At 39.5% G+C, this 107,665-nt stretch overlaps 9 protein-coding genes, 1 long non-coding RNA gene and 1 other non-coding gene across 15 annotated transcripts; 6 read left to right on the plus strand and 5 right to left on the minus strand.

Moving 5' to 3' along the window:
- Positions 1–1,411: 1,411 nt before the first annotated feature.
- On the minus strand, positions 1,412–3,336 carry LOC104421849 (60S ribosomal protein L35). The gene is made up of 4 exons (XM_010033971.3): positions 3,236–3,336; positions 2,972–3,107; positions 2,351–2,507; positions 1,412–1,748 (listed from the first exon to the last, which is right to left on the minus strand). Exons 1-4 carry the CDS (start codon positions 3,237–3,239, stop codon positions 1,674–1,676), a joined length of 372 nt encoding a protein of 123 aa, XP_010032273.1. The 5' UTR covers positions 3,240–3,336; the 3' UTR covers positions 1,412–1,673.
- Positions 3,337–34,559: 31,223 nt separating this feature from the next.
- Positions 34,560–37,799, plus strand: LOC104421850 (caffeoylshikimate esterase). The gene is made up of 8 exons (XM_010033972.3): positions 34,560–34,828; positions 34,921–34,953; positions 35,080–35,203; positions 35,310–35,456; positions 35,576–35,706; positions 36,785–36,922; positions 37,063–37,161; positions 37,264–37,799. Exons 1-8 carry the CDS (start codon positions 34,826–34,828, stop codon positions 37,540–37,542), a joined length of 954 nt encoding a protein of 317 aa, XP_010032274.1. The 5' UTR covers positions 34,560–34,825; the 3' UTR covers positions 37,543–37,799.
- A 181-nt stretch (positions 37,800–37,980) lies between these two features.
- On the minus strand, positions 37,981–44,013 carry LOC104421851 (spliceosome-associated protein 130 A). The gene is made up of 4 exons (XM_010033973.3): positions 40,836–44,013; positions 40,065–40,556; positions 38,783–38,943; positions 37,981–38,382 (listed from the first exon to the last, which is right to left on the minus strand). The coding sequence occupies exons 1-3, from the start codon at positions 43,845–43,847 to the stop codon at positions 38,806–38,808; spliced, it is 3,642 nt and encodes a 1,213-aa protein (XP_010032275.1). The 5' UTR covers positions 43,848–44,013; the 3' UTR covers positions 37,981–38,382; positions 38,783–38,805.
- Positions 44,014–46,119: 2,106 nt separating this feature from the next.
- On the plus strand, positions 46,120–47,420 carry LOC104421853 (dirigent protein 24). Its single transcript, XM_010033974.3, has one exon. It carries the CDS (start codon positions 46,184–46,186, stop codon positions 47,297–47,299), a length of 1,116 nt encoding a protein of 371 aa, XP_010032276.2. The 5' UTR covers positions 46,120–46,183; the 3' UTR covers positions 47,300–47,420.
- A 674-nt stretch (positions 47,421–48,094) lies between these two features.
- LOC104421854 lies at positions 48,095–53,664 on the minus strand. Of its 3 annotated transcripts, none has more exons than XM_010033975.3 (4): positions 53,010–53,664; positions 50,753–52,142; positions 49,170–49,329; positions 48,095–49,095 (listed from the first exon to the last, which is right to left on the minus strand). In XM_010033975.3, exons 2-4 carry the CDS (start codon positions 52,058–52,060, stop codon positions 48,470–48,472), a joined length of 2,094 nt encoding a protein of 697 aa, XP_010032277.2. In that variant the 5' UTR covers positions 52,061–52,142; positions 53,010–53,664; the 3' UTR covers positions 48,095–48,469. The 3 variants fall into 3 exon arrangements, with proteins under 3 accessions (XP_010032277.2, XP_010032278.2, XP_010032279.2); XM_010033976.3 differs by lacking the exon at positions 53,010–53,664 and adding an exon at positions 52,515–52,628; XM_010033977.3 differs by lacking the exon at positions 53,010–53,664 and adding an exon at positions 52,540–52,581.
- Positions 53,665–55,060: 1,396 nt separating this feature from the next.
- LOC120289270 lies at positions 55,061–55,225 on the minus strand. Its single transcript, XR_005547194.1, has one exon. It is a non-coding gene; the product is annotated as a U12 minor spliceosomal RNA (small nuclear RNA).
- Positions 55,226–55,460: 235 nt separating this feature from the next.
- LOC104421855 (metal tolerance protein 11) lies at positions 55,461–60,397 on the minus strand. 2 transcript variants are annotated; one of them, XM_010033980.3, is made up of 6 exons: positions 60,132–60,397; positions 58,841–58,950; positions 58,476–58,721; positions 57,123–57,203; positions 56,742–56,975; positions 55,461–56,009 (listed from the first exon to the last, which is right to left on the minus strand). In XM_010033980.3, the coding sequence occupies exons 1-6, from the start codon at positions 60,322–60,324 to the stop codon at positions 55,662–55,664; spliced, it is 1,212 nt and encodes a 403-aa protein (XP_010032282.2). In that variant the 5' UTR covers positions 60,325–60,397; the 3' UTR covers positions 55,461–55,661. The 2 variants fall into 2 exon arrangements, with proteins under 2 accessions (XP_010032282.2, XP_018719368.1); XM_018863823.2 differs by lacking the exon at positions 60,132–60,397 and adding an exon at positions 59,621–60,097.
- A 3,923-nt stretch (positions 60,398–64,320) lies between these two features.
- LOC104421856 lies at positions 64,321–65,242 on the plus strand. The gene is made up of 3 exons (XR_721085.3): positions 64,321–64,408; positions 64,979–65,068; positions 65,141–65,242. It is a non-coding gene; the product is annotated as an uncharacterized LOC104421856 (long non-coding RNA).
- Positions 65,243–69,373: 4,131 nt separating this feature from the next.
- Positions 69,374–73,262, plus strand: LOC104421857 (disease resistance RPP13-like protein 4). Of its 2 annotated transcripts, XM_039303980.1 has the most exons (3): positions 69,374–69,849; positions 70,355–70,409; positions 71,035–73,262. In XM_039303980.1, the coding sequence occupies exon 3, from the start codon at positions 71,210–71,212 to the stop codon at positions 72,857–72,859; it is 1,650 nt and encodes a 549-aa protein (XP_039159914.1). In that variant the 5' UTR covers positions 69,374–69,849; positions 70,355–70,409; positions 71,035–71,209; the 3' UTR covers positions 72,860–73,262. The 2 variants fall into 2 exon arrangements, with proteins under 2 accessions (XP_039159914.1, XP_039159913.1); XM_039303979.1 differs by lacking the exon at positions 70,355–70,409.
- Positions 73,263–82,598: 9,336 nt separating this feature from the next.
- LOC120286235 (disease resistance RPP13-like protein 4) lies at positions 82,599–86,005 on the plus strand. The gene is made up of 2 exons (XM_039302735.1): positions 82,599–82,732; positions 83,979–86,005. The coding sequence occupies exon 2, from the start codon at positions 84,151–84,153 to the stop codon at positions 85,747–85,749; it is 1,599 nt and encodes a 532-aa protein (XP_039158669.1). The 5' UTR covers positions 82,599–82,732; positions 83,979–84,150; the 3' UTR covers positions 85,750–86,005.
- An 8,059-nt stretch (positions 86,006–94,064) lies between these two features.
- On the plus strand, positions 94,065–97,813 carry LOC104421859 (disease resistance RPP13-like protein 4). The gene is made up of 2 exons (XM_018863820.2): positions 94,065–94,333; positions 95,569–97,813. Exon 2 carries the CDS (start codon positions 95,732–95,734, stop codon positions 97,379–97,381), a length of 1,650 nt encoding a protein of 549 aa, XP_018719365.2. The 5' UTR covers positions 94,065–94,333; positions 95,569–95,731; the 3' UTR covers positions 97,382–97,813.
- Positions 97,814–107,665: the final 9,852 nt, after the last annotated feature.

A 107,665-nucleotide genomic window follows, 5' to 3' on the forward strand; every position in this document is an offset into this window, starting at 1 on the left:
ACAGTGGCTAATTGGTTACACCACGTCATCACTGTCACGTGGCATATCTACCCCAGAAAATACTTTCTTGTGATGGCTAATCTTATCTTGAATTCATCCGGCATTCACCAAAATGATCCATTCTTGACCAGTGATGATACGTTTATTTAGTTATTAAGCATCGCCATGTTTTTCGGCATTTGTTTATAGTTAAATTAATAGAAGTTTTGTAAAGTACTCATTGCCAACTAATTTGACTTTCTAAGTTATGGCTGCATTTTCTTTCATTGGAGTTCATGAAATATGACGCGCTTTTGAGTACTTATATACATCAGGAACTAATGAAAGAGGCCACGAATTGAAGGCTAACATCGGCAGCCGTCCAAACAATCCTTACCAATTGCCAATGATCATTCTTCAGCTTCTCATCACAGTCCTCAAATTAAGGAAGATGGTGAGAGGTCCTTTCATTTCTTCCTCTTTGCCCCTAGCTATTTAAATATGTATTTGACAGAGGTTATAATAAGGGTGATCTCAGTTTAATTGATCTTTTGTTGGCAGGAATACAGTCTCAACATAGGTAATTTGGTATTATGGGCTGAAGTTTTCATTTTGCCATGAAATCCAAGATTGAATTACATGTTGATTATCTTGCTTTGTATTGTATCGTGAAACCATGACTATATCGTTCTCTCAAGTCTCTTTATGTTTAGAAGTGCTACTTTCATTTGTGAGACAAATTCGATTTTGCTTTTTGTGTGGGATTTGACTGGTTCACCATTGGAAGCTTGAAGTTCCTGGCTTTGCCTGTGATATCCACGAGAGAGAGATGGGTGCAAGCGTCACGCTATGTACCAATAGCATTTCGTTGGATTCTATCCCATCTTTTAACCTCAGCAATCCTGTGCATAGTCAGTACTCGGAGCTTACCAAGGCCTCTCATTTCTAGGGCCATGTCGTCGTCACCACGCTCGAACATGGCTACTTCCAGCGTAGTTCAGTCGAGGTTGGGCCAATTGATGGGCCTCATTTTGTACCCATTAATACATTGCATGGAACTAATTCTGAGTTGCAGGGAAGAACGAAGAACAAGTCTAGCATTTGCTATTTTCGTTCCAATCAGAGTAAACAGTATTTCAGTGAAAAAATTAAATCATTGTTATAACTTGCCGATAACTACTACGCTCATATTTTGCAAGAAAAGCGTCCACTGCACACCTTACTAGCAAAGCCATAGATTCACAGCCCATTAAATTAACAGCTGTGTCGCACTGAACTAACAGGCGACACCCTTACCATCACTGCAAGTGTCTCCAGAATCATGGCCGTGGTGCCTATGGTTTCGTTACATCCTATTCTTTGTTGAGGAAATAACCCAACATCACATGGACATTTTCTATCATGTGTGTACTGTGTTGTGTAAGTCTAGATGTAAGACAGACAAAACCATCACATAAATTCATATATGTCGCGCGCCTTCTCAAATCAAGATCACTTGTTAAGGATTCAAACCTAGTTATAATTCATACTCAAGAAAAATGACAATTGTCCTCGATGGGGGGAAAAAAATAAGGCGCCGAAGCTAGATTTCTTGTCGTCCAAACTATGATGCGGGATCAAGATAACCCGAAAATTTGACAAACCAAAAGATTCGTAAGAGGCGAAGCTCCAACACAACATGAACGGTATCCCTACTACGCCTTAATGGCATACTTCCTCAGGGGAAAGTACATCTCTTTCTTTTTCTCACGCTCTGTCTTCAAAGATACCTGAGCAGAGAAGCAAGACATAGAAACTCAGTCTGAGAACCAATGCTTTACAGATAAATGTATCATGCTGACTCAAGCAAATGATGAATGACCAGAAGATAACTTGGAGAAGAAATCCAGCACAGATAACTTCATCAGAAAAACTCGACACAAAGATTCTAAGAATCCATGAAGTGAGTATCAAAGTTTAGAAGAATCTTTAGAAGTAAAGACACTTTAAATTCTAAATACAAATGGGACGTGTGAGGTATGCAAATTGTACAATCCAAACAAAAGAAAATTGGAGGATATGAAGGCAGATTATATGGCCCATCATAAAGAGAAAAATCATGCATCTTGCAACAACATACGGTCCAGCAGGCGCCAGATGGTTCACAGACACTAATAATAACATCCCCAAGCAATGTCCTGCTTTCACAACATTGAGCAAGCAATGTCCTGCTTTCACAACATTGAGCAAGCAGAGGATCATCCAGAAAAACCAATACTAGCCATTTTTAGAATATCCAAGCGAAAAATCTTACAAGTTTGCAAGCAATTCCAGAAGGAAGATGCTTTTAACAATTAGAGATAAGACTTTGAAATAAGGAGCACATCACTACCTGGTATTTTGTAAGCCTTCTCCGAATAGCTCTGGTCTTCTTGGGACGGAGATCAAGGGGCAAGTACTTCTTCTTCTTGTAAACCTCCCTCAAAGCAGACTTTTGTTTCTGGGAAATCACAGTCAAGACTTGTGCAATCGACAGCCTCACCACCTTTCTGCAACAATTGAAGATCAGAAACCCATTAAAAAAAAGCACTAATTTCCCTATGTTCAATTGGAAAAACTGAACGGCAGGGAATTATACCCATTAAGCTACCATAACTGCACTAAGAAATCTCAGTAAGTTACTTGCAAAAAGCCAGCTCTTCGCATTTTATCCACTCGAGATTTCCAATGCCTTACAGAATATAACCATCCCATGCTTCCGGCCACCCATTAACAGAAAGTACCCATCACCAATACATTCATCATCCATCATATAAACAGGAACAAAGCCAGCATGCTCTGACTCACTTCCACAAACGAGAAATTCAACATATACCCAAAACCCAATTTAACCAGCATAACCAAAGCTCATGATCATCCCAAACCCAACATTACTACCATCTACCAAAAACTTAAAGAAGCTCCAATGTAGACCATCAAAAATCGCGAAAATCAAGTAAGAACAGCGACGTACATCTTGGAGAGCTTGTTCGGGGCACCACCGGTGACCTTGGCGACGCGGAGGAGGGCGAGCTCGGCCTTGAGTTCCTTCAGCTGGGTCAGAAGGTCGACCTTCGTTTTCTGCCTCAGCTCGTGCACCTTGATCCTCGCTGCCACCGATTCAAATCGAAAGAGCAAGTTCAAGTCAGCAACACAAGACAAGATAACCCCACGCGAAATCGAGGAGAAAGAGAGAGGCGGAAAACGAGCGGGAGGCGGCGGCGGCGGCGTCTCTCACCCATTGCTGTGATCGGAGGTGATCCTCTCGCAGATCGGCGACGGCTCTGCTTCCTGCTCCTGCGACTGCGAAACCCTAGGGACCAAATGGGGGTTAAGGCATTTATATAGCAACGTTCGTTCGCGGAGGAGGAGGGTTTTACTTTCCCCTTCGCTGCTGCTTCACATGGGCCGAGCTAAGCCCGACCCAGCTCGTGGCCCAATAGGCCCATGGTCAAACGAAGTGGCTTTAGTTGTGGGCCTCGCGCCCAATATTAGGCCCAACGTATGATGCCAATCCGAGTTCGCATGTCAAGTTCTTGTTATTAATAACGTTTGAGGAAGATTCCAATTGTTCCTTTGTTGAGTGTGGTAAGGAATTGATTATTTTCGCAATTACATTGTTTTTGAGTTTATTAACGTCCCATTTCCATGGACGAAGCAAATTCACATCGAAGAAATTGTCGGTCCTAGTCCGTGTTTTGAAAAATCCCGAGGACAAATTGAAGTAAGCGATTTTGGATGACTAGATGTCCATGAAGCTTTGAGATTGGAGTCTAGTTGGTATAATATAGAATTATTTTTGAATTGATACATTCTAACGTGAAATGAAGAATCATGTGAAAGGCGTTGGATCTTTCGACTCTTCGGCAATTGGCTCATACAAGATTTAAGGAGATAAGTTTGCCTCTAGAGTTTTAAAAGTAACACAAGGTTCTAAAACTAAGGTCTTGATGAGTCATTGCAAGGTACAATCGTCAGAAAATATCCCATATTAATGTTCAACGCCCGATTTTGTCTTGAGCTGATCAATAGTCAACTGTATACAACTCCAATGTGTGATCATAAGTTTAGAAACATCATATTCTTATGAAGTAAAAGTGTTGCACATGCAAACTTTCAAGACCTCCTCCGCTCATTGAAAGGAAAATTGAGAATGAACTTTTTATAAAGTAAATTTGTCCATTATTAAAAAATTTGGAATGTGGAAGGACTAATACTCACTATAAGCCCTTATGTTGTACAAGTCAATGACAAACTTTTGAAGTAAATTATTCCAATCAAACAATGATAGAAAAACGGAATTTGCATCAAGTAGACGTTGTTGATCGAAGATGGCCTCTCATACATGTTTGGCATGGCATTAATCAATCCAGCAATGGTCTCCTTTTTCATTATATTAAACACAACATTACGAAATATCATCGCTCAAATAACACCCTACACTCATCTGTCCAACAAATCACAATCACCTTCCTCCATTGAATATGGCTTCTCCCTAGATAAAGGTAAGTGTCGATTCCTTTATTATAGATAATCCTCGCTATATATTATCTAGAAAACCACAATACTTATTCCCCATCAAATTGTTTATTTTCACTTTTTTTTTTCTTTTGTCATTATTGATTCACTTCAACTCAATTAAGTTTAACTTTAAAAAAAAAGTGATCAAACAATAAAATAAATGGTTAATTTAAAAACCTTAAATTAGAATACTCGTAACGAATTTAACCCCAAACTAATTTTTGGATCACTAAAAAACCTTTATTGGTACTCTACTAACAAATTTAACCCAAACTTATATGAATTTCCACATGAACTTGCCATGTTAATTAAGTTACTGTCATGCATCATCCAACTTAGTAATTTCATGGTAAACTATAATAAATCTAATGAAGGGTAAAAATGCAATTGATATACCAATTTGAAGTGTTTGGTGATCCAAAAATTAGTTTGGGATAAAAAAAATTTATGTGTACCAATTTAGAGTTTTTCTTAATATTAACCTTAAAATAAATAAGTCAAGGAAAGAAATGGAATACCAAATTTACATGATTTAATCGGTGACATATTTACCCTTTATAGCTCAAGCAATACAACAAAGACTACAACCACACTCGAGTCACTCAAATATTCTCGGTGTTCTTCAACCCCCAATTATATCCAATAACTCAAATAGTATTGAACCCTCATAGTGCTCGCAACCTCTCAATCTCACAAAAGAGTGACACAAATCTTAACACGAGATTTTCACAACTTCAAATACTTGAAATGTAATTCCTAAGCACTCAACACAAATGATTGTCATGGATAAAGCTCTTCTTAGATGCAATTTGCAAGTATGACAAGGCTTGGATTGCACGTCGAACCATACTGCACACTAAGGGTGTAAAAAACCGACCCGAAAACCGAACCGAAGCAAACCGAAAAATTCAATTTTTTGGGTTTGGTTTTCGGGTCAATTCAATTCTCATTAAAAACCAATTTTTTTTATCATTTTGGTTTTTATTGGTTAACTGAACCAAGCTAAACCGATAAACCGATAAAATCCTCCCCAGTCTCCACAAGTCACGAACCATTAACCTTATTTCTAATTCTCGCTTGTCTTGGCGACAGCGACGGCGACCGCAACGGCCACAAGGATGGCAACCGTTTGAGGGACGTCTCTCCTTCGTCTCTCTTCCTTCTCTGCAACCAATCCAATCTCCTCTCTCCACATCCAATCACAAGCCGCCGTGATCCCTCGTCAACTTCTCCCCCGCAACACGGCTGCCACCTCATCGCTCCCAAGGTACCCCTATTGACCCTAATTGAGCCTTGGCCTAGGCTCTGCTTTGCAATTGTGTGCGAGTCTGGTGATTAGTAGTGGGAAAATGCGATCTTTGACGATGCTGCCATCGATGCTTAAGGTTTGGGATTTAGAGTTCCATATGATTTAGATGATTTAAGCTTATGGGCTACCATTTCGATCTGTTGCCGTGATAAAAGGAGTTTACTTTTGTTGGAGTTGCGATTGTACTTGAACACAAAAGAGCAATTTTACCTAGTTTAGCTAATTGGCTAGTTGAACTTTGTGATTTCAGTTCTGATCTTGACCCTTTGAATATGGATGTATGATCTTGTTGGAGATTTGGATGTCGTGTTAGTAATTGCAGAATATCATAGTTTGTCTTGCCTCCGGGACAACTCTTTTGCATAAGATTCTTGATTAAAAGAGTTTTTTCTACCATATGGTTGAAATAATGTAGGCTTTGGCGATAGGGTTTTATTGCTGAAATACTACTTCATTTGCAAATTGATGTTCTATCTAATAAGATGGCTTTGAATTTCCTATGTTGGTTAGTTGTCAAACTCCTAATGATTGTTCATCTCGGGTACTCGTAACATATGCTGTATTTCTGTTTTGATGCATTATTTTTAAGGTGCTTGGATGATGGCGTACTTGGATACTTTGAATTGTGATAATCTGCTTTTGTCCCTCAATACGTTGTCTCAGCAATTTCAGATAGTCATCTGTATGTTTTGGTTATATTACTTTAGCATCATTGGTAGAGCCAGTTCAAGCCAACAATTTCACACGAGACTCAATCATACAATTCTGTTATATATTTGTTTCTTTGTCATCTTGCATTTTCACTAATCAAAACTGGTCTAATTATGAAGAAATAATTCATGGATTAGTCACTAAGATTTTTCAAACAAAACGGCACTGTAATGTATCTCAATTGGTTAATGAGAAATATGTTGGAGGGTAGATGAGTCATGAGTATCTCTGGTAGGAATTTTGCTGTTAAAATTGAAAACCCGCCGTTCACTATAACACGAAGGTTCTACAAATAAGCAAAGCAATTAGATTGAGTAAGTAAGAATAAGACCAAAATTAACTTTCAAACATTAGCAATAAAGCAACATCTTTTCATTATTTTCATCCCTATAAAAACGACATCTAGTCTATGTTTTCAAACGCTATTAATCAGAGATGCTTCCATATTTACATAGAAGAGATCTTCATGAGCTTTTACATTGCGGAAAAAAACAACAACCCAAGCATGATGTTTCTCTTAATATAATTTATAGAAAGAAATGCCATCACCAGCTAATGTGTATTTTTGCATGCAAACAAGTGATGGTGCATGATGTCTGTCTCTTGATGTATAAGGTCCAAAAGAAAGGCAAACAATTTTATTATTTTCAGTGAAGAGAATCAATATCTAACCTGGAAGCCTCGAGTGACAAGATCCTTCTCTGATGCATCTACAACAAATCTTGACAATTTAGTAGGAAAAATGATTCGGTCTATTTCTTATCATTTTCACCTTTAATGGTTTCTGGTACTCATCACTTTGTCTTTCCACACGGCTCCTTGTATATCATCTTATTTCATGAGTTTATAAGGCCAACTACTAGTTTCAAAATCTTCCCACTTGGTTCTTTCTATGGTTGGATAAGAGAATACATTGACATTGGACTTTGGTCCTTGTGCAGATCTGATGATATGCCAGCTCATATAAAATCTTCCATGTTTGGTTGTACCCTCATGTAAGATGACTTGATTCCGTAACTCTAATGGAGTTGCTATGTTTATGTTATTGTTACATTAACCATGTTCATTCTTGTACAGGAATTTGATTATTTTTTTAGGTGAAAAATAGCAATTTTCAAAGGAATTTGAAATCAATGTCATACCATTTCCAGTATTTAGTGTTTGGTATGTTTAAGCTACTTTTCATTAATCTATGGTTTGTTTTTGTCGAGCTTTTGTGGTAATACAACTTCAATATGAACTAGTTGTTTGTGCATTGTGTGTTATCCGGTTGAGTATTTAAGGATTTTGACTTGTAATATAAAATTATTGCATTCATTATCCAAAAACTTTTAATGCGTTTCTTATGTGATATGTAATTTCCCTAAAGAGTGTGTACGTGTTTCTATTTTCAGTATATCCATAGAATTAGCAAATGTATCAAATCAAGAGTAAAGAGACATTCTATGAAATAAAAGAACAATAACTTCCTTTCACAAACTTGCTATATTGCTGAAGAAATTTCAGGTTTGTAACTTTCACCAATGACATAATTTTGATCATTTTGGCTGATTAGTAGACTTCGATGAAATCCTTTTAAAAAATCGTTTTATCATCTTGTCATATATTTTGAATGTTAGTCTTGTTGATATGATAAATTTGCTGAAATATTATTACAATGCCCATTTATAGATCTCCTTGTCAATGTAGTAACAACATTTGCAAAGTCAAATATACAATGAGCGAATCTTTAATGAGTGAATCTAGCGGTACAAATAGAAGGAGGCTGAGATCTATTGCATGAGAACACTTTAAAATGATAGAAAATAGTCAAGATAAAGCCAAATGTTTATATTGTGGGGTTATTATTGGTTGTTCTAATACTCGAGGGACTAGTGGGATGCATAATCATTTAATTAAATATAAGAATTATCTATACGCGAACATGGAGAAAAGGCAAAAAAAAAGTGCATCAAATGAACTTGTTGGGGTTAGTAGTTTTATTTCAGCTAGTCATTGGAAATTTGATCAAGATACTAATCGAAAAGATCTAGCAGCGATGTTTATTATTGGTGAACTACCCTTCAAGTTTGTGAAACTTGAGGCATTTTGGAAATTCGTGAATAGAATCCAACCAAAGTTGTAATCCATTCAAGAAACACGTGAAGGAATGACTATTTCAAGTTATACTTGGAGGAAAGAAGCAAATTGAAAAAATATTTTTTTGATACTTCTCCAAGGATTTGTCTTATGACTGACACTTAGACTTCATGTCAAAATCTAAGTTGCATGTGTCTTACTACTTACTTTGTAGACGCTGATTGGAAGTTGCAAAAGAAAATTTTAAATTTTTGTCAAATCTCAAGACATTTAGCTGAGATTATAGAGAAAGGAGTTGAGAAATGTTTAATTAGTTGGAGAATCAAAGGCATTTTTTCTATCACTGTTAATAATACTAGCTCCAATGATTCGGGAGTTCAATACTTAAATAAAAGACTTAACTCTTGGAATGTTTTGATATTATCGTGTAAGTTGCTCCATATGAGATGTGGTGCTCATATTTTCAGTTTGATTGTGAGAGAATGTTCGAACGATATAGATGATTCTATTGTTAGAATACGTTCAGCTGTACGTTATGTGAGATATTTTCCTTCAAGATTGCAACAGTATAATGAGTGTATTATGTTGGAAAATATTGATTCCAATAATCTTGTATGTTTGGATGTGGAGACTCGGTGGAATTCAACATACCTAATGTTAGAAGTGGCCTTAAAGTTTCGAAATGCTTTTATCTCATTAGATATTCAGGATAGAAGATTTGTTAAAGAGCTTTCCAATGTGAGAGGTTTGCCTACTGATGTTGATTGGGATTATGCCCATCGATTTCTTCATTTCTTGAAGTTGTTCTATGATGCGACTTTAAAAGTATCGGGCTCTTTTTACGTCACTTGCAATGATATGACAAAAGACATATATGAAATTTATATGATGATTGATAGATATTGTAGGAATGAGGATAGAGTTTGCAAGAAATAGCCAAGACAATGAAGATCATGTTATTTTAGTAATATGAACAACATAAATCTAACATGGTTCATTACATGTATACTTGACCCTCGACATGAGATGGAGTATGTAAAATGGATGATTAATCAAGTGTATAAAGGCAACCAGGCAGAAACTTTGCGAGATAGAGTAACGAAATTTCTGACATTATTGTTTGAGTAATATTGTATTGGTACATACCCCTAAATTAACATGAGATTAAAGGGGATAAGGATAGTGGACATTGCAATGTCTCCTGTGGTTGGTGTGGACATTATGACTACAATGTATCTTAGCCAATGGGACAAGAATATGTGGAAAAAAAATCTGAATTAGATAAGTATTTGGAAGGATGATGTGAACGATATAACTCCACTTTTGATATCTTAAATTTGTGGAAAGTCAATTCTTCCAAATATCCTATCTCGTCTTCCATTGCTCGAGATATTTTGGCTGTGCCCATCTCCACTGTAACATCAGAGTCTGTATTTAGCACCGGAGGTCGAGTACTTGATGTATTTCGTAGCTCCCTGACCCCATTGATGGCAGAGGCTCTTATATGTACTCAAGATTGTCTACAATCCGTACCACTTTCACAATCGATTGAGGAGAACTTAAAAAAACTTGAAATTATTGAGTCGGGTGAGAAAAAAATAACCATTAAATATTTATATCTTTCAATATTACAATTGATACTTTAATTCTCATTATCATTGTGAATTTAATGCAGAGTTGTACTGACATTTTACAATTTCATCTTGTTGATAGAGCTCTTAGAAATTGGAAGATAAATGTTACTTGGGCTTGTTTTGCTTTTAGAGAAAATGCATTCCCCCAATTTTATAATGTAGAAACAAGATTGAGGGTGTGTTTGATTCGACATTTGGAAAGTTCATTGGGAAGATGCAAAACAATTTAACCTAAAGGGTTTTGGAGATATGCAAAAACTGTTTGGTAAATTTTGCTTTGAAAAGCAATTTTGAGATAAATGTTGTTTGATAGAAAACACATTTGCAAAGCCCCCTTTGGTGATTGATCTAAATATTTTGATTTTTATTTGTTTAAAATTAAAAAAAATAATGTTTGCAACTTTTTAAATTTATATTTGACAACAATGTTAAAGATATTGTGTAAATAATTTTATTAAAATTAAAATTTCTGTATTTACTAAAAAAATCAAATGGAAAAAATTTACTTGGTATCTTTCTCAATTATAAGAATAATACTTTCATTACAATAAAAACATAATAACATATTGTCACGACCCGAACCCCGAGCACATGCACATCCCTCAATGGTCGATTTTAAATTTGCAACATCCTAGGAACTGTTGCCGACCATTCATTATTTTGCACATATGGAAACGTAAAACAATCTCCATACAACAAAGTATTATGATAGAAACGTAGGATAATATTTTTTTATAAGCTACACCTACACACCGTAGTATTTATGTATATAGACTAGTTTAATACCCCAACGTTTGATACAAAAAGAGAAGCTGTTTGATTATTGCTAGTTAAGCTTCTATCTACAAGACTAGGGTTCACTACTACACTACCATACTTCTCGATCTCTCTGAGGTGAGCCGTTACCCTACATTCAGTTTTGACAGAAGACCCGTCATCACTTGGAAAGAGATAGCGAGAGTCCTACTCTTCCTTTACTGCAATAAATTGTACATGAATTGACCTTCCTCCATCTAGAGACTTAAAATTTTTTATCCCACAACGGGGTGAGATCACATCTCAGCAAGTTAATCCCCTAAATCTTGAGTAGGAGAAGGGTACATTCTGCATGCAATCTAGTCACGTTTTTTACCACTTTTTTAATGCCGGCAAGTTCCTGCATATTAGTATCGAGTTCACACATCATAGGAATACTTTAACGTGAGTATATACAAGGACGTGAATATCAATATAAGCATACATGCCACAGTTAATGCAACAAATAACAGTCTTCCGGCGAAACCGGGCATCGTCTCGCACCGTCGAGCGCGGAAATGTCTATACTTAGACGGTATTCTGATTAGGAGTATCGGTTAAGCATCCACTGCGACCGACATTCGTTGACTTAGGGCATTCCCGAAAGAGCATCGTCCGACCTTAAGGCTCGTGACGGATTCTCATGTTGTATATGTGTTCATTAAATGCCACAGTTTAACACTCAATTGCACAATTCATTCATAACATCAATTAAACAATTTTTACAGCAAGAAATATCCCAAAACAGTTATGAATTTCCACTAATCATAATTAACAGACACTGTCCAATCGCGCATTTTCAGGTTCAAGGCCAGAAACCAACTCATATGAGTTCGAAAAATTCTAAAATTTGAACACATACTAAATGACATGTAAAAAAATATTTTTTATAAATACACCAAAGCCCAGATCCCTCTAGATTCGGCCCAGTAATTCACACTGTTGACACCTAAATTTTGGTGACCCGCTTAGTCATTTATTGCATTAAAAATTAGGGGTTAATTTTATTTCTGAAAAAATAGTTAATTGCATAGCATATAGTTTTAGGTGCATTTATTTCTTAATTTGCATTTACATTGGGCCGGTGACAAATGGGTTCAAATTGATGGTTCAGAATATTAATTTAGTGAATTGGACTAAGCCCACAAAGGGAGTAAATTGGCCCAAGCCCATATCCTCGGAAAGATTTTACGGATTGATTTATGCGAGATTTCAAATTTTAAAAGAATCATTTTGCAATCCTAAATCGTATCAAAAGCAAATATTACATTTGGAAAAAGGAATTTTCGTGGATATGGATTTGGAAAAATTAAAACCCTAACTCGCGGCCTATAAATAGATTAAATTCGTAGGGTTTGAGAAGGAGGCCACGCAATTGAAAACATACGGCCACGATAGAGAGAAAAGAGGGAGAGAAGAAGCTCTCTCGGCCAACCCTTGGCGGAGACGCTTGTCTTGGCGTGCCACGACACCACCACCGTGTCCTCATCATCGACAACACTACTGCACGCCCTCCTTCAGCCCACGAGCCAACCACTCCTATGATGACGGAGCTGCCCACGCCAAACCGCTGCTGTTCGTGATCCGCCATCAAGTCATCGCCATCCGGGCCCAACGAGCTCTGCACCGTTAAGAAGTCCAGAATAATGATGTTGCACTAGCCCTCTCGACGATGAAGCTGCCGAATGTCGTTTGCTGATCGAGAGTTCCAACCCAACTCCCACTATAAAATACGAAGCAAAGGACGTCCGTGAAGGAGCACATGGGCATCCACGCGTCACACCCAAGTCCAGGTTTCTTCACAGGGGAATACACTATTTTGAGAAGAAAAGTCAACACCGAGAGTCCAAGAAGTGAAGATCAAAAGGCACGAGTTTTGGTCAAAGAGAGGAGGATTCTCTTTTGCTTGAATTTCTGAGAGAAAGGCCATCATTAACGGTTATTGCCGAATTACTTCCCGCGTGTGCTACGAGCTACGTGTCTGCTCCGATTCTCATCGCGCACGACATGGCCGACGCCCTTTTCCTAGTGCCGGATCTCGTCTTCTCTTTGCTTCACGAAGGCGTCGCTAATAAATTTCCTTGTTAGTCCAGCGTCTTTTAGCGTTCTTGTAGGTCTCGCGGAGCCATGCCCAGTGTTCTCCATAATCACTGCACTGCCGTGACGTTTCTTGCTGTCACCGAGTTGCTGCTACCTTTGCTGAGACTACGCCGAGTTGAGCAACAGCAGCCATTCTTGCCATGTCGTGTGCCAACCCGAGACCCATCTGCTGTGCCGAGCCTCACCCATGAGCTATTCCCGGTCATCTGTCAAGCCGATTCCATCAAGCTCAAATGTGGCAATAACTCTTGCAACATTAGGTAATTATTTTATCCGAACTTGATGTCGGTATTTTATTGCCTAATATATGTCTAATGTTCATATCTATGGGCGATAGACATAACTTTCAATTAGGATTTATTTCCTAATTCGCAACCGCATATAGTTTTTATTCCATCTATAAGGCTTTAGATGGAATAATTAATCACGTGGGAATAAAATTGATATTTTGATCTTTAAGGCTTAAGATCAATTTATCGATTTTACCAGCGAAATAACCAAGTTGAGTACATATCGTTTCCAAATTTGAACAATGGATATGGTATCTTTGATGATTCTGAATGGCTCGGTGCTTGTCTCATCCTGATCGATTCATTTATCTTGAAATATGTTTGAGTTAGTTTAGCTTCATATTAGAATATCGCATGCTTTAGGGTAGTATGCATATTTAGACTAAGCATTTTTATTTATTATGAATTGTCGAAATAACAAAAATACCAAAAAGACATAAATTTAGGATGTTAGATTTTTGTTTCATTATCTTAAATTGCATGTTCAATTATTTGAAATTTTAAATTAATTAATACAAAAGAAAAACAAAAATCATCATGCATATGTCATGTAGAATTAGGGCATATTTTGTACGTCATTGCATATTAGGTTAAATTGCACTTAGTTTAATTTTAGATAATATTTTTCTTAATTTATTATAAGTTTAGGCATTTCCTTAAATAGATTGCATTTTAGGATTATTTGGGTTAAGATAACATTTTAGTTTAAATTAGGATTTAGCTCAAGCTTATTCCTAATACAAATTGAGTAGGATCTTAATCTAATTAGATAATTTTCACATTTTTCTAATTTCGAATTTCATAAAAACACAAAAATGTCTTAGAATAAATTAGTTTCAATCTCTAGGATAGACTGCATTCTTTTAAGGAAAAAGAAAATAAAAGATGTCATGCGCATATCATTAGGATTAGATACATGGAATGCATGCCATTTAGTGATTGTTGCTAGGTCCATTCAATTAGTAATTGCATGTCATTAGAATTAGGTCATTTAGTTAATATTGCATTGCCTATTGCATAATTTTCATTAAATAAGTGAAAACAAAAAAAAGAAATTGCGTGTTAATTAGAAACCATATCCAGGGTTGTTGATGTGGATTTTAAATTAACATTGCAGATGCTTTCGTTGCTACAAGGTAAGTCCTGCATTTTTCTATTTGCTTTCTTGGGTGTTAAATTGATGGATTGCACACCCGCATGATCGCCTCGCATGTTAGAGAATTAGATTTAAAATCAATCCAAGCTGCCTGCAAAACATTTTCTTTGAAATAAAAGGAAAGGTACCGAAAGGGCGTTAGAGAAATCTAGCGTAATCAAGTCCCCGAACTCATAAATCTCTGGTTCGTAGGAGTAAAGTAAAACTCCCGTTACTTTACTTGGGTTTCTAATCGACCCACCGAAAATAGATTAGTGGCGACTCCCGATTAAAAAATCAATTGCATGCTAAAAACATGAACCTAAGTCGCGACTGGTACGGGCTTGGGAGAGCCCGAGTTAAGTTTAGGCTTAACAATCCATTAGCCAAACCCTAGGTGGTTCAAACCCGAAAAATTGGTCGCGACAGCTTGGCGACTCACTGGGACTTGAGTTGAAACACTTAGTGGACTTAGGCCAATTTTCTTCTTTTTGAAAAATGTTTTTGTTTGGCAGCGAGGATTCCGTGTATGTCCCTAACATTTAGGTGTTAAATGTTTTTGCAGATTGGGAGGTATAAGGGGAGTAGTGATTGCTAACCTTTGTCTTGTAGGTTGGAGTTGGGGATGAATGTTTTAAATTCAAATTATTGAAGTGTTGCTTGATCTAAATTGTTGTGCATGTCTTGCATTCAACACTACATTATTGCACACATAACCCGCCGCCGGACCTGGGCCGCACTAGGACATTTAGGATGGTATTGAGTTGGATACGACTTCGACCGCGAGGCCGCGTAGTAGAGGTTGCCCAACTCAATCCCAAAAGTTTTTCTTGGTGTTAAGAATGTTTACCTCTGCCCGCGAGGCTGCGTCGCATTGGGGTATCATTCTTGACTGAGCCGGAGTTAGGAGGACTTGACTTAGTATGCGAGGCTGCAACTAAGTCATCCCACCCTTTTAATTCCACTTTGCTAAGCCTGTCTAGAGTAGAAATCGAGCCTCACATCTCATGTGCATGTCTATGTGATTGCTATTGATTTTCTTTGGTGAAGTAAGTCTTCTATCGCTATACCATTCAATTTATTTTGTCGTATTATTGGGTCGGTCCATGACAATCTAGGTCAATCATTGATTTGATTCATTTGTCAATTGGAAATAAAATGAAAAATTGCTAGGGAATGATGCATTTGAAAAAAACTTTGGAGAATTTGTCTGTAATTCATGCCTAGGACATTTGATCTCACCAGGGTGTCTATTTTTCCAACTCTCTTTAGGAAATGCGCTTCTTGTACGAACTTTTCATGAATAAATGAAAAAAAAATGGAAAAATCGATTAGATCATTGTCATGGATTGACTTTCTATTTACCCTCATGCTTACATGTTCCCATTTATTTAAATTAGGTGATTATGGGGCGCTTCCGCTCACCCATCCGTACACGGTCCAAAGCTAAAATGGCGGATCGAAACGATGTGCTAGACCGTATCATTAACAATATGAACAAACGAATTGCACATCACCAAAGTCAAGTCGATGAATTGTCCGCTACGTGGCTTGTCTCATCAAGCAAAAGGGGTGTGATGACATAGGTACTCTATCTTCAGTGAGAAACTACGACTCGAAGAAGAGAGCCAAGAGGACTCTTGAACCGTCCTATTTTCCTGAGGTAGCTGAATTTGACGCCACTATGAAGAGACTAGTGATCTATCTAGAAGGAATAATCTCTGACCTAGAGGATTTGCATCACAAGATCAAGGAGGGTGAAGAACTCAAGCACACATGATTCATGATCCTAAGTAGTTTGCTTTCCTTATTTAATTAGGGGCATGTTCAATTGCACATTCTCCTGTGTGGGAATTCTTATTGCTTTTAGGGATTGGTAAAAATTTCTTCTGTTTTGCTTTAGTGCTTGAATATCACATTTTTCATTCCAATAAATGTAATTTGATTGACGAATATCAATAAAATTACAAGTTTTGTTTTGAGGACATGATAGGGTATGCCAAACCAGTCTGGTGACGATATCCAACAATGAAAAGAAAATATTATCCAAGGAGAATTCTGAGGACTGGGCTTCTTCATGCTTCCTCGTCCAAAATATTCCTCAAAAAGAAAAAAATATCATTTTTTAAGCCATTTCCAAAAGCATGCATTAGGTTACCTCTATTTGTTTTTCTAACTCATTTACTTCATGTCTCAGAGCATAACAGAGAGGCGTTTGAAAATAACACGTCAATTTCCAGTGATAGCAGGCCCGTTGATTTGGGAACATACATCCGAAGGAAAATAGGCGTGGGGCAAGGGATCATTTCCTAGCTGATCTTGATGACATCTCCCAAGAGTAAAGAAGACATTAAGCACTACTTATCCTCTTACTTGTCCCAAGCGATTTTCTTGCACATCAATAAGAAACCGAGGGCAAGTCAAAAGAAGATCATCCGTCTTGAATGAAATGGATATATTGCGTTCATGAATATAATTAATTTCAGAATTGACACTTTTGTTCTTTTCCTTGCAGATGAAGAATTTGGGTACTACAGATTCTAGTAGTAACATGACTGAGATAAAATCTCAATCCAAGCCAAAGTGGTCGTGCAATTTGAATTTACTCTGATGTTGTATAGTATTCTATTCATGCACGTTCTCTTGTGCAGGGGCAAAAGCAAGAACGGAGTATTCATCAAATCAAAAAGCGAATTTTCACTTTTGATTGATAAAGACAATCCAAGGACATCCATTGCTGAGACATCCCTTTGTGGAGTAATCCCCTGAATGAATGCTTAAAACCATGTTTTGAGTGCAATAAATTGTTTGTTTTGAAGTCACAAACACTTTTCATGCTTAAAGTTGCTGGACTCTTTTGAAAAGAGAATTTTCATATTGATTTAGCTCACCAATTTCTTGTGGAGATTTATCAAGATAGACAACTCAATGGAGTGACATCAATGTTTAAGAATGCTAAATGAGACGTATTATGATGATGAAAGGCAAGCCCTATCCTATACACAGTCCCTTACTTATACACTTGATACACTTGTGAGATGAATGTAGGAAGTTCCATATCTATGAGGTAAAGAGTACTCTCGCAAAAGGTACGATGACCGAAATGATGAGGGGCAATTCATTTCTCTATCCTAAACACTACAAGAGAATCATTGCTTAATCACTTTGAGCCCCATACACTTGTGGAAATTCTTTCAAATTTCCCCTGTCAAGAACCACCCCACATTGGGGCAAGTTGGAGGTAAGACAGTACCATAAGGTGAAGAAAATAGATTGAAATTTTCTTGCTCTCACTTGCATCAATCTTCTTGTCATGCTATTACATTGAATTCATGTGGTAATTTAAGTGCCTTAGGATGACGAAGAGCATTTCTTTCTCTATCCTACATACTTATATCCTTTGCACAGCCCATTTGAGCCTACAATTTTTCATTTCTTTAAACCCAGTTGGTGATCATCCCCACACTGGGGAAAGGCAAAAGACAGATGAAAACTCTTGAAAGTTCGGGTGTCATTCAGAGTGTAATTCCTTGACACATGCACTGTGCGCAAAAATTGAAATCACAATAGAATTAAGGGGCATGAAAAAGCAGTGTGCCTGGTAAAAGCAAGGCCAATGCCCGTGAAAAAAAAAAAGTGAAAAAAATGAATGAGAACTGGGGGTATGAAAAGCAAAGCAGCTCGGTAAAAGCAAGGCCAATACCCATAGATGAAAAAAAGAGAGTCAATATAGGTGACTCACAATTGCAAGAATTGAATTCCAATGGAGCAATACTCAAAGAACTCAAATGCTGAGTTTTTATAATCAATGGGGCACTTCATGAAGACAATCCCCGATGGTGAAAAAGAAAACTGGTGGCAATGCCAAGATGATCATCAGCTCTCACCCTTTACACACATTTTGAGCCTAATGATCCTTTCATTTCTCAACCCATGAACCTAGCCTACGTTACGTCATTTACAAAGTCTCTTCAGATTAAGGCACTTGAATTAACATAAGAGTTCATATGTTTATAAGCATCGCTTGAAGAAGTGCGAGCAAGATTATTTCTTTCTCATTTTTGCAGGGTTCTTGACTTGTAAACCCGGAGATGATTACAAAATTGTTCTTTCAATTGCCTTGACTCAAAGAGTCCCTTTGTTAAACCGTTGACCAAGCCCATATTACAGTCCTTGTTAAAAACCTCTCAGATTGGTAAGGTTGTATCGCTTGCGAGAATACTCAGACCCTTGTTGGTATGATGATAGTAAGATGGAGTGATTCTCATAAAATAGCCTCTAAATGAGAGTGAGTGAAAGTCCTTTCTAACTGAAGGTCTCTCATTTGGTATTCTTAGGAAATCCATGTCATGAATGAAGATTGTCTTGAATGATAATTCTCTCCAGTGGAAATTTGGGTGATGCAAAGGTCATTATGCATGAACCCTGATTGAGTTAATGAAAATCTCACTAAATTTTGAAATGTGCATTTTAGAGTAGCTCAAATTATCTATCTCTTTGATAAATGCATATCAGTTTTTGCTCTAAATCATGTCTGACGGGTAATTCAAGTTCCTTTCAGAATGTTTCATGATATTAGGAGATGAGAAACCTCCACCATGAGGTGAAAGATCTCCACAGGATATCTAAATTCCAAAAGACATTTTTCTCCAAGAATCAGAGATATCGCCAGGTAAGTATATCTCTACCATACTCTAAAATACTTGTTATTGTGCAGGTATTCTCTCTCAAGTACATCGACACTTGACTTGGTCAAGCTGTCCAGCTTATATCGACCTCGGCGTGCTTTTTGTAGCCCGTGAGTCCATTTTATCGAACCGGCGTGCTTCCATAACCCATTTCTCTTATCGACCTGGCGTGCTTTCGTAGCCTAGAGTCCATTTTATCGAACCGGCGTGCTTCCGTAGCCCGGATTTCTTTATTGACATGGCGTGCTTTCATAGCCCGAGTCTCTTTTTATTGACCCGGCGTGCTTTTGTAGCCCGGTGTCCATTTTATCGACCTGGCGTGCTTTCGTAGCCCAGAGTCCTTTTCACCGACACTCAATGGAGTTGTCCTCCCAAAGATTTTTCCTCCAGATTCAATCTGATTAAGGCGACCGAAGAATGGTTCGGGTCCTAGTCGGATGATTTCGTCGCAAGGCTGGGCGACCGAAGAATGGTTCGGGTCCTAGCCAAGCAAAACCTCCGCCTAGGCGACCGTAGAATGGTACGGGTCCTAGACAACATTTATTGCTCTAACAGCGACCGTAGAATGGTACGGGTCCCGGAAAAGCAATTTCCCCATTCAGGTGACCGTAAAATGGTACGGGTCCCGGAAAATAATTTTCTTTGTCGAGGCGACCGTAGAATGGTACGGGTCCTTGACAACACTTATTCCTTATTCAGCGACCGTAGAATGGTACGGGTCCTGGAAAATGAATCCCGTTTAGGCGACCGTAGAATGGTACGGGTCCTAGACAAAACATTTCTGCCGTGCTTTGGGCGACCGTAAAATGGTACGGTCCCGGGAAAGCAGCTCTTTACAAAACCTTTCTGCCGTATTGGGCGACCGTAGAATGGTATGGGTCCTGAGAAAGCAGCTCCTTTCTGCCATACTGGGCGACCGTAGAATGGTACGGGTCCTGGGAAAGCATCTTCACAATGTCATGTTACTATTCTAGGCGACCGTAGAATGGTACGGGTCCTGGACAAGTAACACCCACTACCTCGAATTACTCTATCCTCCTCGAAGGTAAGTTATTTCAGGTAGGTTCATCTATTATTTGCATTAAAAAATGGAATTCATTTTCCAACAAAAAAAAATCATTCAATGCATGTGCACAGTCGAAATTTAGGTCTCAATTTGTCTTTGAAGGCAACCTCTTCGAGCTCACCTTCAAAGAGGGGCAGCCGTTGACACCTAAATTTTGGTGACCCGCTTAGTCATTTATTGCATTAAAAATTAGGGGTTAATTTTATTTCTGAAAAATAGTTAATTGCATAGCATATAGTTTTAGGTGCATTTATTTCTTAATTTGCATTTACATTGGGCCGGTGACAAATGGGTTCAAATTGATGGTTCGAATATTAATTTAGTGAATTGGACTAAGCCCACAAAGGAGTAAATTGGCCCAAGCCCATATCCTCGGAAAGATTTTACGAATTGATTTATGCGAGATTTCAAATTTTAAAAGAATCATTTTGCAATCCTAAATCGTATCAAAAGCAAATATTACATTTGGAAAAAGGAATTTTCGTGGATATGGATTTGGAAAAATTAAAACCCTAACTCGCGGCCTATAAATAGATTAAATTCGTAGGGTTTGAGAAGGAGGCCACGCAATTGAAAACATACGGCCACGATAGAGAGAAAAGAGGGAGAGAAGAAGCTCTCTCGGCCAACCCTTGGCGGAGACGCTTGTCTTGGCGTGCCACGACACCACCACCGTGTCCTCATCATCGACAACACTACCGCATCGCCCTCCTTCAGCCACGAGCCAACCACTCCTATGATGACGGAGCTGCCCACGCCAAACCGCTGCTGTTCGTGATCTGCCATCAAGTCATCGCCATCCGGGCCCAACGAGCTCGGTGCACCGTTAAGAAGTCCAGAATAATGATGTTGCACTAGCCCTCCGACGATGAAGCTGCCGAATGTCGTTTGCTGATCGAGTTCCAACCCAACTCCCACTATAAAATACGAAGCAAAGGACGTCCGTGAAGGAGCACATGGGCATCCACGCGTCACACCCAAGTCCAGGTTTCTTCACAGGGGGAATACACTATTTTGAGAAGAAAAGTCAACACCGAGAGTCCAAGAAGTGAAGATCAAAAGGCACGAGTTTTGGTCAAAGAGAGGAGGATTCTCTTTTGCTTGAATTTCTGAGAGAAAGGCCATCATTAACGGTTATTGCCGAATTACTTCCGCGTGTGCTACGAGCTACGTGTCTGCTCCGATTCTCATCGCGCACGACATGGCCAGATGCCCTTTTCCTAGTGCCGGATCTCGTCTTCTCTTTGCTTCACGAAGGCGTCGCTAATAAATTTCCTTGTTAGTCCAGCGTCTTTTAGCGTTCTTGTAGGTCTCGCGGAGCCATGCCCAGTGTTCTCCATAATCACTGCACTGCCGTGACGTTTCTTGCTGTCACCGAGTTGCTGCTACCTTTGCTGAGACTACGCCGAGTTGAGCAACAGCAGCCATTCTTGCCATGTCGTGTGCCAACCCGAGACCCATCTGCTGTGCCGAGCCTCACCCATGAGCTATTCCCGGTCATCTGTCAAGCCGATTCCATCAAGCTCAAATGTGGCAATAACTCTTGCAACATTAGGTAATTATTTTATCCGAACTTGATGTCGGTATTTTATTGCCTAATATATGTCTAATGTTCATATCTATGGGCGATAGACATAACTTTCAATTAGGATTTATTTCCTAATTCGCAACCGCATATAGTTTTTTATTCCATCTATAAGGCTTTAGATGGAATAATTAATCACGTGGGAATAAAATTGATATTTTGATCTTTAAGGCTTAAGATCAATTTATCGATTTTACCAGCGAAATAACCAAGTTGAGTACATATCGTTTCCAAATTTGAACAATGGATATGGTATCTTTGATGATTCTGAATGGCTCGGTGCTTGTCTCATCCTGATCGATTCATTTATCTTGAAATATGTTTGAGTTAGTTTAGCTTCATATTAGAATATCGCATGCTTTAGGGTAGTATGCATATTTAGACTAAGCATTTTTATTTATTATGAATTGTCGAAATAACAAAAATACCAAAAAGACATAAATTTAGGATGTTAGATTTTTGTTTCATTATCTTAAATTGCATGTTCAATTATTTGAAATTTTAAATTAATTAATACAAAAGAAAAACAAAAAATCATCATGCATATGTCATGTAGAATTAGGGCATATTTTGTACGTCATTGCATATTAGGGTGAAATTGCACTTAGTTTAATTTTAGATAATATTTTTCTTAATTTATTATAAGTTTAGGCATTTCCTTAAATAGATTGCATTTTAGGATTATTTGGGTTAAGATAACATTTTAGTTTAAATTAGGATTTAGCTCAAGCTTATTCCTAATACAAATTGAGTAGGATCTTAATCTAATTAGATAATTTTCACATTTTTCTAATTTCGAATTTCATAAAAACACAAAAAATGTCTTAGAATAAATTAGTTTCAATCTCTAGGATAGACTGCATTCTTTTAAGGAAAAAGAAAATAAAAGATGTCATGCGCATATCATTAGGATTAGATACATGGAATGCATGCCATTTAGTGATTGTTGCTAGGTCCATTCAATTAGTAATTGCATGTCATTAGAATTAGGTCATTTAGTTAATATTGCATTGCCTATTGCATAATTTTCATTAAATAAGTGAAAACAAAAAAAGAAATTGCGTGTTAATTAGAAACCATATCCAGGTTGTTGATGTGGATTTTAAATTAACATTGCATGCTTTCGTTGCTACAAGGTAAGTCCTGCATTTTTCTATTTGCTTTCTTGGGTGTTAAATTGATGGATTGCACACCCGCATGATCGCCTCGCATGTTAGAGAATTAGATTTAAAATCAATCCAAGCTGCCGCAAAACATTTTCTTTGAAATAAAAGGAAAGGTACCGAAAGGGCGTTAGAGAAATCTAGCGTAATCAAGTCCCCGAACTCATAAATCTCTGGTTCGTAGGAGTAAAGTAAAACTCCCGTTACTTTACTTGGGTTTCTAATCGACCCACCGAAAATAGATTAGTGGCGACTCCTGATTAAAAAATCAATTGCATGCTAAAAACATGAACCTAAGTCGCGAATTGGTACGGGCTTGGGAGAGCCCGAGTTAAGTTTAGGCTTAACAATCCATTAGCCAAACCCTAGGTGGTTCAAACCCGAAAAATTGGTCGCGACACACACAATCCAGTACTAAAATCGGGTCCGTTTCCTGTGGTTTTGTTTTCCGAAAGCAGCTTAGTTCAAGGTCTGAAATAGGTCCTTTTTAAGTGAAATTCGTGTATGTTAAATTACAAGACATAACAAATAATTTTTGTGAATGAATCATTTGAAGATTTGGACTCTAAATGTTGATAAAGACCCGTAGAATCCTTACCGGTCAAAATTTTCAATGCAATCTAACTCTTTGTTTAAAGCAAACGAAGCTAGAATGGTCTTCTTTTTAATTTCTAAAAATTCTGAAAAATTTATATGTTATACTTGAGGATGTTTAAAATATTTCTTCAGAATGAAATTTCTTCAAAATCGCAACACGTATCAGTCTAAGTCACGCACGTCCAGAAAACAGTTTTAAGAAATAGTCCCTATCTTTGGCCGAATCATCATCTACGGTTCTTATCTTGTCCTTTAAACCACAACTAAGCCTCACTATGGCTAATATAACATTTCCAACTAACACTCATCCATATATAATATCATCTACACATTTCTTACTTACATGAATTCCTTAAATAGAGGTACTCAACCCCTAGTCCAGATTTAGAAGACAACTTAGCTATTTAAAACTAACGATAGCTCTCGTTGACGGCTGGACAGCAACACAGAGACCAGCCTTGGGTCTCTCGGTGATGGTGTTGAGCCAAAGTAGCAGAGGGGGTGCTGTGGCGCGACAACAATAGCAACACATGGACTTATAAACTTTTTAGTAGAGAGAACCAAACGTGGAGTTTGGTCGGTTGCGCGGTTCTTCTGTAGGTGAGGGGGTTTTATCCTCACTCGAACTCCAAGACTAAGCTATAAAAAAAACATGGTGATAGTTGATTGACGTTTATGTGGGTCCAGAAAATTTGGTAACATCACGATCACGCTTCCTCTATTTTTCTTAGTCGCTAGTTTGTCGTCCAAGAGGGAGTAGAAACGAGAGTTGACGGTCAAAGAAGAAGAAAACAACAGCCTGCACAGTTGAAAAAGATAAGGGAAAAAGAATAGGAACCGAAAGAGAAAGAGGGAAACATGCACATGGCAGCAAGGGAAGAAGAAATACGTACAAAAGAAAAAAGTCAAGGAAAAGAAATGCCAAGCTTTTTCGGTTTAGAGAAAATAAATGAAAGGGAAAGAAAGAGAAAGGGAGAGAGAGAAGTGGGTAGTCAAATGGGGCCAAGGGAAGGAAATTACACGGAATGGGGAAAAGAGAGTGAGGAGAAAGGACTATGAGGGTCCCTCCTCTCATTTTCCACAGCCTTTTGTAAATTTCCACAAAAGTGTTCGTAATTTTTCCATGGAAAGATTCAATTCTTTCATTGTCGAGAGGCCCACCCCATCTAGACATAGCTATATCTTCCAAATGAGATGAAAAATGAGTTGGAATCCATCATAAGGTTGCTAAATTTGAATTTGAAGTTAGTTCTCATAACTTTTTCCATAGAAATTGAGTTCCTATCACTTTCAAGTGGTCCCCCCACTTTATGCATCCTTATCTTCACACAAATGGGATGTAAATGTTGATTAAATCCTTCTTGATGGCAAGGCACCCATCCGAATTCTGCAGCTTATACCCATAACTTTACTTTTTCCATTTTATCATTTTCACACTCTAAATAATAAGGATAAATCCTCACTTAAACTTTTATAATTCTTTCTCAAATTGTTTCATAATAAATGCCCAAAACCTATTTAAAAAGTGGCATTTCCTTTTATTCTTTTAATTTGTTATTCTTGCCCCATTTTCCACTAATAATTCCTATCATCCATAAAATTTGAAAAGATGCAACAACATTTCCCGAGATTAATTGTAACACGTGAAAGTTCTCAATTTCTGAAATTATAATAAATTTCGCAATTAAATTCAATCAAATGCGATTTCAGCACAATCTAAACTATTTGGTAGTTTTTTGGGAATTTTCGGTGCAATAGACTCGTGGTCAATTATTTCTAAGCTACAATATATATCTTCGACTTATTGGCGACTCTTGATTGTCGTGAAAAATCTCAGGCTTTCAATTACGAGCACATGGTACAAAAACAACACAAAAATCGATTTAGTGTCGATCGATGAGGATTATATAATTAAATGGAATCACCCATGCCTAATTATATATCTCATTCGAATCGATCTATTTTCGGTCTCTGATAGATTTTTTACTGTGCCGACATGATCCTTGTAGACTAACACGGTTGAGTAGTCGATTCTTGATCGAATTCTTAAGCCTGTTATACTAAAATCCCTTAATAACTTCCCCAACTAGTCTAATTATCTCATGAGTGATCAGCTCGGAGAATAGCACTATAGACACATTGATTAAAAGCTCGATTTATTTCATTGAGAACATAAGCAAAAAATATGACTGTCACACATATGCTTTGAGAAAAGAAGCGCATTATCCTTAAAAATTATAAATATCCTTAATTATTTCTTAAATTTATAGATATTTGATCACGTAAACGTGCCAAATTAGATGTTACATCATCATCTAAAGCATTACCCTTGTCACTTATATCATCAGAATCCATTATATATAAATTTGGATTTAAATTCATTCTAATAAAATGTGCATCATTTACAGTATTTTTTTTGTATATAATTGTGTAAAGTCATTGTTGCTATCACAATTTTCACTTGCTTTGTATATAGATAACTTGGCATACTCTTTAAAATATTCCACTTCTTATTCAATATGTCAAAAACTCACTTAATTTTTTATCGTAGTAAGGAGTAAGCACGGTTGAATACTTCTTTATAACCCGTCGGTTAAGGATCTCGTTAAAACTCAAATAAATGATATTTAACTTCTTTACATGACTCCAAATAACCCGTGGGATTTGGATATCCAACATTAAGCAAATAATACTTATCTACACAAAAAAGTTGTAAAATTAATTAACATAAACACATAAATATATTAATGCGTAAAAACTTTTAATTAACGAACCTTCCGGAGAACGAGAAAATTATAAATCATGTTTCCTAATACTTTCATAAAATATACGAGTATTATGAGATGTTCGCTCCTAACCGGTTCAAATATAAGTAAATTCTATGTTAAAATTACACACAACCATCACATTTTGTGTCAATGTTCATTTTCGATCAATAAAATGAAACTACTTACTCGTAGGTACCACCGCTGAAATATGAATACCATTTATAGCTCCAATGCAATCCTAAAACAATAATAAGAATATTATTTGATTTATATTTAATTCATATTTTATATTGTAAAATCGTAACTTACCTTAAAATGTGAAAAAAATCTTGTATTATTCCTGTCATTCTTTGAAACTTCCTTAAATTGCCGATCGGATGGTTGGATCAAATCTACTTCTATTTCACATATTTTATCCAAAACTAAGCTAAATAGCCTACATATAGTTTCCTCAGAATGCTGAAAGCACTCTTGCGCTAACCTATTACATATATTATGTCCTAAAATATGAAAAAACAATCATAACATTTCTACAACATCAATATTTCTAGTTTTTTGCAAACCATATCGTGTCACTAAATCATTCATTAAATTCATAAACGTAGTTCTATTCATTCTAAACATTTAATAAAACATTTCAGAATTAGCATCAACGTCCATCAACTCTCTTAACCATACATTTCCCATATATGACGAGGTCATGTATAATATTTTTTTACCATATATTGCCTGATAAAACACCGTAGGTATGTGCAGCTGCACAAAGTTGTTAACATTCTTCTTTCTATTTTTCATAATTTTCCCTTTTAGGAAAATCATCTATAATTGATTAAAGTAATAAAATATAATTAGAATAAGAGATATAACAAATTATTCAAATCATTCATCAACAAAAAACATTTATCATATGTATACAAACTTCACTCAATAAAAAAAAAACACAATTGAAAACAAATATAACAATATATCACAAATATATCTCGCCAACTAATATAAATAAGTAGTACAAATATGTATCACATTACAATAACATTACACATGAAAAAAAAATAGCAAATATCCTAGTGATGATTACGTTGTGCGAACTTATACTTGAGTCATGTGACTTTTTCTTGATCACCATCCAAGTTTATGAAGATTTGTCTATTATCTTTCTTTTCTGAAAAATAATCTAGTGCAAAAAAATATAATTCTTTGGTTTTGCTTAATCTCGGATATAGTTTTCAACATCTCTATGAGTTTCTTGTAAGGATCAAACTCTTTGGCATAACTTCTACTTTCAATAACTGAACAAATTCTCTCTGTTTGCATTACTAGCTTATCAGCTATACTCAATTTCTTTTGTTTCTTTCCTTGAGATTGCCTCACCAAACTCTGCGACGTTATTTTATCACTTCGATATTGTTCACTAGTCTTTTCACCAATATCGCCCTCTATATTATCATCAGTAAATCCCATCGAATCACTAATGTCAAATTATGTGGCCACAACATTCTCATCAACACATAAGGCTTATGTAGGATTCCATGTGATGCTTCGCAACAATATTCTCAAACATTCTCCAACAAAACTTGAAGATCCAGATGTATGCATTTTGTTCTAAAAGCTCTAATCTTATGATTTTTCTATTATAATAAACATTTTCGTGAGTTGTATAGAAAAAAGATGAACTAAAAAAATTAACAAAAGAATGGAAAAAAAAACATAAATTTTCTTCTCCCACCATTCATCACTTGCATCAATGATATTCTTTTTTGGATCTCATCCTAATCTAGTTTCATTAAAAACCAATATCTTCCATCTTTTCCAAACTTCTTTAAGATTAACCCACTTACTCTTCATTTGACCTTTATCATACTTTTTGTCATTTAGATCCTCAAACTTCTTAATTATAACCGTCCATCCATCCATTTTGTTGTTTGCAGGACGATTGACATTGTCAATTTGTTCAACACACAACTTACAAAAAAGGTTTCAACATCTTCAAGGCTCCAAAATGCCTTTTTCCCTTTGATAAACTTACCATCTACTAATAAATGCAAAATAACCAAATGCAATTTGAGTTTAAAGACAACAAACAATAGATGCAATCAACAGGTTGAGCCATCCCATTTGCACATAAGTTCTTACAAAGAAAGTAGGCATTCTTCTCATTGCCAAAAAGAAACACAGAATTTCACATAACCGAGTAAAACTCAAAGGCACCCATTAGTTTATCATCTGCATACTACTACAAATCCCATGTTTATCATCCAATAAGTTGGATTACAGCAGACAAAAAGCAATATTAGCAACAACAAGAACCTTTATTGACATCCTGAGTTGAAGAAGAACTGAGAGCTCAAAAACATGGTCATCCAATACCTTAAACATTTTTCATTATCAAATCGCAACCAGTTTTAAGGAATCAAATTAACTCAACAGAGATACCACAAACCCAACACACAGCAAGTACACAACAATATCACCCTCAAAATTAATAGAAGAAAAAAAAACACATGAATGCAAGATTTAGAAAAAAAAAAAAATCTAACTAATAGGAAGCAGCGCCATTTCCCATTTAAGCTACCCATTCAAACTATAGATCATTCAGCTACAAAGACCAGACTATGATCAAAACCTGACATAACCTGTAGAACTTCTAGACCTTCTAAAGAGTCTAATAATGTTGGGTGAAGCTCGTCATTGGAGCTTTCTACTTCAATTCTTCCATCAGAGAAAGGGAGACACGAAGAAAAGAGAAACATGTGGAAATAGACTCGTACATTTCACGAGTGATCAACAAATGTGATCTTCGCTCTAGCATAATAGCTCTCACATGGCATTGAAACATAAGACTCGAAACAAACAATGAACCTAGAAACGGAATGAAACTATACACAAACTTGGTTTGGCCATTTCAATGAACACATGGTGAGCAACGAGTTGGGGAGCAAACATTGATCTGTTGGGAACTCAAGCGCACGCCCAAACTCAAAAGTAATGAACAAGCAACGTTAGGATTCAACAAAACAAACTCATTCAGGTCTGGCGCGAGTGATAACTAAAGAAATGGAGTCGACTCCCACCTCGCTCAAAAAAGGACAGATCAAGCATGGCAAAGAAGTTCGTGGACTTAGATTCAATCGTGGGTCCCTACCCGGCCCGAAGAAATCGGCTAGAGGGCGAGCCTTATACGAATCCGCCGGTCGCCTTGGTGCCTTTGAGCCAAGATCCTCAAGTTAAGGGAGGTTTGAACCAAAACAGAACATCACCGGGAACACCGGGCTTTGGGAGCAAGGGGGAGAGAGGAGAGACGAACCTACAAAGGACGAGCACTTGAGCAAGCAAAGAAAAAGTGCAATCGAGCGAGAAGCGGTCACGAGGGAGAGAGCAATGGAAGGGTGGGAAGAGAACGAGATCTAGGGTTTTTTTTTTTTTTCAAAATGGGCAAAAATGGTTTTTCAATAAAGTTTTAAGGGCAAAATAGGCAATTTACTATTTTCATCAAATGAGCCCTTCAGCATTCCCAAGGGTCGACTTTCACTTGAAAGCCCCTTGAAGAATGGTTGCCAAACACCCCAATTTGTGGTGAAAGAACTTTGGGGCTTGAAGGGGTTTTCTAAATGCCCATCCAAACTCACCCTGAACATTTCAGCTATTAGTTTATTAGGAGCTTAAGCTTTTATTTTTGTCAAATGATAATTTGAGGGAGACCATAAATTGGGAACTGGAACTAAGAGACCGTGAGAGGCTACTAGTGGAGACTCGGGAGTTGAGGGGCTGTGAAGTGTTGAAGAGTTTGATTTTTGAGTTTGGATTAACTTGGCGGATATTTATGCCCTAAAGCTTTTCTATGCTCCATATTTTCTCGATTTCATCTTTTTATTTTCTTCATATGGGTCTTTATTGCAAAGCTTTTATGAATGAAAAAGTCCTTTGAAGCTTAATATTAAATGTGTTAAAAAGTGTTTAGATCATATCATGTTAAAAAAAAATGACACAATAGTTCATTAACTTAAACTTGTTAGAATATTTAGCCGCGAATAATAAATAGGCTAGCATTTACCCTAACCAATCTATCGGCTATATGATCGTAATACTAATGTGTACATTAAAATTTTGCAGGCTTTAGTAGTGCCTCTTAGCTAATATTCTAGTTTATTAGTTAATTGTCACGTGTCCAAGTGAAGCTCACTTATCGCTAATTTTTTTTTTTTTTTTGGTGATCTTCTCAGAATCGTGATTTTCCACGATTTTCAAATGCCATGTTCTCACTTTCTTGTCTTTCCTTCTTGAAATCCGTTGTTGTGTATGATCTCCCAAGTAGGTTGTCTGTGGGCCACACGCACTGTTTCAAAAAAGCTTCAGCCCTCAAGCGATTACAGAAGAATACTTTGGATTCTTCTTTGGATTGCTCGGAGTTTTCCTTTGGACCCAAGGCATCACAAAAGAGATTAAGAATGACAGCAATGTTCTCACAACCCTCTTCAGAAGCTTCCCCAAACAGAAAAAGGTCATCAGCTAAGAACAGATGTGAAAAGCAAGCCCACCTCTGCAAGATTTGACCGGTTTCCAATCCTCATTAGGGCAAACCTCTTCAATCATTTGACTCAAAATCCCCATACACGGGATAAACAGATGGGATGACATGGGATCGCCATGTTTAATACCACGACCAGGTTCAAAAGAATTAGCCATGCCACCGTTCAGAAGAGTTTCAGCATATGCAGACGGGATAGACTTCATTATTAAGTCAACCCATTTGTCAGGGAATTTAAAAGAAATCAAGGTTTCTCTTTAATGAAATCTCATTCAAGCCCATCATAAGGTTTTTCAAGATCAGTCTTTACTGCAAGACGGCCTTCAAAAGCTTTTATTATTCTGCATCAGGTGAATGAATTCCTTAACAATGACGATGCTATCTTGAATTCTTCCTCTGAGGGATAGAACTAGCTCATCCAGAAAAGGTCTGAGCCTAGTAACCAGAATCTCCGTGATCACTTCATACAGTCTTACACAGGTTAATCGGTCCATCTCGTTGAATGGTCTGGGGTCCTCGACGCTTGGGAACTAAAACAAGCAGAGAATCATTCAAATGACGAGGGATGTCTTACGTTAGAAAGAGCATCGATAACAGTACATTGCAAACAGCATCACCAACACCAATCCCTTTCTAGTCGAGCGATTGCGATTCAGGGGAATGATCCCGTCCATGTGACTACAACAATAACAACATGCTCTGCATTTGTCCTTGGTCCAGAATGATCTCCTGCACAGCGACAGGGAGCAAGCCAAAAAAATCTCTCCGCTTTCGAGCCTCCACATGTGGAAAACGCTGGCCGAATGGTCATTTATTAGTAGGGACAGAACACAAGACGGTCCAGGCCAACAATGTCACGCAGTTGAATGTGCTAAGCTCCAATGTAATGGTACGTAGGAGCTGTCACAAGCGACAAACCTTGTTGTGTCTCTCGTTCAACGTGGGCTTTGTCGCTTGTATAGCGTTTTATGCGCGGTTCTTTGCCTGGAAGGATTGGAGAGACTAGGCGGGGAAAAGACGATGCCCGGCCGTGCGACATGGATTAACTAGACAAAGCACTAACGGACGTTGACATTTTTAACATTCCTGTGCGATTGAAGTGTCCTTTTGGAGCACTCCAAATGTAAAATCCTCAATGCATTGGACCAAGGCGGGGAGTGCGCCCGTAAGATCGCATATGTTGATGTCCTATTCATAGTGCCCGAAAGTGGTTTTGGGCACCACCTAACCATTAAACTCGAATTTCTACCAAGTGAAGATCCCGTGCAACAGGCTTGACATTTTCTTTATTTCTTTTTATTCTATTTGGTTTTTTCTTATCGAATCACATCGGTATTCATACTACATAAGCTAATAAACCGACAGCAATATAGATAATGCCGTAGGAGCACCATCATTCTATATGTACGGCTTCATTTTTTATTTCACGGATAGATAGTGCTCAAGCTAGCTTCCACGCACCCCAATTACGCACCTCAATCTTGTGCACAATTGCGTCACGACATCTGTTCACTTCCCCATCTTTGTACCTCACGTGTTTTCTATTACCACTCGTGCTCGCGCCGTGTCTGCATCACGATCACATCCATGCCACCGGCGCACATCTTGACGGAGAGAGAGAGAGAGAGAGAGAGAGAGGAAGGTGGGATGAGGAACAGCCCGGCAAGGCTTTCGCTCCTTCATGTACACTCCAGCAAAAAGATTACGTTTGGAATACATTGCACTCCGCACGTTTTCCTCGTCCTGTCTCCTTTTCTTGGTTCCAGCTAGCTACACTAGCAAAAAGGAAGGGGAAGGTCGGGCCATTTGCCCCCACCACCCACGCGTAAAGGTAAAGGGGCAGGAGGAGCCCGTGCCGGGTCAACTCTGCCGTCCACCCAAGCCCACTGGCCCTCGTTTGACCCGTGTGGAGGGGGCCGTTCCGCGGGGCCCCATGTGCGCGTTTCCCCCAAAAAAAGCAAAAAAAAAAAAAAAACGTGAAAAGCAGAAGGGAAAAAGAGGGTCCCGATCCTTACCCAAAAAAAAAAAAAAAAAGAGGGTCCCGATTATATTGCGTAATTTGCCGAGTCTCCTATCGACTTGGGTTTGCAACTTGGAAGTGCAACGTCACTTCCGCATCTCCTCAATAAAGTGTTTTTTGACAAACCTATCAAGTGAGTGTCGAGTTTCAATTTTCAAAGCATTGGTTCCAAGAAATAACGAGCAACACACTGCGTTACTTGACTATAAATCTTTTGTTAAGTTGCATAACCAATGATTAAATAAATGGCTGTCATAAAAAGTCCATGGTTATGGAATTCCAAATGATGCAATGGAGAGAAAATTTACCCAATTGATCCTAAACTTTTTGTGCCGATACTAATTCAACTCTAATCTTTTCAATCTTATCGATTTAATCATATAAGTTTGTGCGAAATTCAATATAGTTATTCCGATTATTTTTTTCAAGAAATCATTAAAGTGATGGTTCAATTATAGTCGATGATCTACGTGACTTATTACCATATCACCAAAACTAAATTGGCGAGATTGATATTGTTATACGCACAATAAATTCAAAGCTGATGAGACAATTTCTCAATGTTACGGGAACGATGGTAGACTGATTCTTCAGATCTTGATTAAATAATTCATCATGATCTTTCCTTAATTAATCAAGACACGGCGATCCGTATTAGGCAAGTGTCTTGATCAGGCAAGTTTGAACTCATTAAATTAAAGTTGGCCGCGTGGGGGCCCACGAAGGCCGCCGGAGCGCCCCGAACCCGAGGTCGCCAACGTGGACAATTTCTACCCGTTGAACCCAAATAATTCCTCCCCAAATTAGTAATTATAATAATAATGAAAAATCCCAAAAAGTCCACTATTGCAAGTGGGCGCCCCAAAAAAAAAAAGGGGGCAACGAATGATCTCATGAAAAGTAAGCCATGTAGAATCTTATATTACGTCTGCCTAGCATAAAACAAGAAAACAGGAAAGTAAAATTTGAGATCCTATAGTCTTATATAGTATCTAAAAGTTCAAAAACATTCTCACCCCATCGCTAATTATCTAATCCTGTACATAAAAAGAGAAGATTTTAAATCATCGTTCACGGTATCTTTCCGTGCACATAACTTAACTTATTCTCTTTCATGTGAAATATTTTAGCCGAAGGTCAAAATTCATCGCTGAATTTGAAATTACTCCCCTCATTTTTTTCTTTGGACTAAAGAAATTTTACTCGCACGGTCTCTAGAAGTACTAGTTAGACATGCCGGTTCAAAACACTATGTGAAACACATGTCTAACTAGTAGGAAGAAAGTTTTTTTTTTTCCACGCTCATGGAAATATCCTCGAATTTTACGTTCAAGAGTTCAAATGAAAGAGTTATGCTCCCCATATTCATAACGTGTGCATAGCGTGAGCATCACCTATCAAATCAAGAAAATCAAGAAAGTCGTATAAAATCGCAACCGAAAATCTCGGGAATCAGGGTTTAGTTCCTTTTTTTCTTTTTATTTTAATTTTCCTTTTTTTAAAAAAAATATATATATATTTTGGGGGGTAGGGCATATCTCATAACTGTAAGGCTGCATATAAATAGGAGGAGGAAAGGTAGGGAGCCTCCCATGCAAAGAGCTCTTCTCTTCTCTTCTCTTCTCCTCTATCCTGTCTGCGTAGCTTTCACGTTCCGATCAGGATAAATCGTATTCTATCCTGTCTTCCTATTTCCTCTCCTGTCCCTTATATCCTTCTCATTCTCTTTCGCCCTCCTTCCCTCTCTATCTCTCCCTCTTCACCTGAGAGCTCTCTTCCGGAGGAAGATCCTCTCCGCGCCTCGGATTTCCCTTTGTCGAGAGCTTTCTGGGGTTGCTCCAGGGCATGGTGAGATCGCCGTTCTCATCCTTCTTCTGCTGCTGATGCTTTTGGATCTTCCTGTTTTTCTGACGTGTGCTTGTTTTCCCGTCTGAATGCAGGCGAATCAAGCTGCAGGCGTAAGCTTCCAAGAGGTCAGCCACCCCCCACCACCTCCTGAATTCTCCATCAGAAATTTCTTACATGGATCATGTTTTCTCTTCTCGTATGGTTGACTTAAAAGGTTGTTGTGGTTTATGTTTTGTTATTCTTTTTTACAGGAATATGTGGTGAATTCTAGAGGGTTGAAGCTCTTCACCTGCAGATGGGTTCCAAGGGGGGAAGCGAAAGCTTTGATCTTCATCTGCCACGGTTACGGCATGGAGTGCAGCATCACCATGAACAGTGAGCATATCTTTCTTTTTTTCTGGTTAACCTTCCCTATTTGTCTGTCTTTGTTCGGCACTGGTAGTTTGAGTCAGACGAATTAATGAATCGGGTCGATGTTCAGGCACGGCAATCCGGCTGGCAAAGGCGGGCTTCGCGGTGCACGGGATCGACTACGAAGGCCACGGGAAGTCGGAGGGGTTGCCGGGGTTCGTCAACAGCTTCGACGACATCGTGGATGACTGCTCCAATCACTTCACCAGCATCTGTGGTCAGTTTCTTCCTTCCCTCTCTCATTAAAGTGAAATTCCAAATTCTACATTCGAAATTCAACTATTCCTTCTTTGACTATTCTGGGGTTGACTTTTCTGATCTTGCTACGGTTTGCAGAGAAGAAAGAGAACAAGGGGAAGATGAGGTATCTGATGGGAGAGTCGATGGGAGGAGCGATGGTCCTCCTCCTGCACAGGAAGAAGCCGGACTTCTGGGACGGTGCTGTCCTGGTGGCCCCCATGTGTAAGGTGTGCCTCTCATTTCTCTGATTTCATTTCCAGAATTTTCCCAAGATTTTAGTCCTCTGGTATCTTGCGCATGGCGGGTCTCGGTTGGATTCAAGGCATCTGCTGTTTTCTCTTCTCATTTCTTGACCTCTCTCCCATCTCTTTCGCCGTTCCAGTTCTGACAAACGCAAGAGATGAACACAACAAAACCAATTATAAAGTACGAAAAAGGACAAACGGCACTGCTGACTTTCTGTCTGGGCTTTGTTGATCGGTTGACCGGTTCAGGGACGGTGTTCTTGCGAGGGTTAAACCCGCTTCTGTGCGAATTGTTGACATCCTTCGTTAACAAGCTCGACCATTTTAACCGACGAGGATGAGCATTCCAATGCGAATCCCCCCGATCAGTTCCTGGACGAGTTCTTGAGATGATGAAATGTTTAGGCCAGAACGAACCGGATTTAGGTTCCAGCTTCGCGTCCGCGAGATGTCTTTTTCAGGGCCTAGGCCATGGCTCACCTGTTGCTAGATCAGAAAAAGAGTCCCAACCTTTGACTTTTCCTGGTCTTGATGCTGCTTCTCCTCCAAGGCCTTTTTCTGTTTTTGGACGATGATGCTTCCATCTTTTTTTCTTTTTTTTTTTTGAGCAAAGGCGATGCTTCCATCTCAAACAACATCAATCTTCACTTTTTCAAGTATTATCCCCAGAAAAAAAAGTCAAAGGTTGGGACAGAGACAATCGAATAACGTAATGGCTGAGTGGGGTCTTGCTTGATTAGTTTAAGCCCTGGAAATTTCTTGGGAGATTTGAAGGGCGTCCAAGAAACTTTCGATCTAGAAGGAGTATTATTGGACTTTATATTACAGAATCATTTCATCTTCTCAACTGGGTTTTTCATTTTTTTTTTTTTTTTTTATATTCGGTTATCTGTTTGTTTATTCGAAATTATTTTCATTGAAATGGACAGAGCGAGAGCGTTAAATTAGGTTTTCCTTCTTCACCTTTTTCTACTTGCATGTCAACTATTTTAATCTATTTATTAGAAATTTAATGCAGAAGGGTTTTACATATTTTTCTTCTTCTCTTTTTGGGTTTCAGATTGCAGAGGACGTGAGACCTCATCCCCTGGTGATCACCATCCTAACCAAACTGTGCAGAATCATTCCGACGTGGAAAATAATACCGACCAATGACATAATCGACCTCGCCTTCAAAGAGCCCAGCGTCAGGGAGCAGGTCATATTTCATCTCCCCAATTTCTTTTTCCTTTTCCCAAAAAAAAAAGAAGTAGAAAATCCCCTGTTATATTCCAAGAATTAGATGGCCTCGGATATTATATAGTGATATTAATATTCTCCAGGCACATTTATTCGCAGGTAAGAGCAAACCCGTATTGCTATAAGGGACGGCCTCGCCTGAAAACTGGCCATGAACTACTGACCGTCAGCATGGAATTGGAGAAGCGGCTCGACGAGGTATACACATCATTCTCTCTCGAACTTCATCACGTCCCTTCTTGGGATTCCCGATGATAAAGAGCATTTGAGTCACCGATTTCTCCCCATGATTATGAGCAGGTTTCGTTGCCGTTCCTACTCCTGCATGGAGGGGAAGACAGAGTGACCGACAAGGCGGTGAGCCAGCTCCTCTATGAGGTGGCCTCGAGCACGGACAAGACGTTCAAGCTGTACCCCGGGATGTGGCACGGTCTGCTATATGGAGAGCCGCCCAGCAATATCGACATCGTGTTCGCCGACATCATCAGCTGGCTCGACGAGCGGACTGCTCTCGGGAACTCGAGGCTAGAGAGAGAGCAGAAAAATGCAGAGGACGACGGCACCACGAAGGCCAAATAGCGTGTGAAGATGGAGGATAATGATTTGATTTACAATGAAGAGAGATAACACAGTGCCCTTTCTCGATTATCCACGTCCTCCGTGATTGAGTTCAAGGGATAGAGCTATCTTTTTTCTTTTTCTTTTTTGGAAGTGATAGAGCTATTTGAGTGATCATATTGAATTGTATTTACTTTACGTTTTGTTCGCAAATAGTCCGGGCAATTTGTTTGCTGTACAGATTTACTATTCAAAGGGAAGAAAAATGTCCTGAATTATCTCTGACTGTGAGAACATCTGCGAGATAGCCAATGGAGCATCGAGATAAACCTAACCAAAAGAAATCATAAGGAAAACAAGAGGAAAAAAAAATAGCAATCCTTTCATGTCATCGACTTGTTAACAAAGATGCCCTAGTTAGGATAGACGCAGTTCGTTCGAATGCTCGAAAGAGAAGTGCTGGCATCATCTACAGGATTCTGATTTCATTTCTGGATCTCTTACAAAAGTTCCAACAAGCCTTTGCCAGTTATAACTTCATGTCGACTCAAAGATACAAGCATCTTTTTCAAGGAAGGGAACCTAAGCCAGAGGTCATAAATATTGCTACAGACAGAGAAGGGGAGAGAGTGAGAGAAGTACTACATCATCAGAAGTAAATCCAGATTCGCTAAGTAGCCCAGTTAACGGAAACGAGAGGTGTAAGAACAGGGAACTTCAAACTCTCCGAGCAATTTACCCTGTTCATACCCCGATGCTGTAGCATCCTTACACCCAAAGCCAATTCCCATGCATCTCGTGTCCAAGCGTAACATCCACATCGCACAAACCAATCCATGTGGAAGAACCTGGAATGTTGAGCTGAGCATACAACATTGACGCCACTAATTAGTATCATTGATCAATGGAATACAGCATGCAGAAAACACTTCCATAAGAGACACAAGCAAAAGAAAGTCTGTTAAGGGCAAAATAATCAACAGAAAAGCGTTCTAAAATCCCAACAGGAGGGAGCATGCCATTATAGCATGAGCTTTCACAAATCTTGAAAAGTGAAATCTTTGCTTCTCATATCTTAAATATGCAGTCCAGAGACAGGCAGTTGTACAAAGAAGAGGACAAAACAAACAGGCCAGTGGCGGCAAGTCGTGCAAAAGAAGAGGACCAAGACAGAAGGTTATGGCTGAATAAACATGTCCACACGCAAACAATACATCCATATAATTCCAAAAATATATAGCCCAGCAGGATGAGGATGCACCTTCAGGCTGACTATCCCATTTCTCAGATAATCTTGTTTCTCACTTCTTCCAATTTCTTTAGGATCTCCGCTGGTGTTCTATCCAATTCATCAGCTATTTTTCTTTGCAAATCCATAGGCAGGGTTGGAAACTGCTCGCATAAATCACCGTCGATCACGTCCTGAAAAAGGAACTCAATCTTTAGCAGCAGTCCACATCAAATAGTAAAGCTCACAACCATAGAATCCAATCTTAATAACTATACATTTAACAGTAAAATAACATCAGTCAGCACAAGTAGATATCACGATCACACTAACAAGACAAAGCTTCTTCATATGACATCTAAACATTTAGCAGTAAAGATATAGTGTTACTTTGGATCGGGTACGAGTATCTAATAAAGATACGTGTGTCTGACTTGCCTAACTCTAAACATCAAAGGAATGGAATTGCCTCAAACGGATCCAAAACTTGAACATGGGTATGGCATGGTGAGTTGTCTGGTAACTGGGGTCTTCTCTTTCTGACACATAATATAAAAACTTCCTTTGCAAGCTCAGATATTTCAGGCCCAAGTTAGTAAACCTGCCTAACTATGCCTCAAACGTGAATACTTGGGACACTCAACAAATACAACCAGATGAATCAATAACAACAGTCTGCCATATTGATGGACAAGTTTTTCGATGATTGGCAAGACGATAAAGTTCAGTCTTATGAAGAGAGAGAGAGAGAGAGAGGATCAAGAAAGTTTAAAATCACAACTGCAGCCATTTTCCAGATAAACCTTTCGAACAGCAGAAAAAATAAAAAGGAAAATTTATATAATGTATACTAGAATGGGCCCGCGCATTGCTGTGGAAAAATTGAATTCTCCGTGTAATTTTTTATTAAGCAAAAGAATTATTTTAATATAATTATTTTTCTTTAATATTGACTGAGTTTGTTGAATTCTACTTATCAATGATAAAAATGTAACACGTGTTGCTTATTTAAAATACATGTCTTCTCATGTTATGTGTTCTTGTAGATTATGTGTTGATATAGCACATTAAAATTTTAATTTTGCCAATTACAAATTAAAAATTTTAACTTTTCCAAGAAACTTGATAATATAATCCCAGTAGTTCTACCATCCTTATACTTTATAATATTGTATTGCATGTGATAATAAAATGAACTACCTATTACATCATTACAATAAAAAGATTAATGCATACAAACAAAACTAAATTAAAAATATCTAGAAGGAAATATGTCTTAGGACCACTAATTGCAAGAATAGGTAGCAGCACTCACCTTGACAGGAAAATAAGCAGATCTGTAAGCCATGTGATCTCTGCCACACAAGGGGGGGTATTCCTGCCTCAAATGCATCTCCAAGTGCGAGAAGAAGTCAACATCATCACGAGATGTAAATGGAAGTAACGCTCCTAAACTCCCCATTACTGTCCCGTAGATGACAGAATCTCCTCCACCAGGAATCAGGGATGCCTTCTGCAAGCAAGTGACTACATCACCTACATGAAACTGCACTATCTCTTCTACTTTATTCGGCGCTCCATTCAACTTCCCCTGTTCCCATTTTATCTTCCCACCGGTTGGATCCTCTTCAATCTCATCTGAGACATCCTGGGGTAAACGGACAAAATAAACATTGCCAAATTTGTCTGCTCCTGCCATAGTGTCAAAATCAATGTGGTGTGATGCCGTAACCCATCTTGGTACAGAATCATCAGCAAATACATATAGTTGGTTCTCATCTCGTCGGTACTTGCAATAATGGAAAGACTGCGAAAATGAAGAGTCAAACATATAGTCAGTTCCAAACATCTAGTCAGATGTGAGAGACGGGAAAATTATCTAAGATGACAACCCACACCACAAAACATGTCATGCGGACATTTCCAATAAACAAAAGACCGGCTATGAGAAGGAATTGCAGACAACATAAAATTTCTATCGCAGAAAAATCAGTCGAGGAATATACTACATACATGTGCAAACTACAGGGATATTATAGTTCTTTTGAATTAAAGAAAGATCAGCACAATTTGCTCTAAGACATACCTCTTGCATATCGCCCACGTAAATTCGATCACGGTAGGTTTGAATAGACACAATTGTGTTGGGAAACAACTTATTCTCACATTTTCTAAGCAATCTTTTTTTTCCCAAATCATAGAGCCTCAGGACTGAGCCTATCCCAGCAAGTAACCTTCCCTGGAACTGACATAAAGCTAGAGGAACACCTTCAACTTGCGTCTTGTGCAAAAGTTCAAGGGCTCTCCCATCATCCACAAACCTATAAATATGAATGAATCCAGAAGCCACACTTCTTTTTGGCCAGAACTGCAATCCTTTTGCCGTGCCGACAGCCAACAATGTTCCATACTCTTTCTCACGGAAGTTCACAGTGCATACACTATATGCAGCTTCATTGTCCTGAAGTTCCAACAGACAGGTTGTGTTAGATGTCTTTGGGTCAAGCACTCTGATGCAAGAAACCCACTTGTCAGACTCTGCCTTTGGATAACCGTACTGTTCATCAGACAGAGCATCATTCTTGTCCTCATCATCACCACCATTTTCCATCTGATCACCGTTGTTATTTCCATTTTCACCCATGTCAGCACCCTCAAAGAATTCCTTTTTCCCAGCTTCACGCTCTTCTGCAGTGAATGCCCCCTGATCACTTTCAATGATAATCAGGGATTTCTTTTTATGAAATACAAACTTTCTAGGAGTGTACCTCAAAGGAATTGCGGTCTCATTAAATGTTTCTCCCAACCTCTCAATAGTGAAAACCCTCAATGCATCCCCAGCCACAGCAACCACACCTTCAGCACATTGGTCAGATGAAAATGAAGCAGCAAATTCAAGAGCCTCATAAGAAAGAGGTGTCAAAAGAAAATGTCCCTGATGAATATAACCTAGCCATGGACGACTAGACAAGCAAAGCATAGCACGCCTGCCTCTGATGACAATAGAAAAGAGCTTTGGGGCTCTAAGCCCCAAAAATCTGGAGCGAGAGTCGGAAAGCTGACCAGTCACCATGTCAACGACTGTCCTAAACAGAACTCCATTACTTAAACCAGCATTGAGGAAAAGACTGGCAGGATGATCAGCACCATCCTCCCCACCAATTGATGCCTGGACTTCAAGAAAGAGAAGAGATTCTGGAGCTGCAGAAACACTCTGGACACTCAGAATCTGCAAGCAATCATCTGGATCCAAAGATAAGATCCGAACAGTGTTGTCATATGAACCGACTGCAAGAAAACGAGATCTTTGCCTTCCTTCTGGCACAGGAGCAATGTCCAAGCAAGCCACATCTCCAGACATTTCAAGCTTCTCCACCTCCATCAACTGACCAGTCAAATCCACCTCGAAGTATATAAGTTCACCTCCACTGAGAGCAATCACCACTTGTAGCCTGTTAGAACCAACCTTCACTATAGTCCTCTTGCCAGGAGTTCTCCATTCATTAATACGGCCATCTTCCCTGATATGTCTGATACCGCTGGGGTGAACTTGCATTAAAGAATCATCGCCGATGAGGGACACTGCAAGGGACGGTGTAGTGTCAAGAAATCCACTGTCACTTACTTCTTCGACTGTCTCGCCAATCGAAAGCACAAGAGTTGCATTTGCAAATGACACAACAATGTACGCATCAAACTCATCAATCGCATTCTTCTTCACAGTCCAAACAGCACTCGGTACACCAGGAAGCTGTGAAACAGCCATTTCACTAATGGCCAAACCCGGCCTCAGTATCCTCAAAGAAGATCGAGGACCCCGACCACACAATGTGAATATCTGAGGTGTTTCTTCCTCAAATAGGTTCTCTACTTTCATGTCCATTATGGGCATCAAGCTCTCAACCTGGTCAATCCTAACAAGATTTTTAAGGCCTCTAGGCTGAAAAAACACAGGCTGGAAACCTTCTTCAGTTTCCATTAGCGTAGCCGACGAAGCCTCCACATCAGCTTCTTCACCTATCGCCTGGAACTGATACAGAGCATGGTTTCCAAACTCAGATGCTGCAAACAGAAACCCTGATTTCAAAACGCACATCGAAGAAGTAACCGGAATCGTATCAAAATACTTGATCTTCAACTCCTGAACATGTTCGCCATCATGCTCCAACGTGGCCTTAAATATATCGCCATACTCCGTCTGCAAAAGGAAGAAAAACATAGACTTCTGCTTGTGCGTGGCAGCCGAGATGATCAGCACGCCACGTTCTGCCGGCAAATCAGCTCGTCTCGGAATGACCGCGCGGACATCCGGGTGACCCTGGTTCTTATAAATCACGAAATTTTCCGCACATACCAACACTCCGCTAGGCCCATCGCCTCCTCCAGGCACGGTAACGAGCATGTTAGCGCCGTTATCGACAGGCTCGGACCATTTCCTCGACACATGGTTAAGCCCCAAGTCGAGCTCATAGAACGTCAAGTGCTTCTGCGCCTCGCTCGCCGCCTGACCGGTCGAATCCTGGTCGGCCTCCAAGTAATCCAGCTCGATTGCAGCGAATATCGGGTTATCGAAGCCGCAGTCCACCCCGCAGATCGAGTACGTTATGGTGTGCGACTTGTGCGCCTCCAGGGGCGACGAGATCGTCAACCTAGCCGCCGTATCCCTGTTCAGGACGTAAACAAGCTTCTGCTTCTCGCAGGCCCCGATCATGACGGCCCTCCCCTTGGGATCGATGGCGAGGTACTGGCCCGGCACGATGCGGCGGCAGCCGGACTTGCCGAACGTCTCCTGGTGGACCTTGTCGAAGACGTTCTTCTCCCGGTTGAACTCGAGGATGACGATGCGGCCGGAATCGGAGCCGACGACGATGTAGTCCTTCTGGGCGCCGGTGAGGCGGAACTGGGCGAGGGAGCGGACGGCCCCGAAGATCTCGACGGAGAGGACGGTCTGGATCTTACCGCTGTCGTCGGGGCGGAGGAGGTCGAGGATCTTGCCGCGGGCGACGACGATCTCCTGGGACTTCCCGCCGGAGAAGTTGCCGTTGATGGCGCACACGATGCCGGTGGCCTTCTGCAGGGTGAGGTTGTAGAGGTACATGGCGAACCGCTTCGGAGGTCAGAGCTGCTGCTGCTGCTGCTGCAGCTAGAGAGAGAGAGAGAGAGAGAGAGAGAGAGAGAAGGAGCTTCAGGTGCTCGACATTTTCACTGGTTTTTTGCAGGGCGAGAGTTTTAGGGTTTTGCTCGACGGAGATTTTGGGGAGAAGAGAAGGAGCGCGAGGGAGAGGATTCGCATCTCGCGCCGCCTCGATCTTTGATCGGACGGCTGAGTTTAGGTCAAAACCGGGTTGACCGCGCCGGATCCGCTTTCGCCACCGTTCGATCGTGGGAAGGAGTTAGAAGAATTGAGGGGATTCACTCTTGCTTCTTGTAAACATGATCAATTCTTACTCTATTATAACCATTATTGATTTGGTGACAAAACTAGTTTGACTATAATGTTCCAATGGATGTTCAATTAATTACGTCGCGCTTCGAAATCACGTGATAAAGATTAGTCAGTTGATGGGCGCGATTTTGCTAACGTAAATGTGCCTAATTAAATCGATAATCCCATGAATGTCGAATGCATTTAGAAGTGATCATTGGACAAATTATACCCAAGCCCAAACTTAAGATGGGATTTAAACTTTTGCCCTTGCCTACCTATCCTATATATTTTATATGGAAATCTTTCGAGTAGGAAGGGATTAGACTTTCTCACTAAAATGCCCTTATCCAAATATGAAAAAAAAAAAAAAAAAAAAATATATATATATATATATATATATATATGCTTTTGGGCCCTTATGGTTTGGGCCGAGCTTGAGTGAGCCGTGGCCTGTTGGATCCATGATAAAATCTAATTCCACTATATGTAATAATGACATTATTATTATCTTGTCTAGTTTGACAAAAACATATTTCAGACCACTCTTATAAATAAATAAATAAAAGTGAATGGCTTTTAGATTTTATAATCCCAACTTTAACTCACAACCTCAAAGACAAACTTTCTCCATTTTCATTTTTAGACTCCTTATAAGAATTCTTTCGATTATTATAATCATCATAAATTTAGATCACATTTATTTTTGGGATTTGCTTGGTAGTTAGTAAATACTTTTATTCCCTTCATAAGTTATTGCTTTATCTTAATGCTAGTAAATTCATTGCAATATTGATCAATTACTTGCGATACTGATAAAATTTCAAAGGAGTTGCTAATTTACTATTTCATTTGAATTTAGAAAATTGATGATAGTATTGGTAATCTACTTACCACATCGGTAGTATTTAAAAACAGATGGTGATTTACTACTTCATTATCATGTAAGTATACTGAGTTCTTGATAATGTTTACGGTTTACATTTCAATTTAGTAAAATTTCAGAACAGTTGATAATTTACTATTTCATTAGAATTTTTGTAAACTCCAATTTTATTGGTAATTTCACTTGACACTGGTAAAATTGAAGGGGAGTTGGTAATTTATTTACGAGACTTGTAAAGTGTCAAAAGAGCTAGTAATTTCCTACTTCAATAGAATGATGGTAAATTTCTCATAGTGTTGGTAATTTATAATTGGTTTAACCGATGAGTGGGTTCTTGATCATACTTTTTTACCAGCACGATTGGAAAACTACCGGCCAAACTGAGATTCTACTGACACGAAAATTTTGTAAGAATCCAGTATGAATTATTGTATGTATACTAGATTGGGATTCCCTTGAGATACCCAGGATGAATTCAGATGTATAAAATATGCCTTTCATGGGAAGACCAGGAAAGGATGTGCCAGATCAAAATCTCAGTAACTAAACCGAAAAATAAGAATGATCAACTCCTGAGTCTTAAACTAGTTTTCCTACCTTTTTCGCTGATGATCCTATATTTATCTCACCACTCACTGAAGCTTTCTGGCCGCAAAATACATGGAATCTATTGGAGTGGGTGGAAACAAGAAGTGCCATTTTTCATGTAATAGAAGCAAGATGAAGGAAATTCTTGCCAGAACGATTCGTGTCACATGATTACATTAATCCCAATGCCAGAATTCAATAAGACCCAACTCTGCAAAAAGCTTCTGCTTTGTAATGTCCCCTCTCAATTATCTCAGATGACAGGGTTAGTTGATGGGAGATATCTTCATTTTTTTGGGGGGGTATGGTTTGGAAAGCTTCCTAACCAATACACTCTCTTCTGCTGCTGGAGAGGTTACTCAACAACTCCACTTCCATCAGCTCCATTCTGTGATTTGAGACATTCTGAAAGCTCTCTCTCTCTATATAATCCCCAATGACTCCCAATCAACATTCATCCACAGCAAAGAATTTCTTCACTTGCTTTCTTCTGAAGTACAATTTTCTGCTTCTGAACTCTTTACACATCAAAGAGATGACTGCTCTTTTGTTCACTTCCAAGGCCATCACTTGCCTTCTGCTCCTGACCATCGCCGTTGGATGTGCCCGCTCGGCAAGGACCCTCGATGAGGTCGGCCCGCAACCTCAGACCTTCACCAGTCTTCCTGGAGCCACCAATCCCGGCGGGTCACTTTTCCCCAACGTGGCTGGCCCCGCCAACACATTACCAGGCGGAGGAGTCCCCCTCGCCGCCCCTGCCACAGAAGATGAGAGCGCAGACGCTCCTCTCCCTGACGACGACACTGCCGGACCCGTCGCTGATGTGGCCCCTGCAGCCCCAGTTGCACCCGAAGCTGAAGCACCTAGCATTGTGGCACCAACTGGCACAATTCCGGCACCAGGTGGGGCCACCGCCGCGGCTACTAACCCTGCTGTGGCGGCAAATCCCGGTGCTGACCCTCAGTTATCCTTCTTTATGCATGACATATTGGGCGGATTGCACCCGTCGTCCAGAGTGGTGACGGGGATTATAGCCAATTCCGGCGACAATGCCCTCCCGTTCTCCAAGCCCAACAACAACATTTTCCCAATCAACGGCGGGGTCCCGTTGGTCAACGCCAACCTCAACGGACTGATCAACAACAATAACCTCCCTAGCCTCACTGGCCTCAACGGCGGGCAAGGGAGCACCATAATTCAGAACAGCGGCGACAACAACCAAGTCACAGGTGGCGACAACCAGCCGTTCATCACCGCCGGGCAGCTCCCTGCTGGGGCCACGCTTCAGCAGCTCATGTTTGGGACAATCACGGTGATCGACAACCAGTTGACTGAAGGGCACGAGTTGGGCTCCGCCGTACTTGGCCAGGCACAAGGATTCTATTTGTCTAGCTCCTTGGACGGGACCAGTCACACAATGGCAGCGACGGTGTTGTTGCACGGCAGCGACCACGAAATAGACGACACGATCAGTTTCTTTGGGGTCCACCGCACAGCTTCACCAGTGTCTGAGGTCGCGATTGTTGGCGGCACGGGAAAGTACGAGCACGCTAAAGGTTATGCCGCTGTAGAGACCCTTCCTCAGGAAAATCAGCACACAACAGATGGAGTGGACACCATTCTGCATTTCAACGTTTTCTTCTCTGAGTAGGACGCCTTGTGTCGTCTGTTGGCGTGGTGGCTTGTCCTTAGTGTGTTTGAATGTCTTGTTTTTTTTACATGCATCTAAATCAATGTTCTTATTTCAATGAAATTCAGATGATTTACTCTTCTTTTGCTTGAAAGGGAATATGATCTTTTAATCTAAATGACTGTCGCCCATTTCATCTTTAGTTATGCTCATCTGGTGGATAAAACTGATGTCAGGCTCTTGTTCATGATTAGACATGACTTAGCAAGCCCTTTCTGTTCAATTCCCAGGTTTTGCAAATGGAACTTTACCTGTGGCAATCAGTCCAGCTTCAAGCCAGGATAATGCCATCGAACTAGTTCATTATACAGGTCTCATAAGATCATAGATTGGAAGTGGAAATATGCCTTCTAAGAAGTCTCAAATCTGTTAAAAGATGCCTAACGACAACACTGACTTCTGTATGCAATGTTCATTCGCTTTATAAGTATGTGAACATTTTAAGTTTTCAAGTTGTTACAGTCCTTTGCTTTCTGTAAATAAATGGAAATCGCTAATTGTAGTTCAAGAGCTCACCTTAAACTGTAATCCGAATAGGTATTGTCCAATCACTCAAGTCATTTTACACATGCATATGAACAAGAACCAGAAATCCTAGCCTCCATAGTTAAACCTGACACCAAAATAACCGACCCTCCCTTCGATTTGTTCCTTCCTGAAAGCAGAAACGGTATAATCTTGCCCATAACAGAACAGTGCAACTTAACTATCCCCACCAGCCAGTAGTAACAGAAGATCTTCTGACAGATGAAAAGCTTGCAATAATGCATCAAAAGAACTCACTTCTTCAACTTTAGTTTGATCAATACATGAATAAAACATTGAATTTATACAATCTTCCCCTCAAAAGTCTCTCAAACGATCAAAACTGTTTCAACATAAAAACCACTATTGCCCCTTGATGGTTTTTTGATTGATTCCCCTGTTCAAAAATACAAGCCAAGAATCAAAACAAAGACTCACAAGCACCATTTACATGCTGGTAACCTCCACCACAAGCTCACCAATAACTAGCCTCTCCAACTCTGTGACTACATCGCTTGATTTTTGCAAGTATCGATTTCCCTCGATTAAAAAAATACAAGCCAAGAATAAACAATTAAGAAAAAAAAAAAGCCTTACAAGCACCATTTACATACTGACAACCTCCGCCACAAGCTCATCAATTACTAGCCTCTCTATCTCTATGACAATAGAATCTGAACAATCTCCTAAATCTAAAGACCTAAAATCACTTTCCAGCAGCTTCTCAATTGACTCCTTTCTCATTTCTATATCCAGTCTGACCAGAAATTCACAGAGCACTTCCTCAATGGCGTCCATAGTAAGACTTTTCCTAATCCTTGTTGATATAGGACTTCCACATGCTCGAATACCCCAAAATGAATGGAGAAATTTCATCAAGAAAAAGTTTATTTGGTCAAATAGGAGCCTCCTTTCAGACCTTTTCCAAGACTTCTGCTCACCATATCTCTTCTCTAGGGCCTGAAAAACTGAGAGGTTGATTGGGCTTTCTAAAGAGTGCCATTTATGGAGGCCACTCGAAAGATTTGTACCGTGAAGACCTGCCTCGGTCAAAATATCAACAAGATAATGGAAGTCTCTACTTTCCTGAACAGCAGAAGAACTTGTTAAATCTTCTCTTTCCTTAGACACGTGGGAAGGCCATTCCATGTTATGTCCATGGCTTGACCCAGATCCAACCGAGCATGCTTCTGAAGGCTCCAAATTGAAAAGATGAAATTGCCGCCCACCACCTATTACAAAATTAAAGAAGTTAAATTGTGAAAATGATTTATGATAACAAAAAAATGCAGCTAAATTTACTGACCAAAATTATCAGTGCTGCTGCTAAATGGAACCTCTTCATGTTCGAGAACTGAATCTGGACTAGCCTGATCAACATCCTCCAAGCTCTTGAAAGAGACTGCTTCGATGCTGGGGCAACAAACAGACATGGAGTCCTCTTCTGTAAATTCGGTTGATATGTCCTGTTTGATTGTCTTAACATTAGCAAACCCTCATACAACATCCGGCAATACCACCCAATAATAAGCAAGCAAAGCCGATGAATTTCTGACAATAAAATCTTCAAAAGACAACAGTTAAATGCCTCTTGTACAAAAAATGCAAGAAAACATTTTAAATGGAAGATGAAGAAGAAAAATGTGATGTAGAAGTTCGACCAATGCAAGATGATTAAGCAAACTTGGCTGAAAAAGTTGACTACAGTTTAGCATAAAAAGGAGCTCACAAAAAACCATTCCATTCATGCAAACGGAACTTACACCCTTCATTTGAAGAATCGGTTGGTATATCACACAAAAAAAGGACACAAATCATAAAGCAGAATTTTCAGCAGACATCACATTGAACCCGAAAGGAGATTGAATTGAAAGTGGAAAGTGAAATTGACACGAGGAACTAGCTATTCTTTTATTGCTGAAAAAATTATGGTCAAAGCGGTTACCAGCAAATATGAACGTGAAAGATTGAGTATCCAGAAATTAAGTTTCTGAAGGAGAAGAAGGAAATTAAAGCATGCTGAGAAAATAAGTGTTCTTAGCAATGGTTATGTCTACACTGACTTTTGGCTTTTGAAACATCTTTGTGGAGAACAAAATTCCATAAAATGAAACTAAGAAATAAGATCAACAATTTGAGTGCCAAGATAACCGTCATAATAAAGCTACTTCAGCCACTCATTTCTCTCATGTTAGCACTGTCTAGTGGCCTGACCAAAATCACTCTACTCTTGAAACCGGCTAAGGTTTTCAATCTATTGAGCATCAACAATAAATCATTTCATCTTCTTCCAGACTCACGAGAATACCCTTCGTTATTTAGTGGGTAAGAAACTGAGAGACATTTCAAAATAATGCATCCATGATGTAGGAGATTCCTTTTTCTTTTTTCTTTTTTCTTTTTTTTTTTTTCTTTTTTCTTTTTTCTTTTTTCTTAATTACGATAGAGAAAGTGTCAGTTGGCTAAGCTCATAATACTCAGATACAAGGGTCAAGGTCTACTAGGCAAAGATATGGTTGACATGTTAAATTACAAAATGATGTGCCTCTCTACTCTTAATTTCCAGCTTCGTCAAGTAGTCAAGAAGTCAACGGGAATGTTCTTTAAATAATCATCTGTCTGTTTTTCTGCTTTCCGCAAAGTCAGCCATCAACATCAATCACAAGGACATACACTACATGCTATCATATCTTGAGTTTACTGACACTCAGAGGCCTACAGTTATTAAGCAACTTTCTGCAACAAACTTAACGTAAATAGAAATTCTAACAAGATGAACCAAATAAAGTGAAAATTCCATGTCCAATAGTAAAATTTAAGAGAAATGGACAGCCTAAATTATGCCGATGACTAGCTGTAAAAAATTAAAGAAACATATGTTTATCAAACCTGCTGAATTGAATTTTCTGAAAGATTGGAGAAGACATCATTATCTTCAGGTGACTTCAGAGCCACAAAATTCTGTCTTGAGTCTCCAGAAAAGAACAACTTTTCAAACTCATTTTTCAGTTCCTGCTGGATCACTTTGGGCTCCAATGAGAATGCGTTGTTCTTTTCCTGAGCTGACACATAACCTCCACGATTCAGTGCAGGGAAAAATCTGGAGTTGTTGTGATGGAATACTGAGGATTTTAATTTTGACGAGTCTTTCCAATTGAATTCTTTCTCCCTCGGCCTGCTTTGAACCACATCATGTGAAAATTCAAGTCCTTTAGACCAGCTGCAACCACTTTTCTTCCTGGTTGTGGGACTTGCAAGCATAATAGAACGTAATAAGGATCTCGAAGTCTGTGATTCTCCAAGCTGCCCAGTTTTCCAACAGTCTCTAGTACTAATTACAGAGAAATTAGTTAAATTCTCAACTGTACCAAACCTCCAGGTGTGATTGCCTGGAGCAGAACCATTGAGATTTCTAGACATAACATTACACTTATGCGTGGAAACTATTTCCTCAATGGTCGTGCTTCCACCTGTCCAACAAACCTCTTGATTTTCTTTAGTACTCTTCCATGTTTTCGAGGTTCTTCTCTCGTCCTTTCTAGCCATATATGGTTCCACCGGAGAAGAGATCGAAGATTGATTTCGCTTCTTCCTACCAGATGTACTCATAAGGTATGGCATTAACAGCTGAGACTCTGTTGTAGAGGTGTCAGAATTTCTGATATCTGCTCCTACCAAGCCTGAATGGCCATTCCTCCTCCTGAGATCCATTACTAACCCATCACCTTTTTCTTTTGAGAATCTTGGCTTCTGTCCAAAAGATTCTACCTCATAACAAAAGTTGTATCTTTGACATAATAAAGGCCCTTTCTCATCACCTGAATCTGAATGATGACCTTTTTTATATCTTAGTGAAGTGAATTTTTTTGCAAAGCTGTCTTCCTCTCTGTAACGTCCTTCTAAAGCACCTTCTCCAGGAGTGCATGTTTCGCTGCCCCTATTCAAATGAGATCTCAAAGTGTCTGGAAAATTTTCAATTATGTCATATGATTTTCTTGAAACATCTGCATTAACAAAGTTCTTCCTCGCAAACACCTTCTCATCTGAACGCTTCTCTCGCACTGCTATAGAAGCAACTCTCTGGAAGTATTCCTCAGAGAGCACTCTGCATTGTTTCTGGATAGAAGGCTGTGCTGGCAGATCCTCTAGGCCCATTAATTTGGCAATAACACTGGGAGGACCAGAACTGGATTCCATTTCTGCCACCAATTCCTAAGCCCTTCCAAATCGAAACTCCCAAACTCAGCACTATAACCATCTAGAGAATGAGAAATTTCGTCTGCATGGAAATAACATACCCAGAAGAAAATCAAAACAACTTTCATATTTCTCATCATCTGCTGTCAATATTTATCATCTGGTAACAAACTAATTTCAAAGATTAACGAGAAAAACCACTTGAACTAGCCAATCCCAACAACGATGAAACAACAGAAACCACACACATCACGACTGCCATCATAGAAACCTGATTAAGTAACAAAACAGAAGTACAAACAAGTGTCTAACCCTCTTCCTACTTGTGTAGTGCGAAGTCTAAATTCTATGAATACCCAAAGGGCTTCAGAAAACGTAAAAGGAGAAACAAGGAACAAATCAGGAAACATAAAGAAGCAAACTTTTCGAGCATAGAAAAAGGATAGGTAAGTACAAGGCAGGTAAATCATATTCCAGACCGATACTAAGGATGCCGATGAAGTAAAAGATTTTCGGAGACCCCCATGAACAGATCCTAATTTCTCCAATCAAATCGATCGAAACATGCAGGAAACCAAATGATTACAATAACTTTCCTGCTAGGCAACTAACCAACAATAAATACCCATCACCATTCGAGAGGACACTATGGCAAAAAGTGGCATCATTTCAAATAATAGCTCAAGTATCAACCACTCCATAATCATGAAAAGGAGCGATATTACTTTAAAAATGCCACTAAAACGCATGATCCCAGTTAAATCTCTACTTGATAGAATTCATCCTTGACAAAAGCACACGCAAAAGAACTCAACAATCAACTCTAATAAGTAATAACCCCATAAACCTCTTGCTCAATAGATACCCAAAAAAACAAAAAACAAAAAAAGAATCTACACAAGACCAACCAAAAAGAGCAAACAAACAAAAATGAAAAGCAACAACTCACCCTATCTCCGAACTCCTTGGAGGACAGCAATCAACTCAGCATTCACGGAGCGACACCCACGATTCTTTCTCGGCCGGAGCGACACCCGCGACTGATCCGAACATATCACCCGCAAGCATCGAGATCAGGAATTGCAATTCCCACGATGGAACAAGGATCACGGAGCGGCGGGTGCAAAAGGGTTGCCAAAAGAGACGCCGACATGCGATTCCGGGGGGGAGGCAGTTCGGTCAACGAACCGAGGAGGGCAGGAATAAAAAAGGAAAACGGCGAGTCAAAAGGCGCCTGGTGACGTAAGCTTTATCGCGGGGCGGCACGTTACACGTATAGTTTAAACCCAACCCAGAGCCCAGAAAAAAAATCCGATTTTGGAGCGAACGCGCGTTGCGTCGATCGAGGATCATCGAACCCAGAAAAACCCAGAACCCAAAAACCAAAAGACATCGAATTACATCGAATTTCCAGAAGAGATAGTGGAAAACACGAGCTCCAAAGAGAGAGAGAGAGAGAGAGAGAGACGATACGACGTCTGTGGGAAATGACGGCGAAAGGGAGAGCGCGAGAATGGCAATGATTGGGGTAGAGAGAGAGACACACACACACAGAGACAGAGAGGATGACAGGTGATGCTGGGCGGTTCGGTTCGTTTGTCACACTTCCGTGTAGAGAAGAAGTACGCGCCAAAGAGAGCGACGACTGTCTTTATTGCGGCTTTAATTTTGCTTTGCGTTCGTCTTCTTTTTGACCGGGCAAAGATTTGGGAGCATATTTCGTAAAGATTCCATTTTTATTTTTATTTTTATTTTTATTTTTATTTTTATTTTTCTTCGGAATTAATGATATATTTTATCAAGGGGAATTGCTTGTGTGTTCTCCCTACTGTGCATTTGAATCCCGGTATGTTCTTTCAGTTTTATCGAACATTAGTAGAGATATATATATGGTATTTGGTGGTAAGCATGCCGTGGCGGGCGAGAGACGCTCCATTTTTTAAGGTCTGAAATTGGCGACAAAGAGGACAGATGAAGAAAAGGTATGCTGGATAGGAGCTTTTCAGGACGCCCTAGCAAATTGGAAATGGGTTTTACGCCGCAACTCTCAAACATGTGATTTAGGTATACAAAGAGTTTAGTTATATGTTATAGTGGGATAGTGCTTTGTCTGATCTTTAATTGCACAAAGAGAAGGTCCGATAACCTTTGCTTTTGACAATGAGGTGAAGTTGATAAGGACAATGTCGTAAGTTTTGCATGTTAGTGAGAGCCCCACTCGAGCAAATCATATGGCCGAGAGCTTATGGAGCTCAGCCTATCCATTCTAAAAAAGCCGACCTTAGCAACTACGAACTTGGTATAAGCCACTTGACTTGTGTATCAAAATGTTAGTCTTGAGAGGTGTATGTGGCTTTGGGGAATCGGATGCACCTTGTGCTTGAGAGGTCCATCCAACATTAAAAGTTTACAACAAAAATGCAAACTCAAAGGGCTTGAACTGAGACTGGCCCAAGCAATCTTTGGCCTATACATTATGTTTATATTTGCTCGTCTTACACAATCCAAAGTTTAGTTTCCATTTGGTCTGAAAACATGTCAATTTCAAACTGATTGATTTTCTTTCGGAAAAGAACTATCTTCGATTCAACGCAATAATTACACTATACCAAGCTAGTCATATATCGGTATGCAATAATTACTCTAGACCAAACTAGTCCATATCGGTTACACTATACCAAGCTAGTCATATATCGGTATGCAATAATTACTCTAGACCAAGCTTAGTCCATATCGGTATGTTTTGTGTTCGAGCCTATGGCGAAATCTTCGTTGATGGATTCTTTACCCATTTTTTTCCAATAAATTAATCGATTCTTCCATTGACAATTTTCCCCTTAATTCCAAAAAGGTACAACTTACATTTTTATTTGCCTAATGCTGCCGTAGCAGGGAGAGTTATTTTAGCGAATCCGGATGGTGCATAACCTACTCAAATCATGGGCTTTAAAGCCTTCTAAAATTTGGACTAACGTATTGGGGGTGGGGATAGGCCCTATCGGGAGGCCCGCACGAGCGAGTTCTGCAAAAGTAAGCAGCGTCAACGCTCGGCCAGCCTATGACCCCTCCATAAATTCTTGCGCCTCGAAACTCTAGTTTCAGATAGGGCGCTGCGACCGGCTCCCACCGCTCGCTTTGTTTTCCTTACTCATTAGTTTAAGGCAACTTTCCTACTCGCCTCACCCTCTCTATTTATAGGACCTCACCCCTCACGACTTCCTCCTGATAATCAATGTGGGACATCTATTTTTGCTTGCGATACGCGTACGGGAAAAACCCAAAACACGCAGGAGCATCACAGATGCAAACGACTGTGGCTGGACGCCCGGAATGGATAAGACTCCAGAACCCCAGCTTTGAGAAGGGTCTTTCGTTCCTCTTGGGAAACAATACCGGGAAATTCGAGTGCAGAATTAGACCTAATTTGTCACCATCACGGCTCGAATGTAGAGGTACGCCCCAGCATCATATCAGTAATACATCATCCTATGACATTAGTCCTCATTGTTTTTCTCCCGACAGCAAAAATCGCGTTTCAGGAGAGGAGGCAGTTATTCAGGGCCAAAAGTAAAAAGTTAATACACGGACATGGCGGATGCTGCTACGAGTGAGCTTGCGCATGCTCTGGCTTGTGGGAGTACTCGTAGTCGAGATGGACAAATGCACGCTCGATCTCGGAAAGGAGCTCCAGCTTTTCCTGCAAGGATTCCCCGATGTCGTGAGCCTCTTGCAAGGGCATGTTGGAGGGCAGAACGATGTCGACCTCAACAAAGTAGTGCGACCCAAAAGTGTAAGCCCGGACGGTGTCGATTTTTTTTATCGCCTTGTGATGGTTCCAACAGAGATAAGTGAGCTTCTGCAGAAACTCTGGGGCAGCAGCTCTCCCCACGAGAGAGTTCACATTTTCCAGCACCGTCATGGACCACGTCCGGATGGTATACAAGGCCAGCTACAAAATACATTCAAAGGAGATTGTGTGAGAGGAACAGAAACTCACGAAATTTGTGATGGAAGTAGTCAATAGCTAACAGCACAGGATAAAGAAGCAAGCCATGCAGTCAGAGAGAAGTTATGAAAGATCACAAACACATCAACTAGCTTCCCACAAGAGTGAAAAGGCCAAAAGAGGTAACTGATCGATACAAAAGCTCCTTCTCATCTAAACACTACTCTCTGTGTTCCTTGCCAAGAATCTGGCCACATCACCTTACCATAATTGAATTTTACTCAAATTGGGAGCTTAAACCTCTATAAAATATCTAATTATTTTGACCCTTTTTTCAAATAAGATGGGTGTCCGATATTTTAAACCCCACAAATGCACTTATCTCCCCGTTTCCACAAGGGCACTCTGAGTGGGAGGCTTTGTGATTGGAAAACAGGATTCATTACATCCATCACTGAACCTTTAACTATGTAGCCAACTCCTTGGGAGTTACTTATTAAGAGCATTATGACAACTAGCATCACGCATCAAGATAAGCAAATCACTCTTTCAATGTGCATTTAACCCAATTACCTCATTAATGACCCAGTACCTTCTGTCCATTCAAAGTTCTAATTGACCAGATTTATACACAAAATCATAGTAAAGTCACCCTTTCAATGTCAAGGCAAGTGAAACTCTCTGCAGATGAAAGAGGAAATAAAAGAATACCAAAAGGAGAGAGATAAGACTTACAATAATAGCCCCAACAGGGTCCATCCAGTCATCAAAATAATTAGCAAGCAGTGCAGCAATCAAGCCAATGATATTAGTGATGACATCGAAAAAGTGATCCTGGGCATAAGCTTTGACAATCTCATTAGTGAAAGATCGGCAATAGACAACCAGTAACAGTTTAACCAGGGTCACTGACAGCATAATGCCCACAACCCATTTCTCTTGCTCTTTTGTTAAATGGAATTCAGCTTCCTGTGCATGACCAAATAATTAGAAAATATTGCAGTGGCGAGTAAATATTAAATAGAGTTCAACCAAGCATCAAATCTAAAGCAAGACTAACTGACTATATCACAGAGAAAGTTATGCACATTGACAATTCAGATTAGATTCACATACATCAGACAGAAGCTGGCGCACTGACTCCAGAATAATCTGCAAACCCAATGTTGCCATAACAGATGCAAAAACAAGAATACCCTGCACATCATTTTTAGCCCAGAAATAAAGTTAAAAAAAGTGATAGCACCACATTGGTAACCCAAATAACCAATTAAATAAGTAACAAGGATTACAGCACCACATTTAACTGAAAATTTTCAAAATGCTTCATAAGCACTATATTCAGGCACAACAGACGTTGTCACTGTATACAGTTCCATGGTATAAAGATCATGGTGATCCTTGGCTAAAACCAATAGCAGGAGGCTGTAGATATTTCAATTCACATCACCATAGAGGTACAATCAGAAAGCTTAACAGCAAATAAAAAAAATTACCCAGCAGGAATCTCTAACAGGTTGAATTAAGTAGGCAGAAAACTATTTCTCAACTTGGCAAGGGTCAATTAGTTCTATGTGTTATAATATCCACAATGAGTTGGGTGTCAACACCAGTTGGGCAAATTCTCGATAACTTGCTAAACAGAAGTCAACAAGGTAACTGTGATTGATATGATTTCTTCCCTTATATGTCAGGTAAAAGGATGTAACCCAGAGGAAAAATGATAGACAAGTATACCAGGTGAATTGAGGAACAATAAAGACAAGATGAAGCTTGATAGCTGACACAAATGCACTGAAACACTCTCAAGGAAGCAACCGCACAAACTAGAAATAGAGGGATAACAGATAATTTAGGCCGTGAGCACTGTGAGAAAATGCTGAACCACATTCCCAGCAGCTCACTTGAACACAAACATATTTTCTCAACATGCAGTATGCAAAACAAATACCTGCAGGCTGCACACTTAGCGTGCTTTAACGAATTGCACGCAATAAATTTGCTTGTATTTTGCAAGAGGATGATAAACAATCCAAAAGAAAAGAAAAATCTAAGCGTAGAAGATTACCTTTCACTATTATGCCAAACCCATGAAATTGACTCCAATTTTTAGTCTCTAGCATGCAACTTATATATTTTGGTCATTAGGTGAATCCATTCATGGGTACTTGCAAAAAAAATTCATACACAGAAGATAGAATTCATCAAAAGACCTCATGATCTATAAATTCAACTTGATGGATACATTCGTAATAGGTCACAAGGGTGTCAATAAGCCTAAAATGAACAACCTAGAATTAGAAAAGTGGCAAACAAAGTAAATAGAGTAGAAGAAACAGTGCTGCTATCATTCCAACTACCAAACAAACTATCAATGCATGGATGGGTTACTTCAAGACTGATATTGAGAGATTTCAAAAGATGTATGTATGAGAGAATGAGAGAACTAGAGAATATTACTGGACTCACCAATGGTTGCATACGTCTCTTTCCTATAGGATAATGATATGGGTTAGGCGTTTGCATGGAGAATGCAGTGAACCACAAGATAAATCCAGACAAAAGATCGAGAAGAGAATCCAGTGTGGATGCAATTATGGCTAATGAGCCACTTTGAATAGATGCATAAACTTTAGCAGCAAAGAGAAACATGTTTGCGACATTTGATATTCTAATGGCAAATGTTTCGCTGTTAGCCAACTTCTCACGCTCTTCCTGCAAGCAATATATTTATCATGTTAGGATAGGATATCACACTCGCAAGCACGTATTCTAAGAATAAGAGAGAGACTAATATTCTAATGATAATTAAAGCATGATCATATATTGCTGACCTTTGACATTCCAGGAACGAAACCCCGCTCCGCTAGTGTATCCATTTCATTAAATCCCTCAAGCATTTCTACCTGCTGTTGATAGTACTCAGCCACATTATCTTCAGGACCTGAAGCCATCGATCGTCATGTTAAAAAGGAAGAACTAAAGTTGGACCACTTTTGTCACCTATATCTACATAATGGATATCTAAAGAAGCTTAAAAGATCTTTATAAATTTCCACATCTTTGGACCATGTAAAACGTACACAACTATAGATATTTGATAGATATATGAAATTGGACGTTTACCACAGCACCCGGAAAAAGATTAATTTGCTAACAACCAAACTTCTCCAACTACAGAGCAACAAAGGACGTCTGCTGCATCTTCTAGGAAACAAGTATTCTTTTACTTATCTAGAATTTCCCTAGTAGCGAATGGCTCTAACAGGCAACCCCATACATAAACAAAAACTAGCAGATAATCAGGAAAATTTCAGGTCTATAACTGTGACCTATATGTAAGAGCTTTTTAAATCATTTCTTCCTCATCTGATCAGCCAATAAAAGCGAAAAATGTCACAACCTCGTAAGTGTTGTTACGATTAAACTCTGCAGAAAACATTAGAGATTGTAAAATTCACGATTGACTACCTTAATTCCACAACTTAAGACCACCTCAGTCCTTTGTTTCATTCACGCATGTATAGATGCCTATAGACAAGGATTAAAATCCAAAGAGAATACAGAGAAGATAGCAAGAGGAGAGCTCCTCGAGGAGCTAACCTTCCATTTACCTATAGCAAATCAAGCCTCAGCCGCAGGAAGAACCCAGATTTTACCCAAGGCACAAACCATTTTCCTTCTCCTTAAACAAAACCCATCAACCATATGACACAGAACTATGAAGTTGACCCCGGGGGGGAAATTCCAAGTGCAGCAACTTTATCAACAGAAAAACAAAGCACCCGATAACGAAAGGCCAAATACATATGCCACCAATGAACCTTATAAATCACATAAATACGCAACAGTCCCACATAAAAAAATTCAAACTTGCGCGCCTACCCAACACACAACTCAAGAATCTACGAACCCCACAAACTAATAATAAAACAGGCAAATCCTGACGGATTTTAGAGAAAATTCAGATGCCGAATTGTTTATTATAAACGTCCATTCCCCAACAAAAGATAAAAAATCATCAACCGTCGACAACGCATCTATAAAGCGCGCGCGCAACATCGCATATTGGCACTCGATACGCTTCGAAAGGACGGATTCCGACAGGGAATGATGCGCCACTACCTAAGACCCCGAGGCAGCAGCCGTGGAGAAAACCGCCGGCGGGCCCCCGTCTCCCCTTGCCCTCCGCGCGCCCCGGCGAGAACTGGACGCCGTCGAAGTTCAGCCGCCACGACCGGTCGGCGGCGTCCGGCTGCGGCGGCGGGAGGAGCAGTCGCTCCGCGTCGCCGCGGTCCGGCGTAGGCGGCTCCGCCATTCCCGGTTCTCTGCGGGGAGAGCGTGGAGGAGAGATCCTTCGGGCTTTAATAAAATATCAAATAAAAAGAGAGAGAGACGAAGAAGATGCGGGAGCGACGGAGGGTCGGAGGGTGGCAGCTGTTGTCGATTTGAACGTAAAGTGGGGCCCATCTTCGGTTGAGTTGGGATGAGCGTGCTATTTCTTTTTTTATCCTACTCTACTCTTACTTTAATTTTTTATCTTGCCTACTTAAAAAGCATAGAAATCGAAATCCACACTTAAAACTAAATCATCCTCATTAAAAAATGAGGATTCAAATCATCAACTTCTTCTGTCCATATTGAAAAAGTGATCACCGAAACAAATCCCAGTGATTGGATTGAACGTGTTATTGAGCAAGAGGTATATGCGGCATTTCTTTTTCTAGGCTTTGTAAGTGGACTCTGATGGAGTCCTTTGATGAAGTTTTCTTGTCAAAACTACATGTAGATCGTGACACCATATGCTAGTCATATTGTAATGCGTGCTCATGAAAAGCCTGTGTTTTGGGGGCTGTTCCATCAAAACAATTTATCAACTCAAGGTTTGCCAGTGGAATTGAACTCATGAGTGTTATTAGTACTTTCAGTCTAGCTTAATCTTTCTTTCCTTCACTACATCTACGTGGAAAGTGGAGCATAAATTGTTTGTCCCTGTGAACAATAGAATAATGCTCTGTGTATTACTTATCTTCTTATTGTTTTTGGACCTTTACATCTTGATATTCTTCCATTACAAAGCCTAATCTTTGAGACTTTTGTAGCACTATCACCTCAGTAGCGGCATGGGAGTTCCACTGTTGAAGTATATAGGATCATTGAGGAGGTTATTATCCACTTCTTTTCATTTGTCATAAAACTTCCTAAGTGGTGGATTGCTTAGGGTGGATATGGTTCTTGAAGTTAAGGGCTTGGTTGCTTTTAGCAAATGCATTCCATTTTGAAGAAAATGAAAACAACGAGACAAATTTATATATTCAATTTTTTTGAAAACACGTTTGCTTCAAAGAGAGAGAGAGAGAGGTGTGAATAGAGAATCACAGTCGTAAAAAGTTATTTTGCATTGTGGGCGTCCATGTTTCCAATTGGAAGAAGACATACAAAACATTACAAAATTATTTTCAAAAGTTAGGCCACAAAATCTAAAACCGGGAAAAGTGTATTGCAAGTGCTATTGTCATGAAAGTGTAATTGAGTATTAAAACTTTCAAAAAGTGTAATTAAGTCTTAAAACTTATCAAGAAAGTGCAATTGAATTCTAAAATTTTCAAAAAATACAATCAAGTTCTAAAACTTGTCGAATTTGTCCAATTAGGTCCCTTTGTTGATTACACATTTTCAAAGTTTTAGGACTTGATTAGAATTCCAAGATAAGTTTTAAGACTTGATTGCACTTTTTAAAAGTTTTACGACTTGATTTTACTTTCTTGACAAATTTTAGAACTTGATTACACTTTTTAAAAGTTTTAGGAGTTAATTACACTTTTCTAACAAGTTTTAGGACTTCCGATGCACTTATCCCATCTAAAAACTATTCTTCATGGTTTCTTTGGAAAAAAGTTTTGAAGACCCTTGAAAACTCACACGGAACAAGTTTTTATCTAGATTTATAAAAGTTGAAAACAAAAACTTGGGAAATTCCTCAAGAAAACTTACAGAAGTGTTCGATATGAGAGTTGGCTAATGGATTTTTGTTTGCACTCCGAACTTTATCAGAATTCCCGTTTTTATATTTTTGACTATTTTAATTAACGAGACAAATGCTACTATTTTATCCTTTCAAGTCTTGTAGAAAATGTATGCGTATACTATCTTAACTGACTTATTCCCATTGTGCATATTGCTTATTGCAGACTGTTGATCAATTCTTCACTCTTACCATTCCAACGAGGTCTACAGAATTATATAGCATGCTTTGTGGTATTGACAATGCGTTTCAAGTATATGCTAATCGAGTCACTAATAACTTGGGTATGTTTTTCCTGAATGTCCTTTGTTTCAAATGATTTTCTCTTATTAAGAAAAAAGCAATGTGCCTCTTATGGGTTTGCATGTTTGACTCTCTCTCTCTCTCTCTCTTTCTCTCTCTCTCATATCGAAATTAAGACTTCAAGCCCCTACGTTCTTTCTTAGATGTCAACCCAGTTTGGTTGTTTGAGATTTGTTCTCGTGCATTGTTGTTATTTCCTTTATGTTATGTTAGGAAAATACCATTCTTCATGTGAAGTACTCAATGCATTATGTTTGATATGTGCAGCTGGCAAAGAGGAGCTAATTCCACCAGAGCTGGTCCTTACATGATTCAAAAAGGAAGCTGGGACAAAGGCCTTTGTGAAGAAGGAGCTTTTCGATACTCCTAGGATTCTTGACGAGCGAAGATCAGTTGAAATTAACATTCGAACAACACCAACACTGTGTGTGCAGTTAAATACTCTATTTGTGAGTGTTGATTTCCTCTTTGCATGTGTATGGGAAGATATCCACTTTCATATTGTCCCTAGAAATTGCGAACACACTAGATGTCAACCCTCTGTTTAGCGAAAGTGCACCACAAAATAATGGTGCCTAACGTTGCTTTAGAAGGAAAAAAAAGGTTAAGAGTTGTACAACAAGCTACAATGCTGAGAAAAAGAGCAAATTTGAGTTTCTAAATCATTGAAGCACACACAGATATTAATGACGTATTTTGCTAGATCTTCCCTGCTTGTTTAATTCTTGTAGGTAGGGACACAAATAATCACTAGCAATTTAGTCTTGCATGCTCGGTGAAATGACATGGCTTGCAAACATATATTCCAGCTGAAGAACTGAGAAGTGCTAGTGAAAAGAAATAAATAAAATCGAGATAAGTATACTATCAGTGCCAAAAGTTGTGTACGGCGCTCATTTTAGTGCCAAAAATTTCCGTCGGATCACTTAAATGCCAAAATTTTTGAAAAACGATCATTTCAGTGCCAATGCTGATGAAATTGGCCGGAAATCCGACGTTGCATTTTTTTTATTAATTTTTGAAGTCAACATAGCTCGTCAAAGAGTTGAGTCAGTATCCAAACACCAAAACGATGTCGTTTGGCATCTTTCCCCCAACTTAGAAACCCTAATCCCCAAATTGAGAGAGAGTGAAGGCTCGTCTTTGTCTTCTTCTTTCTCGAAGACCCACACCAGCAACGGCACCAGCAGCAGCACCGTCACCGCACTAGCAGCAGCAACGCACCAGCAGCAACAGCAATGCACCACTAGCAGCAGCGCACCAGCGGCACCTTCGACCCATCTTCTTCCTCCTCCTCCTCCACCCTCACCTCCGATTTTTCTTGCCACTTATTGCTCAAGCAACAATCTCAGTCTCTCCTCGCTCACTTGGTCGAGCAACTACAATGGTGGCCGAGTGACGGTGGCCAAGGGACGGTGGCTAAGTGACGGTGGCCAAGCATTGGTGGCCGAGCGATGGTGGCCGAGCGACGGTGGCCGAGCAGTGGAAACCCTAATTTCAACCCCATGTGAGCTAAACAATGTCGTTTCCATGAGGCCATCCATGTAGGATGGCAAAACGACATCTTTTTCTTAAGGAGGACCGAAAATGACGTCGTTTAAAGGCCTGTCGATTTTTTATTTTTTTAAATAATCACATAATCATTTTGGTTGGAATCTTTCGCCGGTGGCACTAGAGTGATCGTTTTTCCTCTAATTTGACACTTAAGTGATCCGACCAAAACTTTTGGCACCAAAGTAAGCGTCGTATACAAGTTTTTGCACTGATAGTGTACTTCTCCCAATAAAATTCATATCAAAGACAACCGATGGTGGTTGGTCTACATGAACTATTGAAATTAACTTAGCAAAGTTTCTGAGCGGTGGAGAGGGAGGGAGGGAGGAAGACAACAACAGAGCTTACACTGCGCAAGCCTTGACACTAGTTTGGTGCAACTGCCAATTCTGGTTAAGTCATTGTTGACTAATCAATATGTATGTTTTTATTTCCCGATAGTATGCAATTAGTCAGCTTAATAAGTTGGAAGATAGCATATAAGAGCGATGGAGCAGGCGGCAACGTGACAACTTGAGTAGTAAGTTCTTTTTCCCCCTTAAAATTTTATCAAAGCAGGAAGTTCTCTTTTTCTAACAGTGACGAGACTTTGGCTATTACTTCATAAGCTTCAAATGAACCACCCTCGTCTCCCATAGAAACTATCTTGCCACTATGTCCATGAAAGTTTAAACTCAAGCTTACATGAATTGCTTTAGATTATTTTTATATCTTTGTCCATTAAAGAATGCTTATTGAGACATACCTTTAACATCCTGAACTCATCAAGAAAATTTTCACTCTACGTAGACCCTGGCTTCATCATTGGAATCGGTTCTTCATTCTTTCTTTCATGTCTCTCTTTCTTGAAGTACATTAATCTTCTCATCTCTGTGATTTCATTTATTTCAGCTGATTCTTTGGGCTTGAAAAAATGTTAAGCTTCTTCTCGAACTAATGCTCTGCATACTTCCAATGTTGTGGGTTTTGCATTCCAAGATTTAATATAGGATTGTTCCTTATGAAAATTAGTTTATTTATACAAGCATTTTGAATGGAGGTTTTACCTTAATCTTATTGTTATCTTTATTAAACCGACCATATTCTTTAGATGGAAAGTCAAAAGGCTTGATGCAAAAAGCATTTGATGGGAGCAGAAAAGATTTGAATGCAGCCATTGATCGCATATGTGAGTTTACTGGTAAGAGTTACTCCTTTTCTCGCTCTTTTCCTTCTGACGCCTTGCTGAAGTGTTTAATTACCTCAACTTCAGGAACCAAGATTGTCTTCTGGGATTTAAGGGAGTCATTCATCGAGAATCTGTATAAACCAAGCGTTTCTCAGTCGAGATTAGAGTCATTGGTTGAACCACTTGATGTGGTAGGTTTTTCCTGTAAACCTTTCATTTAAGTCTGTTTCATCTTCTCATAGCTGCATAAAAAGAGATAATTTCCTGCACTGGAATAGGTTCTAAGATTTTGAGGCATTTGCATAGTTGACTAATGTTGATCTGGATAATATTAATCTTGTCTGATTATGTGCTCATACATATGTGATGGTATAATTAGCCCCAGAATTGTAACAGTGAGTCTTTTCAATTTGGAATGTTGCAGAAACTGAATTAATTGTGTCACATTATTGTTGAACCCCTCAGGGATCGCATTGTGACCAGTCTTCTTCGAGCATCACTGGTACACTTTACTTACATTGGGGGATAAAAACCTAAAGCTATTGTCACTCTTTTATAGTACTTATACTATTCTTCTTGCAGGATGGTTTACTTCAAGTTATTTTGAATGGAGGCCCGTTGCGAGTTTTCTACCCTGGAGATACAAAACTATTGGAGGAGGATTTGGAAATATTGAAGGTAAGTGGATGTGGATACAAGTTAGACCTGATATATCTGCAAGAGACTTTTCATCATTGATGTTTATTGTACTTTTGGACGATGACAACTCATTATACGTGTGCGTTTACATTACCGGAGTTCTTCATCTCTGGAGGAGATGGGCTTCCACGGGGTGTAGTCGAAAATCAAGTGGCCCGAATCAGTCACGTTGTAAAGTTGCATGGTTATGAGGTTAGTTGTTTTGCTGTATAGTTTACTTCTTCTTCCGTGGAAGAAAGGATCGCAATCTCAAGTAATTTTGTAACTTAAGCTTTATATGTGCCCTAGCTTGGTTATCTTTTTTGGCTATGGATAAGACAAGAAAAAGGCTTTTTGAATAAGTGGTGTCGCAACAAAACTAGATGGCCCAAGCCATCACATGGATGTCTTTTTTACCTCTATGGATTCCGTTAGGAGTATAGGTTATAAATCAAGTATACATGAAAGTTCTATCTATCGGCAACATCCCATCTTCTGGTCCAACTCATGACCTTAAACTGAGTCGTTTATCGAAGTCAACCCCAAACGTAAAATGGGGTAATAATAACACTAGGGGGATCCAACAGGTTAACACCTTAAACCCCCTTGCCAGATCCTCGCGATGCCTTCCCCAGGGTTGCCTAGGCATGGTACAAGGAAATGAAGGCAGCCTTGTTAACTTGATATCTAGATATGCAATTTGTCCTTGGTTATTTGACTACTATAGATAGTTATTTGCTAAATCATCTCTTCCAGACGCGAGAATTGATCGAGAACTTAAAATCTGCGAGTAGCATGGAAATGCAAGGTGGCAGAAGCAAAGCTCAGCGCTGATTCCAACACGCTTTTGGGAATATTATGCCATAGGAGTGACTAGAGGCATCGCAATTCCTTAAAAAGCAGTATAAATTGCCCAAATCTTCTGCCTAAGTGGGCATTAGGTAACCTAGGGATGGTTATCATCAAGCCATTTAAATAGTGTGATGGTTCTGCCCAACTGAAACTGGTATCTCCACAAGATTCATTGTGCTCTACCTTTTTTCATTGCTTCTCCCTTGTAATTATGAAAATTCTTGAACAGATGCCTTTGTAATTTTTATATCTACCCGAAATAATTTTTCTTTCATTTTAGACAGCTCTGAACGTCATATTATTTAATCATAGTTGTGCAAATCCATGACTAATAGCTTGAAGCCAAGCGTAGGAAATTGAACAATTTGTGTTTGCCCTTGTCTGCGGTAAAAAAGGGAAGCTGATGCCTTGTGCATGAGATTAATCAAGGTCTGTACTTTGGCTTTTCTGGCTTTTGTGGACTCTCTTGAGCTCCCTTTTTGTTTTGCGAAAAGTGATTAATTTGAAAAATATCTCTAGATGATTGTTTGCATCTCTTGAAATATAGTAGTTAATGATTTTTTTTTTAATTGCATAAATACTTTTGTGCACGAAAATATTTTTCGTTAATTTATTATTGCAAGTAATATAAGCGATCATTTTTAATGAAATAATTTTCAAATCATTTATGCATCCTTAATTTTCTCGATGAGTTACCTCTTAACTTGCAATTCTATTTCTTCATATCGTAAAAATAATATTGTAATATAATACATGGAAACTATAGAATCTTGTAAATAAGATTATGTAAGTATGGGAAAATCTAATAGTAAATAATTTATTATAATTGGATAATCAAAATTGTAATTGCTTACATGCGTAGTGATTATGACACCTAAATTTAATTTTAAATTCAATGCACTCATAAATAGAAAACACAATAGGATGTAAAATTCGGAGTACAAGTATTAGGTGTTCCAGCCCAAAGCCCAAAGCCCAAAGCAAAGGCTCCTTCGTGCTTATTGGGCAGGCTCTGCTTTTATTGTGTCGGTTGTCAGCTTGTCAGGCTCTTCGTTTATTGTGTCGCTTGTCGGCTTGTGCGGCTCTCGCTCGCTCCCCGTTGAAGAAGACCCCCTCCTGTTTGGCTCTTTCTACTGTATAAAGACCTTTTGGCCCTGTTAAATAAACAGATATAATAAAAGAAAGCGTACCCCTTATTTTTTTGTCTTCTAGCGGCAGAGCTCTTCACCCTCCAATTGTGGAGACTCATCCAAACCGGATTAATTCTTAAACTTAAAAGACATAATTTAACAACAAAGCAAATTTCATGCCATGAAAAGTCTTAAAATCCTTCATCCTAAGAAAAGCATCAACTTTTTTTGAGAGATTGGATTGTTTGATAATTATTTTAAGTATATTCTCATAATTGATAAAATAATTCATTGGTATCTTAAGAGATATGAGACAGTCTTATCATTGGCGGCGAGGGAACACTAGGATTCCCAAAGCGATTTCATGTGATGCTTAAAGTTTAGCAAGAAATGAAATTAACGTAGCAAAGGTAAAGGTAAAAATGTTTCGTGAATTATAAAATTCCTTCCTTCATCTAGAAGTTATTGCCTTCCCTTGTCCCACTTCCCACTCTAAGTTATTCCCTCCTTTTCCCTTTGTTGGGTCATTTTCTGTGGTAAAGAGGGGAAAGCTGTTACCTTTTGACACAATCAGGAGTCTTTAATCTGAACCCAAACAAAGCAATGGCCAAGTCCCCTGCTTCTGTTGATAATGAAAGGTGCCGATGACATTCTGTTTCAATATAAAGAGTCTGGAGCTCTATGTTCTCATTTTTCATGGACGATCACATGTTTTTTCCCCTCTAGCTCTTTTCTGTTTATGGCCTTCAATGTCGGTGATCATCAAATGCCAAATTCTCTTCGCCAATCCCGGTGTCCTTCGCTTCATGGAGAAAGTATTCAATGGTTAGATATCACGATGGTTAGAGATCATCATGTTATAACTCACATGACATATATTTTGTACTGAAAGTCAATAAAAAGTAGACACGTGACCATGACGCGGCAAGTGAATAAAAAAAATAAAAAAAAAATCAAAACTTAAGTTCTGTGTTTTCTCCCTCATCTTCCTCCTCTGTCTACTGCCATCTCCTTCATTTGGTCATCGATGGAGTCGCCGGTGCTGCGTCACCGGCGCATCACCGTCTACCGCCATCTCCTTCATTCGACCACCACTGCTTATCACCGGCGTCATCGCTCTAGGCCTTCCATCCACACAGCACCGTCGTTGCTCGCGGCCTTCCAACGTTGAGCCATGGCCTCAGATTTAAAGCTCGTCCCGGAGATGGAACATCAACGAGTCCCTCCAGATCTCCACCATCTTATCTCAGATTCACCCTCCTCTCTCGATCCAAACTCAACCCAACATCGATCCACTCTCTTGCTCACTCAAAGTTTATATTTTTATCCCCAATCCGATGCGTAAATGAAGGCTCCGACCACGTGTCGAGCGAGACCCAGATGGGAAAACACGCTCTCTGCTCCGACCTCGTATTGTTTGTTGCTTGGGCTGATTATGTTGGCCATGGGTCTCACTCTCGAGCTCAATGACTTGTTCTCTCTCTTCCCCACTGAGGAAGCTTCATTCTGAACAGAGAAAGAAAAACAGAGGATGTTTCATACCATGGATGGAACGGTGCTTTATGGATCGAAGGCCGTGAGCGACGGCTCGTTCCACGAGCAATAGTGGTTGGCTCGGACGCAGCCGGTGACTCCACCGACGACCGAATGAAGGAGATGACGGTAGACGGAGGAGGAAGATGAGGGAGAAAAACATAGAACTTAATTTTTTATTTTTGTTTACTTAGTTGCCACGTCTTGTACACGTGTCTCTGACTTGGACTTTCAGTAAAAATACATGTCATATCAGTATATAAGATAGTGATGTTTAATCACGGAATACTTTCTCCATTTACTATTATAAATAGTAATTTATTAGTATTCAAACATAGGTCACCATATTTGTAAGAATTGCTTTCTTTTTTTGACTTAGTCAAAGAATTGGACCCAACAGAAAAAATGATAGACAAAAGAAAATGAAAAGATAAGTGGATGTTTAGCCATTAAAGGGGAAAGCACTTGCACGGGAAGGAAAGAGGAGAGGAAAGAAAATAAACAGAGAAAGAAGAAGAGGAAGAAGGAAGGAAGGAAGGGGTTCCAGGTACACGATCCGGATATTCCGACAAGCCAACTCAACTCCGAATCGCGATGCCGGTAAGCATTCAAGCCCTTAGTTGTTGTAATCAGAATAATTTTCAGAAATAGGGCTTACATTCGGAATAAAGTGAAATTTAAGTTATGAAGTCCGATTTTGAAATTGTTAAATTGAGAAATTATGGGGTTTTAATAGTTTAAGGTGTTGTGGAATTATAGCATTTTACGGAATTCAATTTAATCTCACGGTTTCTCAGAAATAAATTTTCGATGGCACATCTAACGAATTTCGAGCCAAATTTTGTCGGTGGTTCAATTAGGTCGGTCATATTATGTGTTTTCTAGTGTTTGGAAAGATCTTTTTGATTCTATGGTGAGAGATCTATGATACAACCAAGTTGCGTGCTCAAGTTCTGAGTTGTGAATGACTTTGAAAAATCACTTTAGAAGGGTGACTTGTGGGCACATTTGTGTCATTTTATTAGTATTTAAGCTTAATTTAGTCAAGTTGTAACTAAGGTAGTATTTTACTTGACTTTGATGTTGTTTCTCACTTATTTAATAGGATTGTAAGTTCAACAGTTCAAGTATTCTCTGTTGTTTGGTCATAGGCATTCTTGGTAAGTGGTGATGCATATCGCTTTATGAATTTTTTATGAAGAATTTTTTATGATGTGAGAAATGTCTTGTTTGACAAATTAAATTTAGAAAAATTACGCATTTTGTTTTGTGAAACCAATTCCTTGTATTGATTTTAGCTTTGAATGTTGATATTGGAAGATGTGAGTTTGATGCTCAATATCATTGCGAATCCATTTAGGGGTTTGTGGTATGCATTTGGGTTTAGGATATCCTTATGAGTTGAGAAGGTGGAGATCTTGCTAATGGGAGAATCTTGTTCATCTTATCACCAGACGTTTTTTTGTGATTATGATTTAACATTAAGCAAAAGATCGATCGATCGATAGATATCGACGTGTGTTTTGATATAAGATGGTGTGTGATTTTGATGAAATCGATAAATGGAATTGACCATTGATGTTTGTGATGATATAAACAAGTATTTTTTGAATTGTGTCGAAACGACTCATGCATGATTTGATATGTATATTAAAGAGTTGGATTATGAGTTTTCTGGTAGTTCCCTATACTTATATATATGTATAGCACTACACGATCTACTTAAAAGAGATGTAATACTCACTGAGCTATAGTTGCTTATCCTCTCTTTCCCAATCTTTTCAGGTCCCTTAGTTAGTGGCCGTTAAAATGAGAGTGTTACAGCAGGCACTTTTGGGAATTGAATTTTGGTGGTTTGAGATTGCTTCCTTTGGATAGAAGGATAGCTGTGTCATCTCCTTTTCTACTAGGATTTAGGGCATGACAATATCTTGAATCCTATGGCTGGCTAGATCATTTCATGGTGATAATGGAAAAGTCTCCGAATGAATCCATGTCTGGTGACACGAAAGATAATACTAAAGGGCAATTGAAAGTGATCAAACAGGCTATAGACTGCCTAGATACCGATGTTAACCTGTCCGACAAGTTAGAGGGCTTTGTGCAAGATTACAAGGCAAAATTAAAATCGAAACCTCGACAGAATCTGAGGCAAGTTCCACCTCCGATAATCTCTGGAGAATGGAAACTTGTGCGGAAAGACATTATTGAGAAACTTCAGCCTAGTTTTTGCAATATAAATAGTTCTCAGTTGAGCGATATAAATAGATCTCAGTTGAGGCTATGCCTTCTTTCTTTGGCGATTTTCCCGGAAAATTCCATCATAAAGAAGAGGAGTTTAATATATTGGTGGATAGGAGGGGGCTTAGTTTCCCAAGGAGGAGGCAAGACGGCAGAGCAAGTGGGTGAGGGAGTCTACAATGAGCTCCTAAAGCAAGGCCTGATTGAACCCGATGAAAACGATCGAAGCCCTCTCATGAATAGATGTAAAATGAACCCATTGATCCGTTACATGCTTATTTCGGTGGCAGAAGAAGCAGGGTTCTTCTATTTCCCCTCGAAGGATAATAATACTCCTCCTGAGGATCTCCGAAATTGCTCTTTAAGCAGCAGCCACCTGCGCTTAATAGTAGGTGGAGAAGACGGTCCAGATTATGAAAAACTGGCCAAAGATGAAGAAGTATCCACCGTGTTCAATGTTAATGAGCAATACCTTAAGCTACCACACCATTGGCTTTCGAATATGAGAAAATTGAAGGTTCTTCAATTAGGACGATGGCAGCACTCGCCAATGCATCATATTGAAGTGGATGATCAGAAATTCTTGGATGAACTTGGGGTTCATCACAAGCATTTGAAGTTCCTAAGTCTTAGAGGAATTTCTAGAATCACATCTCTTCCTGATTCTATTGTCCAATTAGTCAACCTAGAGATTCTGGACCTCCGAGCGTGCCACAATTTGGAAAAGTTGCCTGAAGATATAGCATCATTGAAGAAGCTAACACATCTGGATGTATCGGAGTGCTACCTTATAGAGCGCATGCCGAAAGGAACCGAGGAACTTTCCTCCCTCCAGGTCTTAAAGGGGTTTGTTGTAGGGACCACGAGGAAAAACCCTTGCACGATCAGGAATTTGCAAAACTTGAGTCAACTGAGACGGCTAAGTATATACATAGGCCGTGGAGCAGCCAGATGGGAAGAACAATTTGAATCGTTGACGGAGGTTAAATCTCTTCGCTCTTTAACCATCTCTTGGGGAGTCGCTTCTCAGGAAATGCGTGAGATAAATTCGTTTCTTCCACGACAATTGGAGAAACTAGAGCTCATAGGTATCCCAGTGGAAAGCATACCGAAGTGGTTGAACCCTCAAGAATTGAAGAACCTGAAGAAGCTGTACATCATTGGAGGGAAGAACCTGGCGAGGTGGGATCACCAGCAACAGAATGAGCAATGGTCAGTTGAGATATTGCGGCTGAAACACCTTAAGGAATTTAGGATCGGAAACAAGGAAGATGTGCTGAAAAAGTTTCCTCGGTTAAGATTCTTCGAGAAAATCAATTGTCCTACTGCTGACAACGATATCTTGTGGTACAAGAGTAGGGCAGTCTAGAAAGGATTGTGAACTGTTATCAAGAAGCCCAGGGGAGAGAGAACCAGAGTTCGTGTAGAAACTGTTCTTATTTGAGAAGGGATGTAGCGATAGTAAGGCTCGTGTACCAATACTGTCACATGACAAATGAATAGTCCTTTGCTATTGAAGCTTTATCTGACTTCTTGTTTGTCTAATTTCCATTGTAATTACTTGCAGTGGTCATACGATTGCTACTCATAAAGTTTGTTTGAGATCTTTGGCTATTTGATTAGAGTACTAGCTACAGGTATTAGCAGAGTTCCTTTTAATTGCTGAATCATTTACATTAGTTAAGTCGTAGCTGAGTAGAATGAGCCTTTGTGAGGCAAGAATGTAATACAATTTCAATCTGATGCCTTGGAATGGAAAAGTAAAATGAAGTTACATCCCCTGCTTGAGAACTCATGTATATTCAGTTTACGAAAACTCATTATAAGAGTGTTACATGTAAATAAAAGTTTTTTTTTTGGTTGATCCTATTCTTCTCTCATTTTCACTCTCAAAATTTTGTCCTACTTCTTTATAAGGCATGAGAGTTAAAATTTATACGTGAAGCTAAATTGTTTTTACTCCAATCCTCCCTGAGAAGATGAGTATTTGAATTCCCCATCTCCTCATATTGGAATGGTGACTATTAAGGCAAAGTCCGGTACAAAAAAGTTCACGGGTACAAGAATTTGTAAATATATAAATGATAATGATATCCTATATAAATGCACCGGCTAATTATATAGGCGCAAGTACAGAGATGTTGGCATTTCAAGGAGGAGGAAACGATGGGGGAGAGAGAGAGAGAGAGAGAGAGCAGCCAACATCTTGGGACAGCTTTCTGTCGAGCCCTTGGAACGCCTTAGCAGCTAACAGTGAGCCAAAACCATGGTGTTTGAAGTAACCTGAAACCTTTCTCTCATCCAAGTGATACTTTTCAACAGAGGTGTTAGGAGCCGAACCAAAAACCGAACCGAACTGAAAAATTCAGTTTTTTCGGTTCGGTTTGATTTTCAGTTCAGTTTTCATTAAAAATCAATATTTTTTTATCGGTTCGATTTTTATCGGTTAACCGAACCAAACCGAACCGAACCGCACAACAACAACAACAACAAAGAGATTTCAATTTCAGCAGAGACTCGTTTATTGGGCATCCTCCATCTCCATCTCCGCCGGCCGCGACTGCCACTGAATCCGCTGTCACATCCGCCTTGTGCTACGGCCACCACCACCACCCCCACCGGAGGCCCTTCTCCGTGATGGAGATCCTCGAGACCTACCTGGCCCGGCGGTTTGCTGATCAGCGGGATCGCGTCGAGCATCTCCTCGTGCCGTCGCCGCGCAACTAGAAGCTCGCCCTCCCTCACCGCGGGGGATTTCAACGCTCGGGGCAATTCCTCTGTCCATTCTGGGTTTGCTGTATAGTTCGATTTCCTTTTTTTTTTTTTTCCTTTTTTAGACTTCTTCTTCTTGTGTTTTCGTTATGCTTGATAAGAAAGTATGCATCAACGCAAGATGGTGTAGGAGTTTCATTGCTCCATCTGTTCCAACTGAATCGAAATCTCTTTTGGTTGTTTGATGGGTCTCTAAAATTTGGATCTTGGGCAGAGAATTGTTGATCAACACTTTGTTGTTGTGCGGCTCGGTGGGGAGTTCAGATGGTGTGGTTTTATCTGGGTGATCCCCACCTATTTTTTTATTGCTCCTCCGAACGTGTCGGGAAGGAGACTAGTTCCAGAGAGCCGGTCCATTTCGGCAGAGACTCGTTTGCTCTGTTTTTCGATCGCGAAACAGAGCAATGCAAGAGAGGGAGAATGTGATGCTAGGGACCAGAGCTGATGAGAGCAAGTAGAGCAAGTAGATCTCTGTGATCTGACAATTGAATTATCTGAAAAAAGCAGAGCGTTGGAGAGAGAATATTTGCTTTGCAATATTGCTTCTGGGTCAAGCAAAGCAGAAGGGAAAAAGAAGGAAGACAGAGCTGGAAATGTCAGTGAATCGCTCGCTCAAAGGTCACTCCTCTTGATGCATTGCAAAGAGACCCACCGAAAAAAACGACATGGAAAAGAAGGGCCTGATCATGAATCCAACAGCTGAGCAAAATAAGACAGTTACTTATCGATGAAGACAGACGGACGAACTCCCCTCAAACGAAGACAGAAAAAAAGAAGAAAAAAACCGAAAACCAAAAGTTGAAAATTGAAAAACCGAACCGAACATCGGTTCGGAAGATTTTTCTAACGGTTCGGTTCAGTTCGATTTTTCAAAAAAATCGAACCGAACGGAACCGCTCACACCCCTACTTTTCAACGTAGTTCCTAGATATCTCCGAGCATTATTCTGTTTCCAGTGGCTTAAGGTGCTACAAGTTATGTAATAACGGGCCCAAAGCCCAGCCCAAAGCTCCATCGCCCTATTTTCTTTGTTTTTTTTTTTAAAAGAACACCCGAGAAGAAAAGTAAGGAAAGAAGAGAGGAAGGTGGGTCCGTCCGTCGATGAAGAGGAAAAAGGAATTGCGGAGAGGAGAGAGAAATTTTTGTGCATAGCCGTTTAGGACGTCCTGACAAGTTAAAACTTCAAATTACAGCACCCAGAGCTGTAAAGGAGTCGGTAGCGACGGAGCTTCTGGAAGCTATGAACCGTTTACCAACCGGCCAACCGGCCAAATTTACCTAATGAGGTTAAGAAGCACAAGGGAGAGAAACTAGAGTTTACGCAGAAACTGTTCTTATTTGAGAAGGGGTGAAGGGACAGTTAGGTTCATGTGCTAATTCTGTATCGTGACAAATGCACTGTCCTTCACTAGTGAAGCTCTGTCCGACTTTATTGTCCGTCCAATTTCCTTTGTAATGGTTTTCAATGGTCATTTGTTTGCTCCGCAAAGTATGAGACCTCAAATCCGTTCGTAATACTTGGTCATTTGATTGGAAAACTAGTCACTAATATTAGCAGTGTATTTTTATTTTTTTTCAAAAATTGCTGAATCCTTTATATTAGGAGAGTTATAACTGAGTACAATGGGCCTTTGTGAGGCAAGGATGTAAGACAATTTCAATCTGATACTATTTTGATGGCTCTATATATTATTTAGCTAACTACATGTTGTGCAACTAATAATTTTGTGAAAGGACACGATTTATCGTTTATCTAAATCTATGCAATAAGGTGAAACGGAAAAAGGAGAGTCACACCACCTGTTTGCGAACTCTGGTTGCATCTACAATTTACACAACGTCGACGTAAGAAAGGTTACATGTGGGGGAATAATTGACTGAGTAGAAGAAATTATATATAGATGCATAAGCTAATTATATAGATGGAAGATGGAAGTACAGAAATATTTGCATGGGGTTAAAGTAGACACCAAGGAGGGAGAAGAGAGAGAGAGAGAGATCAGCCAACATCTTGAGACGGTTTCCTTTCCATCTCTGCTAAAGCCTTAGTAGATAAAGGTAAGCCAACGCCATGGGGTTGGATGTAACCTGAAACCTTTTTCTCAGCCAAATGATATTTTTCAATGTTGTTCGGAGGTATCTCCATACAATTTTGCGTCCAGAGGCTTAAGGCGATACTAGTTATCATCGCCTACCATCATCCTCTTTGCCTGAGTTCAGGTTGTCCTCGTGGTGATCCACAACGCACCACCGTTATCCGTAGGCAGTCAGTCCATGAGCTGTCTCTCTTCGCTTCACGCTTTTCATCCAACTCCTCGAGCCAGTCATCCGTGCACCAAACTTATCCACCCCAAGCAGGTAGCTTTGGCCGGTTGGTAGACGGTTCATAGCTTCCAAATCCATGATGCTAGAATGGCTAAATTCATTCAAATCACATCGTAACTCGGTGAAAAACAAACACCATCACATTTAGCTTGTCCACTTCTTTAATATAGCCAAAATATGGATGGAGAGTTGTAGACACCTTTGATCATCGAACATATTTCATCCCAGAGCTATCTTTTATGTTCCATACGTACTTGTTGAAATTATGTCTCAAGTTTAAATATTTGAAACTTGATCCAAATTAGAGGATGTTGATCAAAATTCTTGACTGAATCCTTCCGTGTGTTGGACTATTTGCGTGTGTTGGAGTTTGATAAAATCAATTGCTGTACAAAGGAACTACACATACATTAGTCCCACAAAAATGAAGTGGGACGTCACTTTCTTTCCTTCCTTAATAGTGGTCGGTCAACAAGGGTTTGACCGTGAAAAAGGACTTCTGTACGTCTCCTCTTTTTACCGCACATTAGCCTTTTTTCAGAAGGAGCAGCACAATCTCGTCAAAAAAAAGAAGAAAAAAGAAGGAGCAGCACAAGAAATGGAAAAAGAAAAAAAAAAAAGGGACCTCTCAGTTTGGAGTTGCCTTCAGCACACGCAGAGTGAACAGGAGCAGCGAACATTCTATGTTTTGTGCTGTGAATTTTACATCAATTGAATTGCTTATTTGTAAATTTTAGGGGTTTGTTCGAATATAGTTCATATTCCCCATCGACAAGAAGGTATGGGGTTTTGCTCCGGGAGCCAAGTTGGCCCAACAGGAGTTTAGGGGGCAGTGCCCCAGCTGTCAAAGAGATTTTATAGTTTTAGTCCGAATTTATTAATAATTTGGGTTTGAGCTCACAAATAAATTCTTTCTCTATAAATAATCCATTTCTTTTGTAATTGCTGCTTGTAAGATAGAGGTGGAAGGTGCCAATTATATTGGAATTTCTGCTGGATGTAGCCTAATTTAAGGTGCCAATAAATTCTTTTATCTCTATTATATTGTGTTTATACACCTAATCCTATAAACTTTGCTTTATCTATCGCTTTGTTTAACGGTTTACATTGGTATGACCACTTATATGAATAATACATAATTTATGTAGAAAATGCTTTCCTTTTGGACAGCAATATATTTTAGATGAATTGACAGATATCCTCTTGTTTTGACTTAAGAATGTTCCTTTCTATTGCCGGCTCAACATTAAATTTGTGACATGAATAATAAACCAGTGCAATTGGATGCAATTGTGTGGGATTTTGTCTTTCGATTAAAAAAATTGCAAAGGAAATTGAACAGCTAGAGTTTATAGGGAAGGACACTTCAACAAGGTACACTCATGGCGAAAAAGCACACTCATTACAAGAAGGAATGAAACAAAAGTGTAAATAAATGAGTCTCCTACCCGGAGATTCTCAATGGAATTAACAGGTAGGGGCCTTATCCTTTGCCAACTCGGCAACTTGCCCCAATTACAACTTACCCCAATTATTTATGAACAATTAGCTTTGCTATAGGATGACCCTCAACTATTTGGAACTGTTCACTCAAGTCAAGATGTACCATCAATAACCAAATCAAGGTGATAGTTCCCCTCATTTATTGAGTTGTTGAGCAAGATTGTAAGGTCGGCAATGAATTGCAATATACGCCAACAATTCCACACATACTTCACTCGCGATCTCCCACTTGGTCTCCTTAAATTTGTCCAACTCATTTGGGAGAATACATGCATCAAAAAGTGTAGATTTGCTTCTGTCTCCTTTCACATGAGCAAGCTTCACTTCTGTAGGAACACCAAGGAGACTTTTGCAAGCACTTTCCTTTGTTATCTTCTATTTGCTCCCCTTAGAGATATCATTGATGAACTTGTCCATCTTAGCACAAGTGTCTTGAAACCTTTCGCCAATCCCAGCCACGGTAGACATCATACTAGGTCGTTTGATCATAAGATGAAGCATATAATCTGATAAGATCTTACTGGTTTTATGGTGGTCATTTGTCCTTTCATCATTGTTGTAATAGACTTCGGTGGCAATGTGCCATAGTGAAAGGCTCTCACCATAATCAACATCTTGGATGAATGGAAGCAAGTCTTTGCAATCCGGCGGCCCTTCTTTACTTTGACCCAAAGCCTATTTACCTCGAACGGCACACCTCTTTTATGCTTTCCGAATCTTTTGTATCGGATGACTTTTGTTTCAGCTCATAAATAATCAATTCACCTAATTTTTGTTGTATTGTTCTACTCGTCCAGACTGTTGGTAGTTTCTTTAGATGGAAAATCAAAAAGCTTGATGCAAAAAGCATTTGATGGGAGTAGAAAGGATTTGAATGCAGCCATTGACCGCATATGCGAGTTTACTGGTAAGAGTTACTCCTTTTCTTGCTCTTTTCCTTCCAACACCTTGCTGAAGAGTTTGATGACTTTAACTTCAAGAACTGAGATTGTCTTCTTTGTTTTAAGGGAGCCATTCTTCGAGAATTTGCATAAACGAAGTGTTTCTCAGTGTAGATTCGTGTCATTGGTTGAACCACTTGATGTGGTAGGTTTTTCATGTAAAACTTTCATTTAAGTCTGTTTCATCTTCTCACAGCTACTTAAAGTGAGAAAGATAATTTCCCGCACTGGATTAGATCTAAGATTACTCTCGACTCCCTTCCACTCCTTATGACTTGTTTGTCACTATGAGTGCAAGTTTTGTTGGTGTCGAGATTATTTTGCTATAAAGTTCTTTTGGTTAAAAGTCAATCCTATACTTACCTTACCAATATATATAGATTATGTGCTTATATATGTATGATGATATAATTAGCTCTAGAATTGTAATAGTGAGTCTTTTCAATTTGGAATGCTGCAAAAACTGAATTAGTTGTGTCACATTATTGTTGAACCCCTTAGGGATCACGTTGTGACCAGTCTTCTTCAAGTATCACTGGTGTCAATTTACTTACATAGGGGGATAAAAATCTAAATCCGTTGTCACTCTTTTGTGATACTTATACTATTTTTATTGCAGGATGGTTTACTTCGAGTTATTCTAAATGGAGGCCTGTTGCAAGTTTTCTACCCTGGAGATGCAAAACTATTGGAGGAGGATTTAGAAATACTGAAGGTAAGTGGATGTGGATACAAGTTACACTAGATATATCTGCAAGAGATTGTTGATCTTTTGATGTTTGTTGTACTTTTGGACAGTTACACCTCATTATATGTTTGTGTTTACATTACAGGAATTCTTTATCTCCGGAGCAGATGGGCTTCCACGGGGCGTGGTCAAAAATCAAGTGGCCCGAATTTGTCATGCTATAAAGTTGCATAGTTATGAGGTTAGCAGTATCGCCATATAGTTCATTTCTTCATCCATTGAAGAAAGGATCACAATCTCAAGTAATTTAGTTAGCAAAACTTTATATGTCTGGATTGGTTATCTTTTTTGGCCATAAATAATAGACAAAAAAAAAGGGCATTTTGAATAAGAAGTTGTTGTGACAAAACTAGATGGCCCAAGTCTTCACTTTATATCAACACATGAGGCTCTTAATTAAGATATTGAGCTATCACATGAATCTCAGTTTTACCTCATGAATCCCATAAGGAGCGTACGTTACAAATTTAGTGTATATGAAAATCTTAAGTTCTATCTCTTAGCAAAATCCATATATTTCCCATCTTGATATCTAGATATACAGTTTGTCCTTTATTATTTGACTACTATAAATAGTTATTTGCTAAACCATCTCTTGTAGACGCGAGAACTGATTGAGAACTTAAAAAATCTGCGAGTAGCATGGAAATCCAAGGTGGCAGAAGCAAAGCTTGGCGCCGACTCCAACACGCTTTTGAGAATATTATGCCACAGGAGCGACTCAGAGGCGTCGCAAATTACTTAAAAATCAGTACAAATTGCCCAAAGCTTCTGCTTAGGTGGCATTTACTTAATCTAGGGACAGTCAGCATCAAGTCATTAAAATAGTGTGATGCTCCTTCCCAACTGAAACTGGTATCTCCACAAGATTTATTGTGCTCTACTTTTTTCATTGCTTCTCCCTTGTAATTATGAAAAAATTCTTGAACAAGTGCCGTTGTAATTTTTGTATTTACCTGAAATAATTGTTCTTTCATTTTAGACAGTTCTCAACGTCATATTATTCATTCAACGTTGAGCAAATCCATGACTAAGTGTCGGAAATTGAACATTTTGTATTTGGCCTTGTTTGCGGTAAAAAAAAAGGGAAGCTGATGCCCTGCGCATGAGATTAATCGAGGCATGTGCTTTGGCTTTTTTGGATTCTCCCGAGCTCCGTTGTTTTTCAAAAAGTGATTGATTAAATAATCATTTGCATCTTTTGAAATATATTAGTTAAATTTTTTTAAAATTTAATGATAATAATTTATATTTAAATATTTTTATGGATGATGAAAATATTTTTCGTTCATTCAGATTTATGAGAGATATAAGCAATTATTTTTAATAAAATGTTTTAAAATCATTTGTGCATCCTTAATTTTCTCCAAATTTCTTCAGATTTACCTCTTAACTTGCAATTCTGTTTTTTCGTATGATAAAAATAATATTGTAATATAATATATGGAAACTACATAATCTTGCCTCGTATGATAAAAATAATATTGTAATATAATATATGGAAACTACATAATCTTGCAAATAAGCATAGTCGAGTATCAATACTTATATGAGTCAGTTGCAAATAATCAAAATTATAATCGGAGAATCAAAATTATAATCGTGCATATGCTTAAGTATTTTTTTTTGACGCTTAAATTTAGGCTCAAACTTAAGGTATCTACAAATAATTTTTGCTCCGAGGTTTACACTCGTAGGCCAAAAAGTCAAAAACTCCTCTTCTGATTTTCGTACGGCGGCTCCTTCGTCGTCACTGTGCGGCTCTTCTATTATTGTGTCGCTTGTCGGCCTGTGCGGCTCACTTTCTGTTAGAGAAGACCCACCGTTCGGCCGCAGCAAGCAGAAAAAAGAGAACTTCGCTTTTTTGTTGGCCAAAGACCTTTTTGCCCAATAAATAAATAGATATAATAAAAGAAAATGTACCATTATTTTGTCTTTTAGCGACAGGGCTCTTCACGATCAAATTTTGAAGACTTATTAAACCCGACGAGACATAGTTTAACGGACAAAGCAATTCCATTTTATGAGAAGTCTCGATTCCTTCATCCTAAGAAAAGCACCTAATTTTCTGAGAAATTGGGTTGTTTGATAAATGTTTTAAGTAAATTTTTGTAATTAGTAAAATATCTGTTGATGTTTTGAGAGATGTGAGACGAGTCTTGCCATCGAGATAGAAAGAACATCGGGATTTTGAAAGTGATTTCATGGGAATGCAAAAAGCTTAGGAAAAAATGAAATTAATAGAGCAAAGTAAAGGATTTGTCTCAAGAAATATAGAGGTTATTGCCTTCCCTTGTCCCACTTCCCACTCTCAATTTATTCCCTCTTTTCTCCTTTTCGGGTCCTTTTCTTTGGTAAATAGGGTAAAGCCATTACCTTTTGACATGATCAGGAACCTTTAATTTGAACCCAATCAAACAAATAGCCAAGTCCCCTGCTTTTGTTGACAATGAAAAGTACATTCTGTTTCGCTTTGAAAAGTTTGGAGCTCTATGTTTCCAATTTTCATGGACGATCAAATGTCTGTTTTTTTCCCATAGTTCTCTGCCTATGGTCTTCAATGCCGGTGATCATCGAATGCCGAATTCTCTTTGCCAATCCTGGCAAGTGTCTTTCGTAAAGCTTCTCCATCTACTATTTACAATGGCAGTTTGTTAGTATTCAAGTATCGGTCATCATATCCGTAAAAATTTCTTTTTTGACTTAGTCAAAGAATGGGTCCCAAGGAAGAAAAGAGAGAGAGAGAGAGACAAAAGAAAATGAAAAGAAAATGAAAAGAAAGTGGATGTTGAGCTATTAAAGGGAAAAGCACACGCAGGGGAAGGAAAGAGAGGAGAAAGTGGAAAGAAAGAAGAGAGAGAAAGAAGAAGAGGAAGAAGAAAGAAAGAAAGGGATTCCATGTACATGATCTGGACAATCCGACGAGCTGACTCAACTCTGAATTGCGAGGCCGGTAAGGGTTCAAGCCCTTCGTAGTTTTAATCTGAATAATTTTGGGAATTAGGGCTTAAATTCGGAATCGGGTGAAATTTGAGTTGCAAAGTCCGATTTTCGAGTTGTTAAGCTGAGAAATTATGGGGTTTTGATAGTTTAAGGTGTTGTGGAGTTATAGCATTTTACGGAATTCGATTTGAGCTTACGGTTTGTCTAAAAAGAATTTTTGAAGTTTCGGCACATGATGAACAGTGTATGTCTAACGATTTTTGGGCCGGATTTTGTTGGCTTTCGCCTCAATTTTAGGTCAGCCAAGTCTTCTAGTGTTTGGAAAGATCTTTCTTTTGACAGTAAGCTTGTTTGGAGTGGGTTTAGGTGAGAGATTTATGGCTCGATCAAGTTATGCGCTCAAGTCCCGTGTTGTGAATGGCTTTAAATAGTTGCTTTGGACGAGCGATTTGTGGGCGAATTTGCGTTGTTTTATTAGCATTTAAGCTTAATTTAGTCAATTTGTAATTGATGCAGTGTTTTACTCGATTATAATGTTATTGCTCGCTTATTTAGTGGGATTGCAAGTTCAAATGGTTGAAGTATTCTATGTTGTTTTGTTATGGGTATTCTAGGTGAGTTGTGTTATCTCTAAATGTTACAATATTAGTTTATGAAGAATTCTGAAATGATGTGTGAAATGTATTGTGAAATGTGTTTAGTTTGATGAACAAAGTTTAGAAAGATTTTGTATTTTGTTTTGTGAAATCAATTGCTGATATTGATTTTGGATTTGACTGTTGGTATTGGAAGATGTGGATTTAATGCCCCATATCGCTTTTAACTCATTAAGGGGTTTGTAGGTATGCATTTTGATTTAGGATGTTCGTATGAGCCGAGTCACTAGCTTTGTAGGTGGAGACCTTGACATCGCCTTGTCACCGGACGTTGTATCTTAACCATAGTTTGATATTAAGTAAAAGATTGGTCAATGGATGGAATATCGATGTGTGCTTTGATATAAGATGGATTGGACCATTGGCGCGTGATTTTGATGAGATTAATAAATGGATTTGATCATTCATATTTGTGATTATTTAAATGAGCATTTTTTAAATTATGTAAAACTTATTGAAATGAAACGAGTCATGCATGATTTTGTTATGTATATTATAGAGTTTGATCATGAATTTTCTAGCGGTGCTCGAATATGCATAAAAGAGATTAATTACTGATTAAGTTATGGTTGCTCACCCCCTCTTTCTCATTCTTTTCAGATCCTTCGATTAGTAGGTGTTAAAGTGAGATTGTTACTATGGGAACTTTTGGGGAGTTAGATTTTGGTAGTTTGAAGCTACGTCCTTCGTAGTGTCATCTCCTTTTCTGTTAGGATTCGGGGTGTGACAATATCTTGAATCCTATTACTAGATAGATCATTTCATCATAGTAATGGAAAAGTCTCCATATGAATCCATGTCTGGTGACATGAAAGATAAGACTAAAGTGCAATCCTGGGAAGAGATCGAGCAGGCTATACACAACATCATGGATACCAACCTGTCCGAAGACAATTTCGTCAGGTTAGAGAACCTTGTGCAACGTTACAGCAAGGTGAAATCATCCTTGCAACATCGACAGAATCAAAGGAAAGTTCCACCTCCAATCATCTCTGGAGAATGGCGTGAGCGGGCCGAAGAAAGCAAGAAGCTTCTTACAACGAAACTTCAGCCTAGTGAAAGCAATCTCTGCCTTCTTTCTTTGGCAATTTTCCCTGAAAATTCGATCATAAAGAAAAGAAGTTTAATATATTGGTGGATAGGACAGGACTTAGTTTCCCAAAGAGGAGAGAAGACGGCAGAGCAAGTAGGTGAAGAAGTGTACAATGAGCTCCTACAACAAGGCCTAATTGAACCCAACGATAACGATGCAAGCCCTCTCATGAATAGATGTAAAATGCATCCATTGATCCGTTACAGGCTTCTCTCGGAGGCAGAAGAAGCGGGGCTCTTCTATTTTGAGTCGAAGGATAAAACTTCTCATGAGGATCTAAAAAAATTAAGCAGCAGCCGCCTGCGCTTAATAGTAGGTGGAGAAGACAGTCCACAATACGAAAATCTAGCCAAAGATGAACATGTACACACGGTGTTCAATGTCAATCAGCAATACATTAAACTCCAATCCCGTTTGCTTTCGAACATGAAACAATTGGCAGTTCTTCAACTAGGACGATGGCAGCACTCGCCAAATTATCATATTGAAGTTGATGATCAGAAATTCTTGGATGATCTTGGGGTTCATCACAAGCATTTGAAGTTCCTAAGCCTTAGAGGAATTTCTAGGATCACAGCTCTTCCTGATTCTATTGTAGAACTAGTCAGCCTCGAGATTCTTGACCTCCGAGCATGCCACAATTTGGAGAAGTTGCCTGAGGATATAGCATCTTTGAAGAAGCTAACGCATCTGGATGTATCGGAGTGTTACCTTATAGAGCGCATGCCGAAAGGAACGGAGAAACTGTCCTCCCTCCAGGTCTTAAAGGGGTTTGTTATAGGGACTGCGAGGAAAAATCCTTGCAGGATCAGCGATTTAGGAAATATGACTAATCTGAGAAGGCTAAGTATATACATAGGCCGTGGAGCAGCCATACGGGATGAAGAATTTGCACCGTTGAATGGCTTTGCATCCCTTTGCTCTCTAACCATCTCTTGGGGAGTCACTTCTCTGGCGTCGCAATCGAGTCATTTGATAAATCAGTTTCTTCCAGAACAATTGGAGAAACTAGAGCTCATAGGAATGCCAGAAAAAAGCACACCAAAGTGGTTGAACCCTCAAGAGTTGAAGAACCTGAAGAAGCTGTACATCATTGGAGGGGAACTAGCGAGCTGGGATCACCAGCAACAGAATGAGCAATGGTCAGTTGAGATCTTGCGGCTGAAACACCTTAAGAATTTGAGCATCGGAAACAAGGAAGATGTGCTGAAAAGGTTTCCTCGGTTACGATACTTCGAGAAAAAAAATTGTGCTGACAACGATGTCTCGTGGGACTAGAGTAGGGCAGTTTAGAAACGATTGTGAACTGTTATCAAGAAGCCCAGGGGAGAGAGAACCAGAGTTCGTGCAGAAACTGTTCTTATTTGAGAAGGGATGTAGTCAGAGTAACGGTCATGTACCAATACCGTAACATGACAAATGAATAGTCCTTTGCTATTGAAGCTTTATCTTACTTCATTGCTTGTCTAATTTCCGTTGTAATGACTTGCAGTGGTTATACGATTGCTGCTCATAAAGATTGTTTCTCCGCCTATTTGATTAGAGTACTAGTTACAGGTATTAGCAGAATTTCTTTTAATAGCTGAATCATTTATATTGGTTATGTTGTAGCTGAGTAGAATGAGCCTTTGTGGGGGCAAGAATGTAATACAATTTCAATATGATGATTTGGCATGGAAGAGTAAAATAAAGTCACATCCCCTGTTGGAGAACTCATGTATATTCAATTCACAAAAACTCAGCATAAAAGGGTGTTACATATGCAGAAAAGTTCACGAGTAGAAGAATTTGTAAATGCATAAATGGTAATGATATCCTAAATAAATGCATCGGCTAATTATATAGGTGGAAGTACAGAGACGTTGGCATTTCAAGGAGGAAATGATGGGGAGAGAGGGAGAGAAAGAGCAGCCAACATCTTGGGACAGCTTTCTATTAATCCCTGCGAAAGCCTGAGCAGGTAACAGTGAGCCAAAGCCATGGCCTTTGATGTAACTGTTGGAAGATACGCAGAAGATAGGAAAGTATTGTAAATTGATATGTAACATTGTCTATTTTAGGCCTAGAAAGATAGGGATAATTATTTTCCTTTATTATTTCTTCCTTTGTAGTTAAATACAATGTATTGTGCTCATATTACAATATAGAGATACACACAGAAATTCCTACACCTCATCTATCTCGATCTACCTTTCCCTTCACATTTTGACATGGTATCAGAGCTTCGACTCTGACATTGCTTCCGCACCATCTCTATTGATTGCCTAGAGGAACCCTATCCTGCAAAAGGGTTACCGAGAGGAATCAAATTCTTTTGAAGGGAATTTTTTGTCAAATATGAACCCACCAAAAAACCAACCAGAGAACCTCACCTTCAATCCAGATGAACCAATGTCGACGACTCCTCAAACTTCCAGTGGTACTCCTCAGACCTCCACTTCTGTGACCGAACAACAACTCGGCCAGATCCAAAATCCACATGCGTATTGCGAGAATGTTCCGCCGTTTAATGCTGGTCAGCCATTTTCGGCGTATCCCTACCAATGGATGCCATATCCATGGATCCCAGGGATGAATCCAGTCACATCATCGCCGGTAGTATGCCGAGCGACGGAGGTCCACCAGGCCAATATTGGGGCAAACGCGACCATCGGCTCGGAGCGACGGGCGCATCGAGTTTTTCCGGGAACAGGATCTCGGGGACAATGCAGTGCGGGACTTCGGGGACAATCCCGGGAATACCACCTGGTTTTCTTAACTTTCCGTTCGCGGCCGCCATGGGACGACCGAGCCCGGCGACGCGCTCTACGTTTCCTCTTCCGACGGACCGGAGTTGCGGCTCATCAGCCACCCTCTCACGGTCCAGAGAATTACTCAACCTGGGCGCGAGAATTTCGGCGAGCCCTAATCACCAAAGACAAAGAGGGTTTCGTCGACGGGACCATTCCGATCCCGACCAACGAAAAAATGGGAAAACAATGGAGAAAATGCAACCAATTAGTCGGGACATGGATTGGTAACGCATCAACCTGAAATCGCGGTTGGGTTACCACCAACAGAGGATTCAAAAATTATTTGGGACAGCATCCAAGAAATGTATGGCAAATTGGATCGGGCAAAAAAAATTTCGCTCCATCAAGCGCTCAGCGAACTGAAGCAAGGAAACACATCGGTGACGACGTGCTTCAACGAGCTTTCGGCACTGAACGAGTTGGAAGCCGCTGAAGAAAACTGGAAGGGTCCGAATCAACCCTCCAAGGTACAAGGCTATAAAGACGGGAGAAAGCGACTCGGTTCTTGCGATTTTGAACGATTCGCATCTCACCTTCCGATCGCAGATCCCGGCGATGGAACCACCGCCAACCCTCGGCCGAATCTTCCAGCTTGCGGTGCAAGAGGAGAATCAAAGGCTTGCCTCGTCGGACAGCAAGATCTCCGAAACCCTAGTGCTGGCGGCAAGAGTAGAAAAGGAGAAGGAGAAAACCCTAGATCGAAAAGGAGGAGAGAATAGGGAGTAGCTAGGGTTCGCGGAGAACCGAGGGCTGCTAGGGTTTGCGGATCAAAAGCCCTATAAATGGGGCAGCTCGGACGGCTCAGATCGAGTGTCGTGATCCGACGGCTCCAGAGGCACGCGAGCTTCGGATCATCTGGACGGTGGAGATACGTCCGCTTTAAGAGGATCCAACGGTCCTCAAAATTCGAAAGGATATGGGCCAAATTTTCGAAATAAAGGCAAATTATTTTGCGATTTTTGCAAGCGGCCTCACCATACCATCGATACCTGCTGGAAATTACATGGCAGGCACCGGAGAAAAAGAAAAAGAGGAAAAGAAATATCTGCAGCAGCCTACCAAATTTCGGGATCGATGAATTCTACTAATCGGCCTATTACACATGGGGAATATCGGCAGCTTATGCAAGCTTTGCGAAATTGGATGTCCGAGAAAAGGAAGCAGCTTTACGGTATTTCATATTACCCGGCAAGTACTATTTCTAGAAATACCTGGATTATAGACTCGGGGAGCCTGTGATCATATAGCATGTGATAGAAGATTATTTTCTGCTGTTAATGAAGATTTAAAAAATCCTGTCACTGTGCAATTACCCAATGGAAGTGTTGCCTATGTCACTACAACAGGAACAGTGGAACTTAATCCCCATATTGTCCTTACTAATGTCCTCTATATTCCGGACTTCCAATTTAATCTGGTTTCAATGTCTAGAGCCTGTAAGGACAACTCTTGTCAAGTTCTTTTCAACACTGATACATGTCCTGTTTTCCAGGCCCTTTCGACTGGGACACTGATGGGCTGGGGTAGTCTCTCTAAAGGATTGTTTTTCTGGAAAAGCTTGCCTGCAAATTTCAATTTTCCTTGTAATAAGAAATCATTGTGTAACTCAATTTCCAATGATAGAAATTTCCTTTTGCATTCCAGATTGGGCCATACTCAATTTCCTTATCCTCATTGTCAAATTTGTCCTCTTGCAAAGCAATCGCGTAACTCTTTCCCTTTAAGTCAAAGTCGTTCGAGAAATATCATTTCCTTACTACATATTGATGTCTGGGGACCATACCATACAATAAATCATGATGGATCTCGTTTTTTCCTTACTATTGTGGATGATCATTCCAGAGCCACCTGGATCTTCCTCATGCAGTCTAAAAGTCAAGTTGTGTCCCACTTAAAAACCTTCCTTTCCTTATCCAAAACTCAGTTTGGAAAACCTGTGCAAAAAATAAGGACAGACAATGGGAAGGAATTTTTTAATCATGAATGTGCGGATCTCCTTTCATCTCAAGGAATTTTACATGAGAGCTCCTGTACTTATACACCACAACAAAATGGAGTGGTGGAAAGGAAGCATCGTCATCTCTTAGAGGTTGCCAGAGCTTTGAAGTTTCAAGCTTCTATTCCAGATACATTTTGGGGCGATTGCATATTGACTGCTGCTTATTTAATAAATCGAATGCCAACCAAAGTTCTGGATGGACAGTCTCCTTTCCAGGTACTTTTTGGAAAGAAGCCTGACTTGAGCCACTTGAGAGTTTTTGGCTGTCTCTGCTACGTTGCTATTGTCGGGCCCAAAGATAAGATGGGTCCACGTGCTCGCTACTGCATATTCATGGGATATTCTACCTTACAAAAGGGATATCGAATTTATGATCCGAGTACTGGAGAATTTTCTGTCAGCAGAGATATTATATTCCAAGAAACTATTTTCCCTTTTGTCCACCAGAACAAAAGTGGCACTAAACCATGGCATTCTCCGACCTATTCTGCTGACGATGGATCTGCAGGTTCCAGATATATATTTATTCCTCCGCCAACGGATACACAAGGTGTTTTCAACTCCACTAACAGCACAACACCTTTCGAGGAAGCCCAGGATCAAAGACTGAATGATAATGAGATTTATTCAGATCTACCTATCCCAGACTCACTTCCAGTGGAAATCCCAGACAATACATCTTCCAGAGATGATCCACCCAGACGTTCTGGACGTGCTACTCGACCTCCTACATGGACTAAAGACTATATATGTGGAGTCAGGAATTCACCAGGTATTCATTTTCCAATCTCCTCTTATGTTTCCTTCGATCATTTATCCCTAATGCATCGATGTTGCATTGCTCGTATTTCTGAAAACCAAGAACCATCCAACTTTCATGAGGCAAGCACTGATCCACGATGGCAAACGGCAATGGAGGCAGAATTGAAAGCCCTCGTGGATAACCATACATGGGATCTTGTTGCTTTACCTCCACATCGTAAAGCAATTGGATGTAAATGGGTCTACAAGATAAAATATCGAGCAGATGGATCGATTGAACGATACAAGGCGCGACTTGTGGCTAAAGGCTTCACACAGAAGGAAGGTTTCGATTATCACGAGACTTTTTCCCCCGTGGCCAAAGATGTCACAGTTCGCTCTTTTCTCTCTGTAGCAGCTTCTCACGACTAGTCGTTACATCAGATGGATGTTCATAATGCCTTTCTCCATGATGATTTAGACGAGGAGCTATATATAGAAATACCTCAAGGATTACGGAGACAGGGGGAGAATAAAGTATGTCGTCTCTGCAAATCCTTGTACGGACTCAAGCAAGCATCCAGACAGTGGTACGCGAAATTTGCTAAATCACTAATAGCTGCTGGTTTTCAGCCATCCAGATTTGATTATGCTGTATTCACATGGACTCAAGGTACGTCGTCTATCTACTTGATGATATATGTAGATGACATACTCATTATGGGGAATGATGAAATAGCTATCAAAGGCCTTAAAGGATACTTGCATTCTACTTTCCATATTAAAGATCTGGGATCGCCAAAGTATTTTCTTGGGATTGAAATTGCTCGATCTAGCCAAGGAATCTCCCTTAGTCAGAGAAAATTTGCATTGGAGATCATTTCAGAAGTAGGATTATCTGGGTATAAGCCAGCTATAGTGCCTATTGAACAAAATGTCAAGCTGACAACCGCTGATTATGATGTTGAAGTGCCTCAGGAGGCAGACCCTACTCTCAAAGATCCTTTGGGCTATCAGAAGCTTGTCGGGAAGCTCATATATTTGACTATGACTAGACCAGACATAAGTTACGTTATGCAGACACTTAGTCAGTTCATGCATAAGCCAAAACAGTCTCATATGAATGCCGCGCTAAAAGTCGTGAGGTACTTGAAGAAATGTCCTGGTCTTGGGATTCTTCTCTCTAGGAAGTGTGACATGAAAATGATCGCATATTGCGATGCAGATTATGCAACCTGTCCTATGAGCAGAAGGTCAATAACCGGTTTTTGTATCAAATTGGGGGATTCTTTACTTTCCTGGAGAACGAAGAAACAACCAACTGTCTCGTTATCTTCGGCGGAGCGGGAATATCGAGCCATGGCTAAAACCACATGTGAAATAGTGTGGTTGAGAGGATTACTTCAGGATCTTGGAGTGCATGTCAAGGGACCAACAAGATTGTTCTGTGACAATGATGCAGCTCTCAAACTTGCATCCAATCCTATCGTGCATGAGAGAACAAAGCACATTGAAGTCGATTGTCATTTCACCCGAGAAAAAATCCAGGAAGGGATGATCGAGACACAAGGGATTGGAACGCAAGAACAACCGGCGGATGTCTTCACCAAACCTCTGTGTCAAAAACAGCATGCGTATCTCTTGAGCAAGCTAGGCGTCTTGGACATCTACAAGCCACCAGCTTGAGGGGGAGTGTTGGAAGATACGCAGAAGATAGGAAAGTATTGTAAATTGATATGTAACATTGTCTATCTTAGGCCTAGAAAGATAGGGATAATTATTTTCCTTTATTATTTCTTCCTTTGTAGTTAAATACAATGTATTGTGCTCATATTACAATATAGAGATACACACAGAAATTCCTTACACCTCATCTATCTTGATCTACCTTTCCCTTCACATTTTGACAGTAACCTGAAACCTCTCTCATCCAAGTGATACTTTTCAATGTAGTTCCTAGACATCTTCGAACATTGTTCTGTCTCCAGTGGCTTAAGATGATACACGTAAATATAATGACGGGAAGGTGAGTTCGTCCATGAAGAGGAAAAAGGAATTGCGGGGAGGAGAGGGAAATTTTTGCGTGTAGCCATTTAGGACGTCCCGACAAGTTAAAACTTCAAATTACAGCACCCAGAGCTGTAAAGGAGTCGGAAGCAACAGAGCTTCTGGAAGCTATGAACCGTTTACCAACCGGCCAACCGGCCAAACTTACCTGCTTGGGGTTAAGAAGCCCAAGGGACGAAAACTACCTTTATTCATTGCTTCTCCCTTGTAATTATGGAAATTCTTAAACAAATGCCGTTGTAATCTTTGTATTTACCTGATATTATTGTTCTTTCATTTGAGACAGTTTTGAACGTCATATTATCAAGTCATAGTTGGGCAAATCCATGATTAATAACTTGAAGCCAAGTGTAGGAAGTCAAACGTTTTATATTTGCCTTTATTTGCGGTAACATAAAAAGGGAAGCCGATGCCTTCCGCATGAGATTAATCAAGATCTGTAATTTGGCTTTTCTGGCTTTTTCGGATTTTTTTCCCATTAATATGTTTTGTGAAAAGTGAATAATTTAAAAGATCGTTTGCATTGCTTGAAATATATTAGTTAATGATTATTTTTTAATTATTGACATAAATTTATGTTTAAATATTCTTATGGATAATGAAAATATTTTTCATATATTCAATTTTTATGAACGATTAAGGGATCATTTTTAGAATTTTTTTTCAAATTATTTATTTTTTGCACAACAATTGCAACCTTAGTTCTCTCCGAATTTCTTCAGGAATTATCTCTTAATTTGTAATTATGTCTCTTCATAGGGTAAAGAGAATGTCGTAATATAATATGTTGAAATGATAGGGTCATGCAGATAAGTTAATGGGAATATTCATACTTACATTCTCAAGAAAATTTAATAGCAAATAATTCATTATAATTAAAAAATTAGCATTACAATCACTCACGCGTTTAGATATTCTTTATACTTAAATTTAAGGCTAATTTCAAAGTACTTATAAAAAAAATAACACAATAGAATGTAAAACTCGCAGCACAAATAATTGAATTTCAAGTCCAAAGCAAAGGCTATATGTACGCCAAAAATCAAGAACTCCTCTACTTATCATCTTTCTTTGCGTACAGCGGCTCCTTCGACGCTCCTCGGCTTTGTGCGACTCTCCTCTTAAAGACTACTTGGCTACATAAAGTAGAAAAAAGAAACCTTTTCTCTTTTTGTTGGACAAAGACATTTTTTTACCCCCATAATAAATAGATATAATAATAATAATAAAAAGTGCGCCCCTTATTTTGTCTTTTAGCGGCAGGGCTCTTCGCGATCAAATTTTGGAACCTAATCGTCGCCCGCGGCCTTCCATCGACGAGCCATTGCCTCAGATTTAAAGCTCGTCCTGGAGATGAAGATCAACGAGTTCCTCCAGATCTCCACCATCTTTTCTCATATTCACCCTTTTCTCTCGATCCAAACTCAACCCAACATCGATCCACTCTCTCGCTCACTCAAAGTTTATACTTTTGGCCCCAGTCCGATGCGTAAATGAAGGCTCCGACCACATGTCGGTGACCCGAGCGAGACCCAGATGGGAAAACACGCTTTCTGCTCCGACCTGTTATTGCTTGTTGCTTGGGCCGATTATGTTGGCCATGGGTCTCGCTCTCGAGCTCAATGGCTTGTTTCTCTCTCTTCCCCACTGAGGAAGCTTCATTCTGAACAGAGAAAGAAAAACAGATGATGTTTCATACTGTGGACGGAACAGTGCTTTATGTATCGAAGGCCGTGAGCGACGGCTCGTTCCACGAGCAGTAGTGGTTGGCTCGGACGCAGCCGGTGACTCCACCGGGTACCGAACGAGGTAGATGGCGGTAGACGGATGAGGAAAATGAGGGAGGAAACACAGGAGTTAATTTTTTATTTTTGTTTATTTACTTGCCACGGCATGGACACGTGTCAACTGTTAGTTGTCTTTCAGAATAAAAATATATGCTATGTCAGCCTATCACATTGTTTATTTACTTGCCACAGCGGCAGTTTATTAGTATTTAAATATTGGTCACCGTATTTGTCAGAATTGCTTTCTTGACTTAGTCAAAGAATGGGCCCAGAAACCAAAAAGAGGGGCAAAAGAAAATGAAAAGATAAGTGGGTGTTCAGCTATTAAAGGGAAAAGCACATGCACGGGAAGGAAAGAGAAAAGAGAGTGGAACGAAAGGAAACAGAGAAAGAAGAAGAGGAAGAAGGCAGAAAGGGATTCCATGTACACGATCTGGATATTCCAACAAGCCAACTCAACTCCGAATTGGACGCCGGTAAGGATTCAAGCCTTTCGTACTTGTAATCGGAATAGTTTTCGGAATTAAGACTTAAAAGTCGGAATCAAATGAAATTTGAGTTACAAAGTCCAATTTTGGAGTTTTTAAGTCGAGAAATCATGGGGTTTTGATAGTTTAAGATAACGTGGAGTTATAGCATTTTACGGAATTTGATTTCAACTTATGATTTGTCCAAAAAGAATTTTCGGCGTTTACACGCACGATGAGCAGTGGACGTTCAGCAACTTTTGAGCCAGAATTTGTTGATTTTCGGCTAAATTTTAGGTTGGCCAAGTTATGAGTGTTCTAGTGTTTGGAAAGATCTTTCTTTTGATTGTAAGCTCATTTGGAATGGATTTAGGTGAGAGATTTATGGTACGACCAAGTCATGTACTCAAGTCCTGTGTTGCGAACGGCTCTAAATAATTGCTTTGAACGAGTGATTTGTGGGTGTGTTTGAGTTGTTTTATTAGCATTTAAGCTTAATTTAGTCAAATCATAATTGATGTAATGTTTTACTCGTTTTTAATGTTGTGTCTCACTTATTTAGTAGGATTGCAAGTTCAAATGGTTCAAGTATTCTCCAATGTTTTGTTATAGGCATTCCAAGTGAGTGGTGTTGTCTCGAAAGATTATACATATTAATTTGTGAATATTGATTTATGAAGAATTCTGAAATGATGCGAAAAATGTATTATGAAATGTGTTCAGTTTGATAAACGAAAATTAGAAAGATTATGCGTTTTGTTTTGTGAAATCAATAGTAGATTGGTTTTAGATTTGATTATTGGTATTAGAAGATGTGAGTTTGATGCTCAATATTTTTGTGGGTATGCACATCAGTTTAGGATATCCTTGTGAGCCGAGACCTTGCCATTGATTTGTCACTAGGTGTTGTATTATAACCATGGTATGATATTAAGCAAAAGATTGGTCATTGGATGGAACATTGAAGTGTGTTTTGATATGAGATGGATCAATGAATTAGACTATTGGCCTGTGATTTTGATGAGATTAATCAATGGATTTGACCATTTATGTTTATGATGATTTTGGTGAGTATTTTCCGAATTGTGTAAAGCTTGTTGAAATGAAACAAGTCATACATGATTTTGTTATGTGTATTATAGAGTTGGATCATGAATTTTCTGGTAGTGCTTGACTATGTATAAAAGAGATTAATTACTCACTGAGTTGTGCTTACTCATTCCTCTCTTTCTCATTCTTTTCAGATTGATTGATTAGCAGGCATTAAAGTGAGAGTGTTACTGTGGGAACTTTTGGGAGTTGAATTTTGGTGATTTGGAGCTACGTCTGTCATCCCCTTTTATGCTAGGATTTGGGGTGTGACAATATCTTGAATCTTATTCCTAGACAGATCATTTCATCGTAATAATGGAAAAGTCTGTGTATGAATCCATGTCTGGTGACAGTAAAGATAAGACTAAAGTGCAATCCTGGGAAGAGATCGTGCAGGCCATACGCAATGACATGAATACCCACCCGTCTGAAGACAAGCTCGTTTCGTTAGAGGACCTTGTGCGAGATTACAAGAAGGTGAAATCATCCCCGAAACATCGACAGAATCAAAGGAAAGTTCCACCTCCAATATTTTCTCGAGATTGGCGTGAGCATGACGAAGAAAGCAAGAACCTTCCTGTGAGGATACTTCAGCTTACTGAACGCATTGCATGGGATTCTCCGTTGCAGCGCTGCCTTCTTTCTTTTGCGATTTTCCCTGAAAATTCAATCATAAAGAAAAGAAGTTTAATATATTGGTGGATAGGACAGGAATTAATTTTCCAAAAAGAAGACAGGACGGCAGAGCAAGAAGGTGAAGACATCTACAATGAGCTCCTAAAACAAGGCCTAATTGAACCCGACGATAACGATCCAAGCCCTCTCATGAATAGATGTAAAATGCATCCATTGATCCGTTACATGCTTATCTTGAAGGCAAAAGAAGAAGGGCTCTTCTATTTCAAGTTGGAGGACAACAATACTCCTAAGGATCTTCGAAATTGCTCTTTAAGCAGCAGCCACCTGCGCTTAAGAGTAGGTGGCTTAATATTTGGTGGAGAAGACGGTCCACAAGAAAAACTAGCCAAAGATGAAGAAGTATCCACCGCGTTCAATGTTAATCAGCAATACCTTAATCTACCACACCATTGGCTCTCGAATATGAGAAACTTGAAGGTTCTTCAATTAGGACGATGGCAGCACTCGCCAATGCATCATATTGAAGTGGATGATCAGAAATTCTTGGATGAACTTGGGGTTCATCACAAGCATTTGAAGTTCCTGAGTCTTCGAGGAATTTCTAGGATCACATCTCTTCCTGATTCTATTGTCCAATTAGTCAACCTAGAGATTCTGGACCTCCGAGCGTGCCACAATTTGGAAAAGTTGCCTGAGGATATAGCATCATTGAAGAAGCTAACACATCTGGATGTATCGGAGTGCTACCTTATAGAGCGCATGCCGAAAGGAACCGAGAAACTGTCCTCCCTCCAGGTCTTAAAGGGGTTTGTTATAGGGACCGCAAGGAAAAACCCTTGCAAGATCAGCGATTTGAAAAAATTGAAGAAACTGAGAAGGCTAAGTATATACATAGGCCGTGGAGCAGCCATAGGGGGTGAAGAATTTGCATCGTTGAAGGATGTTGCATCTCTTTGCTCTCTAACCATCTCTTGGGGAGTCACTTCTCTGGCATCGCAATCAAGTCTTCCGAAAGATCAGTTTCTTCCCAAGAAATTGGAGAAACTAGAGCTCATAGGTATGCCAGTGGCAAGCATACCGAAGTGGTTGAATCCTCAAGAATTGGAGAACCTGAAGAAGCTGTACATCATCGGAGGGGAACTGGCTAACTGGGATCGCCAGCAACAGAATGAGCAATGGTCAGTTGAGATATTGCGGCTGAAACACCTTAGGAAATTGAGAATCGGAAACAATGAAGATGTGCTGAAAAAGTTTCCTCGGTTAGGATACTTTGAGAAGATCAATTGTGCTGACGACGATGTCTTGTGGTACAAGAGTAGGGAGTAGGGCAGTCTAGAAAGGATTGTGAACTGTTGTCAAGAAGCCCAGGGGAGAGAGAACCAGAGTTCGTGCAGAAACTGTTCTTATTTGAGAAGGGAAGTAGCGACAGTAAGGCTCATGTACCAATACTGTAACATGACAAATGAATAGTCCTTTGCTGTTGAAGCTTTATCTGACTTCATTGTGTGTCTAATTTCCTTTGTAATGACTTGCAGTGGTCATACGATTACTACTCATAAAGTTTGTTTGAGATCTTCGGCTATTTGATTAGAGTACTAGTTATAGGTATTAGCTAAGTTTCTTTTAACTGCTGAATCATTTATTTTAGTGAAGTTGTCGCTTAGTAGAATGAGCCTTTGTGAGGCAAGAATGTAATGCAATTCCAATGTGATGCTTCGGAATGGAAAAGTAAAATAAAGTCACATCGCCTGTTTGAGAGCTCATGTATATTCAATTTACAAAAACTCAGCATAAAAGAGTGTTACATGTGCAGAAAAATCCACGAGTAGAAGAATTTGTAAATGCATAAATGGTAATGATATCATACATGTATGAATTGACTAATTATATAGGTGGAAGTACAGAGATGTTGGCATTTCAAGGAGGAGGAAATGACGGGGAGAGAGAGAGAGAGAGAGAGAGCAGCCAACATCTTGGGACAGCTTTCTGTCAATCCCTACGAAAGCCTTAGCAGCTAACGGTGAGCCAAGGCCATGGTCGTTGACGTAACCTGAAACCTTTCTCTCATCCAAGTGATAGTTTTCGATGGAGTTCCTAGATATCTCCGAACATCATTCTGTCTCCAGTGGCTTAAGGTGATACAAGTTATTTAATAATGGGCCCAAAGCCCATGTTTCGTCGATGAAGAGGGAAAAGGAATTGTGAAGAGGAGAGAGATTCATTGTTGGTCTAATTGGAGTAGTTTTCGAAGTTTGGTTGTAAATTCAGAATTATCCAAGTTTTGAGCGATGGAGTCCAATTTTAGAGTTATTAAACCGTAGATTTATATTACTTTAGAGCTTTGTGGAGCTGTATAGTTTGACAAAAGTTGATTCTGGAGTACGGTGAGATTGGAACAAAACTCTGAAGTATAGCATACAGGTTACTTCATTAGCGCTTATGAGTCGATTGGCCTACGACTAAGCATAGTTTAGTCAAGTGGATCGTTAGATGAACGTGTTTGTCTCTCTTCACTTCCAGCTCTTTTTCTAACTCCTCGAACCAGTCATCCCTGCACCAAACTTAATCCACCACAAGTAGGTGTCTTTAGCTGATTGGTAAACGGTTCATAGCTTTGACAAGCTCCTTGATACAAAAATGGCTCAATTCGTCAAAATCACATCCTAACTCCTTGAAAGCAAACACCATCACCCTAAGCTGGTCCACTTCTTTCCCCAAGGCATGTGAAGAACGTAGCCAAAACCTGGGATGGAAAGTTGTAGACCCCCTCAGATCATTGAAAATTCTTGGTTCCAGACGTCGTTGAATTATATCTAAGTTTGAATCTGTGGAACCCGATCTGAATTGGAGGATGTGGACTGAAATTCTTGACCGAATCCTTATGCGGGAGTCTGTGTGTATTGGAGTTCGATAAAATCAATTGCTGTACAAAGGAACTCCATATAGTAGTCACAAAAAAGGAAGGATAATGTATCATTTGGAAAGAGCGGAACAATGTGCTTTTTCGGAATCAGACTCTCTATCTTCCAGCAATGAAAATGCATCTTTAGAAGGGTATCAAAGATAAGGCTATGACCTTTAAGCATGTTCCTGATGTGCCCATGAATAGAAGACTCCAACGAAGCTGGAACATCCATCCTTTTATTTTTGATTGATGGAGGTTTCCTAGTTTTTGTTGTCTTTTGTTTCCTTTTGTTGTTGTTGCTCCTTTTTCTGAGAACCATGGCACCCTTACACTCGTTTGAGATTTTTGTCTTCTTGAGTGTTTGTTTTTGTCGGTGGCAAGCCTCCCTCTTGTCTTCTTTCTTGCAAAATCAATATATTACTTATCTTTACCAAAAAAAAAAAAGGAAGGATAATGGCGGACGTCACTTTCCTTCCTCAATAGTGGCCGATCAACAAGGTTTGACCATTATGACCAAGAGAAACATGGGTTTGACTTTGAAAAAGGGGGCTAATTCCATAAAAAGCATCAACTTTAGGTCGATAATCTGGCCAAAACTTTTTTTTGTCTCATGAAAAAGCACAAACTTTAGGTCAAGGGACAAATCTGGCCCGAATTTTTTTTTTTGTCTCTTAAAAAAGCACAAACTTTAGGTTAAGTGACAATTCTTGCCCCATTTTTGTTTTGTCTCATAAAAAATAACAAAAACCCCTACCATTAACTTTCTATTTGAAGTTAACCTTATTTCAAGAGAAAATGTTCTAGCTGTGAGGTTGGTGGATCTCATTCATGGTTTCTCTTGACGGACGGTGATCTATTTCATATTACGACAAAACAATAAAGTCTAGCGAGAGAAATTCAATCGGGAGATTTTTTTACTTGCTAGTGAAGTATAGGAGATGGCATAGTTTCACTGTTATTCTTCAAGCTATGGCTCAAACAAGAAGAAAATGGATGGTGTTAGCCAACAAGTGCACATGGATTAAGGACAATCAATGAATATAAGTTAAGGGTAGCGATTTAGAATTTAAGTGAAAGTTAATGATTTTTTCCAAAAAATAATAAAAATTGGGGCCAAAATTGTCACTCGACCTAAAGTTTGTGCTTTTTACGAGACAAAAAAGAGTTTGGGCCAAATTTGTCCATTGACCTAAAGTTGGTGCTTTTTACGAGACAAAAAAGAAGTTTGGTAAGATTTGTCCATCGACCTAAAGTTGGTCTTTTTTTTGGAATTAACCCTTGAAAAAGGACCCTATGTCTCTTCTATTTTGACTGCACAGTGGCCTTTTTCCTTGGAGGGAGCCACACAAGAAAAGAAAAAGAAAGGGACGTTTCTGTGTCGGAACATTTTATGACATCCAATTAAGTTATACTATGAACTTTGGTGTAATCTATACATGAGAAACCTCGAGCGTGTGAGTTAATAATTTTCCAATTCTCCGATTTTTAATATATATTTGCTGTTAGCCCTCTATGGGGTAGGTATATATATTCGTGCCAAATCACGTAAATTTCTCATGTTTTTTAATTGATTTAGTTATAAGATCCATTGGCTTCCACATCCTAACCACCCTCAATCCACATCAAGAAGATCCATTCATGATTAAATCCTTAGGTAAGAAGTTGTGTATTCCTTTATGAGATCGAAAAATTATATTGTGAGAAATTGTGACTGTGTTTTTAGGGGATGGGAAATACTGATTGTATCTTAGTGATTTGAGTATGATTGTAACTAGCCATGGTATTGTTTGATGTATAATGAAATCATATGATGATCTACCATTGTAGTAGTTCAAATCGATTGAACCACGTAAGATTATGTCCAATTTATTTATTTATTTATTTTGTTTATTTTACTGTTAAATCGCTTGTTTTGACAATACTTTAATTTTGTAGTAAATTCAACCTAGTTGTACAAGAAGAAAACTGCTTCTTTGGGGGTGTCAAGGAACACATAATCGGGACGAAATTGACCCAAGTTCATCAATTTGGGTTTGGTGAAGGAGTAAAAAGAGCAAAACAAATGGTTTGGCTTAGTTTTGATTCCCTTTTCCTTAGTTCAGTCATTTAATAGCTACAAACATTTCAGCGTTGAGATTGTTATGATCATCTATAAGAAAAGGGATATGTTCAGAAGTCCTAAAACTTGTCCAGAAAGTGCAATTGAGTCCAAAACTTACAAAAAGTTCAATCAAGTCCTAAAACTTGTCAAGTTGATTCAATTCAGTCCTAAAGTTAACACCGTTAATAAAGTTAACGGAAATTGCCGACGTGGCGCCGACGTCATATTTTAAATGATTTTTTATTTTTCAAATGGCTTTTTAAAATTATTTTTATTCAAAATTTTTAAAAATTAGATTAAAAACTGAAAAGGAAAATCTAAATTCATTTAAAAAATGAAAATCTAAATTTATTTAAAAAAATAAAACTGTTCAAAAAAAAAAGGGCACCGGTGGACTTCGCCGCCCCACCGCCGCCCATCGCCGGAGGGGCCGGCGACGGTCGCCGGCCCCGGCGGGGTGGCCGGCCCTCGCCGGCGAGGCCTCGCCGGCCCTCACGGGGGCCGGCGGCCGCCCAGGCGAGGCCTCGTCGGCCCTCGCCGGCCCCGAGCGAGGGCCGGCGCAGGCCTCGCCCGGGCGGGCGACGGTCGCCGTCCCTCGCCTGGGGCCGAGCGGCCGTCGCCCGCCACGGGCGAGGGCCGACGAGGCCTCGCCCGGGCGGCGACGGTCGCCGTCCCTCGCCGGCCGAGCGACCGTTGCCCGCCCAGGCGAGCCTCGTCGGCCCTCGCTCGGGGCGGCGGGCTCGCCGGATCTGGCGAGCCTCGCCCGGGGCGGGCGGCGGTCGCCGGGCCTCGCCCGGGGCGGGCGAGGGCCGGCCACCTCCGCCTGGGGCCGACGGCCGTCGCTCGGCCCCTCCGGCGATGGGCGGCGGCGGCGGCGGCGCGGCGGTGGGGGAGAAGAGGGCTGATTTTTTAAAAATAATTTTAAAATTAACTTTTATAACTTTTATTTTTAATTTTTGGTGAAAATAAGATAAAATGAATAAATCTAATTTTTTTAGTTTTTAATTTTTAAATGAATAAAAAATTATTAAAAAATACACGTGGAAAATAAAAAAATAATTTAAAATGACACGTCAGCATTTTTAACGGAAAAGGCTAACGGTGTTAACTTTAGTACTCAATTGAACTAACTTGACAAGTTTTAGGACTTGATTGAACTTTTTGTAAGTTTTAGGACTCAATTGCACTTTTTGAACAAGTTTTAGGACTTCTGCTGAACATATCCCTAAGAAAAATATGTAATTTATGTAGAAATGCTTTCTTTCTGGACAAAAATAAATTTTAGATGAAGCAATTTTCTTGTTGTGGCTTAAGAATGTTAATCTAAATTCCTATTTCAGCATTAAACTCACCACACAATTACTAAACCAGTGTAATTGGATGTTATTTGTGCAAGCTTCTCTCATTCTAGTTCAAAGAAGTGCACATAATCGCAAGTGATTGGAGAAATTGAATAGCTAGAGTTTAAAAGAAAGGACACTTGAACAAGGTGCAGTCACAGCAAAGAAGTGCATTGGTTACAAAAAGAAACAAAATAAAGGTGTAAACAATGTGAGATTCCTACAAACCATGTGATTCTCAATGGAATTTGCACGTAGGGCCCTCATCCTTTGCCAACTCAACAACTTACCCCAACCATTTCTGAACAATCAATTTTGCTCTAGCGTGACCCTCAACTATTTGGAATTGTTCACTCAAGCCAAGATGCACCATCAATAACCAAACCAAGGTGACAAGTTCTCCTCCTTTACTGAGTTGTCGAGCATGATTGTAAGGTTAGCAATGGATCGCAGCATACCCTAGCAATTCCACCCTTACTCCACTAAGGATCTCCCACTTGTTGCCTAATTTGAGCAACGCTTTTGCGAGAATATACGCGTCAAAAAGCGCAGATTTGCTTCTGTCTCCTTTCACATTAACAGGCTTCACTTTTGTAGGAACAAGAAGGAGATTGTCGCAGGCATCTTTCTTCATTTTTTTCTTTTGGCTCCCTTCAAAGATATCAGTGATGAACTTGTCCATCTCAGCACAAGTGTCTCGGAACCTTATTTCACCAATCCCAACCACTGTAGACATCATATTAGGTTGTTTGATCAAAAGATGAAGCATGTAATCTGACAAAATCTTACTGATTTCACGGTGGCCGTTTGTACTTGTGTTAGTTTTAGCATTGTTGTAACAGAGGTTAGTGGCAATGTGCCACAGTAAAAGGCTCTCACCATAATCAACAGTACTGACAGATGGAAGCAAGTCTTTGCAAACTCGCTTATCTAGAGCCTATTTGCCTCAAGCTTCACACATCCCCTTCACTCTTTCCAGATCTTCTACATCAGGTGACTTTTGCTTCAGCTCATTAAAAATCAGTTCACCTAATTTTTCATCGTATTGTTCTTCTCGTCCATACCTCCAGTCATCAAACAATTCCCAGAGAGATATGAAATCAAGGAATTTCTCAATCCATTTTGGCCACCTTCTTAGTTGAGAATCTATCAAATTATACTGGAAGACAGATTTAGACCATCTAGCATGGAGTACATGCAATGCAATGAGTCTTCAGATTTGAATTTGAGGAGGAAATCAATGAAGGTTTTTTTGATGTAGGAGTAAAAAGAGTGAAACCACTGGCTTGGCTTAGTTTTGATTCCCTTTTTCCCCAAATCAATCAGATGACTATTTGATGGCCACGAACATTTTAGCTTTTACATGGGTTTGATCATTCATATAAAGAATGTGTAATTTATGTAGAAAATGCATTCTTGTTGACACATAAATTTTAACTAAATTTTAATATAAAATTACATAAAAAAATCAGGGATCAATTTGACCCCAACAAAAAATGATTTTCTTATCACCTAGGTATTAATATCATTTGCACATATTAAGTTTTATTTTCATTTTCATTTTCCCTTATTTTACTGCATTTCGAATAAATAGAAAAAGTTTATAAAAAAAAAAAATTAGTGGGGCTGGGCATTCGCCCTAGCCCCGCCTTTTTTTATTTCTTTCCCACGCACAGGCCCAAGGCCCATTCTCTTTTTCCTCTTTAGCCCGGCCCCCTCCCTCCCCTCCTTCTTTCCTCTTCTTCTTCCCTCCTTCCCCCTCTGCCTCTGCAACTCACACGCGACGACGACGAGACGCGCAAGAACGGAGTACGGCGAAGAGAAAGGAGTAGGCCCACAATGGATGGGACGCGCCTTCAAAACGGAACAGGTGGGTGGCTGAGGAGACGCCGGTTCGGCTGCACCAAGGTCGGTCGGCACGCCAAGGACCGGCGGCCGAAGCCTCGACCAACTGGCCCCCTTGGCCTACAAATAAGGCGTCGGGCGGAGGCCAAAAACACACATGAAGGCAACGAGCTCGAAAGGCCTCCCCGGAGAGACATATGGGGCATCCCGAGAGCAAGCAAGGTCGAGGAGAAAGAGAGGCTGAGATTTGAGAGAGCCTGTGGGCGGAGTGGGTTCGATTCCAGATCTGAGAGAAAGAGAGGGATCTGAAACAGCGGCCGTGACAACCCCTGTCTGACTGACTCCAACCAACGTCCCTGAGCAGAACTAGTGAGCATCCTCGACCCTCTACTCGTTACCTTGCTTTTGGGCGGGCCGAGTTGGAGCTCGCGGCCATCTAGCTCAAGCGAGATCCGGCCACCGGTCTTCCCTCGTTTCGCTGCCTTGCGCGTGTTGGGCTCATTTCATTAATTGCATTTTTGCAGGGGCCATGTTAGGCCTATTCGCGGAGGCCCAGTTTAGTTGAAGAACTAGGCCGCGCGCCCAAGTTGACCGGCGGGGTTCCGACTCGGATTTGTTTTTATAATGTAATATAATATATTAATATTTTAATATTAAAAATATTTTAATAAAAAAATTAAAAATCAGAAAAATGGTGTATATTTCCAAAACCACAAATAAATTTTATTTTCCAAAAATATAAAAAAAGAAAAAAATAGTCTTTGAGTTTTTTTTTAAATGTGTGAAAATTCATAAAAGAAAGTCAAAAAAAAGAAATCGTGTTACAATTTCGCCCTTATGATACATGGATTTTTATTTCTTTAATTTGGTTATAAATTAAATCCTAGAACTCGTGATTACGTATAAACTGCTGCATGAATGCTTTACTTGATGTTTAAACAAGATTATGTATTGGAAGGGTATTAGTAATTAATTAGTGTAATTAAGTCCTTGATTTTAATTTCTCTAATTGTGTGAGAGTGAAGTATTTCTCGATATTCGCTTGGGTTTCCAATCGACTCAACCCAAATCAATTATCGGTGACTCCTATTTGAAATTGATTTACAAATTAAAAGTTTGAACCGTAAGTTGTAAATTGGTGGACTTGGGAGAACCCGGGCTAAGCCTAACTCTTGGCAAGGCATTAGCCTTTTGCATGCGCTCACGCGTAAAGGCGCCCAGAAGGGAGGTCACAACAATTCCTTTTAAACAAAAATATATTTTAAATGAAACAATAGATACTCTTGTTTTGACTTAAAAATGTTACTTTTTTATTGCCAGTTCAACATTAAATTTGCGACACGAATATTAAAACAATGTTATTGGATGTAATTTGTGCGAGCTTCTTCCACTCGATTCAAAGAAGTGTATAGAATCGCGGGATATTGGAGAAATTGAATAGCTAGAGTTTATAAGGAATGACACTTCCACAAGATAAGCACACTCAGTTACAAGAAAGAAAGAAAAAAAAAACGAGACAAAGATGTAAACAAAGTGACATTCCTACCATGAGCTCATCTTTTGCCAACTCAACAACTTAAACCAATTATTTCTGAACAATTAGTTTTGCTCTGGCGTGACCCTCAACTATTTGGAATTGTTCGCTCAAGCCAAGTTGCACCATCAATAACCAAACCAAGGTGATAAGTTCTCCACCTTTACTAAGTTGTTGAGCATGATTGTAAGGTCGGCAATGAATCGCAGCATACCCCAACAATTCTACCCACACTCGACTCATGATCTCCCACCTGCTTTTCTTTTCAATTCGCAGCAATACTTCAGCGAGAATACATGCATCAAAGAGCGCAGATTTGCTTCTATCTCCTTTCACATCAACTGGCTTCACTTTCGTAGGAACAGAACGGAGATTTTTGCACACAATTTGTTTCCTTTTCTTTCTTTTGCTCCTATCAAAGATATTGCAGATAATTTCCTTTGCTTTGCGCCAATCAGAGATATTTTCATCAGCTTTGCTCCCATCAGAGATATTTTCCTCGATGAACTTGTCCACCTCGGCACAAGTATCTCGGAACCTTATTTGGCCAATCCCAGCCACTACAGACATCATATCAGGCTGTTTGATCATAAGATGAAGCATATAATCCGATAAGATCTTACTCTTCGCATGGTCATCAGGGTCATCTTCGTTGTCAGAGAGTTTGGTGGCACTTTCATCAGGGTCATCTTCGTTGTCACAGAGTTTGGTGGCAATGTGCCACAATAGAAGGCTCTCACCATAGTCAACTTCATGGACAAATGGAAGCAAGTCTGGAAGCAAGTCTTTGAAATTTCTATCCTGTGTTTCAATATTCTCCAGAGCCCATTTACCTCGAGCAGCACACAATTCTTTTATGTGTTTCGAATCACCTGTTGCCGGTGACTTACGTGTCAGCTCATCAAAAATCAATTTACCTAATTTGTCCTTGTATGGTACTTGTCGTCCAGACTTCAAGTCATCAAACAATTCCCCAAGACAGATGTAATCAAGTAATTTCTCAATCCATTTTGGCCACCTTCTCAGTCGAGAATCTATCAAATCGTACTGAGGGATAGATTTAGACCATCTATCATGAAGTATAGGCAATGCAAACAATGAACCTTCTTTCAATTTGATTTTGAGGAGGAACTCCATGAAGGTGTTTTTGAAATGCGAACGTCTACCAACTTTCTCAGGTCTCCCTAAAAGTGCAATTGTCCAGTCAGAGAAAATGAGCATACTAAGAGCTACAAATTCCAGGCCAACAGCTCCAAGGAGCAAGGCATATGTAATCTGTATGTCATATTCATGAAAACCATCCTTGTTCAGGACATAGAAAAATACAAAAGCAGTAATGACGGAACCAATTGAGATAGCTCGGAAAAGGTACCCGATCGGACGGTGAACCACGACAGCCTTGGTATAAAGAACATCATAAAAGAAGTTGAGCTCGGCCTCAATGACCCGAAAAGCATCCTTGGCGGTTCTGCTTCTAAAAAAATTCATGCTTTCGTTACGTTGATGGAAGCTGAAGATGAGATCCACAAGGAGGCCTTTGAAGGTTGAGAAGTAAGTAAATGCCACTACTCTGTCGTCCAACTCGAATGGTTGTGTCCGTTCACTGGTTTTATTTTCCTCTCCATTGAATTCCATATCGGGCTCTGGCATCATCTCTATTTTAGCAGGGATATTAGCTTCAGCCTTGGAAGAGTATTCTTCCATGAGCTTGGCATAGTTGGGGCCAGCATCACCAGGCGTGAGAAAGGAGCCACGGAATTTTCTAACGCTTCCGAGATACAGCGCACGTGTTCGCTCTATGTATTTGATGATTCCCCCAATAAACACGAGGATGGTCGGGACAATTAGCTTGTCATTGGGCAGCGATTGATAAAATACATAGCCT

The sequence above is a fragment of the Eucalyptus grandis genome, chromosome 10, assembly GCF_016545825.1.
Source record: "Eucalyptus grandis isolate ANBG69807.140 chromosome 10, ASM1654582v1, whole genome shotgun sequence".
NCBI lineage: Eukaryota > Viridiplantae > Streptophyta > Magnoliopsida > Myrtales > Myrtaceae > Eucalyptus > Eucalyptus grandis.

Coding starts and splice junctions, on each gene's coding strand:
- LOC120286235 (XM_039302735.1), top strand. CDS start 84,151: ATGGAAAAGTCTCCATATGAATCCATGTCTGGTGACATGAAAGATAAG.
- LOC104421857 (XM_039303980.1), top strand. CDS start 71,210: ATGGTGATAATGGAAAAGTCTCCGAATGAATCCATGTCTGGTGACACG.
- LOC104421849 (XM_010033971.3), bottom strand. Junction 2,508..2,971: donor CCGAACAAGCTCTCCAAGAT/GTACGTCGCTGT, acceptor CAATTGTTGCAG/AAAGGTGGTGAGGCTGTCGA. Junction 1,749..2,350: donor GAAGGCTTACAAAATACCAG/GTAGTGATGTGC, acceptor TTCTCTGCTCAG/GTATCTTTGAAGACAGAGCG.
- LOC104421850 (XM_010033972.3), top strand. Junction 35,707..36,784: donor TGGTGGCCCCCATGTGTAAG/GTGTGCCTCTCA, acceptor TTTGGGTTTCAG/ATTGCAGAGGACGTGAGACC. Junction 36,923..37,062: donor AGCCCAGCGTCAGGGAGCAG/GTCATATTTCAT, acceptor ATTTATTCGCAG/GTAAGAGCAAACCCGTATTG.
- LOC104421854 (XM_010033975.3), bottom strand. CDS start 52,060: ATGGAATCCAGTTCTGGTCCTCCCAGTGTTATTGCCAAATTAATGGGC. Junction 49,330..50,752: donor CAGAAAATTCAATTCAGCAG/GTTTGATAAACA, acceptor ACAATCAAACAG/GACATATCAACCGAATTTAC. Junction 49,096..49,169: donor CAGCAGCACTGATAATTTTG/GTCAGTAAATTT, acceptor ATTTTGTAATAG/GTGGTGGGCGGCAATTTCAT.
- LOC104421853 (XM_010033974.3), top strand. CDS start 46,184: ATGACTGCTCTTTTGTTCACTTCCAAGGCCATCACTTGCCTTCTGCTC.
- LOC104421855 (XM_010033980.3), bottom strand. CDS start 60,324: ATGGCGGAGCCGCCTACGCCGGACCGCGGCGACGCGGAGCGACTGCTC. Junction 58,722..58,840: donor TCGTTCCTGGAATGTCAAAG/GTCAGCAATATA, acceptor TATTGCTTGCAG/GAAGAGCGTGAGAAGTTGGC. Junction 56,010..56,741: donor ACCCTGTTGGGGCTATTATT/GTAAGTCTTATC, acceptor TGTATTTTGTAG/CTGGCCTTGTATACCATCCG.
- LOC104421851 (XM_010033973.3), bottom strand. CDS start 43,847: ATGTACCTCTACAACCTCACCCTGCAGAAGGCCACCGGCATCGTGTGC. Junction 40,557..40,835: donor ACGTGGGCGATATGCAAGAG/GTATGTCTTAGA, acceptor TCATTTTCGCAG/TCTTTCCATTATTGCAAGTA. Junction 38,944..40,064: donor CTGCTTATTTTCCTGTCAAG/GTGAGTGCTGCT, acceptor TTCCTTTTTCAG/GACGTGATCGACGGTGATTT.
- LOC104421859 (XM_018863820.2), top strand. CDS start 95,732: ATGGAAAAGTCTGTGTATGAATCCATGTCTGGTGACAGTAAAGATAAG.